Source organism: Ornithodoros turicata, chromosome 5 (genome assembly GCF_037126465.1).
Source record: "Ornithodoros turicata isolate Travis chromosome 5, ASM3712646v1, whole genome shotgun sequence".
In the NCBI taxonomy this organism is placed as follows: domain Eukaryota; kingdom Metazoa; phylum Arthropoda; class Arachnida; order Ixodida; family Argasidae; genus Ornithodoros; species Ornithodoros turicata.
In genome coordinates, this window is record NC_088205.1 from 65,761,671 (window position 1) to 65,903,416 (window position 141,746).

At 45.5% G+C, this 141,746-nt stretch overlaps 8 protein-coding genes, 1 long non-coding RNA gene and 1 other non-coding gene across 20 annotated transcripts; 6 read left to right on the forward strand and 4 right to left on the reverse strand.

Annotated features, from left to right (window-relative positions):
- Window positions 1-10,701: 10,701 nt before the first annotated feature.
- On the reverse strand, window positions 10,702-29,036 carry LOC135396139 (glutamine synthetase-like). Of its 5 annotated transcripts, XM_064627174.1 has the most exons (9): window positions 28,941-28,973; window positions 28,284-28,372; window positions 25,782-25,902; window positions 23,183-23,348; window positions 17,365-17,532; window positions 16,199-16,348; window positions 15,172-15,299; window positions 14,912-15,114; window positions 10,702-11,359 (listed from the first exon to the last, which is right to left on the reverse strand). In XM_064627174.1, exons 4-9 carry the CDS (start codon window positions 23,334-23,336, stop codon window positions 11,077-11,079), a joined length of 1,086 nt encoding a protein of 361 aa, XP_064483244.1. In that variant the 5' UTR covers window positions 23,337-23,348; window positions 25,782-25,902; window positions 28,284-28,372; window positions 28,941-28,973; the 3' UTR covers window positions 10,702-11,076. The 5 variants fall into 5 exon arrangements, with proteins under 5 accessions (XP_064483244.1, XP_064483243.1, XP_064483246.1 ...); XM_064627173.1 differs by lacking the exon at window positions 28,284-28,372 and having other exon boundaries at window positions 28,941-29,025; XM_064627176.1 differs by lacking the exons at window positions 25,782-25,902; window positions 28,284-28,372 and having other exon boundaries at window positions 28,941-29,036.
- On the reverse strand, window positions 18,465-18,535 carry Trnag-gcc (transfer RNA glycine (anticodon GCC)). Its single transcript has one exon. It is a non-coding gene; the product is annotated as a tRNA-Gly (tRNA).
- A 15,026-nt stretch (window positions 29,037-44,062) lies between the features above and the next one.
- Window positions 44,063-49,994, reverse strand: LOC135394597 (uncharacterized). Its single transcript, XM_064625412.1, has 6 exons — window positions 49,769-49,994; window positions 47,760-47,862; window positions 46,513-46,598; window positions 46,340-46,435; window positions 46,124-46,177; window positions 44,063-46,063 (listed from the first exon to the last, which is right to left on the reverse strand). Exons 1-6 carry the CDS (start codon window positions 49,832-49,834, stop codon window positions 45,932-45,934), a joined length of 537 nt encoding a protein of 178 aa, XP_064481482.1. The 5' UTR covers window positions 49,835-49,994; the 3' UTR covers window positions 44,063-45,931.
- A 3,032-nt stretch (window positions 49,995-53,026) lies between these two features.
- LOC135394598 (cytoskeleton-associated protein 5-like) lies at window positions 53,027-85,787 on the forward strand. Of its 3 annotated transcripts, XM_064625414.1 has the most exons (39): window positions 53,039-53,131; window positions 53,887-53,912; window positions 54,008-54,138; window positions 54,201-54,394; window positions 54,454-54,580; window positions 54,668-54,790; window positions 56,143-56,271; window positions 56,322-56,448; window positions 56,509-56,708; window positions 56,777-56,971; window positions 62,472-62,636; window positions 64,078-64,206; window positions 64,257-64,439; window positions 65,909-66,088; window positions 66,146-66,223; window positions 66,281-66,466; window positions 66,524-66,615; window positions 67,023-67,080; window positions 67,154-67,279; window positions 67,338-67,435; window positions 71,627-71,801; window positions 71,882-71,995; window positions 74,812-74,940; window positions 76,321-76,560; window positions 76,749-76,892; window positions 76,955-77,077; window positions 77,137-77,493; window positions 78,809-78,944; window positions 79,020-79,207; window positions 80,065-80,219; window positions 80,276-80,446; window positions 80,559-80,817; window positions 80,891-81,081; window positions 83,833-83,908; window positions 84,779-84,967; window positions 85,218-85,322; window positions 85,374-85,397; window positions 85,455-85,625; window positions 85,680-85,787. In XM_064625414.1, the coding sequence occupies exons 3-39, from the start codon at window positions 54,082-54,084 to the stop codon at window positions 85,758-85,760; spliced, it is 5,475 nt and encodes a 1,824-aa protein (XP_064481484.1). In that variant the 5' UTR covers window positions 53,039-53,131; window positions 53,887-53,912; window positions 54,008-54,081; the 3' UTR covers window positions 85,761-85,787. The 3 variants fall into 3 exon arrangements, with proteins under 3 accessions (XP_064481483.1, XP_064481485.1, XP_064481484.1); XM_064625413.1 differs by lacking the exon at window positions 53,887-53,912 and having other exon boundaries at window positions 53,027-53,131; XM_064625415.1 differs by lacking the exon at window positions 53,887-53,912 and having other exon boundaries at window positions 53,027-53,131; window positions 85,377-85,397.
- Window positions 85,788-89,917: 4,130 nt separating this feature from the next.
- LOC135394601 (transmembrane protein 185A-like) lies at window positions 89,918-103,900 on the reverse strand. Its single transcript, XM_064625417.1, has 8 exons — window positions 103,493-103,900; window positions 101,296-101,472; window positions 98,996-99,203; window positions 98,023-98,106; window positions 97,766-97,942; window positions 95,260-95,383; window positions 93,911-94,188; window positions 89,918-91,530 (listed from the first exon to the last, which is right to left on the reverse strand). Exons 1-7 carry the CDS (start codon window positions 103,528-103,530, stop codon window positions 93,956-93,958), a joined length of 1,041 nt encoding a protein of 346 aa, XP_064481487.1. The 5' UTR covers window positions 103,531-103,900; the 3' UTR covers window positions 89,918-91,530; window positions 93,911-93,955.
- A 39-nt stretch (window positions 103,901-103,939) lies between these two features.
- Window positions 103,940-107,372, forward strand: LOC135394602 (small ribosomal subunit protein eS1). Its single transcript, XM_064625418.1, has 6 exons — window positions 103,940-104,049; window positions 104,295-104,398; window positions 105,030-105,217; window positions 105,900-106,108; window positions 107,035-107,144; window positions 107,202-107,372. Exons 1-6 carry the CDS (start codon window positions 103,988-103,990, stop codon window positions 107,330-107,332), a joined length of 804 nt encoding a protein of 267 aa, XP_064481488.1. The 5' UTR covers window positions 103,940-103,987; the 3' UTR covers window positions 107,333-107,372.
- A 2,046-nt stretch (window positions 107,373-109,418) lies between these two features.
- On the forward strand, window positions 109,419-110,611 carry LOC135394603 (anaphase-promoting complex subunit 10-like). Its single transcript, XM_064625420.1, has 3 exons — window positions 109,419-109,886; window positions 110,080-110,242; window positions 110,326-110,611. The coding sequence occupies exons 1-3, from the start codon at window positions 109,784-109,786 to the stop codon at window positions 110,609-110,611; spliced, it is 552 nt and encodes a 183-aa protein (XP_064481490.1). The 5' UTR covers window positions 109,419-109,783.
- A 72-nt stretch (window positions 110,612-110,683) lies between these two features.
- Window positions 110,684-114,311, forward strand: LOC135394600 (uncharacterized). The gene has a single exon (XM_064625416.1). The coding sequence runs from the start codon at window positions 110,684-110,686 to the stop codon at window positions 113,981-113,983; it is 3,300 nt and encodes a 1,099-aa protein (XP_064481486.1). The 3' UTR covers window positions 113,984-114,311.
- Window positions 114,312-114,592: 281 nt separating this feature from the next.
- On the forward strand, window positions 114,593-131,504 carry LOC135394604 (beta-alanine-activating enzyme-like). 5 transcript variants are annotated; one of them, XM_064625421.1, is made up of 16 exons: window positions 114,593-114,929; window positions 115,020-115,125; window positions 115,667-115,884; window positions 115,967-116,156; window positions 116,225-116,454; window positions 119,718-119,821; window positions 121,563-121,940; window positions 123,258-123,364; window positions 123,555-124,012; window positions 124,446-124,541; window positions 126,416-126,561; window positions 126,660-126,823; window positions 126,895-127,020; window positions 127,105-127,239; window positions 129,522-129,807; window positions 131,201-131,504. In XM_064625421.1, the coding sequence occupies exons 1-16, from the start codon at window positions 114,703-114,705 to the stop codon at window positions 131,473-131,475; spliced, it is 3,246 nt and encodes a 1,081-aa protein (XP_064481491.1). In that variant the 5' UTR covers window positions 114,593-114,702; the 3' UTR covers window positions 131,476-131,504. The 5 variants fall into 5 exon arrangements, with proteins under 5 accessions (XP_064481491.1, XP_064481492.1, XP_064481493.1 ...); XM_064625422.1 differs by lacking the exon at window positions 124,446-124,541; XM_064625423.1 differs by lacking the exon at window positions 124,446-124,541 and having other exon boundaries at window positions 123,555-123,958.
- Window positions 131,505-133,081: 1,577 nt separating this feature from the next.
- Window positions 133,082-134,071, forward strand: LOC135396141 (uncharacterized). The gene is made up of 2 exons (XR_010423325.1): window positions 133,082-133,551; window positions 133,896-134,071. It is a non-coding gene; the product is annotated as an uncharacterized LOC135396141 (long non-coding RNA).
- The last annotated feature ends 7,675 nt before the right edge of the window (window positions 134,072-141,746 follow it).

A 141,746-nucleotide genomic window follows, 5' to 3' on the forward strand; every position in this document is an offset into this window, starting at 1 on the left:
TTTTTGTTATCTTTTACTTTCCTATTAACTGCTATCTTTTCAGTAACTCCATATTCTGCTCGGATGTCAATACCACGACCTACTAGGTTATAACGAGCATGATATAGGCACGTACCCTTTCCGGCGCCGCATGTAGAAGTTAGCGGTGGCGCTGCTCATCGGCAGGGTTATTGCTTACTCAATTTCTGTTATACTCTGTGCTTCAGCTTACCTTAGTATGTTGGCACAAGCGATGGATGTCCCACGGGAGATGCTTCTTTCTCAAGTTTATTATCATCATCATCATCATTCTACGCGTTTTCATAGGAGTTATTGCTGTCGTCTGATACGGTAGTCGTACGTCCGCTTCTGCGCGTTCAAAATTCAAATTTACATTGTCCAATCATGATGTAGATGCCGCGGGCTGATGAGTAGCGCCCCTAGCGGATCGTGCGGACGGGCTCCTCATAGCGGCCGCCAGTTATGACGCGGTCATTATAATCTAGTAGGTCGTGGTCAAAATACAGCGCTCAGTTCGCAACTTGCTCGAACTTTTCACTTTCCAACACTGACAATGCCGGTATGTTTCCGCTAAGTAACAAGCACTCTTGCTGACAAACACTCTTGCGCACTATAGGTTTCACACTTGCTGTTGTTTTCTGCGCAGATGGGTATATACTGTTCGCTTCGATGGACCAAAGCCTACTCGGAACTGACTGGAGTCTATTGATCTCTTTCCTTCAAATATTGCGTACAGTGGAAGAGTGAATGTATCTGTTTCCTCCGATATATCTTCTCACTCTGTATTTGTCGTGGCCACGTTCCAAAGAAAACGGGGTCGGTTTCATTCGGAGTTCTCGCCTCGGTGTACATTCACCTACTGAGAAGTTTTCCCAGAAATATCACAACTCCAGCCATGCGGTTTATGTTTCTTCCCGTCTTTCAGTGACGTCTCGTGGGACAGGGATCCTTTTAAGGTGTCAGACGACACGGCAGTAAATTACGGACGCAGAAAGCAGAGGATAGCGAAACTGACGCCTCACTAACTGTTCGGAAGACAGCAAATACGTCGACGTTGACACGTGTACGCTTACAGGAAGGAGGGTATACGAACTTCACGAATAGAGAGAGTTTGGCGAAATCGGGTTTAGTCAATTATGATCTTCCCAACACCAGTGGGTCTCCTGCATGAACTATAGGTTTCTACCCCTTCTTATCTGTGTGGGGGTTATATTCCATACAACTTCACATCATTCATAGCAAACTCACACGAAGTGGGGTAGGGTACCGAAGCGGAAACGGTGGAACAACCCATCGCATTGGCATCACATGTTTGTTGTTGTTGTTGGTGGTGGTTGAACAAATTGGTCCTATACAACATACGCTCTCCGCGTGCGCGTAGACTGCTCGGTCGCCGTGACACTTCATAAACTATACCCAAGCAGCACAACATCTTGGCCCAATATTAGACCAATATTGGCAATACCTGGGCCAATATTGGTCCAATCTTGGTTCAATATTGGGCCAACATTGCCAATCTTGGTCCAATATTGGGCCGACATCGCCAATATTGGTCCAATATTGGGTCAACACATTGTGCTGCTTAGGTAGCTTAGCTTAACTAACTCGCATTCACTGATGATGATGATGATGGTGGTGGTGGTGGTGGTGGTGGTATGTGGAAAAAAAAGATGTGAGCCCGCTCAAGCTACCCCATATCCAGAAGAGAAAAAAGAAAAAGAAAACGTCTTAAAAGACGAAATCTCTGCTATGCTCTTAACGAAGGTGATGAGTGAGCGCTGTGCACCCATCGCAGGCCGTTCGCCCAGCACTTCCACGGCGTCAGAGGGTCGGCTATCAAGACGGTCCCGCAAAATCTCTGAAGTTACAAACGAGCAGTGTGAAACCGCGCACATTCGAGAAGAATATGTTCCGAATCTGCACGCACAGCACATTCGCACGAGGATAACTTGTATGATACTTGGTATGGTATGACACGGAGGAAGCACTTCGCTATACTTCACACTTTCTCTATACCTTGACAGCTTTACAGTGCTCATCAAAGTAAAGTTCGATCTTGGGCAGCATAAGCTTAACTGATCGCTCATGGTTCCACTTCTGCATCTCTATCTAGGTTGTCCTGTAGACCCCTCCCTGTTCGTAAACAAATGACGGTATGGCGTTCGACAACGCCGGTAGAGTTGAACTACGCTCGAAGCTAGGAGTGAACAAGGTCGCGCCCGAAAGCCACTGTCTTGAGGGGATTACGATGGTCCGTGAAAGGGACGCGACCTTCGGTCCTACTTTTCTTTCAATAGGAGGCAGCGAACAAGTGCCCATTCGTGGAACCCAGCCCTTCTCTTCCGATTTGTTTCGGTTTCAGTCTGTCTACCAACGTCATGATGACGTTCCTCAGGTAGAGGTCTATTCAGAGTGGAATTAGCTGTGCGTTCCCAATGATCATACGAGTTATACCTCCACAAGGCTTTGCAAACGTTCATGTACACAAATTTATAGAGTTTTGCAAAGTTATTGTGCTACACTTTTTACTAATCCTGTCAGAATTCTCTCTCCATCTGTCAACGTCTGTACTCCGCATAGCCACAGTTGCTTCGCGGCGTTAACACGGAATTTAAAAAAGTGTGTCATCGCTTCCATTGCTGTACCTCTAACTGAACTATTGTTTGTTTATTAACTGTTGTGCCCTTAACTATTGGATACTATATTGGGGGTCTGTTTATGGGAGTATAGCCGAATTTGTCGTGTGACGAATTCAATCGCTCCCTATTATTTTTTCGCCACCATCAACATCAACATCATTACATACCTGTTGATAACAAAACGTTCCTGAGAAAGCAAGAAAGTAAAAGCGTTTGTAACGTAACATTTTCGCCAGAGATATTTTTTTCCCGCAAATGCAATAATGTGCAGATGTGCGGATATACTCAATATCCGCGCGGTTGCGGTTGTGGATACAGCTCTATTTCAAATGATACGATTGCAGACGCGGTCGCGGATCATACATGAGCTGATACAATGCGGATGCGGATATTTTCAATCTTATATCCGCGCTCATCTTATGCATGGTGCATTCTATACTCACTAAAATTTCTAAATTTAAACGGTTAAATTTCGATTGGAGCTAATTTCGGTAATACTTTAACAAGAACGTTCGCTAATACACGGTTTTTCGTTTTCTTTTAATTTTTTTAAGTATCGAAGATTGAGATGGCCCATTTTGTTAAAGCGCGTCACTTTTAGAGATCATCAATTGAAAGAGGAAAAAAAAGAGAGAGAGAAACTCTAAATGGGCACAGTTATGCAAATATTGTACCACTCTATAACAGCCCAACAACGTTTTATGTTAATGATGATGAGTGCGATGTTTTATACGCACCTAATATTTGCATGCAGTGATATTTCATCATTACCAATCTTCGCCCGCATGATCCACTTCGCTTTCCTTTTCTGTTTACTTCTGATCAACTATTTTCATTCTCCCCCCCCCCCCCCCTTTCATTTTTTCGGCACACTTTGTCATACACGCACGCTCTAAATGTAGAGCCCGGTTGTTAGAAAGCCCAACATCCATGGTGTGTCTTCCAGGCCGACCACAAAATGAATTATAGGGGAAGTATATCCACGTTTCCTCCTGGAAACAATTTAAGACGCCTTTGTGCCTGCTAGACATCAAGATAACGGTAAGTGACGGATTAGCGGCTCTCTTCTATATTGTGGAGGTAATGAGGCTAACAGGGTGAATACTTCGCACACGTCTACGTGTGTTGTGTTTACCTCATTCGTTATAACTGGGCACGTTCCGTGCATCTCAGATTCAGCACACAGAACGGTACGTTGATTAAAAGTAAGGCAACCTGGGCGCTGGACTAAGAAGGAAGACACGATACGGCACGGCTGCTGTTTTTCTTTTTCTTTTTTTTTTTTTTTAGCTCGGTGACCACCCAGGTGAACGCGCTGTTCCTTTTTTCACAATCATTCCGCGTGCGTGCGTGCGCAAAAACGCGAAAAACAAGTACGGCAATTCTCTAAACTGGACCGCATAGCCCACTGTGGTGCAACGATGTCCCAACGGCGCTCAAGAGGGGAACCGTCATGTTGAACTTGAATAAACTTGATGTTGTATAAACTTGATATAAAATGTTGAATAATATAATGAATGATATAAAATGTTGAATAAACTTGAACTTGTACTCATCATCAGTGATCTTTACAAAAGCATATCGTGTTAGACTTTTTTGTTTACGTTTCACAGACGGGGTACACGAGGGCCAAAATGACAAAATCACAACTGTTTCAAGCTCCAAATCGTCCTGTTGCAATTTGCAGACCATACGTGTGTAGTGCAAGAGGGCCCTTGCATATCAAAATGTAAGATGGGAGTCACAGTTAATGCAAAGTGTTTCCTATGAGAGACTTCGATGCTGAACAAAATTGTGCAAACTGCAGAAGGCGCCATAGAAGATCTTCAGAAAGCGTGTCTGCTCTCACAACGGTGCTACGACGCTCCCTTTTAGATGACGATGATACTGATTGGAGTTTCAGGTGTGCAGCCGCGTTTTTTGGAACGTGCTCCACATAACAAGCATGATAAAGTCAGCACTGAATATAGCAGGCCCCCGTCCCGGAGCAGCTTTGCTCACGCTGCAGTTGTATTCAGCAAAACCATGTGAGTACTCGAGAAGGACATTCAGTTTGGCACAACCGCGCCTGCAAATAATCAGAACAAATGAAGGAAGAAACAAACAAACATAGAAGGGCTGTACTTCAAAAACAGAAAAGTCATGTGTATCAAGGAGGTGTTCTAAGTAACTTAATTGATTAAGCTTACATCACTACCTGATTAACTGTCCTAACGAGCGTGATCTAATTGCGTGAAGTAATTATTTGGGCTGCTTCGGTGTGTGCATATTTGCGAGGCAAGGCACCGCTTTCGTTCACTAAAAGACTCTTTCTGAGGCGATGCGTGATATAAATCATACTAAACGCATACACGGCTAAAACAACGGCTGTGATTCACAGAACGATCTCTTTCTGCCATGCGAGTATATCTTTTCCCGGACCGTTCGTTATGGAACAATTTTTTGTCCAGAACGCAGCACAGGATATTATATACATGGTTGTTGTTAACCTCACATCGTTTCTTATTGAAATATTGGCTGGGAAATGTGCTGTAGTGCAATCCCCAGCGCTGCACTGCAGTGACGGTCTAGCTTCGGAATGCAAAACATAACGTAATTAAGAATCGAACGGCAGGACACCTGTGAAACACTGTTAGGATACATCAGTACACTGGCACCTTACAAAATTGTGGGATGACAAACAACGATCAACGCCTGCAGCGCAATAAATACTCACAATCTCCGTTGCCTCCCATTGCTTTCTATGGGCACACACAACGCTTTAGGGCCTCCCAACATGGCGGCCCAAATGCACGCCTCTCCTCCACGAGCCCCTCTCCCATGCGCGATCCAGCCTCGCGCCAGAGATCAGTGACAGCGACATCCATGGACTGCTACCACCACCACGCCGGCTCGCCGGACGTCGTGCATTTTTGAGTAGGTGACTCTCACGGTGAATCTGCTGACAATTCTGTTACTCATTTACACGATGTACCAATGCTCTTGCATTTCGAGAGAATGTCAGGAACTATCTCGTTTGAACAAACTTTTCAAAGAAAGTCCATGAAGCCGGCTACTTAGCCCATGACTTAGCCGATAGAGGACTGGGGACGTGTAACACTGTTGCTCGTCGAATGGGCTATTGTTTCCCACAAGGCGTCGCCCCGCGACTTTTCACAGCAATTTCAGTAGTTCTTAAAAATACGCACATAGAATTTGTAGTGTGGGTTTCTTTCGGAATAAGCGTTCACATCCCGCTGCCAATATTAACAGCTTTCCTGCTGCTTTACAATATCTCTGTAACATCTCAGGTGTCCCGTCGGGGAAAGCATCCTTAAAATCTGTGTCACCTAGGCCCCACATACAGCTTCATATTTATCAGTCGTAGGGCAGATCAGGTAGAAGAGGTCTTCTCGGAAGTGTGCATCCAAAACGGCATGATTTTCGCAGTCGGATGCGCTGTTCTTATAGAGAGTGTTACTTTAGTAAATCGTTGCTGATAATGATAATTCTTGGCTTTACGTCGCGAGTAGATAGTTGATAGCGTGGCCTTGGAAGAACCATGTTTACCGCCACCCAATCAAGGAAGAAGACTCTGGTCGTCACGCTCAGCCTACTAGGTTCAGGTATGTATGATAATTTCACGGTGATGTTTCCAACTGTCTACTAAGACATATATCTGACAGCCCTCCGTCTGAGGAAAACACAGGAAAAACCCAGACAGCGCCAGCCGGCACCGGGATCCGAACCCCCAGTACTGGGATGTATACCCGGTTTCGAATTCCGGTGCCGGCTGTGCTGTGTGGGATTTCTCCTGGGTTTTCCTCAGACGCTGTCAGACATATGTCGGCACAGTTCCCTTGGAAGTCGGCCCAGGGCGCACATTCCCCCGGAGCGTTAGTTGTGACGTTGCCCACCTTTGTGAGGTCGACAACGGCGAGCTCTTTCATTAGCACCCCACCACCTATACTGAAACGGCCTGTTTTTGCCAAACACAGTAAGTGTTGCGGTGCTAGAGTTATGTCTTCTATCTCTACGTCTGGTGCGTTGCACCTCCGTCTTCGTCTATCCGTTCTTGCGAGAAAACAACGATACACGTACGGTTACTCGGGAAAAAAACAAACCCGTCACTATAGTAACCTAAACTGCAGAGGCTGAATCAAAGATTAAGACGAATACAACATACAAATATGAGTGCGTGGAAGAAAATTTAAGAGAGCGTTACTTAAAGAGTTACCTAAAAAGAAGAAGATCGGAAGAGTATGTTCCCAGAGTATCTAGTGTGTCCGTCCCTTTCTGACTTTATTATTGAATGCCCGTTGCAACAGAGCTGAAGAGACTTCGAATGGACGTTGCACGCACACCTTCACTCCGGTCTAAAATGCGCCAGACGAACTCCCCCAACTGCAGAACTTGTTGCGTGGAAGCCGACATTGAGCACTATCTATTATACTGCAACCGGTATATCTCTCAACGACCCGTGCTCCAACGCCACTTGCGACAACTTTGTTACCCCAACGTGTCTTTGGTCACTCTGCTCGGCCCAGTCCTGCACAACCGGGGGGCGGTTACGACTGCCCTCTTGAGCTTTCTTGATGCCTCCGGCCTCTCGATCAGCCGCTAAGGCCCCCTTTTGTGTGTGTGTGCGTGGTTTTTCTTTTTTTTTTTTTTTTAATGGACAGGCAAGTCGGCCTACGCCTGACTAACCTTTCCTCCCTTTCTTTTTTCAATAAACATACCCTCCCCCCCCCACACACACACTTTCTGAACTTGGTCTTGGGCATGTTCACGAGTACGCGATGTCGATGTTGTGAAGTGGTAGCACATTGGTCCGCAATCAGGGCGGTGTGGGCACAGAGGCCCTGGTATACAGGAACTAAAGATTGAGTTTCGCTGCCTTCTGATTTCGAACACGTCTCAACCATGCGCCGAGAATTACCTTCAGAGAGCTGGACAGCGAACACAATACGCATGTATAAGGGTCGTTCAACGTTGACCGAGATTTTATTTCTTTAAATACAATGGAAAGTTCCGGAAGCACCAACCTATGTTTTTCTTTTTGTTTTTTGTTTTTGTTTTCAAAGTATTCACCGTACACATCTTAACACCCTTGTCGTTGCTGTGGCAACTCTTTGATGCGTTCGGCGTAAGAAGTGTCCTGTTGCCGTAGTCACTGCAGGACATCTTTCTGGAGGGCTTCATCTGTGCTGAACGTCTTTCCTCCAACGTGCTCTTTAAGAGGCCCAAACAAATGGTAATCTCTTGGTGAAACCTGGGGTCGGATTCACAAAGAGCTCGTGCGACGAAATCTATGGTATCTCCGTCGTACGGGAAAGTTACGACGAAGTGTAGATTCACGAAGGGCGCGCGTCGCAAAATCTTCGCAGCTTACGGCGGAATCCTGCGAGAGCTCCCGACCAGTCTTACGAAGAAAGATGGCGGCGTTATTTGGCAGCGGTGGATTTGGAGATGGCAAACAAAGACTCCGTAATACGCGCCAACGCATTGCACTTTGCCACAGAACCTTCGAGACCATCCCCGAAGTGACATTAAGGCACTTTTTTGCTTGGTAACCTTCAACGAATGCTTCAACTTTGTGCTCCGTAAAATCGGGTTGCAGGGATTTTTCAAGCATCCCCTACACCCCGCTAAGACACCCCCAACACCCTTCCAAATTGTCTGCAAGAAAGGCAAAAGAAGACATAGGAGCTGCAAAACTGCGTGTCACCCACCGCTTACAAAACACCCTCACCCACCCCCTCCCCGAGACGAACATACTGGGAATATATTTGCTGTGTCATCGAACGCGTTTCGCCTGTGATTGCATGACATCCATTATGGCTACCGAAAGACCGAGAGCACGTGCAGTAACAAAACATTTGGGGACGAACAACTTCGTCTTCTTCTAACGGGACGACTCTTATTGGTGCGATTACAAATTTTCGTCGTCGTTACCATAGCAAAAACATAGTCTCGCACCCTTTGGCTGTTCCTCTCCGAGGTGCACGTGACAGGAAGCGAGCAAATTCCTCTTCCTCGTCAAAGGGGGTACCCTCTCCACTACGATAGCTTTGTGAATCGCGCTTACGACGCCGTCGTACGCGCGTCGCAGGCTACGACGTCTTAGCGCATCTTAGCGTAGCTTACGATCGCGTTTGTGAATCCGACCCCAGGGCTGTAAGGGGCAAGGGGCAGATCCTCCCAACGCATTTCAGCCAGGGTTGCTGCCGTCAAATTCGCCGTGTGAGGACGTGCATTGTCATGAAGAAGAATGACCCCTTCCGGACAACATACGAGACCTTTTCTTGCTAATTGCGTTTCATACGGCACCCTTTGTCAACGCGGAGTAGTACCGGGTCTTAATCCTGACTCCCTGCTCCAAGAAGCCCACGTGGATGAGGCTGCCCATGTCCCAAAAGACAGTTCACATAGACTTCCCAGCAGACGGCTGCATCTTGCTTTTCTTTGGCGGCGGGGAAGCCTTATGTCGCCATTCCATGCCACTTCTCTTTGTCTCTGGGGTGAAATGATGCATCCAGGTTTTATCAAAACTGATGATTGATTTGCGAAATTCCTCCCCCTCGGATTGAAACCGGTTCAGCAGCTGCTCAGGGACTGCCGTGCGCGCTTCCTTCTGGTCACAGGAGTCCCGGAGAACTGTTGTCGGGGAACCCACATTGCACAGACTTTGTGGAACTACTGTTCCGCAAAGTCTGTGCAATGTGGGTTACACCATTCGTACACTCTTCCCCATAATATCGTTTGTTCCCCATACTGTGCCTGTAATCTTTGTAAAATATCAGCTGGTGTGACGTTCTCATTCGTCACGAAACGAAAGAACGAAAAAGAAATTAAGTCAGTCCCATGGACAGTCGTAAGACAGTCGTCTGCAGCGAATGGTTGAAGCAGAGATTTTTTTTTTTTTTTTTTTGTCAGCGAACTGAAGGACCAATGAAACGTAGCGCACGTTCGATTGATGCATAACGTTGAGATGCAGCCAAAACATACGGACAGAGATTAGACAAGTAACGTCCCAAGCAGCACAATGTACTGAAAGTCGGGTGCAACAGGGGTGGACGGTATGTGTCTTATCAGTGTTCTTTGGTTTCACGAGTTTGTTCAAGGCCTTCCACCTACCCGTCCACCCCTATTGCACTCGACTTTCAGTACATTTTGCTGCTTGGGGTAGAGGGAGGAACTTTTGGAAACAGAAAACATTTGTAGAAGTTGTATCCTCTACGTTACTTGTCTAATCTCTAATCTAATCCCTGTTCGTGTCTTTTGGCTGCACCTCACAGTGACCAAGACCAACTTTCCCGTCTACCCCAACTAATCCAAGGCCAACTACCCCGTCTTGCACCGCTTTTGGATTGAAGCAGTTGTGTGACATGCACGCTCGAGCCATTGTAACTTTTTCTGCACCACAACGACCAGCGCAATGGACCTTTTTCACAACGCTTGTGCGCATGCTCTGTGACCCTGACGGCGCCGAAGATGGTTCCCTACATATTCGATAGATGGCGCCAAGATCGCGCCGGCTGCATTTTGGCGGGCGCCTAGCGTGTTTCGTTGGGCAACCGCTAGGATATGACGCGAGTGTGATAATGGTCCATTCGCCGATATGACCCTGTACACCGAACGATAAAAGAACTGTGACGTCAGCCGGTAACTCTTCCCCTCACAAACACAAATTTCGGGGCTTCTTTAGCAACTGGTCGACAGTTTAGCCAATACGTGTGGAAAACGTCAGTATATTAGACACCTTCTACTATTCATAAGTGGAATCTGAACTTGTTGCTTCTGCTTGGTTAGAGTCGAAACGGTGCGGTGGTATCATCGTCAAGAGACAAAATTCCTGCTCGAATTCCTCTTCGATAAAAAGGGTTCAAGTGAACTGTCAACGCCCACGAGGGTATCGGTAAGGCTTTTCAGACGTTCCATGCGTTCTACAAGCTCATCCAGAGGCCCTGACTGATCGGTGAGCTAGGGGGAACGGTCAGGTTTTCAAGGGGCTCATTAGTTCATTCCCCGCGTCATGACCAGGAACGGGTTAGAGTATCGCCCCTCGCGATGAAACTTCCAATTCATCATCTCTCAATAAAGTTGTTGTTGAGAGACATTTAATACATGTCCACGTAGATACAGGATGCAGAAACTCGACACTGTGGTACAGTACAACGCATTGCGAACACGATAATGTGCAGAGAGAGCCTATTTCCATCGTATGCAGAATTAAATAAAAGTTATATTAATGTCACGAAAAAGAACGAACTTGAACTGCTGATTCGATTTTCGTGAAAGACGTTGTGAAAGCAAAGTTGCACGACTGAAAGTTGTAAAAGTGGCAAAATATTTTGCTCCATTTAGGTTCTTGCTTTCTCGCCCGCTAACTGGAGCCTTGGGTATCCTCTTACCTCTTCTGGCAAAAATAACCTACTAATGGCTAATGGTACCCGGTTTAACTAAGGCAAACCGTGTTGACGATTGCTTCGGTGGCCCTATAAGGTTCTACGTTGGCACCTGGTCGGCGATCTTCCAGGTATCCGCAACCTGCATCGTCCACCAATCTCGGGATGCGGATGCTGACTTCGCGAGACGATGCCATCGCGTCGAACTGCTTAGTTGGGGTTCCCAATGTGCCTATGAGACGTCTTGCGTTGCTCTTGCCACCTTCCGGATCATACAGCACCAAGTGCTCGTCTGCCTTCGCCTGGAGTTTTTCAATGGCTCCTTTGATGAATCTGTGGGTTAAAAAAGAAGCTATTGCTGTGTTTCTGGTACATGGCGTCCACCGCTAGTCGCATAACACTTCTGTGGCCTCTGTCAACGTAGGTTACAAGGCCTGAGCTCTGCCTCATCACATATGAGACCTCTGCAAGGACAATGATTTGTACATTGATAACTGCTGCCCTTAGCTATCAGAAGTATATAGTCTTGAGAAAAGTTACTCGAAAAAGTATACTGAGTTACAGTTACTACAGGAATTAAGTAGCTAAGTTACATGTACAGTTACCCTGTATAAATAGTAACAAGTTAAATTACAGTTCCAAGTAACTTAGTTACATTACAGTTACTTTCCAAAAACAGCAAAAAAAAAACTCCAGTTGGAAAACGTTTGTTCGGAATCCTTCGCTATATACTCGCACTATGCTTGTGCAGGTACCACTTGAGCAACAGCTGCCGGTCGAAGCTTATCTTTGTAAGACTGTCCCATTTGATTCCCAAGCATCCTTACGAATGCTAAACTGCAACTCAACTGGGGCACCAGAGGGCACCAATGCTTCTTCCATATTGCGCTTGCTTGGGAACGCTCACCCCAGGACAGTTTTCTTGACATCAGAGTAATGGTAACGCTTTACATTGTAGCAATACCAAAATTTCCTTTCATTTGAGTCCTTTACCTTTCGCCATATAGCCGATTTTAGATAAATGCACAACATATTTAGGGGGATTCTAGCGGAATCGCTGAGCTGCTTGTTCCTCCGAAGGTTTGGCAACACTGCCGTGGCTAGGATATGCTCACAGTATCCTCGCATGTCCTTGCATAGTGAGGTGTCACCACCACGGGTAACCTCGAGTAGAGTGCCACCTCCTGATGCATGCGGTGCACACGCGGTGAGAGCTGCACCCTTTTCACGTACATCTCCATTCTTATAGAGCCAGGAGCAGATGTGAGCCACGAATAATATGCGGCAACGGGGAGAGAAAGAAAATGCGAGCTCTTTCCAAATTATCAAGAAAAACTTACGATTCTGAAAGTAACTCATTACTGTATAACTATAGCTCCTGAAAAAGGTAACTCTAGTTCCAGCTCAAAGTTATGTTCTCTGGAAGAATAATTGGTTCCAGTTGCTAGCTACTTTTCCAGTAACTAGTTACTTTTAACTAAGTTACTTCCCAAGACCGATCAGGAGTATACTCATAACTGAAGTAACAGTAACGACGATACGGGGATGACATTGTTCGAAGTACTACAGCCTCTCAATCGATGTTGTGCTGTGGTAGACGTATATACAGGGTGTCCACGCTAAGTGTGAACAGATATTTTAAAAATATATCAATCGCTTTTTCTGAGATGAAATCAATTGCAACATAGCATATGCTGAAGGGCACTCCCTAGGGGGGCTTTCACAGACTCCTAAGGCAATGTCTTAATTAACTTTCAATAATTAACTTTTTAATTATAAAAGCTACGAAGTTGCTCCAACGAGAACATCTGATCTCTTCGGTCACCAGATACCAAAACCGTTTTCAGAACAAAAATCCGTTCGGTAGATCGTCCGCAAAAAATTCGTGAAGGAACGCCATTTGTTTTGAAAAAATTTGTGAAGGAACGCACCACCCTGCCCTCAAAGCTCTCTTCACCTTTCTGGATACCATAGGACTTCGCTCCTTATTGTGAAGGGGTTTATTATTCCATTCCCCACATCACCACCATCAATGGGATAGAGTATCGCCCCTGGAGATGAAACTCCCCATTCATCATCTCACAATAAAGTTTTTGTTGTTGTTTGTCCTACATGTGCATTTCGCAAACACTGTGGAATCTGTGTAGTTGTGGCCCCTTCCAGGGATCAACTTGACAGAAGGAGCGGAGCCACTTTGCAATGGCAGGTACAAACAGAGAACGTGACTAGTACCGAACGAGTCTGCCATTCCATACCCGTGTAAACACCCGTGTAAACGGCAGGAAAGGACAATAGGAGAGGCTTAAATTATGATACTATATTAGATTACAGTAGACAAGTAAAGGAGGGATCGAACATAAATAGAAACCACTCAATGGTTTCACACATCAAGCGTCATGGAACAGCTGGTCGCACCAGTGCGACCTACTTTCCATTTTTTTTTTGTGCTTACGGACAGCAAGGCAAAATTATCTGCAAATATTATCCTCTCCTTGCTTCAAGATCGTCACAGACATCTGCTCCCTAGCCCTCACGACATACAGCCATCTCACCGCCTCCGGCCACAGCGTGTGGCTTCAATGGGACCCCAGCCACATCGGCCTGCCGGGAAATACCTGCGCTGACGCTGCGGCGAGAGGCGCGCACGGGGCAGCTGCCACCACTATGACCACGACCATTCCTCTCACTCCATCGGCCTGCCTGATACAGATCCACCGCCAGACGTCTTGCAACACCCTCGCGTTTAGCTCAAACGCTGTAGCGGCAAACACGTTCCTCCACTTCATCGACCCGAGGACGGAACTCATCCTCTCCGAGCGGCTGTCGCGACAGGAGGAGTCGATCCTCCATCGCCTACGCCTCGATGTTGCCCTGACCCCGCTGCTCCTCTCTAAGATGGATAGACGGACGTCCGCGATGTGTCCCTGCTGTGCTGCAGTCGCCGACATATGCCATCTTCTGTTGCACTGCAAGCGGTACGCCGGCCCCCGAGCCGTTCTCGCCATAAGTCTCACTTGCCTAGGCCACTTTCCCTGGCGACGCTGCTGGGACCTGTCCGGCACTACAGACAGTGGGCAGTCACCCGAGCCCTCATGCGCTACCTGAAGGACATGAGCCACCCCATCGTCCCCTGACACCTTTTTTTTTTCCTTTTTTGCTTCTTTTTTCTCTTTTGGGAATAGCAAGTCGGCCTTGGCCTGTCTGACCTTTCCTTTATCTTTAATAAACATATCCCCCCATTTTTTCTACTTCTAATCTAATCTAATCTACAAGTAGGTGAATGAAATAGGCATCTGGTATTGGATCACTGTACCGGTATCTGGTATCAGCTCTGTTAGATACCGTAGCATGCAACTAGGAGTTCCCCCAGTCACAGCAAAGATCTCAGCGGCAGTGTGCAGAGGGACGGGCCCCCATCAGTAGTCAGCCATTGGCATAGACACAGGTAGGCAGCCCTTTTTATGATTTTTCCGTCAACCATGGCAAGGCAACTAGGCCGCATAACAGGTTCAGGGCATCCGGTGGCCTTGACATGGCACAGGCACATGACGCTCATTGTGGAAATGGCGCTGATCTGCATTGTGCCACATCATGCTCGCAATGTAGTTTGTAGTTTGTGAAATAGAACACACTGTGGAAGTGAGTCGACATTAATATGAAACCCCTCCTTGATCACGGTCTATGTCGCAACACAAATGGGTGACTGTTGTAGGCAAGCTTCCAATCCGTTGCGCAGGTAACATACTCTATAGTTCGTCCCGAACGTTTGACGACAAGGTGTCGGATACAATTACCGGACACTATGGCCGCAAAGCTTTGTTCTATGTTCCGGTCTACAGTCTAGTTTACATTTACTTTACAAAGTAGACGAAAGTGTAAACTCACGCGATCCCATCGATCTGCCTCATTTGGCGCGTGCTGAAATTGATGTGTCCACCAGAGCCCAACCAGTCCGGATCATAGTAAGGCTTAGGATTGAAGGTGACTTTAACACCAAACTCTTCGGCAATGCGGTGCAAGATGTACCTTGAAATCCATAGGTGATCTCCTGCTTCGACACCAGGCAATGGCCCTACTTGATACTCCCACTAATCAGAAAATATATGAGTTCCCACGCTACATCGTTGGACACTAGGCTGCCTCACCTGAGCTAAGTGAACTTCAGCATTGACGCCGCATATCTTGACACCGGCGTACGCACAGGCTTTCATGTGAGCAATGGAAACACATCTTCCGGCGACGTTCCCAGTGCCGACGCCGTAGAAATAGGGTCCTGAGACAAAGCGAAAAGGATTGTAATCGCGCGCTGGAGGTTCGATATGTTTGGGCATCTGGAGCCCGACCTCCTACTTGTCGTTATCCCCATAACGCGCGTTAAATGCGTCACTTCGCCCTTGATTCGCCACGAGCTCTTGCGCCAGCCTATAAAAACGGCCTGCTATGTCAGAGCTCAATATCGGGGACCTGCGCAGAACAGTCTCTAGGGGGTGATGTTTGAGGAAGGTGATGTTAGCCTGCACAGGTCTTGCGACTCTCTGCACCGAGGGGAGAGGTAAAAAGGCAAAGGCGAAAAGGGGAGGGGAAACAGGATAGTGGTAAATCACGGGGGGGGGGTGCAATCCATCTTGCTCTGGAATTGGGGTAGTCCCGCAGGACCACCCACCACAGAAATCATGCGATCATCCCTCGGTAACCATCATTGGGATGACCCCTGTACCGCAGCAAACGCGTGGATGATTGGGAAAGTTGACCCGTTCAGCTCTGACCAGTAATCTCCAGAAGTCAGGAAATAAGTCAACGACCCTCTTGTTCTTTTGCATGGGGGATTCTCTGTGAGGCGAGTTTTCGACTTTCAAACATAATAGTTACTGGGGCCTATGCGGAAACCTTCTGGGAGAAAGAACAACTAGATGTACACGAAATAACGGTCACTGTGAAAGGGGAAACGCTTCCTGGAGGAAGTATTACAATGTCTTGAGTTGAAATACCGTCGCGGCGTGCGCGAGAATTGAGGTAGTCGCTTTCTCTTTAGGATTATTTGCTTCTACAACCGTGTTGGCCATAAAAACTAGGTGTGAGTATGCGTCGATTTCTTTAATCTACAGCCCGCTATACACGTAATTAACGTTTCAACAAAAAGAGCCGCGATCTGAAGATTACACTAATACGTACCGTATTGTTTGACCTCCCCTCCATCTCTGGGCCAGCCTATTGGACGGTCATCCTTCTCAAGGATAACGTACTCTTGTTCAATCCCGAACCATGGTTCATCGCCGGCAGCGTTCTCCATTGCTTTGTAGCAAGATCTCCTAGTGTTGGTAGCTGCGGCAAAACACAACATATGTATTATATATAGACATACATGCTATACCCTCTTTCTTCGTGCGTGCAGGTGTGTAGGGCAATATACCTCTCCCTGTTTGTAAACAAATGACGTCATAGTGTTCGACAGCGCCACCAATTTGGTAGAGTTGGAATTACGCTCGAAGCTAGAGGCGAACAAGATCGCGCTCGAAAGCCATGGTCTTGAGGGGATTACGATGGTCCCTGAAAGGGACGCGACCTTCGGTCCTACCTTTCTTTCAATAGGAGGCTGCGAACAAGTGCCCATTCGTGGAACCCAGCCCTCCCCTTCAGATTTGTTTCGGTTTCGGTCTGTCTACCAACGTCATGATGACGTTTGTCGGGTAAAGGTATATTACGATACCTATCGCGCGGCTTGACGAAAGCGCGCCAATTGAACGTTTTTAACAAATCAGAAGCTCGCCGTCTCAACTGTACACGCGTCGGCTATTCTAAAATTTGTGCGCAGATACGTTCCACCAATGCGTGGCGCACAAGCTGCTACTTTGGGAAAGTAAATTACCTACAAGGTGATATAACACAGGGTATAAAACAAGAACGGGTAAGTCAATTTTAGCAACAGTTGCACCGAATGATTGAGGAAAGTTGAATTTTTAGGCAGAGAGGGTGAAGTCCAACGTTTTTGAGGAAAGTGGATTTTTTTTACCACCTCGTATACTGGCTGAGCCAAAGCTCGGAGACAGGAGTCGATCGTAAATTCGTATTCCGGCAGGAGTTTGGAGACATTACATTCCCGGGTCAATGGCCGTGGTTGAAAAATAAAAGTTAGTGAGCAGCTCGCCCCCCCACCCCATTCTCAGGTGCCAGGAGTGCGACACTGCAGTTGACTGCCACAGGCCAAAGCAGATGACATTGACAAAGTGGCGTAGCGTGCTTCGAGTAAAGTATATATTTTGCGATTTTAAATTTGGACATCGACCCACAATGCTTCAGAGACATTAAGTTATGGTAGTACTACCCCTCATATCGCTTACGTATAGGTTTCCGATCCTGGTCCAGTACTTCACAGAGAACGAGCATGTTACGCCCTCCAATGAATGGATCCTTGAAAAGTGCGACGGGGACGAGGTAGAACTCCGACTTGGGGCCAGCGTCAGTGTACTGGTAGGTGCCTATACCACAAAAGGTCCACTCCGGACATTCTGGGAAGAGAAAGTAACATCTAGAAGTGTTATACGCCAGAAGACACCATGAAAACTGAGCGTCAAGCAGTTACAGACAACATGAATTCAGACGCATATTTACTTGACGCTTTCGATTATTAGGCAATTTCTTCGTCGGGTGTTTCTAATTATGTTGTCCGTTATCTAATCTTCAACAGAATTCTTATTATTGTCGTTGTGGAGAACCCATGACCAGCTCAGCCATTGGCTATTTGAAATACCCTGCAGCTCGATGGGTGTGGTATACCCCGTCGTAAATACGGCGACATAAGAGAACACTATTTAGAGAGCTCGACACCGCGAGACAGCGGGGCTTCGCAGTCACATTTGAGGGAGGTCAAGCAATATCTTGAAAGACAGTTGCTCATGACAGGAGAATCGTCATTTGTATCTATATGTACATGGGCCTCCCCAAAGATGACGGAAGTTTGGAGGCGACAACGGTTTAGCCACGGACTAAACACACGCACGTTTTGCGACGTGTCTCTGTCTCTGTGTGTTTAGTCCGTGGTTAAACCGTTGTCGCCTCCAAGTAGTTATGTACCAACCGGCCCGTTTAGTTCTATTAATGACGGAAGTTGCCAATGTCCCTGGGAGTCTTTTGGCCTCTTTGTTAGTATGTCCGGGCTAGTTCCGAACAAAGAAGTATGGCGCGAACAGCCATCTTTTTCTGAGAGTTGTAATTTGACCCCCGCTGTTGGCATGTTACTTTTCACTGTTACAAAAACAAAAGTACGGCATAATGTTGTAGTCCGTTTCTTTTATGTATGCATATAGTATACAGGGTGTGTTTCTTCACTCTTTACAGACTTTTACAGCGACAGATGTTAGTTCCTCTCGAGATTGCGGCGTCGGCGTCGTCCGGAGAAAGAAGGAGTGAGAGGATGTGAAAAAATAAATTAAAATGAAATTGCGTCGGCCGGGAATCGAACCCGGGCCACCCGCGTGGCAGGCGAGTATTCTACCACTGAACCACCGACGCCATAGAAATTATCGCTTTAACGATTTGTGTTCAGGTGAGGTGGCAATGCTTATGTGGATTTCCTCATGCTAAGAAGGGCAGAAGCAGAGCCTCCTATATTGTAAGATGCCTGTTCAATCGCCCCAAAGCGCCCTCTGCACCGAGCCGCCAGAAGCGCTCGCATCGTGGGCGCTAAGCGTTGTCAAAAGATCACGAATGACCGAATGACACTATGAATTATTTAGACAGCACTCATATGACTACTGATAGTATTTTGCAAAACTACCAACAGTTTGATCTGCCGATTTTCAGTTGTATGCACTCCGAAATCGCTCGCTACAAAAAGTTAGAACCGAAAATACTAAATTTTTAGTTCCTAAGCACGGATCATTTGGAATACACAGAGTAGGTGTATATTCGGGAAACGAGAGGGGAACCTTTAAAAAAAAAACATCAATTATGATTAAGTCAACCGGTTTGACAAAGTGAGTCTGGTTGACGCTCATGTCGGAAGCCGGCCGTTGCTCTTGTAGACGAGGTGGTATGTGGTACTCCTATAGTATTCCCTTTTTCTTTTCTTTTTTCCTTTTTTTTGCGGAATAGCAAGTCGACATACCGTTTGGCTGACCTTTCCTGCTTTTTTTTTTCTTTGTTCTAATACGCCATGGCGCGTTGTCATCGTCGTCGTCCACGGGCCGCCACTCTATGTATTCGTATACAATGTATACCTATATGTACCTCAAAATTTTTGTGGATGTCGAGAAAAGCCCTGCACACATTAAATGTTTATGGGTCATACAGGACGATGCTCCGCATGTGAGCACCGGACAAGAACGATATGGCCAAGGTATTTGCCAGCAAGCCACTGTCACGAAAGGCTCTTAGATTGTAAATTACGAGGCAACACAGTAAACGGGGATTCGTTGTGTTTTGTATACAGAGTGTTCATTTTTATTCGTTACATAATTTTTATTAAAAAAACTAGCAGAGCAAAATAGATGCCGTTTTTGCAGTTGAGTTCTACGGCCAGGCTCACATCCCCTCGAAGAAAGTATGCAACTAGAAGATAACTTATTAAATAAAATTCATTAATTAACTCTTTAATTATGGGATTTCGGGCAAAAGCCGGAGTTCAGAACGAGAGACCATCCTATCTGAAAGCCATTTCACGTTTAAAAAATCCTGAAACACGCCCCTGCGTTAAGATATCCATCCCCGAATTTTGATATGCAAATGAGCCGAAACTGAAAAAGCGCGCCTGAGAAGCGCATCACCTAAGCCGACGGAGGCCTATCTGGGCGGGAAAGCGGTTTATCTGGCCCGTAGGTCAGCACCTACTCCAATCATCTCCATCGCTCCAAATCACGTGGCCCTCTGACGTGAAATGAGGGCTGTACCCCCTGCGTTCCAGGTCGCAGCGGTTTCGGCTCATTTGCATATCAAAATTCGGGGGTGGATATCTTCACGCACGTGCGTGTTTCAGGATAACGTGGAATGGTTTTCAACTAGGACGGTCCCTCATTCTGATCTCGCGCCGAGGGGAAGAGGAGGAAAGTGGCGCTTGAGTGGTTCACTTCACTGCTGCTTCTGCTTCAGACGTCATGCAGATACCGGGCCCTGGTGACGCACAGTCTTTGCGGCGGGCACGCGAACTCGAACGGAAGCGCAGCGCTCGCGAAGACCCAGCTCGTCTTGCAGCCAAGGCTGCAAGCAAGAGAGTGCGACGTCAGGATCCCAACGTGCGTGCCGCCGAAGCAGAGGCAAGGGGGACTCAACGGCAAGACCCTGCAGTACGTACAGCGGAGGCAAAAAGGCGTCAGGGGCAAGGGAAAGCCGAAGGAGCCACGAAGAATTCACTAGGCATTTCAGGGAGAGCCCATTTGGGTACAGCTTCTCGGTCTGCGATCGCTTGTGGTTCAAGAATGACGTCACAGCGCTGCCGTTCACTTGCCATGCACTACTGCCACTAGAATTTCCAACTGTCGACCTTACCACAATGTCAACATTCACACACAACAGCTGTCGCTGAAATTCGCGCTACACAACTGTAACCGTCCTGTGATTTTTTTTAGCTGTGTAAGCAACTCTGATGTCATTCTGCAGGCGGGCTATCAGGCAGGCGGGCTAAATTCATTAACTTTGTAAATCGATGCTTCCAGTGAAATGCCAGAGAGCAGAATTGGAGGCAATGATTATTTGAATCCACCCTCTTTCTAAAAAATCTTGAAATGGGCACGTACTTTGAGACATAAATCGCCATATTTTTATATGCAAATGAGCCGAAACCAGAGCAGCACCCGGTTTCGTGATGAAAAATAATTGTTCTGAGGCTGGAACATACAAGCAAACAAAGAAAAAAACAAATGCCTAAAGTTGCCAGGGAACATGAACAGTTGAAGTAGGACAGTCATCGAAAAAGCCAAACAGCTATGGGATTCGAACCACACAACTCTCGATAACTGGTCAAGCGCCTTGACCAATTCGACCACGCTGGCATCTGCTTTTTCGGACGGTTCCGGCTCATTTGCTTAGCAAAATTTTGCGATTTACATCTCGTTTCAGTTCAACATTCGTTCTCGTTACAGCTCGTTTCAAAATATGTAAAAAAACAGGGTGGGTTTAAATAATGGCTGGCTCCAATCCTGCTATCTTGCATTTCACCGAAAACATCTAATTAAGAAGTTAATGAATTTTAAGTAATTACTCGTCCAGTAGTTGCGTACGCTTTCCGACAGGATGTCCGCCTGGCCGCATGACCCCCTGTGAAAACCCATGATGTGATGCGATAGAGGAAGAAAAAAAAAGGGATGTAGGTCACGACGAAGTCAGACTGGCTACCCCAGACCACTTAGCCATGCAGTCAGTTGAAAAAAAAAAAAGAAAACCCAGTAGTTGGGGGGGGGGAGGGGGACAAACATCCCAAACCTGTGGGAACACTTGTCGCAAACGAGGGACCAAAAAGTATTACAAAATGTCGATGAGACGCGTTTCTTCAAACGTAGGAGCGCTTTCAATGCAGCCGCTTTATGATTGAATGGCTGATGACCAAGGAGTTTTACACGGTTAAATGACCGGGCATCCAGACGAGCCAGACTTTCTTCTAGTGTCCTGCGACTGTCGGCATATTTGGAGCACCCGAGGAGGATGTGCTCTGTGCCCTCGACAACATCGCACTCACTGTAGTTTGGAGATGGTGACTCGGCAGTTTGTAGAGCAACCGACCGCTGTATGGGACATTCAGCCGGAGCCTATATGCAGGAGACACGCTGCTTGCCGAGGAAACGACGGAGGTACCTGGAAGCACAGCTCGGGGTCCACCCTGTACAACAGCAAAGATCGAGCAGATCCTGTCGGCCAAGAAGAGATGTGGTGTGAGAAGATGTGTGAGACTGTGGCATCATATAGGTGCAACACATCATGAACAATTAGGGCCGGAGACTCTGTGACGAACGTAGAGGTCAACGACTCTAGGCCACATCTTCAGACGTTGCACAGAGACCACTGAGAGCACGTATGTTGAGAAATGATGAAGCTTAAAGCCAGATGGATGCCGTGATGCTCAGCTGCTGAAGCCGAGGTGGTGTGTGACAGCCGTGCTGATCTTTCGACATTCATCTCAAGAACCATGAACGCACATGACGAGCCAGATGTTGTTGTATAGATATCAGTGAAGAGTTTTTTTCCCGACGACCTCTCCATTAAGTTTAGAATAAGCTGCCGGAGGACATGAGCCGATACATCTTTCCGGCGTGGTAGTCCCGGGATATTGACCCTCTCTTCAGGATGTTGTAGGCCCATGTTGGAACAGCTGGGTGCACGTGCTGCTTGTGTTTAGGGCGAACGAACCGTTGTACTTGAATAGCATGAGTGGACGCAGAGCTGGAGCGTCGCAATATGGCTCGAAGAAGAGGATGGCAATGACGACGCGTTGCCAGTCGAGAAAAGTGGGGAAACGACTCTTGCATCCTGAGAACGGGTATAGGGGTTCCCGTGCCTCTGCCATGGCTACCCCGTTGGAAGTTACCTGAGGAACGCCAAGACATAGCTTACTACTCTTTGCAAGAATGATTTGTGGGGCATGCTCTGTCATGAGAGGGAGGTTGTGAAGCATCGGTATGTGGTACACTAACGATTGGCGTATGAGGGAGCTGTACGTGAACACCAAGCATTGCTTTCGTCGAGCTACCTCATCGAGAGTCGCATAGATACCTGAGTAAGTTGAGTCTGCTATCCGCTCTTGCCTTTGAGCAATGTACCTCCGCCGCCCTCAACAAACTCCGATCCAGAGTACCCCCAAGCACAAACACAGGTTCTAACGCAGTCCAGGGTACTCTGAAGGCGACGCTGCAGGGTTGGTCACCTGCTTACCATCTAGGTAGCTCTTATGGGTTTATTATAAAAATATGTAAAGTATAAAAAAACTCGCCCTGAATACTCTCGCATTTTTGGGCTGCCCCGACAACTGAGTCACAGGAACTTCCGACACACAAAAGGTGGTGGAGATACTGTTTGGTTTTCAGCTCCAGAAGGTCGGTCTTAGGTCAAGGGACAATCCAAAAATGGTGTCAGAAAACTTTTTAATATCATACTCACATCCATGTTTGTGTGCGTGTGAACCTCGTGACAACAGATTTAAAAAGGGTCAGAAAGGGTATGGCTAATATATACCTTGAGGAGTGCGGGGTTGAAAACTGAGGGCTCGCGTCTTGCAGCGAACGTTCTGCAACGAGCCATCAACGAAGACGTACGTGACGAAGACGACATCTTCGGGTTGCTCCAACTTCATGTACTTCTTTAGGACGACATCACGTGTGGACTCCATAGATCCTGGCCGCTACAAGATCGTCGGTTATCGTGAGGGGGCTGCATTTAGCGCACACTTGAGAAACAGTCTAGTGAAGGGTCAAGAGGCTCTTCTGCTTGGTGACACAACTTAATCGCGAACAAAGAATGACAGTTCATTAAAGGGAATCGAACCCTGATACACTCTGATTTCCAGTGTGGGGTGCTACCAGTTACACCATGCTATATCCTCATCAAACAGCAAGCCACGCTAAGAAACACACGTCAGAAGAACTACAGGTGATCGAAATTATCTGCAGTCCTACCCTGCGGTACGTGCAGCATGTCGCCACACAAAATAGGCTGACAAACATTACCTCGAAATCTTCTCCAATTATCTAAGAAACAGAAGGGCTCATACACACTTACTGGTTTACTGGAAGCAACAAATGCCGAGTTTTTCTGATAAATCCAAATTGCTTCAAATTTTACTGGCGTACATTTTTCGGATTTTCTTGGAGAAATCTGAAAACCCGAAACCCTAAGCATAACCTACTAGATTACAACGACAATGTCATAATCAGCAACTCCCATGAAGGGTCCCATCTTTTTCTTCTAATAAGTATGCCCCCCAGACCACCCCTACACACACACCCAATACCCTCAAATGCTTTGCAACACCCCTCTAACTTTTTTACCAGGGTACCCCCTACCAGGAGAGCCCTGCTATTGTAGCTTTAGACATATATCGATAATAATACGTTAAGCTGTTATGACGAAACTGTAATAATGAAATAATGACCCCCCTCCCCCCCCCTGCTCGGGATTCTGGGTAAGCCACTGACACTCACCTTCACAGAGACACATATGCAACTGGGCATTGTAAGGTTTCAATGATGTGTTTCGCCCTCCACGTTTCATTCCCTCGGCAACTAGTAAATGTTACAACCTACGCACGCTGTGCACACACCGATACCGTGCATTCAAGCTATAGCCACATCCCCCCGGAGACTTCAGAGGAAGATTACAAACTATCATAGCTTTCTGTGACGCATAAATGCGAGCACTCTACATCATGGCTTTTCGTGTTCTTGTAATCATACTTCTAGCCACAATCCTGCGGCCACAAGCAACAATACCTAGATAGAGAAAGACTGCTCACTCGTCGACGTGACGTAACAACTAAGAATCAGTCAATCAGGATCGTATTTTCAACTACGGTAGCCAATCATGAACGTGCTTTCAGCGGTCATGGCCATGAGGACGAACCACCGTCGTCTGCGACTAGTGGTTGAACGTCCCAGCGTACTAAATGGGGAAACTTCGAAATAAAGCGCAAAGCGGTACAATATCTTTCTCAAAAATTATTTTCTGGAAAGCGTGTCGCACTTTTTTCTACATATACAGGTACGTCTGCAGGCTCCAAGTTAGCTGCGATCATTTGCACGCTGCAGAACGGCGAATCGCGGTAGCAGACGAATTCTGACTTTATATGTCCACGTAGCGAAGGAGGGAGAGGAGTCAATAAGCAGGCCTTCTGTATCTAGGTGGAGTTGCCACAAGACACTCCGTAGCAGACAACAGGGCAGATGGTGCGTCACGTCGTCTGGTGCAAAGTCCGACACTCCCCATACTACTCCTGCGCCGTGCGAATGCTCAGTATACGAGGCACGCCGGAACCGCGTCCCATCCAAATGAACAGTGTTCTCACTTTCGTTCCACTAGAATATTCCGTGGGGATGTCGCCGGTGGGAATACACACGCACAGTCATGCTCCGCTTATCTGAAACCCAGTTAGCCGGAAAACACGTGATCCATTCAAAAAACGGTCCCATTGGGCAGTCCCATTTTCATTATAGAACGGCGCTCAGATGTGTCCGGCCTGTGATTAGTATACCCTTACACCCCTCTCATTCCATCCGCTGAGTCTTTGGCCCTCTCTTCATTCTTCACGCGGGTGACATTTCCCAGAATACTCCAGCGGAAGACGCGAAAGACCCCATAGCCTTTTGCTGCTACGCAAAGCGCGAGGGCTCAACGTCGTGTGTTTTCGTGCACTGCTAACCACGGGGTCCACAAGATATTCCCTAGCAGACGACAGGAAAGGACGATGTCGTCTGCCGAGTGCGCAGTACGCCGTCACTCCCAATATTCCGGCACCGTACGTGCGAATGCTCAACATCACATGCGGCGAAACTTCTACCCCATGAGATGATGTTTCCTTGCATTAGAATATTCCGTGGGAATATCGCTCGTGTGAGTACAGGGTATTATACTAGACTGTCCAGGAAATCGTGCAGAAAGCTTCATTCCATTGCTTTCTAACTGTATACCAGCGAATGCAGCAGAAACACAGTCGTCACGGAGGACGATATGCCTCTTGCGCAAGCCCTCGGAAATTACGCGGCAATGCCGGATGACGCTATATCTGCTCAAACGACGAAGGAGGCAGCACCGACGATGCTTAGGAAAAAGTACCACGTACCAGTGAGTTACCAAGGAACAGCAGGGCAGGAGTTCGTTGTTTCGTTGTACTTGTAACTGTATGAGAAAGCAGCTGGTTCTGTGTTCTGTCCTTGCCGGCTTTCCTATGGAACTTCCGTCCGCTGCTCGCGGAGCGGAAGTAACGTGTTTAAGCGCAATACGCTCACTACACTATGAAAAGAAGGTTGTTGCATTCAGAATCTTGAAGGTTGTAAGTGATTGATAGAGGTTTTACTATCGTGACGCTGAGAGGGAAACTAATTGTGTGGGGGCGACGATCCTCTGTTGACTCCGAAATGAGGGCGGCCGGCAATTGCGCGTCTTAAAAAGACTATTTTCGCACATTGTTTAGCTGTTCCCAGTGCAATACGGAACGTGTCCGGGTTGATGTATTTGCTACATGGGGCTGTCTATTTCTGGCACAAAAACGTTACCTTAACTTTGCAAAATTTCGAGTTGTATTCAACTTTCCGCGAAAGAAGTTGCCCTTATAATTCATTAACAATAAATTAAAGAAAATTAAAATTAAGAAAAAAACTACGAAATTAAAATTATAGAATGAAAGTAGCCCTAAGTCGTGGCAAAAGTTCTCCGAAAATGAATACCGTTGATACCATCGTTTTCAGACGGTTCGATTTTTTTAAATAGGAATTTACAAGGCGTTAGGTGAAACACCCTGTATACATAAAAAGTTATTCGCACCGTTTGCTTAAAAATCATTATCTACTGCATGTAAGCCAAATATGAAAGGTGTTCCAGCCAATCCAGTATATTGGTCGGTGTGCAGAAAAAGGACACACTTTTGTCTGAAAATTACATTATTTCTCAATGTAATCGTTGCTGCAGCACTGACGCAGCATTTTGCCTTGCCCCTCGACACATTCATCGTAGAAACTTTTCTACTTGCACAGGTCACAATAAAGCGTGCTTCACAAAGTCGTTGTTACTGAAATGCCTGGCACCAAAAGTCCTTTGAGATCCAAAATATAAAAATCGACTGGGACGGGATAGTTATCGTGAACGAAGCGGGGGTTTTCCTTTTTATATTCTCCCTTTTTTTTGGGGGGGGAGGGGGGTCTGTTTATGGGAGTAGCAGAATTTGTCGTGTGACGAATTCAATCTCTTCCTACTTTTTTTTTATTTTATTTTTCGTCAATATCAACATCACCGCCCAACCAAGTTGCTGCGGTGTGTAGGTGCTCTGTGGGCAATATGGAGAATACGCATTATCCTACTGAGAGAAGATGTGTACCGCGATCAAACCTGAGCGCCCTTTCTTCGGAGCGATGTTCCACAATCGACAACAAAATCGACCGAGACGATATGCAATACTGCCCAGCCCAGTTGCTGCAATTTGTAGGTGGCTGTGTGGGCAATATGGAGAATATGCATTGTCCTACTGAAAGAAGATGTGTACCGTGATCAAATCTGAGCGCCCTTTCTTCGGAGCGATGCTCACACAATTGAGAACGCGGTAGTATTCACAGTTCACTGCTCAAGCGTTCCATGTGTCCGTTCTCGAGAAGTACAGCAGGGATCACCATTCATGCACGTATGTACGTACGACTGTATTTAAACAATCTACACTACACAGATTTCTTATTGCAGCCTTCACCACTTGAAGTTGCCTGTAAATTTCATCCGAGTTCATGCCTTCCTTTACAAAAAACGATGCATCAGTCGCGGTACTCGTCCGTCCAGAAATTCGTTATCCGGGGGGCATAGGGGGAGGGGGGAACTTTGGGGTTCGAGCGGTCTCTCAGCCTGCCTTATCCGAACGCTTCGACGAACGGAAGGGACAACAAGAAACATGGCGCTATTATCCTGACTATTTGGCTCTCCAAAGCAATACATAGCGCATTTGTTCTTGTCGAAGAACGGTGATTTTACAACCCATTTTCCAGTTTTGGACACTTGACTGTTTTTCGCAGTGATCTCTAAGAGCCACTCAAGAAAGCAACTGGTGCCTGTCAGGCATTTTTCATTCTGTTGTTATCGCGGTTCTACTAATAGACTTTTTCCAGCACTGTATAGATCTGTTTCGGCGTGCCAGGTGGCGCGAGTGAGCAGCAACGTTCAGAGCTCTGGCAACGTCAGCGCTCCAAAATATGCAATGCCCGGTAGTTATAGCAGGCGGCGGCGGCACTTTCAAATACATGGTCACGAGTCGTTCGCACTTGGCAAGATGCACCGCTTTTTCTATGGATTTCCTACAGGTTTTGTAGCTTTCCGTGTAGCACCACGGAAGACCCGCTACTGAAACTACTGTTGGATTCGTGGCCGCGCTTGGGCCCGAAATGGCGCTGTGCAAACTGTGCTGCAACAGCACTATAAGTGTGGCGTTTCTCGTCACTGTGGAGCCCCGATGAAATACACAACCTCATGTCAGCCGGAAATAGACCGGAAATATATCCTTATATGGCTGCTATACATAATGATAAGGAAGTGGTTTGTGAACTTGAAAACTGTATATCGATAGAAATCCAGCGGCCGGTGCGAGTACCGAAAAGTTATGTCTGTACGCGTAATTCTTGTTCAAGAACCCAGAGCCGTTCCATTCTGTCTCGTCTTCTCTTCTGCGACATTCAGCATCTATATGGGATACACCATACATTTTTTATAATCGTATACCGCGAGAATTTGTTCAGTTTGCATCATATGTATGTCTCGGCTAGTAGACTACGCTAATTGCTAGCGATTTAATGGGGCCTAGATTTTCGATGTCGACCTTTCTGAACCTGAAACTGTCCTGAAGGACTCAGAATTAAGATGATAAAAAATCGCGTTTCGTGCCTCGTTCACGTGTGTAATCACTCACAAAATACAGCCACCTCACAACGACAAATCTAATACCATTGAACGTTACAAAAAATCTACAAAAAATCAATATGTTCAACAATGTTCCGTCTCTGTTTAACCATCTATACTTCCTACACGATTTTTTGCCACCATGATTAGCTGAAAATGACTCTCTAATATCGTAGATTTGAGCTAGGTGTATAACATGGTGACACGTCCTTGTCGTAACAGAATTCTCTCTCATGTATATAGTTGGAGAAAGAAGGGTAGGGAGAGCCACAACCTCCTCTATACATGATCAATGGGCTGTGCCTCATTCTGAAGCTGATCGATGTCTCTAGTAAAACCGAACTCAACTTACCCGCCGAGCAGTGTGAGTCGAAGTATATGCTGGAAACGTGTACGTTATTCTCTATGGAGCATCACACTCTGACAGAGCATCTGCGCGGAAGAGGGGGGGGGGAGAGGGGGAGTCATTGTACCAGATCTCGTGTCCTTTACATCCAGCTGTGGTTACATCCAGGTTTTTTGGTCAAGGCCAGCAAAAGCTATTCCTGTCACAAAAGAATTCACTGAAGCGACGCACGAATCACGCAACGGCGGCGCCGTGTAACTGCTTTCTGTCCAACCATATCCTTCCGCGCTCTGAACTACGTATGAGATCTCCGAGATATGGCGTAAAGTTTTAACAATGCTTATTGTTTCCTTCGGCAGGAAGATACACTGCACTAGCAGGAAAGTACGTTGCAGGTCCTACCTTTCCAGTTTCTATATTAAATTTAACTATTAAATAGTTAAATAAGTAAATATTACAGAGTTTTAGTACATCGTACGCTATCGCTTTTGCGTACGTAAGGGATAGCGTTGATTGTTCTGCGCACGCCATAAGAGAAAGAGAGCTTCGTGCAGTGCGCAGAAACACCAGCGCTATTCCTTACGTACGCAAAGGCGATAGCGTACGATGTACTAAAACTCGCTATAGTAAAAAAAAAAAAAAATCCCAAAATTTGTTCGAGGCAGGGGTAGTTTGAGTAAGAGATCTGACAATCTATAAGGTCGATCAGAGTAGTGTGTATGTAACGTGAATAACATGGACGTGACTATACTTTGGAGCAAACATAATTTAACCAATGTATACGTATATATCCATGGCACCGACCATGTTAAATAGGAACATCAGAGAGTCAGTCGGTATGGGATACCCAGCATAAGTTGGCATGGCTTCCTCTTGTAATAGGTTCAATACTTCAGTGAACATTCTGCTCTACGCTCCTCTGCATTGCGCACGTGCACGTGCAAGGTATTCCTAAATCCTGATGTTTTCGTTTGCCTATATAAGGTAGGGTCCGTTCAGACTCGCCTCGCCTAAGCATCCTTAAAGGGGCACTAAAATGCAAAAACAACTTTCTCTCATATGAAAGTCCGTGTTTCAATTAGTGCGATCATCAAACAAAACTAGTTCACACAACGCTACTGTTTAGAAGGAAAACGCAATGAAAACAGAGCCGTCTTTGGCGGCAATGAATGGGATACCCAGGAGGCAAAGATTGGTGGCATCCGATGAGAGCCATTGCTCGGCGTTTCGGGCCTTCGAAACTCACGATCACAATAATCTAATAAGGCGTGAGTGCGGGTCATGCTATGAACTCACGTGAAGGTCGACATGTGTATCGGTCAGCTCGATCACGCCCGATGTTAGCGCACTCACCAGATAACATCACACCTTCTCTGTTTACGTATAACTGTGATGTTATCCGGTGAATGCACTAATATGCGGCGTGATCGAGCTCACTGATACGCCAGGTCGACCTTCACGTGAGTTCGTAGCAGGGCATGCACTGACGCCTTATCAGATGATTGTGATCGTGCGTTTCGAAGGCCCGAAACGTAGAGATATGAATGCGACAGCAAGAGAAGCGCGCGTACGCGCGCTTCTCTTAACGATAAGTACGTCCCACGATAAGTACGTACTTATCGTGGGCGTGTGAATTTCGAACGGGTCCGATCGCGGTGTTCCGTACATGCGCGGCATCATGCGCACTGCTGTATTTTTCAATACAGATTCACCTGAATTGTAGCCCACAATTCCTCATGAAAAAAAAGTATGGACGTGCTATTGAATTTCTATAGCAAAAAGTTCAAACAGGTAATAGACTTTATTTAGATAGAGCTTTTTCTTCTCTTTATTCTCCCTTTAGCTATTTGGTGCAGACAGTCTATAGCCTTTTTTCTGTTGAACGGCTACAGACACGTTGTCTTTGGAAATGCTATAGACTTACCATTTGGCCCTATGCGATTAATTTTTCTTTCAATTCATTTGTCATTTATAGTTTGGCTATATTCTATATCACATACTTGTTACGGTGGGCTGTCGGGAAGCGTTGTTTCACACAGACACAAATTTGTACGCCTTGTGAGCATCTATTGACAGCCATTGGCTTTTCTTTTGATTACTCCCCCTGCACCCACTTTCCGTATAGGACATCTGTTCAAAACAAAATCTATCGAATATTTAGATGGGTAGAAATCGAGCGAACCGGTAGAGATGTAGGAAGGGAGTTGCCTCAGGACAGAAGCCGCCGATATTTCGAACAGAGACAGTTCTTCTTCTGGGCGCCCAGAAGAAGAACAGTCTCTGTTCGAAATATCGGCGGCTTCTGTCCTGAGGCAACTCCCTTCCTCTATCGAATATTTGTGCTTTGTCTCTTCATAGAAATGTCTTAATACAGCGTACATAATTTCTATTGCCGGAGCTTTGGTAAATTATTGGCAGATGTTGAAAAGTGGCCACCGCGTACCTCCACCCTTACAGCTCTCGACTTTCGGTACATTGCGCTGCTTGGGGTATTGCCAACTGTAGGATAGGACAAGAGTAGGCTTGCCCACACACCGCTTCAAAAATAAAGTGCCACCTGTGGCAAAGCACACTATTTTTGTATTGTTGACTGTATGAGGTGAGACACAGAAGATTGTGTATACTCATCTTCCTAAACTTTCCCTAACTACTGAGCCCGTGAGCTATCGTGAAATATCGTGAGCTATTATGTGCACATGTGGCTTGGGAGGGAAAGGTTACGGTTGGGGTCGCAAAATTTCTTCAAACACTGGCAATGCAAAGGCTTTAGGGTGGTGGACGGCATCATCAAGTTCCACTTCAGTGAGTAAGTATGAATGAAATCGTTTCTCCAGCATTTTAAAGGGACAGTCGCATTCTCCGAGGTCAATTTCGAAACTAATGCGAATTCTAATTCCTTGCCGACCACTTAAGTGGGCCCGAAAATACCATTTCGATCCGCGGCGTACTTTTCGCGCAACCCGATGAAAAAGAAACCGGAATGCTTGCGCCCTCGCTCTCTAAAAGTGGGAGCAAACGTCACCCGGATAAGGCCAATCAGCGTGTGCCCTGGGCAAATGCGAGCAGCGCGCCTGTTTGGCGATCGCGAAGCGAAGGGAGCGAACATGGAGTCGGTGAACGAGAGTGATGTTTCTCTGTCTGGGGTAGATTCTGACGAACATGTTAGCGGTAGCGGCGACGAGTTAATGCTGGATGATGACCCATACTCTACGGACCCAATGCCTCTGGAACCCGCCGACCATCCACGAGATGTGGCTGCGGCTAACCCGCGGGATGACATTTTTAGGTGACGTATCTCTTTGCATGGTTGCCGTCGGATGTGCGAAACAGTTTAGAATGTTGAAATCGCCAGGTGTCTGTGTGGAGTCTGCGACCCACAGGAGCCCGACGAGCGCCTGTGTAGCCATTCTGTTGCCAGGGTTGTAGAAATGTGCAACAGTGCCGCCGTGCAGTGCATAACAGGTGCAGTGCATTACTCAGGGACATCTGCCTCAGTAGAGAGCTTCTAGTGGTGTACGCGCCTCAATTCTGCCGCTATGATCAACATTTTAGGCGGACCATCTCCAGGACCACAGGTAAGCCTGCTGCAGTGCTCTCCCGTTTGCTATATGATTACGACCGTAATGAATTTTTCGGTTTAAATGACCCCCCATCAAGATTCGGAAGGGTAAACTCGGGTGCTAGTCGGGTGTCGTTGGTTATGCAAATTGTCGCACCTAAAGTGGACAAGATCCAGGGGACTTTGGGGAGGGAATTGGTAAAGTATGCAGGTGGTCTAATTGCGAAGCACAGCGGTGTTGGCACACCTCGAGAGCCTACGATGGGTTGTTCCACCTCAGTGCGATAGCAATGTGGCAATGTTTTAGAACGTGTCTCAGTTGTTGACTCCAGAGTAGAAACAGGCAAGATACGGATAACAAGCACACTTACCTACACACTTATCACGAGATACCATATATTACTTATCTTGCAAGCTTCCACAAATTCGAGTGTCCTGCTTGCCTCTGAGTCAAAATGAAGGGTGAGGTACCCCACCTTAATCCGATTACACACACATCTAACACTGATGTGAGGAATTGCTTGGAGTATGAACTCACGACCAAGATAACGCATGTGTTTGTAACTGCTTTCGCTTTCAGACATTGAGTATGTCCACTGAAAGTCAAACTTGTGCAGTTGGTAATTTGCCATGCAATGCATGATGCAAATAGCCGTCTCACTGCACAGGTGTGTCTTTCGATGGACGTACTGGATGTCTCAAACCGAAAGTAGTTACAAACACAGGTGTTATTCTTGTCTTGAGCTAATGCTACAAGCAATTCCTCACTTCAGTTTTGCATGTATGTGTAATCGAATTAAGCTGGGGCACCTCACCCTTCATTCTGACTCAGAGACAAGCAGGACACTCGAATTTGCGGAAGCTCGCATAAGACAAGTAATATATGGTATCTGTTTTTTTCTAAGGAAGGAAGGAAACTCTAGTGCAAACTGTAGGGTGGGAGAAGCGAAAGCTTGCCCACATCACAATTGAGAAATAGTACTGCTCTCGCCCTAAAAACGAAGAGTAGGATCAACTAGTGCTTGCATGCTGCGTGCTCAGAGGTGGCTTCACGCGTGACGTCATAGCGATGCATTGGCGTTGCTGTCCTGTTTGATGACCAAAAGTCGCGCGACCATCGAGTCGCTGTGTGTTTTGAGTTGTTATTGAAAGGCAATGCCGCAAAGTGGTGTAGCTATGAATGCGCCACGCTGCACAGAAAGACCATATACGCCCTATAGACGCCAGGTTAGACTTCCACCTTCAACATTAGACGAGTTTTCTTGTTCTTTCTTCCGTCGGAACGCTTTTCTCTTTTTCTTTTGTTTCTTTTTTTTGTCGTTTCTTTTGGACCACCTATACATTATTTTCTTCTGAAAATAAAGAGAAGATAAGTCCAAAGGCAGTCAATAGATTTCCTTTGTGTGACCTCTTTAGACATTCAGGAAAAGGAAAGGCCGAATTCCGTCTACAGCCAGTGTTTGAACAATTTGTACAGTTGTCTGTAGGAAATGAAAGTCGAAAGAAAAGCCAAAGAATGTTCAAAAGATGTCAACAGACAGGCAAATTTCATTTTCATAGGGGAGTTCTCGCGGATGTTCCACTGACAACATTTATCTTCCCGTCCTTCAGACAGCGACGCCAGTTCGCTTCGCAACGCGCGCTATGTTTTTCACAGGAGCTGCTCCATGGCGTGCCACGCGCAGTGTGGACTAAAAACACCGATGCACGAGCTGAAGCGTTGTTCACTGCTTAGTGCCGAAGCAAGAAAGCGTGTAACATAATTTGCGTGTAACGTAATTTGAAGTGAACTCGTTTTTGCATTTTAGTGCCCATTTAATATGGAGCTATCTAAGTAACACTGTCCTCACCGCCTAAAAGGTGTCCAAAAGGAAACGCTTCGCATTTTGTACTATCTATAGCCCACTAAACCAGAAATATCCAAGGTACGTCCCACAAAGGTCGCACACGTCGCATATGTCTGCCAAGTCAATACGACGTTACCTGTACGTGCCCAATGTAACTTCGAAAAGTGTCTCACTTTCTATACCCCTGGGACATCTGGTAGATGTAAAAAGAAAGGAGCAAGCGCGTGTTATTTTTCGGAGACATCTAGGACACGTGACCCTTAGTGGTTTGACGTAAGCAAACGGGGAAAATTTTTGGATTTACTACTTTATTTACCAAGTAATCACAGTATAGGCGGTAGCTTGAGTGAAAAACACGATATCTGCCAGGATCGGGTGTCGGGAGCGTTCGCAGGTATACGCTGACGTCGTTTGGAGACTCACAAGTTAACTGCAAAGACGACGCCACCGTTGCAAACGTGATATGCCATGCTACACTTGATGAACGTACTCCAACAATTTGTATTTCAGTATAGGTATGTGCTCGCTCTAGTATCTCTTGAGATCGTATCGCGTTGCGATGGTTGTAGACTAGTGCGTTTGTTGCGTTAAAGGGAGCCAGCCAATATGGCTGGTCTTCCACGATGATGCCAATACATATATGCTCCTGGTCTCCCTTCAAATCCGCGTATTGATCTTTCGCGGTGGAGGGAGGCGAAAGGGAGCCGGTCCTTCATATTTGGAGAAGGGCCCCTTGATAACGCGGTCCGCACCAGGGTGGGCCGTGTCTTTGAATGCGCGGCCGATAACAAGGTCGTCGGGGCAGTACCGCTTGCGGTGCTGTTCCGGGAAGATATTTTCTTGATCTTAACCACTTTTAACTTAACCACTTAACCACTTGATCGTGACCACTTTTCTGCCCTGTACGAGTTGGTGGTACCTCCTGATGCAGGACACCAGACTTCGCCAGAGCCCAAAGACTTCGTTCTGAGCACAGTCAGATTTACTCAGGATGAGTATACGGTAGCTGTTAAGGCTTTGCGAGCTGGTAGGTCTCCCGGCTCCGATGGTCTCCCTGTTGAATTCTATAACTGGGGGTACTTCGACGCCCCCTGACCGAGTTATTTAACAGCTGCTTGGCTGCTGGCCTCCTCTGCCCTTCCATGAGGCAGAGTATAGTGTCTATGCTTTGCAAAGATCCCACACGGAGTCGTGACCCTAATGCCTACCGACCGGTATCTCTTCTAAATACAGATTACAAGATCATTCCTACCACAATTCTAAATCGAGTTTCTCCAGTCCTGTGTTCTGTCATCCCTGCTTCACAGGCCTGCACCATCCCTGGGCGGTCCCTTGTACTTCACACTCAGGCTTTGCGAGACGCGATTTATTGGGCTCATAGTCGCCACCAGTCGGCAACGCTGGTTTCTTTTGACCAGAACAAAACTTTTGACAGAGTGAACCACGAGTACATGTACCGGGTGTAGGGAGCTGTCGGTTTTGATCGTGCGGCGGTATCTTGGATAAGAGCTCTCTGCTGAGGCCTTTGCCTGCATTGGAGTCAATGGTGGAATGTCTGACACCTTTTCCATCAAATCGGGGGTGCGACAGGGTTGTCTCTTATCTCCTGCTTTGTATGCCATGGTCTTTAGCCCGCTCTTGGAAGCTCTCGCAACCTCGCTTCGTACTCGCATGCTACAGCTGCCGGGTTCCGTATAGCCCTTCCGTTGTTTGCATATGCAGATGACTTATCCTTAATCCTTAGCAGTGAGGACGCGATAGGTCAAGTGTTATCCATCCTGGATGCCTACGGTAGAGCATCGAGCGCGCGGATAAACGGGGACAAGAGTGCAGCGCTCTTTATCAATTCAGTTCCCTCCTGTGAGTCTCCATTCGGGATACCTGTTAAAACTGAATTACGCATACTGGGATACTATTTCAATAGTCGGGGAATCGCAGTATCATCGTGGATGCGCATTCACCAGCGTAGCATTCCTGTACTCCGTGAATTGAAGGGCCTGGTTCTTCCACTTATATACTTGTAAGGCCCGGCTAGCAGCGTCGTGGTTCTTAATCAAGTACTGGTACCATGGTACCATATCGCTTCCGCCACGTCAGATCTTTCTTACTGCGACCCGTATTGGTTTTCAGTTCATATGGGGTCAGTGGCGTATCTAGAGCTACCTGCGCCCAGGGATGGGCAGTATTTAAATACATTGTATTTAAAATAGTATTTAAAATATAAATACATGTATTTAAAATACGTATTTAAATACAGGCAAGAAAAATGTATTTATATTTATATTTAAATACCGTTTTAGGCGTATTTATATTTAAAATACATTTAAATACACATATCTGGTCCTCCCGTATTTGTGAGCTTCTCTAGAGTTCCACATTGTTAGCCTCCAGCGATGAAGGGTATCTTGGTTAGAGGCTACAGGTCACTCATCCCGTGTGTTCGGGGATTTCCGTCCTTCTATAAAACAGCACAATATGCCAATGAGGGCATCGCCAACCCCGCTGCAGGGGGGGGGGGAGGGGGACTGGACAGGACAGACAGACGGGACAGGAGCCGACAACAACGACTCAAAACCAGCAAATGAACACTTTGTTCAACATAGAGAAAGTGGAAGAAGCGATAACGAGTTCATTAGCTGGTTTTAAGTCGTCGTCGGTTCTTGCCCCGTTACCGTCCTGTCTAATACCCCCCTCGCTGCTCTTGAGACTCAAGGAGACGTTTCCGTTCAGAGGAAAGTCGGTCCACGCAAGATGCTGGATCACGGAAAAATAAAGAAATATGTGGGCATTGTGTGCAGCAGAGATGCATCCATAGGTGGCTCCATTTATTATATAATTTAAAAGAATAATGTGCCTGGACGGCTCAAAGTATTTACAGAAGTAGTTACAGTATTTAAATACTGCCTTACTGTATTTATATTTTGTATTTAATTACTTTCATCATAAAGTATTTATAGGCAGTATTTAAATACATAAAAACGTGTGGTATTTTGTATTTATATTTAAATACCCGAAAAGTGTATTTATGCCCATCCCTGCCTGCGCCCATGGCAACGTGGTTAACATGATGTCCTTGGGGATGCGTTTTCGTGTGGTCCGCACTAGGTTTCACACTACAACCTCCCTAATGGCGGGTGCTTTCGATCATTTATGAATGTGCCAGGTTGAGTGCCCGACCTGGCACATTCACACCCGACCACATAATGGCGCCCCTGTTCACCTGGCGCCCATGGCACCTGTCCACACCTGCCACACCCTAGATACGCCACTGTATGGGGTAACAGTGTGTAATGGGTGTCACGCGCGCGTCTGTAACAGTCGCGTGAGGTTGGTGGCTTGCGAGTACCACATGTAAAAGTGAAGTGCCTTGCTTTAGGTATAAAGGCCATTTTTGATGCCCTGAGTGAGCCTAACCATCCTGCACACGACCTTTTGCACTACCTTCTTGGCCCGGAGATTCGTTTCTGTTGTTCCTTTCAGCAGAATAGGCCGCGCTCTGAGTTTACAGCTCCCCACTTATGTTGAATTCCAATGGCAGATTCGGAGCGTTTCCAGAGCAAGTTTTGTTGCCCCGCCGAGAGCAAGTCTGTTCGATTGGCAGATTGGGAACAGTTCTGGAGTCTTCCAACGGGAGCTTCGGAGCGGCATTCGAGCCAAGGTCGCTCCAGGGAGCAACCCAGACTGCTCCGCCAAAATTGGCAGATTCAACCGGAACTCTACGTGACGTGTCACTTGTCGCTCGTGCTTCCTATTTCCTGTCTCTGCTTCGGCAACATGGCCGCTTCCCGGCGTGTCTTCGCCGTGACTAGTATTTCGCGTCGTACGTTAGCAATTTTGTTTCTTGAAGAAAGCAATAAGCCAGACATCACCAGGGCAACGTTAGGAGATTAGGAGGACCTTGATGTTGCAAAACATGGCGTTGTATTGGAACATGAGTACAATCTTCTTGGTCTTCTTCCTCCGTCTCTGGCCGCCATTCACCAAGGAAGATTGGACAGGGCTAAACTCCAAGTTGGGCGCAAGTGTTCCAGTCGCAGATTCGGATCACTTGCTCTAGGCCAGATCAAGCCGCTCCACTGCGGAGTGTGCCACTTGCTCCGACTTTGCCACTGGAATTCAACATTATACGTGTCATCAGTCCGTCGCCTCCGCGAGAGCCACGTGGACGCTGATCTTTCTACATGGTCAGTGAGGCGGTTCTATGTGTCCCTGCTGGGCTTACTTCCGGCACCCACGGATGCACCGGAGCTATCTGTTCCGCATCAGATCGCGTGGGGCTACGCTACTGCTGGATGGTTGGACTCTCGTCGTGCAAGTTTGTAGTGGAGACTTGCGCACGATGTCCTGCCGCTCAGGGATCGTTTGCATCTTTATGGTCTCACCTCGTCTCGATGTCCTTTCTGTTCTAGGCATGAAACTGCACAGCACGCTTTTCATGAGTGTCTCGTTCCCGACGTTTTGTGGCACAGGGTTGAGGAGCTGTATGAGGTTCCACAGATTCGCTGGAGCACCATTCAAACGCTCCTTCAACCCCCCGTTCCAATCCGGGATAGACGGCAGTTCATTCTCTTACCCGTAGAGATAAACTACCAAGTGTGGATTGCGCGCTGCATAGCACTACACGGAGGTCGCGCTCGGGGGCCGTCACACGTCCTAAGCATCGCTCGAGCGGGTGTTCGCAGAGTTTTACAGAGGGAGAGAGCAGTCCTTGGTGCTATGGAGTTCGGAAGACGCTGGCTAACTTCGTCTGTGCTATTCGAAGAAACGCATGGAAGGTACGTTGTTCACTACTAAGCATTACTTTCCTTCGTCCGTTATCCCGTACGCAACTCTCCGCAGCCTTGGTCTGTTGCATGGCGACGACAAGCACGAACAGCAATCCTTAACGTGACGTGATTTCACAAGGAGGAGTTGGCATTGCACTAGCTCTAGTTTTAGTCCTAGCTTGTTGAGATAGTTATATGGGAGCCAGCCCTTGTGTCTGGTCTTCCGCCTCGATGCCAATACACACAGAAATCCGCGTACGCGGTGGAGGGGCCAAAACGGGAGCCTGCGTCTCATATGGTGAAAGGTCTTGGATTATGGCCGAAAGGTCGCTGGGCACCCCTCCCCAAGTGGGGTGTGCTCCCAAAAGTAGATGCCTTTTTGTTTAATTAGTGTGGGCAGCATTCATTTGCTATAGCAATCAATAAACCTTAACCCTAGAAACGTCATCATAACGTTGGTAGACACACCGAAACCAAAACAGATCGGAAGGGGAGAGCTGGGTGCCACGAATGGGCAATTGTTTGCTGCCTCCTATTGAAAGAAAAGTGGGACCGAAGGAGGCGTCCTTTTCATTGAGCATCGTAATCCCCTCAAGACCGTGGCTTTCGGGCGCGACCTTGTTCGCCACTAGCATTGAACGTAGTTCAACTCTACCAAACTCGTGGCGCTGTCGAACATTATGACGTCATTTGTTTACAAACAGGTAGAGGTCTATTACTATCAATTTCAAATTGATTCAACACAAAAATAGCATGAATTTTAAAATATCCGCGGAACATCCAAATACCCAAAATAGATGTCTATGCGACGGTTCTGGGATGTGAAAACAGTAGGAATCTGGCCGTCGCATGAATGTACTTTCTACGCAAACGGGCTGTCTGTGAAGCTCTCATGGATATCCTAACATCCAATTTGCGATATCGCCAGGATGTACCTGGGATATATATGGTTTGCTGGGGCACACCCAGGAACCCCAGTTCAATTATGAATTCAACTACTCCGCCACGATGCCGATGCCACTTTCTTATACAAATGCATTCAATCTCAAATTGACTGCCCACAGTTGCTAGGATCCCTGCATTTTGCTATTTCACGTGTGTCCTTACGGAAGCCCCCAATACTGTTGGACCGGAATGTATGTAAAAGAGACACTCCTCGCGGGGCAAGACCCTCATAGACTCGCTGTCGTGCGGTATTTTTTCTGTATCCTTTACCGTTCTACGCAAAGTGGTATGTAAAGTTTTCCATTTGTGAAGTTCGCCAATTTCGCTTGTGCTTTTTTTTTCCTGATATCGTGCAGTTTTTTTCTGATCAGTGTTGCTGCTGTTGCATATAATTTCTGCGACCCATATGTTTAGTCCTAGTTTCACTTATATGTAATGTGCAATACATTATATAAGGTGTGCCTGTAATTTTAGACACAAGCAATATATCCACCAACATTATTATATGTTCCGTGAACTACGTGTGTATTGTGTATAAGCTGTGCGTGTATTCTCCATTTCCTGGGGTATGTGTCGTCTTTAGCGTTATTTATTTATTTATTTGGAAGATACTGCCGGCCAACTGGTGAGGGCCATTGCAGAGTGTGACAGTGACACAACATACACTGCACAAGACAGTGCTCAGTGTCAAAAGAAAAAATGCAATACATACAACACATATCTAAAAAAAGGAAGTTAGTTTAAGGTACCGGACCTTGTAAAAACCGTTGAAGATGGCACTTGTGTAAGACAAGAGGGCAACTGATTCCATTCCCGTACAGTGCGAAGGAAAAAAGAAAATTTAAACGTGTCTTTTTTGCAACGAAACTCACAGATTAATCTACTATGCTTCAATCTTGTGGATCGACTGCAGTTGTAAGTCCAGTAATCACCAAACTTGAGCCCATTATTGTCGCTTACTAGAGGGCCATCCCAAAAAATTTCAGATGAAGTCGTCTGATGAAAGTGTGTGTGTCATTTTACCGAATAGCGCGAAAAGTTTTGATGTGTGCAATTTGTTTCCCAGAAAAAAAAAAAAAAAAAACTCACATCAACATGGCTGCGCGCGTTCACCCTTAACTCGCTACTCCGGGTATAACAAGGATGAGGAGGTATGATCCCACGTCACTGATGACGTTATCAGGGGAACTCGTTCTGGTTCGCTGGCCAGTGGAGGTCAGCGCCTTGTCCCTTTGCCGCCGTAGACCAGTTTTGCCTGTTCTCCCTGAGTATCGGGGATAGAAGGAGCGGCCGAATCATTACCGAGCCAGGAGAAAGGCTTTTTCAGAACCCCGAACAGCCGAGTAGCAGACGACAGCGGAGTAGCAGACAACATTTCTCTAGACCAATCAGCGAGCATTCTCCTTATAGCGTCAGCGCGAGGTTCCAGGTAGAGCCCTGCACCATCCGCGGATGGAAGCGGATATCCGCGGATATCCGCAAGATACTTGCGGATTACCAGCTCCGGTGGCGCAGCGGTAACGCGTGCGCTTGGAGACTGGGAGGTCCGCGGTTCGAATCCGCGGGCCGGCTGTGCCGTCTGTGGTTTCTCCTGGGTTTCCCTCAGATGTGTAATAGGCGTATGCCGGCACAGTTCCCCTGAAGTCGGCCCATGGACGCAGCTATCCTCCCCCCGAGCGGATTCCGCTCGGTCTTCCACTTCACCTCTCCTCCTCTCCACCACCTTTCCCTTCCCGAGAAACATGCCGCCTAATCAGGCAGGCAGACCTCTCCGGTTCCTCCCAACGACACTCCTCCCCCTCCTCCTCCTACTTGCGGATTCGGATGAAAATTTAGCACTTTCTGCGGTGTGCGGATCGGATGCGGAAGGCTCGGCGTCGGATGCGAATCGGATGCGGATGCGAAAGCAAGCGGATCGGTAGCGGATCGGATGCTGATATACCGCGTGCTGTAATCTTTCCACCAGCAATTTATTTGTATTGCGCGCCGACAGCGAGCGCATGCTCGGGTACACCTTTGACCGTACACGGCCAAGACGGGAGAGGAGGCATACTGCCGTCTCGAACCACGCGAACACCGGCGAGGTAGCGTTCCACGCCTTCCAGAAGTCTCTCCATATCGCGTTTGTTGAAAGAGCACACTATCGCCTCTGGCGTGCTGGAAAGAAAACAGATAATGCAACCCAAGAAAAGGGCAGTTTCGATACAGTTACCCGATACATTTGTTTTTGTTTTGTTTCCGCAAGTTAAAGCTCATCTTCGACGCATGAGGCGGCACTGTGCTCCTTCACCTTCTCACACTGGGGGTGAAGGAAAGACGCATCTCTAGAGATGCGGAATGAACAAAATAAAGGAAAAAATGGTGTTCTTTCACGGATTTTTTGCGGACAATCTATCGAACGGATTTCTGTTCTGAAAACGGCTCCGGTATCAGGTTACCGAAGAGATCCGATGTTCTCATTGGAACATGTTCGCCACGCAGCATATGGCACGTTAAATAATTGCACGAGTATGCGTGTTAAGACAATGTGTCAGATATATGCGTGCGCGCCAAGGATTTTCAAAATATGTATTGTTCACGTATACTTTTAATATACAGTGACAGTGCAAACATCAAGGTTAGAGCATATGAGCACGTTTCTTATATATATATATATATATATATATATATATATATATAAAAGTGAAATAATAAGACTTGGACTACAGATTACAGGAACGTTAACAAAAACTAATTTATTTAATGGGCATTTTAACACATAGATTAAAAAAAGAATGGTCGACGTTTCGACAGTGGCACTGTCTTCGTCAGGACAAAATATATATATATACTATACTGTCACTCTGCTGTGTCACTCTGTCTCATCAAGGTTAGAGCATATGAGCACGTTTCTTATATATATATATATATATATATATACTCTACTGTCACTCTGCTGTGTCACTCTGCTGTGTATACTCTACTGTCACTCACTAATACTCTGCTGTCGTAGAAACACAAATTTCTCTAATACTCACATGTAATAATTTTGAATTTGACAACAGGCATTACATTCAAATTAACGGCACAGCCATGGGCACGAAAATGGCCCCAAATTACGCGAATATCTTTATGGGTGATCTAGAAGGACGGTTCCTTAGCACCTGTCAACTTAAACCCCTAATTTTTAAGCGCTTTTTGGACGACATATTCGTGCTGTGGCCACATTCTGAAGACTCGCTTCTGTCTTTCATTGAAAACTTCGGTAACATGCACCCCACAATACAATTCACTCACGCTTATTCTAGAGAGAGCACAGATTTTCTAGATGTCCATATAGGCATATCCAATGGCACCCTCGTAACAAATCTGTACCGAAAACCGACTGACTCCCAACAGTACCTATCATTTCACAGCTGCCATCCCCGACATACAAAATTGGCCATCCCGTATAGTCAGGCCCTCCGCTACCGGCGCATTTGTTCCCAAGAGGACGAGCTGGACGCAAACCTTAACGATCTTCAAAACACGCTGGTCAGCCGAAACTTCCCCCAGGATCTCGTGAAGGACGCGATATGTAGAGCCCGCCGTACTAATCGCAGTGAACTTCTAAAAAACTCAACACGCCCCGAACGCCCCAAGCGGGTTAATCTTACAGTCACCTTCAATGGCGCGATCCCTAACCTTAAAAACGTACTGAAACGTCATCACCCAATTTTAACAGAGTCGCAGCGCCTTGGAGAAATATTCCCAGAACCGCCACGCATAGCATATCGTCGTGCAAGAAATCTTCAAGACCACTTAGTCAACGCAAAAGTCAATAAGCCACCTCCTACAACCGAAGGCTGCCACCCATGCAACGGACGAAGATGCCAAATTTGTATTGTAATGCAGACTGCAGACAGGGTACAAAGCACAAACAGCAACTTCCAAGTAAAAATCAAAACTACTTCTGACTGCAACTCATCCAACGTAGTATATCTATTGGAATGCAACGCATGCAAAGCACAATATATCGGCCAAACTACAACATCATTCCGAATTCGTTTTAATAATCACAGGTCCGATATTACAAAGAAACCAAATCTCCCTGTGTCGCGTCATTTCAATCAAACCGGCCACTCATTCAAGGACATCCACGTGTACATCTTACAATCTGGTTTCCCCTCAGACCGTAGCAGGCAACAGCGTGAATCATTCCTAATCCACAAATTCCAGTCCACGATAAACGAAGACCCCGGCGTATTGTCTACAGTTCGCAGCCTTAGCTCCTAGACCAAGTCTCCCGACCCTCTTTCGTTCTTTCTGCCGTATCTCTTTTATCTTTTCAGGTTTATCAGACGACCAAGGAGTACTCTCCTGGAAGACAGCCAACGCTCCTGCAAGTGCTCAATGGACCATTAGCAACAACGCTCCTGCAACATCACCAACTCCGCTCCACGTGCACTGTTCCCCTCTCATTTTCCCCCTTTCCCTTGTATATAAGCCCTTGTCACCTATTTCCAAGTTTAGTTCTGTTGAAGGCAGCGCTGACTGCCGAAACGTCGACCCCTAACTGTAAATCTATTCCTAGCGCCCCTTAATTATTAATGTAATAAAAGTAGCAAGTGTTTTTAACCCTTATACGGCCTCCCAAGTCTCTTCATTACTTGTAGTCTATATGAGCACGAAGTTTTCTCTCGAGCTTTTCCAAGTGTCCATGTGAACGTTAACTTGTGCATTGCATTTTTTTATGATTACTTGTGTCTCAAAGTTTCTACGAGAGCTGTCTAATTCTTAGATACACTACATGCACGTACAACGGAGCTGTTGTTCGCTTGCAACGCTCATATACTACGGGACTATCGGAGCAGAAACTAAAAAATGGCATTACTTGCATACTACTAATCCTCATTCCGTAACACATGATATGTCACTCTTCTTAAGCGAACAATCCCCTCTTTGCCTTCTTAGATTCTAAAATGCCTCCTCCGTTCGCTCCACACCCGGCGTTTGTAAACAATCTTCGACGACGGAAACTTTTTGCCTACTTCTCTGAGTTGAGCTTATGAGATGACCAGCAGACAAAATTAATTCGTTGTCATGAAGCATGTCAATTTGTGCACATTCAAAACTGAAATAGATTAACATAATTCGGCCGACACCGCAGTCCCTACGCTCGCTTTCCTCGGGAGACCTCTACACTCTACTCTAACCTCATGGAGACCTGGACTCGTCCGCCATCTTGGAATTTCGGGGCGCCACCTGTAGTTCATTGGAGTCGCGAATAGGCTGTCAGCATTATGTAGCACTTTGTGAGCGTGCGCCAACAATAAGGACTTCGAGGCTGTTCTTGGGCACGTAATAAAAAGCGTTATTATTAATATTTGACTTATATGTAATACCATATGTTTCAGCATATGGGAGTACTAAAATTCGTCAGGTGACGAATTCAATTTCTTCCTTTCTTTTTTTACATTCAAACTCAAACTGAAACTTGCTTCAGCATAATAAGAACGGTGGCTCTGGAAAAGAACATAATAGACAGAAACCAGATAACGACATGTTTTATACCCATGACACACGGGCACTCAAGACATATAGCTCCCATATCGGTACATACCAGTCGGTACTAAACTGGCGCGTTGATGAAGCATAAAACTGCGCTTTATTAAACAATGTACACAAACAGTTTCATAATGCATAATGTAAAAACCCCGAGACTAGGGAACATGAAGGGACAGACACAACACGTGCATGTTGTGTCTGTCCCTTCGTGTTCCCTAGTCTCGGGGTTTTTACATTATGCATCATCTTCACCAGCTCGCTTGCTTCCTAGCCATTTTTTCAGTTTCATAATTTTCACGTACCATACGGGTTTTCGGCCAGATTACAATATCAGTGCCTCGATACCAAGCTCGACTAGACGATGAAGAGGTGATCTGTAGGCACGGGTACTGTTTCCAAATTCTCCGCATGGGCCAAGAGGAGTTTAAAAGAAACATCGCGTTGCAGTTGCTTGTAGAGATTACTAACAATCATACAGAAATACATCTGGAATAGAAAGCAGCGTAAATATGAAAGCTCAAGGAATGGCAAAAAGAGGAACCGCACCTGAGCACCGCACATAGCAGTCAGCACTACCGCCAGGACAGAGGCAATCACTTCCTTCAAAGAAATGATCATTAGAAGCTTTCTTTTTTTTTTTTTTTTTTGTAAAGCACATGATGCGTATGATGGATACCTGCTCGACCTGCTCTGCTTCTAAAGGGATTACGCGAGCCTGAACCTGCGTCCTTCATAGGCGACACAGAGACCGGGTATACTTACAGGTAGAAAGAAGCAAGCCATCACACTCATGATCATGTAACTTATGTTCGAAGCCACGGTGTAGATTATGTATGGAGCCAGCAGTTTTCTGTCGTCCTGTTAGCAGTGGAAAAAGAAAAAAAGGAACGTTTCCCCATGCAACGCGAGAATTGCGTATAGTTTACAACGCTTACCAGGACAGTAACTTTGAGGAGCAGCAGGCAACAGAATATCCATAGTGCTGCATCGGCTGTACACGTGATGAGGATACCTTTCAAATCTGCACATGTGACACACAGTTCATTTTACGAGTTTCGACATGTCGAAAATGATAAAGCGATAAAGGTTCTTTTAGTTTTAAGAAGACCGGCACTAAAAGAATTTTCGTGTTGACTGGATTATACACGCCAAGTGACCTGAGTTTATTACCAGGATTAGTGTCACTCAGGAAGACCCTGATGGATGGATGATGTTTAAATCATGCACATATCTCAGAGTTACAATCGAAAGCGTATACTACAGTAACTGAAGCAGGTAAAAGAGACCATCTCTACCCGAAAGAAAACGACAAGGCAACAGAAGATTATGAGTCATAAAAGGGGTACATAACGGAGCTATCCTCATATAGACTCGAGTAGCGCAAGCCAGCTCATAAGCTGCATAAGTGTGACAGTGTATAAGCGATCAAACATCAACGTGGCCTAGAAATCTCCCTGCTGTCAATCGACGCTAACAAAAAGGCAGACACGACGTGAAGCACATCTGAGGTCCTCAGTGGCATAGCCAGAGCGGTGGCTCCGGGGTCCAGCTGCCGGACGCGCCGGAAGGCTCTGCGAATCCTCGAGTCTCTCGAATCCTTTCTTTAAAAAAAGTTTAAAGACCCAGGGGCAGAAAACACTTCTACTGAAAAGAGTTTTCGAGCAGAATTTGATATGTTCGTTTAATGAAAAATAAAAATAAATAATAGTTCACTTTCAGGAGAAAACACGTTATTCATCGACAACAGGAATTACATAACCTCTCGTGTGTGAGTCTTCCCATAGAAATAAGAAACAATCAAAACCAAAATGATGTTACTCTTAAACTATAATGTCGGAGCTTTATGCTGTGGTTCTGACGCACCCCGGATCAGGCTAATCTGGAGTTCTGCCGACTCCGTAGGCTCCAGTTTTAAAGAGAAACAATTAAACTAACATTTCTGGTGGATTTGAAAGATTCAATTCGCCGTTTTGAGCACTGGGATTCGGATTCACGAATCTCGAATCCCTGCCTAGGATTCGAGGATTTGTGGATTCGGTTGGCCCATCCCTACAAAACACAATACGGCCAATAACTATATGTATATGTACAGATGTACTTGGGCACTGTGTCCGTTTATGATTTTTTTTCTCTCTCTCTCTCTCCCTTCTACCGCTGCGTCATTCGAGGCACTCTCACTTACATGGCTCATGCTGGTCTGAATTGTATCCTGGAATAATTGCGACCAGCTGGTCTAGCTGTCCTAGCACCACACCTCCGACGATAAAACCGATGGATCGAAAGACCTGAAAGACGGTTTCGAATTACAGGTTGAATTTGTCTGCGCTTTTTACTGCGTTGATAATTACGGCATTATACGCTTCTCTACAGAGCAGTGTGTCTTAATTTTTTATAAGGCCTGACACTAGAAATTGACCGTGAAATTGACACTAGAATAATCTGGGTGGGAGGCTGGTTGGAACTCCGAGCAACATTATACGTCATTATACGTCACACCGGCAAGCAGAGCGCTCGGCAATAACAATATTAATCAACCAACTAACAACGACAGCGACTCGAGGAGGAAGATGTAGCCGTGTTGTTATAGCTCTGCTTTCACAAAGTTGCACTGTAGACAAGTTATGTTTCGGTACAAGTTATGAACTAGCACGAGAGCGCAACATTTTTGTGTTACATGGCGTGTGTCATTCTGCAGCGCAAGCATACAAGATACGGCGCAAATACACATTATTGGCTTGTTGTAGGATTTGTATCTTTGTGTTAGTCAGTCAGCCTTCCTATCGTTTTGAAAAATAGTCTAATTGGTCAATAAGGTGTGATTACATTACAAGGCCCTCTTACTGTGTATTCACACGAGCGACATTCTTACGGAAGATTCTAGTGGAAGAAAAAGCGTAAACACTGCTCACAGAGACGAAGTTCTGTCCCGTGTTATGTTGAGCATTCATACGGTGCGGAATATCGGTAGTGGCGTACTGCGCACTTAGCAGACGACACCGTCAGCGTCTTTCCTGTCGTCTGCTACGGAATATCTTGTGGCTGTGTCGCGGGATATTCCCCACGGTTTGTAGTGTACGTGAACACTGGACGTTGAGCGCTCGCGCTCAGAAAGCTATGACGTTTCTCGCGTCTTCCGCTTCTGCGGGGAATGTCGCTCGTATGCATACACAGTTATGGTTCTGTTGTTACAGGTCCCGTTATTGACCAGATTGGAGCCCTTTCATTACAAGAGCACCGTGGGCTAGTGCGTGTACAGCAGGGCTCTCGCGCATGCGCCGCCGCACACATGTTCCCAAGAACGCTGTATGACGTCATCACCGACAGGAAGACAGGAAGGAGCAGGCTTTCCCCTTTCTGCAGCACGGCGTGCAACGCAACATTGTGCCGCAAGAACGTGTTCTACGCTTAAAACATGGGCTTTTTCTGTCCACCTTTCGTTACATGCCACCATTGCCATGTCAGCAAATGTCCTAGTATCTGATCATCGCGCAAAAAAGGGACGCATTACTGCTACTCCTGGAGTTGACAAATAGGCATACATACTATATATTTTACAAATATTCGAAAATAACGTTGAATTAAATACTAAATACTACTAAATGTGTATGGCGCGTTCCTCGAACATCTGTCAGGCCAGATCATTTTTACAATTTTCAAGTCATGGGACATATCCTCGGGAAAGCCGTCATGAGCACTTTGAAATGAATTAAAATTAAATAAAGTGCTGCAATGAAAACACTCGACATTACCATTAGGAAACCATAATACCGAACTACTCATTAAAATTATTCCATTTTGATAATATGACATTGTTTCTCGAAACAATGTACCTTTTTCACACTTGCGTCGTATCCTAGCGGCAGTCCAGCGAAACATGATCGGCGCGCGCCAAAGCACAGCCGGCGCCATATTGGCACCATCTATTGAATAATTGGGAACCCTCTTCGGCGCCGTCAGGGTCACAGAGCATGCGCAGGAGCGTTGTGAAAAAGGTCCGTTACGGACAACGATCATGCGGGACACATATAGCTTCGCGACGAAAAGTAATTGAACTCAATTGTAAATCACTGAAAAGTCTAGATAAGTTATATTCGCGGAAAGTGCAAGTGAGACTTTAGAAACATTATGATATGAACTCTGGCCCGATAAGTTGTTAACGCTGCGTCAAACATAACATAAGCGTAGCCTCACCAAAAGGCAGACTCCTAAAATTCTCGCACAGTCTTTCAAACGTAGACCACTGCAGCACAGCAACATGGCGGCTGGAATTCGGTTGAATGCTTGATAAGGAACAGCTGTAAAACTACGTCACCGCGAAGCGTCTATGCGAAGTTATTATCCTTCCAGCCATAAAATATCGCTGGGTTGCCGTAAAGACAGTGTAGGCGTAACAAAAGCGAGCGCTCCCTCGGCTATGAAATCCAAGACACTATAGGTGTTGCCTTGGAATCCAACACAAAACGTGCCTGAGCGTCTAATGTTTCGCCTACATTTTCTTGCAGTCATGACGATCACCGTGCATTCACACGTGCGACATATCCTCACGAAAGATTCTAGTGGAAGAAAAAGCGAAAACTGCTCACGGAGCCCAAGTTCCGTCCAGCGTATGTTGAGCATTCACACGGTGCCGGAGTATCGGGAATTGTGCACTGCGCACTTAGCAGACGACACTTAGCAGATGACACCGTCAGCGTCATTTCCTGTCGTCTGCTACGGAATATCTTGTGGCTGTGTCAACCCCACCTAGATACAGAAGGCCTGCTCATTGCCTCCTCTCCTTCCTTCGCTACGTGGACATATAAAGTCAGAATTCGTCTGCTGCTACGAATCGCCGTTCTGAGAATTCAAGATCTCGCAAATAATTGCAGCTTACTTGGAACCTGTAGTGTGTAGACCTGCATCTGTAGACAAAAAGTGCAACACGCGTTCCAGAAAATCAATCACGTTTTTCAATCATGGACCGTTTCGCGCTTTATTTTAAAGTTTTCCCATTTAGTACACGGGGACGTTCAGTCACTGCTCGCAGACGACGCTGGTTCGTCTCCAAGGCTGCAACCGCTGAAAGCTCGTGATTGGCTACCGCCGTTGAAAACACGATCCCGATTGGCTGACTCGTCACGTCGACGACTAAGCATGGTTTCTCTATCTAGGTGGTGTTGGTTGTGTCGCAGGATGTTCCCCACGGTTAGCAGCTGGGGAATGTCGCTCGTGTGAATACACGGTCAGAGGACTTTTTGTTCCTTTTCTTAGGAAATAAAGGCACTGGTTAGACTGATAAACTACGAACGCTTATTACACCCCTGTCACACTCTGCTCAAAGAGTATTGCATCCAATACTCCCTGATAAGAGATAAACTGATAGTTTAGGTTTAGGTTTAGGTTGTGCCTTGCCCCCTTTGAGTCGGGGCAGTTTCCCTGTCGGGATCCACCGGCACTAAAATAAAACGAAGAAAAAAATACAAATGATTTAGAGTCGCTAAGTTGGCCCGTTGTGTGGTTTTGCGCGAAGAGCACTCGCTGTTAGCCTGTCCCAGTTCGTCAGGTGTCGCCTTGTGGTCTCCACGATGTCACTGGCACATGGTTTGACATAGTACACACTTGGCGGCGCCACGGGCATGTTGACTTTAGTTTGTCGGCCATGGCCATTGGCCGTTGGGAGTGGGCTATTGGGGGCGCATTGGCCAGTGTATGGCTTCTGTGTGTGGCTAGGGAGCCTCCATGCGCTTCCCCGCGGAGCAGCCGCAGCAACCCATGGAGGCTCCCTAGTGTATGGCCATTAGGAGGAGTCTAAAAAAGAAGCTCTACCTGTCAATCAAACCTGAGCATTTTTCATTGCCTGCTGTTTCTAAAGGGGCTGCTATGACAAATTTTTTTTTCGAAAATGGTGGCGTATTTTGGAACGGCGAAACGAGCATTTCACGACAAAAAAAAACAAAACAATCAAATCATAAATTGCTTCGATTTTGTCCTGATAGAATATATTCTCTCGTAGTTGTATTGGAAATCACTTTTAAATTAGGCTCCAGTATCAATGCTAACGTGAAAGAATATGTTTCGTCGTCCTGGTTAGGCCTTGCAAGACAGCGATCACAAGAAAATGTCAAGGAAAACGCCACAGATGCCTAAAAATTTGTGTTATGCGACAGGCTTTTATCGAACATCGAAATAATATGTAAGCGAGCTGGAGCGTCTTTTATTTATCGTATCCCTGATAATATCCGAAGTTCGGAGAGAAAAAAAGTACAGCTGTGAAACGACATCTCCACGAAAAGAATGAGACGCTGCCTCCACTAAACCCTCGCTGTTGTAGACAGCGAAATCCATTCCACGATCACCTGGCGACGTGAACACCTCGTATAATCTTGGTATTCCTCTACATAATCGTTAGGCAGCTTTCGCTTACCGATCATGCTGTCAGTGTTGTAACATCGAGCTGCCCTTTCATGAAGATAATTTGTATGCTAACTGTGTTTCCTTGTCTATGCTTTGAGGGGAAAGCACGATTCACAGAAAAAAAAAAAAAAAAACCCTATAGGCGCTGCACGTTTTCCAAGCAGACATGGGACTTCGCGAAAGATAGCTGCACGGTGGATTTGGTTTAACAGAGCCACACTTCTTCTTCTTCTTCATCCTCGGGGAAATGGCCGTTATCCACACTTGTTTGTTCCATAGGTTGATAACCCGCGTTGCCAGGTGATCCCGTAGAAGAGTCTGATGCTGGGCTTGTTGGTATATGTTAAAAGCGTGCCGTTCCCAGTGTGTCGTCTGCTCATCTTCTCTCCCTTGTGTGAGGTAATCTCGTCTCGACGGCAAAGGCGATCCAACTAGTCATCAAGGAACGGCTTTTCTTACTCAGTTCTCGTTTACTGGAACCCACAAATGCGCGGCTTTTCGGATAAATCCAAATTGTTTTAAATCGTACGTGTTTCAGACTCTTTCGGATAAATCCGAAAACCCCGAACCCTGCAAATATGTAGAAATTCTAATGAATATATATATATTCACGTAGCCTCTTACGCGGACACTTGCTTACACTGTTGGCAATGTATACCACATTTTACTTTTTTATTTATTTTTTTTCAATTACTACACAACACACACAAGACACGCATATAAACCAAATGTCTTGTTCGTGCTTCTTTCTCGCTCCCAGTCTCTGATTTCTTCTTCTTCTATTTTTTTTCTTCTGCTTCTTCTTTTTTTCTTTCTTTTTGGATGTATGATACCAGCTCGCTGCTTTCTAAAGCATATACAGAGAAAAGAAACTGAAACCGACACAGTCGTTAGGCCCACAGCGATTCTGGGCGTTTCGCAAAAAAATCTCATTCGAAAAGCGCGGCAGAAATACCTACAAAAACATCGGGCGCAGCGTGGGTACCTTAGCAGGCAGGTACTTCGGCAACACTGCTGCTGCCAGCTCTTGGCTTGGCTATCATTTGACTTCGCCGCCATTGGATTGCGGGAGAGCGCGAGAGGCGCGAGACAGCGATGGCCAGTACTGGTACTTCTGCGTGGGATTCGAATGTTTATTCGTAGTTGATCCTAAATGCTGAGGTAAATACCATTTGCCCTGCAGTTACTATGATTACGTGCAATTAGCCAAGGTCACGTTAAGATTATGGTTGTTGACGTGCTTGCAAGAAAGAAAGACGGCGTATAAAGCGTTTCTGTATGTCAACTTTTGGCCTATTACCCATAGCTTGGAGGAGATGGAATACAAACAGTGCAGCCCTCTTTATTGCACGCAAGTTTTCATGTAGGAGACTACATTTCTTCAGATACATTGTCGTTTTCACCTGAGGACATGTAGTCTCCTACATGAAAGCTTGTATGTAATATTAAGAAGGCGGCTTCGTTGTTTGTTGTTCGTTGTGTTTCGATCAGCTTTTCGGATGTCCACTGTATCCCTATCCTTACCTCTGCTACTAGTTTGGAGGAGTGAGAATGGGAGTTCTCCAATTTTTATGTCCAACTCCAGTACTTCTGGCTAAGATCAAAGTGTACTATTTTGTGGGAAAGCTTGCACTTTTTCCGATCCCACGGTTGGCAGTACAACTCGCACAGCAGGAATATTAAAGACAAAAAGGAGATGTTGCAGTCGATCTGGCATGGTCTCTTGGTACATTTCACCATGAGGGATATTACTCGCGGGTTTGTCCAAAAATCATGTCTTCCGAAAATTCAGAAAGGTTCTCTCAGCACGAATTTCTAGCTGCACTTGTTCACAGCGTCAAACTAACGTAGTGCACAGTTTGGCGGTAACTTTTTGCACAAAAGCTATATGACAACTGCTCTTTTCTTGGTTCAAGACCAGTGGCCTAGCCAGTCCTCAAAGGTGGGGGAGCTCACACACTCAGATACATATACATTCAAGACATGAGCTACAAAATGAAATGCCCCACATATATATGTATATACAATTTCTCTCAGATTTGCACGACTTGCGTGTGTCAGCCCATAACCAGTAGGGGTGTTCGAGACACCTTCATATCCTCAGTGACGAAATGGGTGATGAGACCGAATACCTAAAGCTTTCCATCGAGGACAGGTGTCAACATAAGGTGAGTGCAGTACTAGCAAGTGCAATAGAACACATTGTAAAAGAGGAATTTGTTGTGAGCAGCTGTGGAAAGCTCGCGTGAGCGGCTACGAAGATGCGGGCAAACTTTTCTCCACCCTTACGGATCCCAAAAGCCCGGAGTTCCAAAAATTTCTTCCTCTGGTGAAGAACTTTGTATCTGACAGCAACGCAGCTGCCCAGGAGAAAGGATTGTCAGCTGCCTTGCTCTTTGTGGAGAATGCAGCCTCGGCAGTACGGTAAGACGAGTGTGGTTGCGCAGCGAGAGTGTAAGATAGAGAGTAAGGCATTGCTGCAGGATCTGCGGGGACATTTTGGGCGCCATTGTAGCCAAGTGCCTGGCTGCCCCAAAGCCCAAGACAAGAGAATTGGCCCAGGAGATTGTACTCACATATGTGGAACTGGAAAAGCAGGAAGCTGTCGTGGTAAGTCGCAAGTGGTTCGCTCTTTCTTTCTTTCTTTCTTTCTTTCTTTCTTTCTTTCTTCCTTCAAATATCTCTCGTTATCTATAGGAGGAACTTGGAAAAGGCTTGGAGAACAAAAACCCGAAGATTGTGGCCGCCTCAGTGTCCATGCTGCGTCAGTGTCTGCACCTCTTTGGATCCAGAGTGATCACCGTCAAGCCTCTCTTTAAGGTTGGTCAATCCTTTGATGGGTTCAACCATAGACGTAAGGCTGGCAGAAATTATCCCCATTTGTTACGGTCAACCCACCTCATTCCCGTATGAATGAGTGTATGGTGGCGGGGTAGTTCGTACGGATTCATTGTGTATGGGAAGCAAAAAGATGCGGACGATGCGATGTCCTTTTGCTGCCTATACACAATGTCCCTGTATGAAACTGCTCTTGCCAATATTTGCCTGGCGGAGGTTTCATTGGAATGACATTTCTCTACTGCGGGGAAATGCGGTCTCCTTAGGATTCCTTTCTCAGTGGGTTCAACGAGCATTTTGGGACAATCATTTTTTGAGAGAAGTTCCAAAGGACTAAATTTGTCATATTAGAATTCATGTGTGTCACACACAAGCACTGGCTGCACAAGTAGAATTTGGCTGAGGGTTAAAAGTGCAATGAAGTGACATTTAACATCACTCGAATTTCTGCTTCGTCTGTCAAGCTGTCCACCAGGAGTCACCAAGTGAAATATTTAAAGCGAAATTAAAGCGAACCGTTGAGAGATCTCAGGTGAGCGAACATCGTAAAGAAGACCGCTGGAAGAAATCTGAGATCTCTCAACGGTTTTGGCCTCCGGCAACGCTCCGACTGTACATCGCTTTCTTTTATATTTTCGTTTTCGCGCCCTCAGTCCTCTCTAATAAGAATTTGTATCTCCTCCTCAACACCCTCGCTGTCCCCTTTCTCTGATGTACATTAGTATAAATATCTCTACCAAGTGTTCAATGTATCGCACCTGATGAAGGACGGACTCCGTCCGAAAGCTTGTTCTTCAGTAAAATAAATGTTTCAATCTCTTTAAATACTTATGGTATTGACACAACAACAACAACAACAACTTTATTTTGAGATGATGAATGGGGAGTTTCATCGCCAGGGGCGATACTCTACCCCATTGCTGGTGGTGATGTGGGGAATGAAATAATGAGCCCCTTCAGAATAAGGATGGGAGTCCTATGGTGTCCAAAAGTGGAAGCAGCGAAAGCTCTTCAATACCATGTGAACCAGAACCAGTCGACTGTTTTCATTGTCATGCCCGAGTTTGGTGCATCAAAATTGTTGAGAAATGGCACTTTCATTTCCCAATCCACTGAGTGAAACCCCTGAGACACCGGGGTCTACCCAATAAGAATGTTTCACCAGCTAGCCTGCGCCTTCACCCTTATTTATGTCATATCTCAGGTTCTGCAAGTTTTAAAAATTTCATATTTTGAGGTATACTGCAGAAAACTTGGAAAGGGCATTGCTTGGAAAGGGCATTGGGTATTGCTGAAAAGGGCAGAAACTTAGTAGTATATAATGGTGCCAACAGGTGATTCCCAAGCTTCTGGAAGATCGAGACAAAGGAGTCCGCGAAGAAGGAAAGCAACTAGCCGTAGAACTGTACCGATGGATCAGAGAGGCTCTGCGACCACTTTTGCAATCTCTGAAGCCCATTCAGGTGACTTGAGATGTGTCACATGACCATATTTCATGTACGACAACTTTCAGGCCTCTGAGCTGGAGGCAGAGTTTGCCAAACTTCCCGCTGACGCACCAAAGCCAGAGCGTCTCTTGCGCTCACAACAGGCACAAGTGGAGGACAGACCCGATGAAGTTGACCAGGTGGTGGACACTGGTAAACGCTTAGTAACGCTGATATTATGTTGGTACGAATGACATTGATAAATGACGATAGAAACGGAGACCGCGATGGATCCGTACGAGCTCGTGGATGCTGTCGACCTCCTCGGCCGTCTTCCCAAAGACTTTTACGAGCAGATAGAAGCAAAAAAGTGGCAGGACAGAAAGGAGGCCCTGGAGAAACTGCTCGAGTTAGCATCCCATCCCAAGCTAGAATCTGGTGACTATGGTGACCTGGTGAAAGCACTCAAGAAGGTAGTATTTACCAGAGGAGACTTCTAGAATGGGATGGAAAGCCATTTCTCTTCACTTTTGCACCTCAGGCCATCGGTAAGGACAGCAACGTAATGGTTGTGTCTCTGGCTTCCAAGTGTCTGGGCTTGGTGGCAGGAGCCTTGCGACAGCGCTTTCATCCTTACGCGAGCTCCTGCGTCCCCGTACTCTTGGAAAAATGCAAGGAGAAGAAACCTACCGTATTGGTGCCCGTGAGGGAAGCCCTCGACCAAGTGGCAAAGCCTGTGAGTATCTAACTTAAAGGGTTGGGTTGCTTATTTTGACAAGTACATTGTGAAAAGAACACAGGACAAGCTCCAACTAAGCATCTGAGATTTATTAACAAAGACATCCCTTGATCCACTTTGTACCAGTGTGGGGATATCTTCGTTAATAACCCTCACTTGCTAGTCAGAGCTTGTCCTGTGTTCTTGAGCTGTGAGTAGTTTTCTCCACCTTGTGACTCAAAATTGCAAAATTCTGCCTTCAGTAGTCATTTTCTCGACACACAATATACGAATCTTATGCTGAATATATCAAATTTCTCACTTCTTCCCCCTGAGGCGAAAAGTAGATGCTGGCCCTGTCCACAAGGATAACTGATCAGAATCCGTCGATAGTTAGCAGAAGGAAAAGCTTGAGGTTGGGATTCGCGGATTTCTCGAGCAAAACACCTTTATTGCAGAAAAACAGTCTTGCGTTGAAAACGTTCTGACGGGAAAATTATTAAATGATATGTGCATTAAGGCGGCGCATCAGTGCCGGCACTTCGTCGTCCACAGTCGAGGGGTGGCGCAGAGAGAGAAATGGTTCGCGCAGTCACCGCTTCACAACATTTTGGCGCTTGCTTGGAAATGCGGTACTGCTGATGTAACGTCTTCTTTTCATGTTATTTTTGTTTTCTCTTGGCGCACGACGGGTCAAGCGAAATCTCGTGCAAACATATGACTGCTCGTGCTCACCCATGCCAAGTCCGATACTGTAAACACGCATATTGCGCTCAGCGAGACGGAAAAATTAGTGGCGCAGCTTTTGAATGCGCACAGGCTGTCCAGCTGCCTCCTGAACTTCTTCATCGATCTGTTGCTGTTCCGTGCTGTGTTGTTGTCGGGCGAAGGGTTAGTCACCAGTCGTTTTGTGTGATTTCTGCAATGCTTGCGCATATAATAAATGAAATTCTTCGTAACACAAAAAACCTAGGTTGGACATGACGCGGTTGAAACAAGTCGGTGTCGACATGTTATAGCCTACCGACATTATGCGGAAATTGCGAAACGAAGCCCCGCAACCTGTTTTCGTTATTTCCTGTCACCCTGGGCTTACAAATTTCAGACCACGTTGTGGTAGTGCAAAACACTTCATTTACTTGCACAGTCAACGGAAATGAAATAAAACTGCAAAGAGGCTGCATAACATTTCCCATATCCTTGGACATCAGTGGAGAAGGAGGAAAAAGGCAAAAGAGAAGAAGGAAAGGGAAGAAAAGCAGGGTAGAGGAGAAAAATGTGTGTGCGTGGACCATACAGCTGCTTGGAACGTAAAGTGTGAATTGAGGTTTCCAGTTTGGTCATGTAAATGATTCGGGTCGGTTGTGCTCATCCTGGTCGTCACTAACCATGGCCCCAGACTTCGCCCAAGCACAGATCAGCACGCCGTGAAGTGGGTCTCTGATGTCCCATTCGTCTGGAGATGACCTTCAGCTCGTGGTTCTGTCAGTCTGGATCTCGGAGTGAGAGCATTTCATAACAAATTGTCATTGTGAGTGTCATCTTGCCTATCCGCGCAGGAACTTCCAGAAATCCTCTCTAGCTTTCTTTTTCGTCCTCCTCGCGGCTGCCGACATCACATGACCTTGTCTTGATTAGTAAAAAGCACACGGCACACTGATTACAATTCTTCTGGCCTGGCGTACTTCCCTCTGTAATCGGGAACTCTAATTCACATGCTTCGAGGACAGCGAGGGTCAACAAGCTCTGGCAGGAGGTAGTCGTTATAAATTTGCGCAAGGTACACCACCCTTTTCTCGTTCCAAAGGGCGGTGTACAGTACCTACAACGAAGAGCCAGTACTGCCAGTTGGTTATATGTGGAGTTGGCCGTGGGTCTGGTACCAGTAGACATGCGTGCACTTCCACAGACGGCATTTCCTCAGTTCCGGTACGTGACTCTGTCCTGTATGCTTGCTACCGTCCGCCGGTTGGTCCTGATATTTCGCGAATGTTCCGGTCACTATACACGGCGTGTTCAGCGCAGCACAGAACTGAGCATGGCCTCAATATCGCGCTCCACTAGAGAGGACTCCCAAAACTACAGCGGTGTTTACGTCCATATGATCTTGTCCGATGCTTGGTGGACAACCAGTGTCAGCCACACCCTGTCTGTACATTTTGCACTGCAGTGTTAGTTCACTGCGCAATCCTTTTCTGCGTTCAGGAACGACTTTCATGTCCGCAAGTGCACAACAATGGGTGATGGATTCCGAGCACCTTGAAGCTACTGGACAGATGCATTAGTGACAGACAGACGTAACTAAAGCCTACAATATTGACATGTAACTAAAGCCCAAAATACTGACATGTAACTAAAGCCCAAAATATTGTCATGTAACTCAAGCCCGAAATATTGACATGTAACTAAAGCCCAAAATATTCAGTCATATCTGAAATACGCACTTCGCTGCTGTGAAAGCGACGTCAAATTGCACAAGCAATTGCACATGTGAATTTGTATGAAAGTCCAGTCTCGGTATAATCGTGTCCCTTCACGTCGAAGTCTTCGGTACTGCGGGACAGAGGGAGTAGAAACAATGTTCAGTTGGTTCAGCAATGGTTGGTTCATGAGCCACCAGCCTGTGCATAGCGACGCGGTCGCAATTCTTGGCATCAGTTATGTCTAGAAGGAGTATCCTCACAACACATTCTTTAGTAATTTCTAAGCCGTTTTCTGCTCAGGATATAGAAGCGCAGACGACGGGTGATGCCAGCGCCCACGAAGGTGCACATGAAGCGAAGGTGTCGGCACAGAATTCCGGAATATGAGGCTGTACAAAATGCATACGTGCTGTGCAACATACTCGGGATGCCTACTTGGACCCAGTGTATTTTGCTCTGTAGTCTGGATTTCTGATTGGCATACTGCGGGAATGGCGAGGATCAACAAGCTCTGGCAGGAGGTAGTCGTCATAGAAATGCTGAAGGTGGACAACCATGTTGTCGTTCCAAAAGGCGTCGTCCCTGTCAATCCTCTTAACTGAGATCTTGCTGGCACCTGTCCATGTCACATGGAGCTGGCTCTGGACTTGGTGCCAGTACGGGTGCATCCTCTTTAGTTTCAACTTGCCTTCCACCTCAGTGCAGTACACAATCTTCTTTGAGTGAACAGCCTCAACAGGAGTCATGTCGTATTCCGACGATGGACATTTCACTTCGACAAGGCCGTCGGGGCTGGCTGCTGAAAGCTACAGGCCTTGTCAACGAAAAGACCGCTCCGACTGACTTATACTCCCGCGTGGTTTTCCAACTCCGCAATCGCAATGGGCTCATACCTCCTCCCGTGCCTCAGTGAAGCGGTATCGATGTCCCGGTACAATATGTCCTTAACTGCACCCACACGACCTGTAGAGGGGCGCATCCTGCATACTCTGCCGAAAAAGGACGAGCCGCTTTCTCCTTTCTTGTTTCCAATGGAGGCTCAGCAACTGCTCTATGGTGTCTTCCTGTAATGCAGCATGCTCCTCCTCTGAGAGCTCAAGCAATTTTTTGTAGTCGCATGCCGGTGAGAAGGACGTTGGCTCCATGTCTGGTCTTTGCGCTTGTTCCCCATATTCAGCATTTCGGCGCTCGGGCTTCTTTACGCCGGGCTGGAAGGCTGGCCTTCTTGGCTTTGGTGTTGAGACAACGCTTGGCCCTTGCCTCTTCATGTGCATTACAACGTTTTTGAAGGCTCAAGGTGTGCTTCCCTGGCTCTGTTTGACACATCTCCTTGTGCACACGATGATGCAAACCTTCACATGAGTTCACTGATACGGCTGCGGCAAATGCGCGTGTTTGGTAAGACCTCCGCTGACAGAAATTGATACGCTTTCCCCCAACAAACCTTGTGATAACGGAATTGAAGTACTCGGCAGCGTTATTGTCAACATTCATCAAAAAGCTGCGAGCATTGCCTGCAACACGACTTACTGTGATCTCAGTGCGCAACCCTGTTCTGCACTCATGAATTATTTCCATGTCTCAAACAGCCAGCAGTTTTCGTGCCTGTCCTCAATGGTTTTGCTTCAAATTTTTCCTTTATACGATAGCTGACTGGTGCTCTGAATTTTTTTCTTGCGTTCCTGTTTTTAATACACAATTTCCAATGAAGTGAGGCTAAACGCGATCGTCCAGGCGTTATATGGGGGAATGACATGCCACATTCATGCCCCCCATAACATTTCCAGCACTCAAATTGTTGTGTCTTGTGACGATACCCTCCATGGGAGATGGCAGCACTGCGCTGCCTATTCGGAGACGGTAAAATATATGGCTGACCATACCCGACGAAAACTCGTGTGCCAGGTCAACGCCTTAACATAGATGAAATCTTTTTGCTGGTGTTCGTTCTTGACATATTTTTCTAGTACTTAATGATTTTAGATTTGTGATTTTCGATCTAGTTATTTTGTGAGCGACCGAGAACTTCAAAGATGGTGGGCTCCGAGTCTTTAGACGCCGGCACAAAATTTTCTGAGGCACATATCAAAAATCCAAAAACATTAAGTACTAGATATTCCTTCACTCTTTCATTCAAAAGAAACTCTGTGCAAATTGACCAGTTATTGATTGCGCTAGACAGGTTGGAAAATGTATGGGAATTCCAATAGGCACGCGAGGGGTGATGCACCGCCTTAAATGTCATAAATATGCATCATCGCAAGGTGAAGATCAATGTGAAATAATGTATCTCAGCTGTAAGTAGTGTTATACTTTATTACTTTATACTGGCCATGTGAGGGAACATGAATATTGTGCCATCTTTAGACACGTTTGACAACAACAACATGCCTACGGTAAGGTTTTGTCTAGAGAAGGATACGTTAGTGGCATGGTATACTTACATTACTTTAGTTTGGTAGCAGAAGTGGCACACTGGTAAACTGCCAGAAGTGCCAGTATATTACAGAATTATGAGCATTCCTTTTCTTGGTGTTGCCATTCTGCAAGCTAGCTTCACCTCACACTCCCTGGAGTGTCAGTTTACATCAAATTCGGTTAGTCTGTCATTGTAAGTTAAAGATTTTTGTACAGCTTTCGCACTGATAAATTAATAAATAAATGTGCCATTGTGCCCCACCAGAAGTTCATCAGTTCCATAGACGAGTTACGTGCGCAAATCCCACTTTTATCTGCACACACCCTGTGTATGTACCTCTTATGGTAAATTGGGATTAACTTACACTCTGCATACACTGCACTCTGCACACTTACATTTGTGTGATCCCGGGAGAATGCTGAAACTTCATTTTTCGATTGTTTTCTATTGCCCACGGAATACTGCAGATTTGTAAAAAAAAACTTTCGCAGAAAATTTAATTTTCCACCGCAGAAAGCTAGGGGCTTTAGTCATCACCTGGGGCGTCATGAACATCACATGTCAGTGGCTTGATGTGTGTGCTTTTGCATTGATGCTTCGATGAACTGTGGTGCTTCTTACTCAAATATTGAATGTAAAGACGTAATTTTCTAGAACGATCTTATTACTGACACAGCTAACCCTAGAAGCAATGCTGGAAGACATCACAACTGCTATGGACAACAAGAACCCACAGATCAGGAGTGAGGCAGTAGCATTTATGGCGAGGGTATTGACACGGACCGCTCCGGCCGCCCTCAACAAGAAACTCCTTAAGTCGCTCATAACTCCATTGCACAAGGTAAGTACAGGGTGTGTGCAGAAAAACATGACCCGCATTTTTACATGTAACTCGTTGTCTACTTAGCCGAGGAACTTCCGGTGGCGCACGACGGCGTATTTATGCGTGCGAAAGCTACAAAAAAATCCTGGAAGCCATACTCAATGTAAAAAAATAAACAAAGCGCGAAAACATGGGCTTCCATGCATTAGAATAGGGCGGTCATGACACTGCATGGTAGTGTATTTCGGTCTCATAAGAGTTATGTGCAGGCACCGCTAGGGGCACTGCCGATGAGCATCCATGTGGGACATCGTTTCGATTTATGCACCGATAGCTCCCCTAGCGGTACTTGAACACAACTCTCCTACGTGCACCATGTTGCCCTTTCACATACACCCTGTTGCCCACCATGTTGCCCTATTCTGATGCACGGAAGCCGACGTTTTCGTTGTTCCGTTTATTTTTTTAAGCTGGGTATGGCTTCCACAATTTTTCTACAGATTTCGCACGCATAAATGCGCCATCGTGCGCCACCGGAAGTTCGTTAGTTAGGTAGGCAACAAGCTATGTGCCAAAATGCGGGTCATGTTTTTCTGCACACACCCTGTACTATACATGGCTTTTTTTATCCATTATAGCCTTTTTATGAAAAAGCTGAGAGTATAGTACTGATGTCGTTTTTGCAAGTGGGTTCTACGCCCAGGCAGGCATCCTCTCGAGTGTATGTAACCACAAGATGACTAATTACCCAGAATTAATTTTCTTTTTAATTAGAGAATTTTGGGCAAAAGCGAGACATTAGAATGGGGGACAGTCCTTGTTGAAAGAAATTGTATCTCTTAAAAATCCTGAAACGAGCATGTGCCATGAAATATGCGTAGCTGAATTTCACTATGCAAATGAGCCCAAAACCAAAAAGGCACAGCTCAGGAGTGCATGACCTTCACATAGGCTTATCCAAGGCTTATCCAAGGCTTATCTGAGGCTTATCCGGGCTTGAAAGCGGTTGATCTTGCAAGCAGATCAGCACCTACTCCAATCATCTCCATCACTCCAAAGCACATGGCCCTCTGACATGGTAGGAGCACCCTGCTCCCAAGCTTTGCTGATGGATATTTCAACATTAGGGTGATAAACTGTTTGTATCGCTCTTGCATGGTGTACCAGTACTAGGTCACAAGGACAGACAGAAGAGAGAACAGGTCAAGGGTTTCTCAAAAATGGAATGGCTCGCGACGATGATTGCCTCCGATTCTGCTATCTCGGTTTTGCCCCAAATCCCCTAATTCCAGTGTAATTTACGAGTTTTAGGTGATTTGTTTCTTCGAGAGGACGTCTGCCTGGCCGTATAACTCAACTGCAGAAACAACATCTATGCTACTCCCATAGCTTTTTACTAAAAATCTGTATTAAAACTCTGTAAAAACACACACCCCTGTATTGTTGTTCCACATTACAGACTTTTAACGACCCTGATCCAAGCGTACGAGAAAATTCTGCCCAGGCTATGGGTACTGCCATGAAGGTGGTCGGCGAGAAAGCGTTCGCACCTTTTCTAGTGGACCTCGACAGCATTAAGATGGAAAAAGTAAGTATAGAACTCTCTTGTAGTCCTTGTCACATGTGTGTGTGGTGCAGGTGAAAGAATGCTTTGAAAAAGCTGAGGTTGTGGGCCGAACCAAAGCAAAGACTGAACCAAAGGCTGAACCAAAGACTGAACAAAAGGCCGAACCAAAGGCTGAACCAAGGGCTAAGCCAAGGGCTGAACCAAAGGCTGAAGCAAAAGTGGAACCCAAAGTGGTCGCTCCTCCGAAAGTTCAGGTGTGTCTCGTTCGACTACCTATGTACCTATTGGACTATGTTCTGAAACTGACTAATGCTTGTCTATGCAAGGAGTTGCTCATGGTAGACCACGACCCACTAGATTATAACGACCATGTAATAGGCACCCCTTCCCAGCGCCACATTTGGAAGCTGGCGATGGCGCTACTCATCGGCCCGGTTATTGCTTCCTCAGTTTCTGCAATACTTTGTACTCCAGCTTACCGTGAGATGCTTCTTTCTAAAGTCTATTATCATCATCATTCTAGGCGTTTTCATGGGAGCGGTTGCTGTCGTCTGCTACGGTAGTCGTTAGGGGTGTGCGAATATTCGAATTCTCGAATTCGAATCGAATATCAAACGCTCTACAATTCAATTCGCGAATCGAATATCCAATATTCGATTTTTCGAATATTCGACTGTTCCACGAATATGAACGACACAACCCGAAAGAGGGCTTCACCTGATGCTTCCGTGCATGAGGTGAAGCCTGCTTTACAAAATTACTCTTGCTGCAGGACCAACACAGGCGGGACGGTGTTTCGTTTAAGATAACGTTATCCAAAGTTAGTTTTGTAGACATCGTCTGTGGAAGGGGTGGCGCCCCTCCAACATGCAGTTTAGCAGTGCCGACGAGGGACTTCGATTTGATGTCTGTGAGATTGCCTTTAAAAAGTTAGGACTCTTGAATAATGACTACAGCCCATGAACAAGAAGGGTGTCTTAAAGATGTCCTTTACGTCTGAAATTTCGGTAGTGCAACTTCCTAGGGCGAGTGCAAATAAACTAAAGGGTGTTCATGTCAAAGCTGAGGCAGGATGCCAATTCGTTTGTGTCATAAATGGCCTGTGGTTGTCTGAAACAATTACAGCCTCATCCATATAACATGTTACTGCCTGACATAAAATTTTGAAATGAAGGTAACCACTCCAGTACTCCAGTAAGTGTAGGCTCACCTGAAAAGCAGGAATCACTCTCATGTAAAATTAAAGGTAGGGGCTTTAAACAGAAGAATTGTATGTCTCTCTTGTGACAGTTATTGCCAGAAAAATTACACTAAAGCCATGGGCTACAAAATGGAAACTTTTAATGCGAAAGTCACATATTGTAATTTTTGCACGAATATTCGATATTCAATTCGGTATTCGGAATTTTTTCCCTCATTCGATTCAATATTCGATTCGACTTAAATATTCGGATTCGTACACCCCTAGTAGTCGTACAACCGCTTCTGCGGCGGACGAATGCTGCAACTTCATTTTTTTATTGTTTTCTATTGCCCGGGGAATACCGGCAATTTGTAAAGACCCCTTTTGCGTGAAATTGATGCTATTGTTCAATCATGATGTAGATCTCGCGGGCTGATGAGTAGCGGATCGTGCGGACAGGTTCCTCATAGGGGTTGCAGACTATGACATGGTCATTATAGCCTAGTAGGTCGTGCGGTAGACAAGAGTTGTGTTTTCCAGAAAGCTATCAAAGGCGGGAAGCCGCGCAAGCCAGAAGAAGGACGGAAGGCGGAAGCTCCATTTGTGGAAAACCCCATGTCGGACGAAGAGGCCAATGCCCATTTCCCAGAGGACGTGCGGGAAGCTCTGGTCAGCACCAACTGGAAGGACCGCCTCGCTGCCGTGGACAAGATGAAAGAGGTACTTCTGGAAAGAGTTCAGCTCTTCTCAGCTCTAAAACGCATTTCCTTGTACCAGCTGCTGGGAAACGTGCCCGTACAGGCGACTTTGAAGATACTGTGTCGGAAGCCCGGTCTGAAAGACACCAATTTTCAGGTTGGCGATAATAGGGGACGACGAGAGGTGATGAGGGATGACACTTAAATGTGGCAGGTGCTGAAAGGGAAGTTAGAGGTGGTGGAGCAGGTGCTGGAGCATGGTCCAGTGTCCCTATGCAGTGCCGATTGTTGCCTAGGAGACCTCGTGGACAAGGTGGGGGACGTCAAGAACGGGGCCTCCGCGGGTGCCGCTCTGTCTGCCCTCGCTCAGGGCACCTCCCTCGACCATGTCGCTCGAGAGGTACTCTTCATGTTCTTGTTCTAGTTGATCCTCTTGTTCTCAACGTCTCCCTTTCAGGTGCTGCAGCTGGCTTTCGCCCAAAAGAACCCAAAGAACCAGAGTGAAAGCTTGCTCTGGCTTGCTGGAGCCATAAAAGAATTTGGCCTCAGGTATGGTAAGCAATATGAGTAGAGCCTGAAGCTTTAGGGTTTTACCCGATTCTTCCCCAAATTTGCACCCTGAATTGAAGGTTGCCTCTTTAGGGTGACACCCGATTTTTACCTGGCAAATTGCCCTCACTGGGATGTCTGTAGGAATGCACTAACTTACCTGTTTGGCAGAAAAATGCAGTTACATCACCGTTTGTACCAAACCGCTACAGTTAGTTTGAGTAACTGAGCCCGATTTCTCCCCGAATTTAGCGTACTGGAAGTTTTTTCACCCGAATTTGCACGAATTTAGTGCACACGTTTATTTACCTGATTTTTACGCCCCGAATGTAGGAAAAAATATTTCCCGAAAACTTCAGGCTCTAAATACTAGTAGTGCACTTTGTGGTACAGATTTGTGCTTTCAGCATACCTGTCAAAGTGGTCATTGAGCATATCAAGAAAGGACTGTCAGCTTCCAATCCAGTGAGTGTAACTCTGTGCCAATGAAAAGCCAGTGAATGCTGACCAATTGCCGCGCTTTGTCATGCTTCGCCAGGCTGTCAGAGGCGCGTCTATCACTTTGGCTGGAGTCATGTACTTGTACATGGGCAAGACATTACGCATGCTCTTTGAAGGGGAGAAGCCCACTCTCCTGCAGCAGTTGGATTCAGAGTTTGCAAAGGTAAGCCTGTCTCATGTTTGAGATACTATTAGTTACGTTTGTCATATCCATCCCCCAGCTCGAAGGGCAGAGTGCACCAGTCCCCACACGTGGTCCAAAGTCCACGGAGGTTCAACCATCATCAGGGGAGGATCTCATTCCACGAACTGACATCAGGTAGCTAAAATTGTCTTGGAATGAGTTTTTAAAGACGTCTAGAGTGTTTCTGTTTTTGGTCGGTATGGAATGTTAGGCACCCGAAAACAGTTTCCCCACAATTAGTACAACCGTAGCGAAATTGGGACGCCTGCAATAACCCCCCGGAATCTCCTGTGTCCGAGACTGCAAACAGTATTCGCAAACCCCTACAAAATACACCCGGACCCTTTCGAAAGCAGCGAGCAAACACAAACGCTGTTTAGTTGAAGTACGAGATGCTAAAAATACCTGCTTGTGGAATGTCTGTCGGGGAAATCCAGCTGTACATCCCGTAGCTGGTAAATGGGGCATACCTAGGGCCCTCAGTTTTCGGGTTTTATTTTTGTGAAAATCAGGGGGTAAATATCGGGTTGAAAATCAGGACCTGCAAAACAGGGTAAAATCGGGTGATATACTGAGAAGTGATGTATTTTCGGGTGAAAAAAAAAATTGTGTTGAAATTAATAATTGGGGGTTTACATCGCGAGACAACTGAGATCATGAGCGACGCCACAGCAGTCAGTCTGTGGAGTGTTGAAATTAAATGAAAGAATATTAAGAAACTGGTTGATAATTCACTGTATAACCACCAAGGCTTGCACTGGCCCCTGTTTATAGAAAGAATAAGTTGCAAGTTCAGTAAAGCATCATCCATCGATGAGCGTTGAGAGCATGCTCGTGCTCGCGTTGGTATGTCTCAGATATAGTTGGCTGTTGCTGCATCCTCTTTTCTACTCCGCGTACTTTGCTGATACAAGATACTCCCTACAAGATTTGAAAGTTGGCTTCACCTAACACTTCCGTGTAGTGTGGGCAAACCCACTTCAAGAAACGCCGAGCTTTTCGCTGTTTAGCGTGATTTTTCCTGATTCCTTCGCTATTTTTGGTAACAGCACAAGAAAGGGTCGTTGACATGCACGGAAAGCACTAACAGTACAAAAATCCAACACCGAAGTTTTCAACTTACCGTATTTTCACGCGTATTAGCCGCGGCTTATGCGCGATTTTTTTTTCTTACGGGCGCCCTGCGGCTTATCCACCGGTGCGGCTTATCTGATTACTATTTTTTCCTGGTATTTTCCCCATACGCCGATTTTAACGAAAGGGCCGACAGTGTCTCTGGAACAGCACTGCCCTGCCGATGCACGAACAGTGCGTAACAGGGACGGGTCCACATTCGAGTAGATTGATCTTCCTGGTGCATTCCCCCAAGCAGCTTTAAGGAAGGTGGTGACAGTGATTCACGTCTTCTGGAAGATCACTGACCCATCAGCCCACGAAAAACACCCGACAAGGGCACAATCTGATCTTGGTAGAACTCCAGAACTGACCTCTGTTGTACACTATTCCGATCCCGATTCCGGAGTATGGACTACAGGGTCTATGGCCTTCTCTATGGTCTCCTTTGTCGCACAAGTCAGTCGTCTCGTATTGCCCGCGGCTTATCTGCAGGTGCGGCTTATCTGCCAGAAAATTTTCAAAACGTCCCAAAAAACGCGTCCTGCGGCTTATCTGCGGTGCGGCTTATACGCGTGAAATTACGGTACTTATTGACACAAGCTTTCATGTAGCAGACTACATTTCTTCGGGTGTGAAAAACACAGGGCATTTTTGGTACGAAACCAGGGCATTACTTTGGTTGGCGCTGCCAATGTGCAAGGCGGCTTCACCTCATTATTGAAATGGATTTTGAGGGACAAGGGAAGCTGTCATGACCCCATTAATCTAACTTATCACTGAACTAACCAAGTTGATGATGTCTTAGGTTAGTTTAGTGAGAATTTCTGTATTTTGTTTAGTGTGTGGGGGGGGGGGAAGTTAGGTTAGAGTAATAGGGCCATGGGCGCTTCGATAATGAAGTTGGGAGTGCGAGGCAAGCTGCCACAGCCACACTAATCTAACCTAATATATCACTAAACAAAGTGATGTCATAGGTTAAAGATGGCTTTCCCGTAACACAAATAAATGAATCGAAAAGTTCCGCTAAATCTATAAATGTACACTTAAAGCAACACTAAGCATTCGTTGAAGTGGGCTTGACCGCAATACATGGAAGTGTTAGGTGAAGCCAACTTTCAAATGGTGACGCCTACCAAAGGAACATTTTTCACGGTAGAAATCGGACCTGCATGCAAGCATCCACAAATCCAAACCCGACGTGGTTTGTTTACTTCACCAGTAAGACGCGGCGCTGTCGGGAGTGGTCGTGCGATTGCCGTAGTTCGCGCGTGTGCGGCTCAAGTCCGTTGCACTTTCGCAAGCCCGGTTTATGGGTTTTATCGGGTTAAACCCGAACTATTTTGATGTAAATCGGGGGGTAAAAACTTGCTTTATTGGGTTTTACCCGAAAACTGAGGGCCCTAGGCATACCTCACTTGAAAAGTAGGATGGCGTGAGCTTGAAAGAGAAGGGAAATACAGTGGACTCGGCTTAAACTGAACTCCAAGGGAATGGAAATATTGTTCCATTTATCGGAAGTTTCATTTAAGCAAAGTACATAGATTTAATGAAATGCAACTGTATTTCAAGATAATCAACTTCCACTACTGTAGGAAGCAAGAGAATTAACGGCTGTTCTCTTCGCATTTTTCGATTTGTTTACAAAATATACCTGTATGCCTGAGGTTCGATGTATCTGTTCTCCTGGGCAAACTGCTCATCCTCTTCCTGCGTCCAGGTTTCCGACATTACCTGTCACTATCATGTGACATCATCTACATCACCATTCAGTGCACAGCCTGCTGTGACGACAGCGTTTACTTTGGCACAGGGTATTGAACCGAAACGTTTTCGTTCCGGTTCTATCATAAACGGTCCGGTACTGGTTCTGCGCTGGAGCAAAAAAATAACAGTTCATACCGGTTTTAACCGGTTCCGCTTCTGGTGGGCATATTCATTCCCAGAAAAAAATCAATGTTGCTAAATGTAAACCCGTCTATTCCGCATACATGGTATTTAATATTAATAGGCACCTGTGAAATTGGTAGCTCCTGGTTCCTGTAGGTGACTGTCTGTTCAAATTCTTGAACAGACTTCAAGTCTTTCTTAAAGCGCATGATACAGATGGACTTGTTTGTCGTGATGTCATACGTAAAGTACTTTCTTGCTAGATTGGTGTGTCCCATCCGAATGTCTGTTGCTGCTTCCTAGCCAGCAAGCACCACCGCACGAGTACGATGCAAATCGAGGAACACCTTCACTCACAAACGCGCTTGACGGCTCAGTTTTCTTTACTTCATGTCCTGTCCACAAAAGAGGTGCCACTTTGCACGCGCTTGCCCTTGCAGATACCTAAATGTATTCAACTTCGCTGCTGTCAGACAAGGGACTTGTTGCGCGACATTACCGATAGAGAAGCCGTTACGCAGTCCCCCTGGGCCATTGTTTAGTTGAGTTTGGGCAGATGAAATTAAAACGAACACTACGTCACATTGGTAGAGAGTCAACCGGACACATGTACCTCTAAGTCTATGTGCGTGAATGATAAAACGTTACAAAGGAAGCCTAAGGGTCATAGTATACCGGCATACATTTCATCGTAACCGTAACCCTCGTAGTATCCATGACATGATGACATGACATCATGGGTGTCAGTTTCATTCGCCTATTCAAGTTTTTCCTTGGACTGAAAACCATTAAATACATTTTTCGGTTTCCCTCCTGAGCGAAAAAAAACGTATACGGTTTTGATTCCGTTCCGGTTCGCACCAAAATGGCGTGTTTTTTTTTTTCCAGTTTTCGGTTTGCTCCGACACCCTGCTTTGGCATATCAAATTTCACGGTTTCTATTTTTGATTTGCTCTCGCGATCATGTTCCCGAATTATCCACAACATTGACGCAAGCGAAACCCCTTCATGTGGCTGTTCCTTGAGACTTCATGAAGACACATCTGGACGCGAGCTAGCCTAACATTGTCAAGTGACTGATGGATTGGATTGCACTGGCTATGACTTCCGCACGGGTTGTCAGACGTGAATGGTAATCTTCCAGGTTTGGCGGCATCTCGGTACCTCCACTTTGTTCTGTTTACCCGAAGTACATAAAACCAGTTGTTTCAATTATCCGAAGATTTTTATCATTGCATATATAGGAAACCAACCAAAGGTGAACGTTGTTCCGTTCATTCATAATTTCCGTATAACCGAGTTTCGTTTATATGTCAATTGCAGGGGAGAGCTGAATGAGTCCCTGTTGAATGACCTGGGGGACAAGAACTGGAAGGTACGTCAGGAGGCCCTTCAAAAACTGGCAACCATCGTGGACAGAGCCAAGTTGATCACCAAAGAGATTGGGGATCTTCCAACTGCGCTGAGGCCGCGCATGAATGATTCAAACAAAAACTTGGTGGGTGGATACTTGGTGCTCATTTGACTCACTGAGTCACTTGACTGTTTGACTCACTGAGTAACCGAGCACCTCTCCAGGCTATTCAAGCACTCACTATCGGAAAAGTCCTAGGAGTGGCCTTGGGCCCCAGTTGCACGGTGCACGTTCGCACGTTGGCACCTGGCATGTTTGCTGCCCTGGGTGACAGCAAGGTAAGATTTTTTCAACCACAACAACAACAACTACTTTATTTAAATATTATGAATGGGGAGTTTCCAACCAACAGTCTCATCAGAAAATCCAGGAAAAATACACACACTGCAAACAAATTTTGGACTGAAACATTGAAATACACAACACAACACAAGGTAAATTATCATTATTATGGGCATCAAAAGTTTGGATTGCGAATAGTTTCGGAATTGCAGAACTCACTACAAATGGAATATGAATACTGGACTCAGAAGGGAACACTTTTGTTGCACACTCCTATATAACAGTACCATAAATACTTTTGTAAATACTTGTACAGTAGAATCTCGTTTATATGAATCTCACGGGGTCGCGGAAAAAATTTGTATAATCCAAAATTCGTATCAAACGAATTAAACCAAAATAAAAATTGAGGCAAGAAAATAGACAGTGACTGTTCATTTTCCGTTACTGTCAATGAAAGAGGTCAGTTGTAACGCTTGTGTGTCTCAGTTTTTGTCCAATGCTGCCCAAATACGCGAGATGATTCAAAAGACGTAGCACGTGCTTTTGACCTGCGAGTCGTGCGACAGTGATCTAAAGGGAGCTTCTCCTAAAGCAAGCAGGCTTTAGGTGAAGCCGACTTGCGAAATGGTGACGCATAATGTTGCCACAAGTTGTCCTGATATGTTCCCTCCATGTGTTTTGGGGTTCTGGTCGCTGTTTTTCGCCAGAGCGATGTCACACAGCTTCGCGGTTTATTGTTGCGAGGGGGGTAAAAAGGTCAAAACAGAGATAAGGTGATAAGGTTCTGGGCCGTTCAATCCCTTTGATCTTATCTCCACCACCACCACCACCAAAAGGAAAGTCATTGCTTGCATTGCGCTACATGATGTAAGGGAGTTTTTCGAAAGACACAGCAGCATGACTCGTGCGCTCTCGCGTCACGGGGGAACGACCTCTGTCGCATCCTCGGCTCATTCGTATCATCCGTAAAGGCAAGATAACGCGTTCATATCATCCAAACTCTAATACATGGGAAGAATAGGCATTCTGGCCGGGACCGGAAAAGAATTCGTATCATCCGTAATCGTATCATCGTGATTCTACTGTAGTATGAAAGGACGGTAGTGGTGTGTGTGAGTATTATGAATATACTTGTGAGTGTGACTACTGAGTGTGAATATTCTGAAAGAACACAAGTTGTCTGATCTGGTCATGAGTTCCACAGAATCAAGTGACCCTGAGTTACGCTTTGTAGAACGACTTCCATTTTTGCTTCAACCGTACTTGTTGGGCCATGGAACAGTTTTACACACCTGCCAACTCTCTCAGATTATCTGGAAGAGATTATATGGGCGCACCCTCCAATCTCCCGCAAAATTGGAGCCTTGGGCTTTTTTGTCTCCCATTTTCATTTAAAAGCTCTGCATATGCATTGCTGAAGAATTAGACAGGCCGTAACACGTGTTTCGCTGCATGACCATCGCAGATAGCATGTTTCATTGTGTCCATGTTTCTCGAGAAGATGTGCTATCGTCCTATCGTCAGTCCAGCCTCGTGCGATAGTTTCGTCTTCTCCACTGGCACTCTCCAAACAGAAGAAATACCTGTTCTTCATACGTGCCAAGTGCTTTTTCTTGGGTTTTCTGTTTGATTACAACCTGCAGCGGTGTGTAAGGGACCACGTGTTACTGCTGTAGCGGAAGATGTTCCCAAAATCTGACGAAGACCACTGCCATCGTCGGTGAAATGGCTGCGTCCGCGCAAAGTGCAATCGACGCAACGTTGGAGAGCCAGAGACGATGCATTCGAATTGCAGTTGGTGGAAGCAACGATAGCGCGTCGCAGCCCCACCCAATAGTAGCTACTTATGATGCAGAGGAACTGCCATATAGTGGCCAAAATTAATGTTACGAATGGTATACCACATACACAGGGTGTTTGCCCTAAGATTTCCAGAAATTATATTTAAAGCGAGCAATAAAAGAAAAGCAAGTGGTACTTTTCTGCTACTTGGGTAAGAAACAGGTACTGCTTCACTAGTAGCACCTGTTTCTTACTCAAGTAGTAGTGTTTCGTAGTAATAAAATTTCTGGATGCATTAGAGCAAACACCCTGTATATTCTATTTGTATTCAAGATCTCAAATGTTCACGCACCTCTACTAAGTACGTATTACAGCAAAAAAGGGGGATTTTTCAAAACAGTATAACACACCTCAAATTTTTGGAACAATAAATGCCTAGATAGGTATATTATGTATTTATTTGTTATAAATTTGTTATAAGTTTGATTTTGACATAAAGGACAGATGGACCCTAACCGCACTTAGGGCCTGACTTTTTGGAGTTAAATAACAGATTCGGGATTAGAAAATCTGGTGCTATTTTTAACCTGTAATTCAGGGTGAAATTGGGTGCTACTGACACAATCGGGTGTTATCGGGTTACTTTTTCTTCCTGTCCAGCAAGTGGCCTGTAGTCAGAGGCGCAAGTGTTGGTCAAACATGCATTCCTCGAGATTTATACTCACAAGCACCCCATGATGTAACATCAGATGTGCTTCGCGTAGTTTATCATTGTACTCAGATATTATTATTACAGACATGTACACAGATGGCTACCAAATTGTGTACGTGGCACATGATACAACGTAATATGTGATTGGAATTTGAGAATAAATCTTATTTAACCAGAATTGGTCCGAAACTGATTTGAGAGGGAACAATCGGGCAGAATCGGGTTTAACCCAAAAGAGTCGGACCCTAAACCAATCCCAGACGTCGTGCAGATTGTTTCCTGTTTACAGTCATGCATACTGTCAATACCGTTTAGCCTGCAGTGCGTGGAGCTGCCATTGCCTGCCTGAAAGAGTGGTGCACCCACGTTCCTTTGGGCTCTTTCTTTGATGGGGACACACTCAAGGATGCTCTCAAAGTTGAAAACCCTGTGTTACGTACTGAGGTAGGTGGAAAGTATTTGTGTGCACATCAACAGTGTAAGGAATAAGCCTAAGGAATGATACCTTTCCAGTGATTCACTCGGAGCCCAAACTTCAATAATTGTTTGCTGCCATTTCTGATGCCACTTTTAGAATGAACTTCAGTCATGTTCTTTGGCGCATTTCATGCAAAACGGTGATTCTTTGAAAGTTCATGCATACATATCAGGTAGCAAACATTTTGGAATTACTGAAGGAGAGGCCGAGAGAAAAGTCTGGGGCAGTCAAAACCCAGATGCAGATATTGTTTGCTGTCCCATTTTAGCAAAATTTGTGAGAAATGATAACACTGTTGATATTCTGTGATGACATGACATTGTCCTATTGCATCAAGATACATGAGCAGGCCTTGTTCTCATACCTTCATTCACTGCAGGTTGTAGGAACTATGGCATAAAACATAAGGATTCGTGGGACTAACTTGCGTTAAGGCCTGTTCCGACATACAGCAAATTGCTATGTAGCACTAGAAAATTAGTGCGATATTGTCCTCCTCGCAGTGCTCCAAACCGCTAAAAATTTGCGTTTGCGGGGGTTGAGCTTGTGTCAACTTTTTCAGCGTTGATATTAGCACTACATTCATGTTGACCAATGAGGAGGCCCTTCAGCACTGACATTGCGGAAGTTGCGGCATTGTTTTGCTTCCGCATTTCATAGCACTGCGACCACATTGAAACCGGAGAGCCTGTCATCCAAAATGTATGGTAATTTTTTGTTCAGTCAGTTAATTGAACTTGTTTGTCCTCACTGTGTCGAACTCCGTAGGTGCCATGAGAGGAGAGACCAGAATGGCCACCGAACTAAATTATAGCGCTAGTGCCGCCATGCAAGTGTGAATCATCCGATAACAGGGAGCACTGTTTTCGGGCACTGTTTTGAAGCACTATATTAGTGCGCTGCTATACAGGGTGTTCAAAATTAAGCTTTCACTAGCACTTTATAAATAGGCGAACAAAAGAAAACTGGTGCTATTTGTTCTGTTCCTTGAGTAAGAAACAGGTGCTACATGATTAGCAGCACCTGTTTCTTACACAAGTAGCGTAAAGTTATCATCCGGTTCCCTGTCATCGCTGGGTTTGCGTAGCGCTCGTTAAAGCTTAGTTTTGAACACCCTGTATGTCGGAACAGGCCTTTACTAGATAAGTTCCCAAGTTTTGTTGCAAAGGGCTGCATTGTGCGTCTTCCGCCTGTATTTATGCGTAGTCACTTAGAGGAATACCACCTATGAACAATTGACACTGATTGCGCTGCCATTTGTAGCACAGTCTCATCAAGCCCGTTAGGACATATTTCATGGTGCAACAATTCTCTCATTAGGTTGATCGCAAAATACAACTTTTTAGGTGTTTGGGTGGCTAGCGGAGGTCCTATCTGAGCGCCGTCAGGGCCTCGAGGGCGGAGACCTGGCTGCCCTTTTGCCCATCCTCTACCAGTGCTTAGAAGAACGCAGTGCAGACGTTCGCAAAAAGGCTCAGGATTGTCTCCTGCCCTTCATGCTTCATTTGGGCTATGAATCTATGGCTAGGGCCACCACCAAGCTCAAGGCTACTTCCAAGGACAATGTGCTCACTCAACTGGATAAGGTGAATCTCGACGTAGACTTGCGTGCACATTGAATTCTGCTCCTGCTTTTGGTTTTCCTTGGAAGCGGCTGTTCCCGTTTATCCCTGTCTCACGCTATGTTTCATTAAACGTTTATCATTCTTGCTACTGGCAAGTCCTCGGGACATCTCAGCTACACTCCCCCTTACAAATGCCATTATTCCGTCAGGTCCGAAGCCAGTTACCGGCCAAGGCCCCACCACCACAAGGTCGAGCAACCATTGTGCGTGGGGGTACACCCAGCGACTCGAGGGAGAACCTATCTGGAGACAGTGATACCAGGGCTCCCAACAGGCCTGCAAAAGCCGCAAGGGTGAGTTGTGTCTCGGGGCAAGTAAGCCTTTCACGCGAGCCGACTTTTTCTTGACTGTGCAGGGTCCTGCAAAGGGAGCCACTAAGACTGCTCCAAAGAAAGAAGAGGAACCTGAACAAGGGGGACCTCTACTGGTGGTTAATAATAATAAGGAGATCCGCTTCACCTATGAAAGAGCTCTTAAGGTAATAAGGGCCTTGTGTAGTAACAGTTAACTAGAACAGTTAGGGTGGCATGTGCACAGGTACTCAAGTGGAACTTCACGACCCCTCGCGAGGAGTTCTACCAGCAGCTGAAAGAACAGATGGTAGCTGCCAATTGGGCTGCTCCCTTGGTGGCCAATTGTTTCCATTCGGACTTCAAGTTCCACATTCGCGCCATCGACATGCTCTCCGAGTCCTTGAGTCAGGGCCTGGAGCCCACGACTGCCAACCTGGACCTGGTACTTAAATGGCTGGCACTGCGTTTCTTTGACACAAATCCAAGCGTACTACTCAAGGCCCTGGAATACCTGCAGGCCCTGTTTGGGGCCCTTGCAGAGGCAGAGTATCGGATGTACGACATAGAAGCCTCTTCCTTCTTGCCCTACCTTATACTAAAGGTAATTCCAAGGTTGTTCGCTTGCCGAAGTAATTGTATTTTCCATGTTCCTTATGCAGTAGAACCTTGTTGAAGCAAAGTGGTGGTAGTATGGCTTAAAGTGGGACTCGACAACAAAATCACCACAAAGATTGTGGTAGTATGTCCGTAACCTTTGGGATGTCAGGAACATGTGTACAAAATATCGTTCCAAAATTGTACAGATTTTACGCAAACTAATTTGTTACGAAAAGAGCGCTTTGCCTCTTGAAGTGACGGGTGCTGAAAGCAGCACACTGCTGACATCTCTGGCGTCTTTTACCGGCGCTGCTTCATTTGACCTGCTCACGTTTTTGGTCTTGCGCATCGTTCTCTTTACTAGTTTGTTATGGCACTGTACTTGTAAGCAGCTTTGGAGCTGCTGGGTTCCGACAGCAACGAGGGGTTGGACGACGTATGCGTTCTACTTGCTTGCACGAATGGGAAGGAAGATCGCAGTCGTGTTCGTGGCTATCACAAGAACATTGTGGGGAGATCCTACGAACACGAGTTCTTGTTTTTCATATTTTGCCCTTCATCTGTATGAGTTTATGGGAAACCTGGGGTGACACAAAACAATTCATATTACAAATCAGAGCGTGACCTTTCGATCTGTTGGGAATGCTGGTACCGTTCACCATCCGGGGAAGAGTTCCTTTACAACTGCTGTGGAAGGTTAGATGGGACGAGATAATACCAACACAAGTCAGCCGACGTGGAACCAGTGGCATTCCGAACTACTACCACCAACATACCGAGGTATTATGTAGTTGACAAAGAAGCAGACGTCGTGCAAATAGACGTGCACATATTCTGCAATGCTAGCCTCATGGTGCTCTTTTTTTTAATGATTATGATCAACAGAAACACATTTTGCTGCTAGTGGTGATGCCGCTCTGCAAAAATGCCTGTGTGCAAAATAATTGCCAGAGATAAATTTTCGCAGAGTAGCACTCGCGCCTGGCATCGGAGTGAGTGTCCTCTGCGTAACTTTGCCTGGGCCACCTTCTTTGTCGTTACCATACCATTGGGCTTCTTTTGCAAAATGTTATCGACTGCAAATTCTTTATCCCTGTATTGTGACTGACTTGTTGAAATATTTTCAACAACTGTTGTATACTGCTGTCCTTGTATACTCGTGCAGGTTGTGGTAGCAGTGATATTCACTGGGATGCATGAAAGAAATAAAGCATCTTCCAGCCACTATTCAACTGGCAAATGGAGTGGAATAACCGCTAAACCCTTTAATTGGGTGCAGAAAGGACTAGTAGAGGATCCTAATTTGTGGTTTCTTTCAGACAGGAGACTCCAAGGACACCGTCCGCAAGGGTGTGCACGAGATACTGAGGAGAGTGTGTAATGTATACCCTGCGAGCAAACTCTTCGTGTACCTCATGCAAGGTGTTGCTTCCAAGAATGCACGGCAGCGTGCAGGTAACGTATAAACTCATGCGATGACACTCTGACGTGATGTGATTTGAAGAGCGATTGTCAATTCCCTGCGTATAGAGTGCTTGGAGGAAATGGGCCAGCTGATAGCCTCCTTCGGTACCAACGTGTGCGACCCGGCAGCTGCCCTCAAAGAGGTGGCCAAGCAGATCTCGGACAGAGATAACAGCGTCCGCAACGCTGCCCTCAATTGCGTTGTGCAGGCTTATTTCCACGAAGGCGAGAAGGTGTACAAGCAAGTTGGACACGTGAGTCCCTCGAGACGGCGCCACCTAGATGCAGAAGGCCCGCTTAATGCTTCCTCTCCCTCCTTCGCTACGTGGACACAAATATAGTCAGAGTTGAGTCTGCCACAGTGATTCGCCATTCAGTCAGTTCGAGAACTTGCAAATGATTGAAGGTAACTAGACCCTGATGTTTTAGGGTTAAACCCGATTTTTCCTCAAATTTGCACCCCGAATTGAGGTTCACCTATCGAGGGTTAAACCCGATTTCTACCTGCAAAACTGCACCTAGGCTAGGCACCTCAAGGCATCGACATACTAGTTTCTCACAAAATATGCGACTGGCCCCTTACTTCTGGCACTCTGGATAAACGGTACAGTGAACGTTTATTCTACAATAATGCCCGATTTCTCCCCGAACTCAGTCTGATGGTAATTTTTCTGCCCGAATTTGCATGAATTTTCGACATCAATATATTGACCCGATTTCTACCCCCCAAATTTGGAAAAATATAAAACCCGAAAACTTCAGGGTCTAAAGGTAACTTCGCAAATTTATACCTATACACTGAAAGTGAAACACACTTTATGGGACCATTTTGTGCTTTATTTTGTTTTCCCATTTAGTACACGTGTACATTCATTACTCGCAGACGGCAGTGTCTGCTTATGCAGCTAACAGTGGCTCATCTCCATGGCTACTACCGCTAAAAGCACGTTTGCGATTGGCTACAGCCATTGAAAACACGATCCCCATTGGCTGGCTCTTAGTTGTTACATCACGGCGACTAGTCAGCAGGCTTTCTCTGTCTAGGTGGTGTGGTGTGGGTGGAGGTGAGAGCACCCTCAAACTGAAATGTGATAAACGTGACCAATTTCAGTTGTCCGACAAAGACATGTCTCTCTTGGAAGAGCGCATCAAACGGGCTTCTAGGAGCCGTCCCGTGATCAGTCGTCCCGCTCCCACGAGTCGTCCCCAGTCCGCAGTCTTCCCGTCCACCACCGCCGTGGTGGAGGAGGCCGTGGTGGTACACAGGTAAGACACGATGCCAAGAGAATCGGCAGGTCTGACCAGGAGGCTCGACGCCGTAGGCACACCCGTTCCGGGACCGTTACTCGCCCCCTGACGCGCCCTCGTTCCATCGGTCTGGAACTGAGCACCGACGTGGACAACATGATTCGCGAACCGCAGCGCACAGCTCAGTATCGCAACGTGGATGTGGACGACATCCTCAGTGAGCCTGAAATTAACCTTCCGCACAGGTTTGTTTGTTCTTCACGGACGTTTCCTTCACAAGCCAATTGAGAGTTGTTAATTTTTTGTAATTTTTTAAATTAAAAAAATATTTTTTAAAATTTTAATTTAATTGTTTAGGAGGCGGCGTGCAGATAGTCGCGATGTGTCGCAAGTACTCTCGCAGCTCGCTGCTCAGGAGGTGCCCCTGGTTATGGAAGCCCTGCTTCAGGTGGAGCAGATGCTGGATCGTGAAGAGATCGCGTCGCGAGCCGACCAGCTTGTCACGATGCTCTCCCTGCAGTTTCGCCTCGCTCACAACAAACACATGGAGGACGACCACGTGGCACGTGCAGACGTGGTGCAGCTCTACCTGCGGCTCTGCGCACTCCTGCTCAAGGTGGCGTGCACACGCTCTTGAGGTGGCATCACTGCCTCGGTCTAATGCAATCTGGATGTTGTAACATGCGCAGGTGTTCAGCAAGGAGTCATCCCTGGGACGACGTGTGGGGCGAGACGTCCTCCGTGATCTCCTGCCCCACCTCCTGACGGTGCTACTGGATGGGGGGCTGTGTTCGTTGAGGGATGGTGCTCGTGTCACACATTCTGTGAACCGGGTGACCCTGCATGTCATCCTGCATGCCCAACCCACTGCTGTTATGAGGTGATCTTATTGGTTATTGTCGCGCTTTATTTTTATAGCAAACTAAGTTTCCCCTGGGTCAGTGGAATTTACACAGTGTCTCAGCTTGACCTCCAAATGCCACTGCCTTTCCAATGGTCATGACACGCAGCAGACAATGTTGCAACAAAGACTGGGCAGGTTGGTACATACTGCTGCAGGACGTGACGTAACACACAGAAAACGTTTTCTGCGTGTCATGTCGAGTCTGGCAGCAGCAGACAATGTCCCGTCCCTGCAAGCTGTCCAGAGGATTAGCTTTCAGAATGAGGGTGACCCCAATAAACTAGGGAAGACTATTGGCTATGCATTCCTACCCTTCACTTTACTTGAGCGTGTTTGTCGAAACGTCTTGCCTGTGTGTTCACGTGAAGAACGTTGCCGAAAAGTGTGGAACTGTAGGACCATCAGGAGCAAGTCCAACCAGATATTTGGATACATTTTAACTTGAAGGACGTTTCATTCGATGATTTTGTAGCGGCTGACGAAGATGCTGTTGTGGCCCACAAACTGACTGATGTGGAAATCATAGCCGGGTAAAGCACGTCGAAGAGTCTGAAGATACAGCTAGCAATTAGAAGCAGAAGACTGAAAAGATGTGGAGAAGCCTGTTGCAACAAACTTGGAAGCGCTCAACATGGTCCACACGCTGATGCTCGCGGCGGTGTCCGAGGAAGTACTTTGAGGCCTTTATTGATAAGGTCGAAGGCGTAATTGCGGTTATGAGTCAGCAAAAAGATCATTAATTTTTTTCTTTTCTTTTTTTTCAAATACCGTCAACCCTCGATTTGCAAACGCTCTGCATTCTTCTGAAAATCGTTCATAAAACGAGGGGTTCATAAATCGAGGTTCAGCGCATGGGGCGAGATGAAGGTCTCAGAATGACAGGAACTCGATTGTGACATTTCATTGCACTTATCTACTTTACGGTTGCTGATATTCGTTATTTATTTCTCAAAATACGCTGATACTCAGTTTATCACCTGCTATCAGTGCCAATCTCTTAACGCGTCCGTTGCGGCGTTTAAATTGAAATTACTGCCACTGGCATGCCACAGAGCCAAGTTCATTCACTCAAGTACACTCCACATTAATTCATAGCGGCCTCTGTGGCTCAGTCGGTAGCGTGTTCGCCTTCTGATCCCCAGATCGCGAGTTTGAACCCGGCCGAGGACGCCAGCAACTCGGTGGCAGGGTGCAAGTTGCTTCGACACGCCATCTTCCGCGAGGAACGTTAAATACCGGGTGCCGTGTGGCGAGCTTTCATAGCACGTTAAAGAACCCTCAGGTGGGCAAAAACAATCCACAGACCGACCGCTGTGGCGTCGCTCATGATCTCAATTGTCTCTCGGTGTAAACCCCCAGTTATTATTATTATTATTATTTAGGGGTGTGCGAATCCGAATATTTTAAGTCGAAGCGAATATCGAATCGAATGGAGGAAAAAATTCAGAATACCGAATCGAATATAGAATATTCGTGCAAAACTTACAATATGTGACTTTCGCACTAAAAGTTTCCATTTTGTAGCCCATGGCTTTAGTGTAATTTTTCTGGCATTAACTGTGACAAGAGATGTGCAATTCTTCTGCTAACAGCCCCTACTCTTCAATTTTACATGAGACCGCTTCCTGTTTTTCAGGTGAGCCCACACTTACTGGAGTACTCGAGTGGTTACCTTCATTTCAATATTTTATGTCAGGCAGTAGCATGTTATACGGATGAGGCTGTAATTGTTTCAGACAACCACAGGCCATTTGTGAAACAAACGAATTTGCATCCTGCCTCAGCTTTGCCATGAACACCCTTTAGTTTCTTTGCACTCGCCCTAGGAAGTTGCACTACTGAAATTTTAGACGTAAAGGACATCTTTAGGACACTTTTCTTGTTCGTGGGCTGTAGGCATTATTCAAGGGTCCTAACTTTTTAAAAGCAACCTCACAGACATCAAATCAAAGTCCGTCGTCAGCACCGCTCAACAGCATGTGGGAGGGGCGCCACCCCTTCCACAGGCAATGTCTACAAAACTAACTTTGGATAACGTGCCGCTTGTGTTAGTCCTGCAGCAAGGGCTATTTCGTAAAGCAGCCTTCACCTCATGCACGGAAGCATCAGGTGAAGCCCACTTTCGGGTTGTGTCGTTCATATTCGTGGAATAGTCGAATATTCGAAAAATCGAATATTGGATATTCGATTCGCGAATCGAATAGTTTGATATTCGATTCGAATTCGAGAACTCGAATATTCGCACACCCCTATTACATTAATTCATGTGTTAATGACATGGACGACTGTACTCACCTCATTCATAAATCGAGGTAAATAAAGCAATGCATCACACTTCGGAAAGTTCATAAACCAAGGGAGAAATACATGATAAGTGTTTCGTTCCGTGATGAACTACTCCTGAAATGATGGAATACATAAATCGCGGTTTCGTAAATGGAAAGTTGACTTACAGTCAACTCCAAATGCGTTTGGAGTGACCTTACTGTGATACTGATATCATTGGTGATATGGCTGGTGTCATGTTCCGGAGTTTGTGAGCATGGTAGTTTCTTTTGTTGTTGTTTTTTGTATTGTACTTGTACAACGAAAATCAGATATAACGAACAATTTCGTAGTTCCCGCGAAACTTGGCTATGACGAGGTTTGACTATTAAAATGTCAGGGGACTGAAACTGGTGTTTTTGACCTATTTTTGCTGTGCCTAATGAGACTGTAACCTTTCAGTGCACTCATCAAGCACCTACATGACTGTGTGAGCACTATGGGCTCTTCGGAGAAGTACCTCGATCTTGTACTCAAGGTGAGTCTTAACCCGCCTGTGTGGTTATACTTATGTACAGCTCACACACAACCTATACTTAGGGAGTGACTTTTTCGGGTTAAATGCCTTTCTCAGATTCGTGGGGGGGAAATCGGGCGCTATTTTTAAATCTGTAATTCGGGGAGAAATCGGGCGATAATTGTGCCTTCGGGTGTTTTTGTTTCTCCTCTTGTATATTAAGTCCTTCCTAATCTCTTTTTTTTTTTCTTTTGCGGGATCGTGATCCCGCAAAAGAAGCGGAAGATCCAGCGGTAATCTCCGAAGGCATAGACAGTGTTGACACACATGGGTGTATTGCTGGGAACATAAGTGACCCATTCTTACATGTGTTACACGTGACAACCTTTATTTGTCTTCAGTGGAAAAGTCACTTGAAGATTTCAGAGTGACTGGAATTCGGGGAGAAATCGGGTTTAACCTCAAAAAGTCACTCCCTACCTATACTTGGTGGTTATACAACTTATGCTCAAAACTCAGTCAGCATTTTGACATGGTATTTCCTCGAACTGCTGTGCCAGGAGGATCTGAAGTCATCACAGCTAACACAGAACTTTGGAAACCGTGTTGTAAATGCAGAAATATCCTGACACAAACTGCCGAAACACAGATCCTACCGGCTCTACTCTGGCTATGATTTATGTATGATCCAATCAGATTCAACCAAAATTGGTTTCAGTCAGGTTCAGTTCAACCTGATTATACCCAAATTATTGAAGCAAAATATAACCCAAAAAAGTCAGGCTGTAACTACAGATCTATAGCACTGGGTTTGACTGCTGGTATTTAGAAAAAGCTTGCTAGAGGATTGCTGCCATTGTTACATTGCACAGCTGTCCCATTTTCTTGCAGTGCTTGTGGAAGATGATGAAGAATATGGAGATGTACGTGAACGAGTTGCAACTGGACGCTGTTCTCCAGGACATCAATCTCTTCCTAAAGGCATACCCAGCTTCCTATTGGGAAGGTCGACCCTCAGACACTCCTCTGCGCACGGTCAAGACCATCCTGTACAAGCTGTCTGCTCATAAAGGACATGAGGTGGCTTAATAATGTCACATTTATATGTAAAATAAAGTGTTGGTTGAGCCCCAAAGGAACTTTTGTATTGCAGAGGAGAGAAAATACAGGTTTTTTTACAACCACCTGACCATAGAACTCAACTGCAGAAACGGCATCTATGCTGTTCTCGTAGCTTTTACATAAAAATTCTGTAAAGGCTAACAAAAAACACCCTGTATATTTGGGGCTCCTTCTTTGTTTAACACCATGGAAAACTGTGCTCTTTTAGCTTTTGAAGCAAGCAGAACTTGTGCCTGGTAAAGAGGAGTCTCACCTGGTAGAGCAAATCCAGAAAATGCTCAAGTTGCACGCTCGCAAGAGTCAAGTGAACAAGGTAAGGCGAATGTGTGTGTGTGTGACTTTCTCTTATGTGTGACTCTTCCAGCAGGAGAAATCCAACAAGACAGAGGTAAGTGTCTCACATACGTGCTGTGTGTGCACAAGCTTAGTCCAGCACCATGAGCAGTGTCGGGAGCTTGTGGATTCCAATAAATACTCCGGGACAACACTCCTGGGTGCCACTCAGGAGGAGATGATGGCTTGGACCAGCAGCCAGTGGATAATCCAGCTGAATGCTGTAGCTGAAAAATGTGGCCAAGCGAGAACAGATGCCTGGGAAACGGGACCTCCAGTCAGCGTAAGTTCCAACCACCCTTTCTAACTCCCTTAAAAAAATCGGATAACATTTCAGGGCTCGGACTGTGGGGATTATTATGAGCGAATCTTGCAAGAGGTTCAACAGCTCCTTATGCGAAATGATTCAAATATTTAAAGATGGAATAAATATGCTTGTACTGTGTCTCTGTCGAAACGTTGTTCTTCAGTCAATACCTAGAAGTAGATGAAGGATGAGGTGTTTCAATGTGATGAAAGGTCTCGCTACTTTGTAGCTGTGGGGATAAGGAAGTAAGGAAGTCATAAGCTGACCGTATGGGTTGCTGTGTACACATTTTTAAAACTGGGGTCGTATGAACGACAGTATCACCATCACCTCACCAGACCAATCATTATCACATTCGCAAGCCCTGGAATTCATCGGGTATCGTCGACGAATAACCAACTTCCATGAACTCGGCCCTAATAAGCCTCAGTCTTGCCTTTCTTGAACTGGCCTGCTAATTCGTTCTTTCATCTCAACAATCTCCTCTGGCTAAAGGGGTAAGTCACCTGGGCCATTGCTCTCACCATCTCCACTGACCATCTCTGGCCATCGGCAACCAGTGAGGCATCAGTGAGGCATCATCCCGTTCATGCCTGACAGTGATGCTAATTCAGGAAGCCAAGACAGATACGCACGCTGCCATCTGTCATACATCAGTGCATCATTTGATTTCCAAGTTACTAAAAATTTTGCTTTGTTAATTTGCTCCTTTGATCTTTGGACCCAAGTCAACTGCCCAGGCCTTGTGTGGCAACACAGAGAAAGCGGCTACAGCAGCTCGGTTTCCTTGGGCGGTGCAAAACCCTAATGCTTCCTCCACAATTGGACGAGAGGACACAGCACTACAAGTACAGTCAAGTTTACAAAGGATCTATCACTGATGTGACACCATCATTTGTACAAAGCAACCGCCCTGTCGAAGCAGATTTATCGAGCCTCACTCATCCTAACGTGTTCTATGCAATGGTTTATCCTGAATCGCAAGCACGGGGGACTGGTCATCACTACAGTCAGGTTGTAACAGCTTTATCTATCATTGCCGACATAACCAAATGCCCTTGTGGTGGCCCGTGGACGACGTTTACGACACATGTACAGGAACATCCATTTCTACAACCAGGAAAGCAATGGGCGTGGCTGCCGCCAAACACTTACCTGGATATATCACTGCTTATATGCACATAGTAGCAGCTTTACCTTCCCTGTATGCACCGCAAACGTTTCGGCATATTACGCAGGGATATCAATGGTATGGATTTGACCGCGTACCTTATCGTATCGTTTGCGCAGATTGGAGTAGCATAAATTCGGTAGGATTTTGAAGACACAAGATTTCCTGCAAACCTCCAAACCTGCAGTGTTTTCGTAGGTCAGTGGCACATTTTAGTAGATCGGGAGGCGATGGTTTACGGGTGGGGGAAGAAGGGGGGTGGGGGTGGTTATTACAGCTACGTTGTAACACCCTATTCAGCTTCGGCGTATTGGTGCAGCCTTTCATCAAAATCTTGCCTTTGTAGTACAATTCCCCTTCTGCTTCAATACTGCATCTTCATTTCTGGCTTATCCAAAAACCCACATGCTCTGCCAGCTTATGCAGGGGTTTGTTCTTCTGTGGCTCCTACTAGGGTCTTACTACAGCATTCGCCACCTCAGCTGTGCAGGTTTCCGCAAACAGGACATTCTGAGCTTTCCTTTGGATCTTCCTCCTCCTCCATAGAGCCTGACTGCTGCGATGTCCTCTGCTGGGTACTCTGCACCACGCATACCAGGCACATTCATCGGTACAAAGGCATACAATGGATTTGCAATGCAGAGCGCTTTCCAAACTGTTAGTTTTTGCCACAGAAGACAAAACATTGATATATATTGCATTTTCATAATTTGGGACCCTGTTACGCATAGCTCTCACTGAATTTTTGAACAAAAATTCATGGACCTTCTAAGGATCAGCCGTCATTTTTCTGGGATGTAAAACACGGTCTATGAGCAGGGCCTCAAGATGTCACAAAATATTTATAAGCTACACGTATCACAGAGAGAATACTGGGGACTGCACAATAAGTGATCTTTTCATAAATAAGACCGTAGGACAGGAAAAAAAAATTAATATAACAGAAGGTGCCGTTAATTCGTTGCTGCCGATTCCTATTGCGAGGAGTGCTAACTCCCGTGGTTTCCAAACTATAGTCCTAACTCTGGATAAGTGGAATTCGCACTAGCAGCACCATGAGAACAAAAAAATAAAAAGATGTAAAATCAAGGGGTTTCAAGGACCAGTGGGAACCATGGTCATCCTAACATTCTAGGATCATCCTAGCATTTCCTCATTTGATACTGTTGTGATGTACATGAAAAAAACCTCAAAAAGATCACATACTCCAGTAATATGGAGGGTTCAGCACCACAACAGCATCCGGAAGTCATTCTAGCTGTGCGGTTTACCAGGTGGACCACTCCGTGTACTATCAAGGGCGTGCCGCCCACACTGGGAACTCTTCCAGTAATGTCCTCCATGGCTCACTGACTATACCCGGGCCATTCCTTTGCACTGTGCAGGTAATTCCAAACCACTAGTGTACGGCCTCAGCTGATGTGACAAAATTTCCGCTACTTTCCACTTGATTCACTCATGTACTGAAACTACTGCATTTGCATAGGGATGCAAGTCGACTCTCGGAATGGAGTAAGCAAGAGCAAGCACATCTTATTTCTCCAAGGAAGCAGTCTTTTGACTTCCTAGATTCTAAATGCCTAATGTCCAAAAACTTAGTATTCTATATATCTTGTGTAGCGAGAATGGTTAGGGGATATTTACCAGGTATCATTTTTTGTGCAAGCCCATTCTCTATAAAGACTGCTCAGTTTCTTGGACACCCCTCACAATCTTTAGCATGTATGCCGTTACTTGTAACTTGTCTTGTATGTGTACCACAAACCATTTTGTGAAGTCTCCAAAGGAGGACTGTTCAGCATCTATAAATGCATGTGCATTACCTACCCAGGGTGCCTATCAAACAGTATCCTTCAAATTTCCTTACTTTTCCAGGTTTTCCCTCACTGTTTCAAGCGAATTCCCTGACAAAAAAAACAACAGGGAACTTGGTGCCTGCTCCTACGTTTCGATACTGATCCCTCATAAAACATACCATTTATTAAGTGTTAGTGAGGCTATCCTACTTTTCTGCCCCAGAGCTTGTCGTACTGACAAACTGCTACTCGCAGTAACGTTGCTGCGGCATTGACGCTCAACCACCGGTCGGCACTCGCGATTCGCCACGCATCATCACGGCACCTGTCTGTGATTTTCCCTGACAATTCCCTGTTTTCCAGGTTTTCCAGATTGGTAGACACCCTGCTACCAGACATGAGCAACTTAACCGCTATTATTTCCGAAGTTAAAATTTCTCCCACACAAGAAAGTGAACTCCATTTCCGAGACAGCCGCCTTCGAAGGCTGTTTCTGCATGTGCCAAGTATGGTGTCAAAGTTGTATAAGCAACTGTAAAAGTGATAAAACCCCAGTGCTGGGACCAAAACAATATGTAGTACAAAGAATTTTCACCTTATAAGTAGGGCCTGACTTTTTCTGGTTTTATTTTTGGCCAAATTCGGGGGGTAAATATCGGGTGGTATTTTTATTTGAAAATTCGGGTTAAATCCCGTTACGGCATATTCTGTCGCCAGGAATTCGGGTGTATTCGGGTGATTTTTTTTTGTTTAATAAAAATTTGTCTGAACATGGAACTAATGTTTAGCAATGTTATCAAACTTTATCTTAATGCACGCTTATGAGTGTGCCACGCGACCCGGATGCTTTCGGGTCGATTTGGGTTAAACCCGAATTTTACAGATTTCGTTCGGAGTGTAAATATCGGGCGGATATGGGTTTAACCCTAAAAAGTCAGGCCCTACTTATAAGCAAGATGGAAGGTAACCATGCTGAGGGCAGCACACATAAATAGACAACATTTATTTTAATGACTATGATTGGGATTTCATCGCCTCTGTTCTATATACATATTCTACTCCACAGCTAGAGGTAATTTAGTGAAGATGTAATCATGAGCTTCAAAGTGAGGATTGCATTCCTACACTGTCCAGAATGGTGAGCAGTGCTTTTTGGGCAGTGCATCGGTGAGCTGGATTTGACCGCGGAGCAAGCAATTTTGTCATGGTGCAAGGTCATGAAAAACGCATTAGGACTCTGTTAACTGCTTTGCAGATCCAGTAACAAGCATTATAATAGGAAATGTAATACCGTTACAGCCTTACAGTACAAACAATAGTTTTTATTGCAGCTTAATTGAGATTATGGCATCGTATTTTTGTGCATAAAAGTGACAAAGGGTCAGGACACACTCCAATCGCACACACATGTAGGTGAAATGCAAGTGTAATCGCACAAAACATGAAGTAAGCTTTCTGTGTAATACACGTTACTGCATCTCACCAGGTATGCACACAAAGACGTTTTGACTGTTCCTTGCATCAAGAATGGGAGGCTTCAACAAAATAGTCAGCATAACAGCTGATATCATTCGCGTAATACACTGGCGCTGAAACACATCATAAATAAACTAAAGACACACACAAAGGTTATTTACAAGACTAGTGTTCAGTAACACATGCTAATCATTTTGTGCTCTCCTTAATAGAAACTGCAACAGCTACACTCTTAAAAATCAGTTTCACCACATAGCATGCTCCTAGCCAACCATCATCCCGAAAGACAACGTTCTCGCCCCTGATTTTTTGAAAACTTGTGGCGGAGCCTATTTTGTACCCATTACACACGTGCATAATGGATACAGAATAGGCTCCACCTCCCATTTTCAGCAAATCAGGAGCGAGAACGTTGTCATTTGGGATGATGATTGGCTAGGAGCATGCTATGTGGTGAACCTCATTTTTAAGGGTGAATTAACAATACCATACCTGCAATTGACATTGCTTACCTACCTGGGTACCTACAAAGAAACATCCATGCAAAAATAATTGCCAAACATTCACAAAAGAGAAGGCTTAACATGGAGTCAGTTCCGCACTGTACATCAGCCATGTATATAAATACAAAACACCCGCAATGTAGGAATTTCATGAAGGTTCCATCCATAACTGACAATAAAGAATTGTCCTCCGCAGCAACCTACCTCAGCAAGGGACATAGCACGGTACTCAATGTAGGCATGCCAGCATGCCACTTCACTCCACAAAATTTTCAATTTTGCGCCACCAGTCCCTGCCTCGCGTGAAGAGAGAAAGAAAAGTTGTTCTTGCCGTTCTCTAGTACAAATTTAATAATAACCCTTCCCTCAAAATCACTGTTTCATCATCCACTTACTCTCACGTTACCTATGGCAAAAACAGTCAATAAATTTGAAGTCAAGAAAAAGTTGCCAGTCACCTCAAGTTATGCGCGCTTCATTGCACGTTAGATTGTGCGTGCTGGAGAGACACTTTGCGACATTCAAAATTTTTTCCGCACTTGCTTACTATGTGGATGACCAATGAAATGTGGGAAATCCTCCATGCAGGATTTTTTTCTTTCATCGCTCATTCAAATACTAACCCATCAGCCAAATCAAATAATTCAAATGCCACGAATGGATGATCATCGGACTTAGTAAAGAGAGAATCAGCAGCATCACTTTAAGTACCAAGAGAAAGAAATACTTGCTTGAGCATTTGATAACCTGTAGCAATCAAAACGTACCATCTTTAACAAAGTGGGGTTAAATGTGAGCACAAGATGCAGATTTGATCCAGTCCAACAAATGCTGAAACTTTGTCCAATTTCTTCCCGTATGTGAAGGCAGTCCTGAGGATGGTGCTGTAAACACCAAAAGCTGCAGACTTGTTCAATGTATGTACAGTTTTTCTCCTGAAATGAAATCATCTTTATACCACGCGAGTATGTAATACGTAGAAGTAGAAGAAACAAGTATATTCGCAATGACAGAGCACAGATGAAACCCAAAGAGGCAGTCCCAAAACCATGCAGATACATTCCCTGTGCTTAACCAACACCACCTAGATAGAGAAAGCCTGCTTGCTCGTCGACGTGACGTAACAATTAAGAGTTGGCCAATGAGGACCATGTTTTCAACGGCCGTAGCCAATCACAAACATGCTTTCAGCAGTTGTGGCTATGCAGACAAACACCGTCGCCTGCGAGTTGTGACTGAACGTCCCCGCGTGCTAAATGGGAAAACACGGAAATAAAGTGTAAAACAGTCCCAATCTTCTTTCTGATTCTTCTTCTTCTTGATTTTCTTGAAAGCATCTTGCATTTTTTTTCTCTAAATATTAGGTCTGCAGGTTCCAGGTGAGCTGCAATCTTTTGGGGGTTCTCAAATTCACAGAATGATCAATAGCAGACGAATTCTGACTCTTATTTGAAAGAGGGAGAGGAGGCAATGTGCAGGCCTTCTTTATCTAGGTGTTGTTGGCTTAACTCAGGGAGTGGTGATGGCAGTGAACACAGTACAGTAAAACCTCATTAATTCGGATTGCATAGAACCGACGAAAATATCTGAATTCTCCGAATGTCTAATTACTGAACGGGCAACAAAATAAGGGGTGAACTTGCCGTGATCAATGTACCATTATTGCCAAACGAGCTGCGAGAGTGTTGTTTGCTTTGGACAGGAGATCTGAGCCTTTAAGACAACCTTTCTGATTGCCCCCAAGTGCTTGGCTGCTTCTGTGCCTCGTCAGCCGACCGAAGCCGTCAGCCGTACCGAACGCATTGCCAATCCCTGATTACGCCTCCATCAACAGCACATCTCTCGCCACAGATGTTTCGGAAGACAAGTCCATGGCGTTCCTTAAACCGCACAAACCACCCTTCTGATGCTTTGAAGGCCGCAGGCAAAGCTGGCGAAGGGCTTGATGGCAACGCATCAAGCCCTCATTCACAGCGGCTCTCTTTAGTTCAGACTCCACCTGCTTCGAAAAATTCTTCGGTCCCCTTCGAGCTCGAATTAACGGATTGTACCGTGAATTGTGAATTCTGGTAATGGCTATACTTTTATGCAATGAGTCATTTCTGTTTGTTTCTTTGCTTCCTGAAGACTTATTGTACTTTATCTAGTCCACCCTGCTATGCCTGCCAGTGGCAATGCATGCAGTATAAACCAATAAAATAGGGGCACACAAATTAGAAGAAGTTGTGGGGTCCCTCCCATTCCTTGTTCAGTTTCTTTCCAAATTCGTGTACCGTGAACTTCGGGGGTCATCTTAGATTCGAGAAAATACGGTATTGCGAAGAAGTTTGGAGTTTCGGAAACGGCAGGGTGAGGCATAGTCAAGATGCGAGCAACTGTCGAAGATGCTGTTGCAGGTGGGTGCAATGCAAAGAGACGAAGAATGAGGACATCCCCCAACGAGGACATTGATACAGCGCTGTTGAAGTGGTTTGGTCAAGCTCGCGCAATGAACATCCCCATGTGCGGCCCACTGATGAAAGAGAAGGCCAATGGCTAAGGCTATCGTGTGTTTTCATGTAAATAAGGTGTGTGTATTCCATTACAACCAATATCTGCTGCTTACAGGCATTCTGTGGGTCATACGTGCCAGAAAAAAGTGAACTACTGATATAGTGAAGATTTTTCATGGACCGGACGACTTCACTATAAAGGGGTGCTACTGTATTATTAGAGCCTGAAGGTTTAGGGTTTTACCCGATTCTTCCCCGAATTTTCACCCCGATTTGAAGGTTGCCTCTTTAGGGTGAAACCCGATTTTTACCCGGGAAATTGCCCTCACTGGGATGTCTGTAGCAATGCACTAATTTACTTGTTTGGCAACAAATGCAGTTACATCACCGTCTGTACCAAACCACTACAGTTAGTTTGAGTAACTGAGCACGATTTCTCCCCGAATTTAGCGTACTGAAAGTTTGTTCACCCGAATATGCACGAATTTATAGCACACGTTTATTTACCCGATTTTTACATCCCGAATTTAGAAAAAAAATATTTCCCGAAAACTTCAGGCTCTGTGTATTATCATCTGTGACATTGGGTCAAGGCCCACCCAGCACAATACCGGCCGTACAGTGCACAACGTGTGGGCAGGTCACAGCATGGTGTAGTGTGGTGTGATGTGTAATGTACATGATCTGTGGTTTAGTAACGTGTACGAACGTAACCATCAACGTCTCGTAACGAAAAGCCGTGGAGCTTTGACGTACCACCAGGCGGGGGAGTCGCCAAGCATATATCGGGAGAAGAAGAGCCAATGGGCCCTTCAGTACTTACACTATGATTGCCTCGATGCTTTTCATTTAGCCACTCAGGCCCAATTCAATCTGGCATGTCAATTGCTAGTGCTGGCATGATGGGCCTAGGCTCGGGCTGCGTTGTGACCCTGGGCTTTTGGAAAGGAGGTCCCTTGGACACGTCCCCATGAGGAACAGTGACACCCCGTTCCTCCACTTCGTTGTTGTGTAAGCTGTAAGAGATGTTCCCATACTCCTGGAGCAACGGACATGCGCTCAGGAGGAAGTGGCAGAAGTCCTTGCGGATCCCGAACCACCCTGAAATATTTATGAAGGTCAATATCTACAACCGCAATTGCAAGCAGGGTTTCAGAAGATACTCCAATGTACAGTAGAATCTCAATGATATAATCGGAGATTATAGTATTTGTGAAATGTCCCGGCCTGAATGCTCATCTGTAGTGGGTCACGTTTTGGGATGCTACGAACACTTTTTCCGGATGTGGTGAATAATACGAACGGGTGAGACTGCACGAGAGTTGAGCACATCTCCCGTGCTCGCTCCAGAAACAATACGGCACTCACGACGTTTGATACGGACAACGCTACACGAGTCCAATCAATCTGAGATCATCACAAACGACGCAAATGTTTTGCATTGCTGACGCAGGACGTTTGAAGCACTGCAACGCAGTGATGAAAGAAATTAGTTCCGGGTCGTTGTGGATGATACGAGCAGGTGAGACGCAGTGCGCATATCTCCCTCATTCGTCTGAGTAAACCACATGAGCGTGATTTTACGTGCTCTAAAAATGTCTACAGGTCGATCCTGGTGAGATTTTTTTTTCTTTTCTGATATTTTTCTTTATTTTTCTATCTAGACATTTGTCTAGTTTTTGACTGTGATACCCTTGGTATCCACCCTGCTCTAAAAGGGATTACGCGAACCTGAACCTCAACCTGGGAAGGCAACGTTAGAGACTTCTAAGTTAAAGTACCAACTTCTCTGATCACAAGTAGAAAGAAAATACGTAGTGAGTACGCATTTCCTGCACATTGGTTTACTCATCTACAACATTTCTGATAATACAAATTTCGGATGACACGAGTACTGCAAACGTATTTTTATTCGCGATGTATTAATTCTCGCGAATTTCACGACCGCTTAAAAAATCGCGAAAAATTGTACTCCCGAACACAGCTTGACATTCATCCCGCTGAAGAAAGCAGACCTGGAATCGCGAAATTAAATACTCGCATATAACTTCCCAAATGCGATTCGTGAAAATTAATACATCGCGAATAAAAAAATACGTTTGCAGTAGTTTCCGGCACTCGAGATATCCGTGTCCTTGAGATTCTACTGGAAATGATATGAGAGTTGCGTACAGTGATTCCCGCCCTTTGATCCAAAGGAGAGAAGGATGAGCACCAGGAAAGTGACGTAGAGTGGAGTACACGTCTCTGTGTAGCCCAATCCTTCGTCGCTGTCCAATTTGTTTGACAGCAACACCTACAGAGGAATTCACATACAATATGAGAACCCCATAAATATGACAATACAATCACTTTTAGAAAAACTACTAAAAATCAACCATATGTAAACTTTTGCCAATCACCTTAAGCCTCAGTAGGAGTGATGCAAAACTATCGATAGTCGTACGAGAATCAAACGATCGATAGTAAGAAAACTATCGGTAGCACTATCGATAGTCTGCTATCGGAAGACTATCGGGGAGCAGATAAAAATGGAAAACGAAAATGCCTCACTCCTACACGTTTTACAATACAACTCAGAGCAACTGCTCCCAGAAAAAAACTCACATAAACATGGCTCCGCGCGTTCACACTTAACATAACGCCAGCTATAACGAGGATGAGGAGGTATGATGCCACATCACCGATGACAGTAGAACCTCGCTATAGTGAACTCGCATGTAGTGAAGAAACGGATGTAGTGAAGAAACGGATGTAGTGAAGAAACGGATGTAGTGAAGGGAAATCTCGGTTCCGATTGAATGCCCATAGACGCCCATGTATTCGCAATCCGTTTATAGTGAAGACTTTTCTGGGCGAGAACCGGATGTAGTGAAGAAAAGTCGTCCGAAACTTTGAGATTTCCCCGAAAAAATGACTCGTTCCGCCATCGCAGTCGAAAACGGAACTCATGCAGCGCCGCCATGTTCCGGAAGTTGGGCGTGATCAATGACGTAGGATGAAAGGCGTGGTCATGAGTCATGACCAACCAGCCAGGCTCGCCATTTTGTTTTGTTTCGCGTTGTCAAAAGCACCATGCATTGCGGTGCATTTTGAGCTTCGTAAGCGTGGCAATGCAATGCATGTCGAAGAGAAAGGTGCTCACTGTCATCGAAAGACAGCAGCTGCTTCACGACGTGGACGCCGGAACACTAAAGCGCAAGGATATTGCGAAGAAGTTTGGAGTTTCAGAAGCGGCAGGGTCCGGCATAGTCAAGAAGCGAGCAACTGTCGAAGACGCTGTTGCAGGTGGGTGCAGTGCAAAGAGACAACGAATGAGGGCATCCTCTTACGAGGACATTGATACGGCGCTGTTCAAGTGGTTGGTCAAGCTCGCGCAATGAACATCCCCATGTGTTACTGCACCACCTTAGTGCACCACTTCAGATAGCACCAGTTCCAAATGTACTTGCTATCATATGTTTTCAAGTAAATAAAGTGTGTATTCCATTACAACCAATATCTGCTGCTTACAGGCATTCTGTGGGTCATACATGCCAGAAAAAAGTGAACTACTGATATAGTGAAGACCTTGATATAGTGAAGATTTTTCATGGTCCAGACGACTTCACTATAAAGGGGTTCTACTGTATAAGGAGAACTCGTTCTGGTTCGCCGGTCAGTGGGAGTCAGCACCTTGTCCCTTTACCGCCGTAAACCAGTTTTGCCAGTTCTCCCGGAGAATTGGGGATAGAAGAAGCGGCCGAATCACACCGAAGCATTACCGAGCAAGGAGAAAGGTTTTTTCAGAACCCCAAACAGCCGAGTAGCAGACGACAGCGGAGTAGCAGACAACATTTCTCCAGGCCAATCAGCGAGCGTTCTCCTTATAGCGTCAGCGCGAGGTTCCAGGCAGATCACAGGCTGGTACTGCTCTTCACCACCGTTGCGCACGGTCGCTTTTTGCAGCGTATTTTAAATTCAATTTCTGCGATAATTATGACTCTGTCGTGTGAATTGCTTTGCATGGTGCATCTTACTGGCCTACTTAACAGTTTTATAGGAAGAAAACAAGGTGTTAAAAATGACTTCTGTGCTACTTTAATGGACCTCCTTAGACCCTTGTTTTTTTTGTTTGCTTTTCAAAACTGTGGGGCAAAAATTTTGTTTTATGTTAGAAATTGTAAAAGAGGTTAAATCTGGCACTATCACGCGAGAGAGCAGATTTTGGTGTGGAAAACAAAAAAGTGAAACAAGAACATGCAAAATGGCAACAGGCAGCTCATGAATTGGCAGGTTCAGTTCTTGGATTTTTCCAGGTTTTCCCTGAACTGACGGTCATGAAAATCAGTGGGTGAAAATGCATTTTACTTGGTTTAAAGTCAAAGCATAAGAGCCTACTTATAATGAACCTAACACAAAGTGTCTTAACTTTGTACCTAAATTTGATCATTCCTGTGAAGTGGTGCACACGTAAATATTGCCCCGTAACGTGCGAAACTAAAGTTTGGCGAAGTAATAGAGAAAGCTGGGGTAGCTGGCTACATAGTGGGATGACGAAGCAAACAAGAACATTAAATACAGAACAACAATTATTGTTCCGCATTCCGCAGTACTGTTCTGCGGTTCGCCAATATCAAAGTTCAGTGGCTCTATGCAGCAAGACACAGTAAAGGAGAATCGCAGTAACATCTCTCACCAGAAAGACGAGCAGGGGCCCCACAATCATGCTGTAAGATACTGCCGAGTGGAGACTGGTACGTCGTTGTTCCGGACTGATTTCCGGCGTTCGGAGAAGAATACTGGCAAAGATGATGGCATACAGGACACCGATGACGGCCAGGCACATGACAATCCACAAGGGCACAAACACAACCTGCAGTACAGTCGAGATGTTTCCAGGGCCAGAAGATATTACATGTAATAGCGCTGTATGCAAATACAAAGGAGACGTACCACCCAGCTCCATGTTATAAACTTGTCAAGTTGTAGTGCTAGGAAGATGAACTGTAGGACATTTACAGAGCAGAACAGCTCCAGCTGTGAAACAAGAAAGCATTATGAAGCCTGGCTGGGTAACATGTTATGACTGCAGCACACACACACACACACAAACAAATAAAACAAGGCAATATACCACAGATAAAACGCAAAAGAAGCAGGCAATTTGGTAGTCTGACAATCTTTACTGAAATGCCTTTCCCGGATTTCTTTTTCTTTCTTTTTTTCGGTTGGGGTATCGAAGGATTAGGTATTCGAAATCTATAATTCAGGATGAAATTGGGTGCTATTGTTACATCGGATGTTATCGGATGATTTTTCTTCTTTCTGTCCAACAAGCAGACCGCAGCTAAAGGTGCATGTATTGGTTAAACATGCATTCCTCACGAATTATAGTCACAAACACCACATGTTGCAACATCAAATGCGTTTCTCACAGTTTATTGGTGCACTCCAATAGTATATACATGAGACGCACGTACAGATACTGTAGCTACTAAACAGTGTACATGATTGGACTTTGGAGCGAACTCAGGGTTAACCTTAATTGGTCCTCAATTGATTGGTGAAACAATAGGGCATAACCAGAAAAAGTCAGACCCTAGATATAGGTAAGAAACAACATTTCACATTATCGTAAAAATCTACACATAACACAACATAAATACGAAGAATGAGACAAATAAGAGCTCCACAGTTACAGGAACGCTTGCGTGCTGTTTTGTTAGTACTATACATAACGTGCCTAAAAGTCATAATGGCTTCAAGCTTGTCTATAGTCTACTCGAGCAATATGCAGCAAGTCCACGTTTCCCTCCAATTTTCCCCAATCACAGTGTTTCCAGCATGTAAGTTGGACACCACTAGTTTGCCTGCTTCCTTTTTGTTTTATCTGGAAGCCTTTGAGGACCATCGTAAGGCAACCAACCTCAAATGAGCGGTCATGCTTCACTGCCCAGATGCAGACCGCAATGGAGAAGACGGAGATGAAGACGAGGGGGATGAAGATGAGTGTCCATAGGTGACGGTCATTCTCGAGGTTGTCACACACGAGGACCTCGAACACTAGCAACAATAGCTGCAGGAGAAGGCTGATGACCATCGCCTTGTAGTGTACGTGTCCGTCGCTTTCCGTCCTGCATCAGATCATGCATCATCATCATCATCCTGCGCAGGGCTTGTTAGGAAGTGAGGGAAGGTACGGCAAAGCGGTTATACTCACTCACGTCAATGTATATAGTGTTGTCGTTTTATTGTGTTTATACTTTCTTTCTGTACGCATTCATTTTTTTGTATTGTTTATTGTAACACTGTGTACACTGCTCTATCACACTTCAGCATTGTTTATCTGTGTATAGCAAAGATTCCTTTCTTAATTATCACTGTATTCCCCCAGCCCCCTGTAATGTCTATTAGAACCCTTGGGGTACTATGAAATAAATAGATAAATAAATAAACACTAATGCTCAATAATTTTTTTCGGCACCTTAATGTGCATTGGCATGCAAAATTCTACGCTTAAAAGAGACTTTGATCGTCTGGCAAACCACCATTAGTGTGCCATAGTGTGGATTATTAGAGATATTTTACGCAAACAATGTGTTGCAAAGTAACCAAAAGTTCACCCTTTGCAAAGTGGAAAGTATGTACACTCTCTTACAGCGATAATAAAAACTTTCTTTTAAAAGTACATTATGAGTAGCCATAAAATGTTGTGTTCTTGCAGTTCCATCCAAGTTCGAAGCCATTTGTCATCAGTCCATACAGGCACACGTCGCGAATAAATATCAATTTTTGTTAAGATACCTAGAGTTCTAGATACCTTACAAAATTAGTGACGATTTTCCACTTCGACCCTCACAGGTTGCCTAGCAATCAAATGTACTCCATGTTTGATATAACTGCAAAAGTGGTAATTCCTGCCATTAGATCTTTACAGCATAGCCACTGCTTGAAGTTACCATAATTCAGTGAAGCATAATCCAGTGCAACTATAATTTGTTTCATTACTTGCAGACTTTATGTGATTGTGCACCATTTTAGTGACAGTAGTGAAAAACATTATTTGATTACTAACATCCAACACCTCCATGCACCAACACGAAATTTCGTCCACACATGCAACTAGTTCCGCTGGATGAACATTCTGCATGGGGTGACGATGACGCCAACATCAAGTCCAGAAGGGAATTTTTCCGTACTGCCCCACTTTCCCCTACTCCTCTAGCTAAAATGTACTAAAGTTTTGTAGTATGCACAGCATCTAGTATTGCCTGACCTTCACTTGAAGTGCAACTTTGAACTAAATCTTGTATCTTCAGAATCCCGCCAAATTTATGTCATTACAATCTATGCCCCTCACATGTGTTCTCCCAAAATATTCTTTCTCTATGTGATGCAGAACTATCACAAAAATTTCTAGTTCCGAAGAGTACGATATCATATTGTGCATGTTAGAAGACTTCAGAAAATCCCAGAAAGCTTAGTGCCGCTTTGAACTATGGGAACTTGCTAGGAGGAGAAGGTCTCCAAACTGTTTTGATTGCTCCTCTCTCGGGCCATTCTCCATGAGGTGTCAAGGTCAGCGAAAACGAAACGCGAAGAACTGTTCTCCCTTCCTCATGACAGTAACCTCCCAGGATGCAACACACACTGGGATAGCATTCTCCAGTAGCCATATTGGTGGCTGAATCGGCATTCTGTCAAGTTCGTTTTCGGGTTCTACCCTAAATGACATTGATGTAAATCAGAAGGAAAAAATGGGTATTACTGGGTTTCCCCTTAAGGCACAGCAAAGTTGTCTGCACAGAAAATTTTATCCAAAATGGGAAGATAGTAATTGGAGGATTTCAAACATTCAAAAGGGCAAAATTCAAGGAAGGTTCAAAGATTATTTAAACAATCCCTGGAGTTTTGAATGATGGACGCAGCTTGACAAAGCCTGAAATATGGAATTACACAGTATTTCAACTCTAATCAAAAGAAAGGTCTCTTTAAAACTGGATATGTTCGATGCCACATGCATAGGCAAAAATTCCACAACAAAAAGTATACAAGTAGGTGCCGCTTTATACACGGATCTGTACGTGCATATCTGCATGCATGTTGTATGTATCCTGTATACCCACATACAGGATGCCCCATATATACCTGTATTCGCTTCAGTTACGGATCTCTTTGCTTCGTATTGACTTCTAAAATCACTATGGTATGTTATCCACCACTGACCTGTACTGTGGATGAGTCCACCATACATAGCTGCCAACAGTAGCTCCTGTGATGACCACAAACTTCCAGATCCAGAGTGGCATAAAAACAAGCCAGTAACTCCAGGAAATGACGCCATCAAGCCGAAGAGCAAACAAGATTGTGAATGCCAACAAACAACAGTACACTAGAAAACGACTGTTGGAAGAAGAAAAAAAGTCATTATGAGGCACTTTTCCCATGAGGTACCATGCAACAACTCACTTCATTTCTGTATGGTCAGGCATGCATTGCATATTTACTCTACATAACCACAGTTACTGTAATACCCTTTAGCTCTGAGAACCCAATTTTTCAAAGTCAGTCAAAGTACAGTTCTGAGTGCTAAAATCTGTGGCTTGCTTTGTGATAAGTCCAGCACATTGTACATGTTTGTGCTGCAAAGTAATCAAGGTCCGTACTAGTAACCTTTGCAACCAATAGTGAAAATAAAGTTCACGACTACAGTAGTGACTGTCCTCGTTTGAAATTTTCACTTACTCATATATTCCCAAATCTTTCGCAAAAATTAGGGGCTCGCAAACATTACATATCTTACACTATTTGCACACATACGTTGTAATACTGATGCCCGGCACCCAAGCAAGGTTGAGTAAGGATGTGGTCTTCCCTGTTTTTGTAGGTGCATTGTAACTTTCCGTTCACATTTACAACTACTTTGATATTCCAGCTGCCAGGACACATATATGTTCCAGGATGTCTGTGTCCAGTGTTATCATCGAAGTCTCCATTTACTAACATGTGCACATATGTGTGCATCCACACTTTCAGAGACCTTCGACCACTGTAAATGGCTAGAAGCTGATTTGCTCAATTAATGTACACTGAATTTCATTGAGGGAATATGGAAGTGTCCATCTTGTTACGCTCAAACTCTGTAACCTGGCATACCACACAACTTTTGGTAGACATTACTATTGTGCAGAAAGAAAAACGAAACACTATAATAGAAAGCCGCACCATGTATCTGTATGTCCTATCCTAGAAGATTCCATTGTACTGTGCGTGCTTAATGAATATCTCTTGGCCACAAGTAATGTGACATGCAAACTTGTACGAGACATGAGCCACAATTCACAGACAATTCGAGAAGTAGGTATTGGGAAAGCATTGAGGCTATTGCATGTGATGCTGGAAAGCAGAGCCACATCGAAATGGAACATTTGTGTTCCTTCTTTTCATTTCTGTTTGAGATATGCTACCACCATTACGCAGGACTACCTGTAGCTGTGAAATTAATATCACGCAGACACAGGGAAAAAAATTACCAAATATCCCACTCGAACTGGTCATTCAGAATACTGGGAGGAACCCAATTGAATTTTTGTTTGATTTATGCATAATGACAGTCTTGGAAGAAAAAAGAAATAAAGGATGAAGGAATGGCTGCCAGTTTCAATTTTCTTGTATATGACTTCCCACTATGTATGATAGGTAGGCCTGAGTGATGGGCAAGACACGTAAACTTCGTGTTGTGTTGTTTACGTGTCTTGCCCATCATGGAGTTTATCCACTATGTATGACTTGTGCAAATATGAAGTAAGTCACACTGTAAAGAACCCAATGTGGCTATGTCCCGGTTTCACCAATGCCGACTAAGATTTCACATTAACATTCATCACGTCACCAACTAACATTTGTAAAAAAGAGTTGAATGTTAATTTCAAGTTCTAGCAACCCTTGATATCGGTGCCTATGCCGAAACCGTACGTGCCTGAAACCGTGCCTATGTAATTCACCATCCTGTAACATTATGTGAAGCTAAGGAACGAATACACAGTAGGATAATGAAAAGTTGGAGTCCTACTGGGGCACGAACTACTGTCACATAAGTAGGACAAATCACAATTATCATTAGAGTAGGGCAATAGAATGTAGGTTATCTTACCAACATTACATCTGCAAATAATAAATCACTTTCATTCATGTCACTTCCCCTTTCATATAACGCTGATACTATTTGGAAATAATCTCAGGCTTTCGAGTCAGACTTGAACAACGTATACAAAAGGACGCATAAAATGTTAGCATATGATCCACGCAGCGGCTAACAGCACTTACAACTGCACATGATAATGATACTGTCAACGTAATAACACGAAAACGAAAGGAGACGTATCATGTTCCAACTTGAACGTTCAAGCTCCGGAACACTCACCTAGGATTGAAGTCTTCAAAAAGACTTTGCAGGTTCATAACACCACCAGCTGCCTAACTCTTCGCGTGGACCTTAACGCCATACGATATACTAGGCCCTTTCGAAGATAATTTTATAACAGCGTCGGTAAACAAACATCTATCTTCAAGTCAGTGTTACGAAACACTGAGTGACCGTGCTGTGAAGCATATTCCGTCATTGGAAACACGAAATTCGAAGCAGATTACAATTATACAGGATGCACGAACATCATTTCGATTTTTCAACTGACTGTTATATTAGCGCCTTCAAGCTAAGTATAATCAGCACGCTTGAATTTCTGTGAAAGTCACACAGTGTTGCAGAAAGCTTAAGCTGCCACACATTTTAGACGATGCACTCTCGACACCATGAGACTACCCAGACAGGAAACCGGAACCAGCAGTGCGCTGCGCAGCGCCGAGTTCGAGAGTAAATTCATTTTTTCCGGTCTTTTTGATCCTAAATTTTGCAGCGATGGCTGTCGGTAAAAATAAGGGTTTATCTAAAGGTGGCAAAAAGGGAGTCAAGAAGAAGATGTAAGTACAAATAAATATCTCATTTTGAAGCGATATCATTCCTGATGCACCTGTGCTAGGAGTTTGTTCAAAACTAAATTGATTCGTCAACGATTAAACACGATCGTTCACGGTGGTGTGGCTGCTAGCATCGGTGCCGTTTCTCTTCGTGTTGCTTTAGCGCATTGACTCATGTATCGTGTTCATGATTAGATGCGATCAGTATGGTTTCGGTAGTAAGGAGAATTGTTGATTTTTCTCCGTAGTGTTGACCCCTTCACTCGCAAGGACTGGTACGATGTCAAGGCTCCATCCATGTACAGTGTACGAAATATCGGCAAGACCTTCGTTAACAGGACGCAGGGAACAAGTAAGTGGTCAGCAAAATACGTTACGTACTCAGTTTTTTTTAAACAACTGACGTAATAATGTTGAAAGCTGCATGTCTGGGCCTGCACTGTATGCCCTCACGCCCCTGGTGGTTGAGACCTTTCAATATGCGCTAAAAACGTTCCCGTGTGCTAGGATCTAACTATTGGCAAACGCTTAAGCTGTACACATAACCCACGATGTTGCATTGTTTGGAGGCTCACAAACTGCCCTGCACGGCCAGCAGTACCTCAAACTATCTGCAAACCTCAGACTGCTGAGAGAAGCATTCATTTCTGGACGGTGCCATAAACTGCCTGTGCAATCTATGTGCTAACAGGTTACCTCATGAAGGCAAAAATGGTGCAGTGGCTGACCTTTGATTTTCTTTGCTGCATCGCTCGTGTAAGGTGCTTTGGATGATAAACTACCAACTAACAGCCTAGCAGTGTTTCCCATCTGGTCTACAAGTTCGAACGCCTGTGGCAATTGGTGCAGAGTTGTACATTTCAGCTCATGTTAGAGAAAACAGCTGGTACATGTTGAATCTGTGCCTGTGTCATAATTTGTGTGCAAATGTTATTTCATATCATAGTTTTCACTCTGTTGTTGCCCTGTTTGTTACTTTTCAGAAATTGCTTCCGAAGGGTTGAAGGGCCGTGTGTTTGAGGTGTCACAAGCTGACCTCCAGAATGGAGAAGATGCTTTCCGCAAGTTCCGCCTTATTGCGGAAGAAGTCCAGGGGCGCAATGTCCTCACCAACTTCCACGGCATGGACCTGACAACAGACAAGCTTCGCTCCATGGTTAAGAAATGGCAGGTATGTACACATGCCTGTAAAGTAATAGAAAAAGCCCCTCCAAAACACCTGCATTACTGTCATTTTATGTCCTTAGCATAATGTAATGGACCCTTCCTGCCATAACATTATTGACTTCATAACATTAGACTTTCCTTTAGTCATCACCCCAGTTCTGCATGGTCATCGCCATGTAGTAATGTTCTCATACCCTTCTGCAAGGTTTTACAGAATTGGCTGTATTTTCGTTATGTGTACACTCAACGCACCCAAACCCTCTGCCTTAAGCTTACATGCTTTTGGTGGTTCTAAAGATGTGCAACAACATAGATTCCTGTTCACCACAGGCCAGTTTCATCTGCTGTGCTGGCTTTCCATTGAAAGCAGGAACAGATTTTCTCTGACATTCATTGTGAGTGTATGTTGATCCTGCACAAGTTTCTTTTCTTTTTTGTGTGTGTGAGTTTAACAGGAGTCAATAAGGTTTATAGCCTGTTGCGAGAATCGACAAGCTGGTGAACAAAATGATCAACTGTACTTTTTGCAAACATTGCTGGGTATGAAAAAGCTATAATATTCAGTTGTATGTGCAGTATAGAACCTAACATTGTGGTACACTTCAATGCCCAAAATTTGAAGTTGATGCACACTTGGTGCTTCTGTCATGGTGTGTGTGTTGACAAGCTCTTCTTTCTCGCGTCAGACTCTCATTGAGGCAACGGTCGATGTGCGAACGACAGACGGCTACCTGCTCCGTATGTTCTGCATTGGCTTCACCAAAAAGTGCTCCAACCAGGTGAAGAAGACCTGTTATGCCCAGCATAACCAGGTGCGCCAGATCCGCAAGAAGATGACTGAGATGATGGTTCGTGAGGTGTCCACCTCAGACCTCAAGGAGGTCGTCAACAAGCTGTAAGTCCTCTTGCAGCTAGCTCCGTTAAAATGCGTAGACAATGCACACTAACCCTCCGCCTTAAGCTTACATGCTTTTGGTGGTTCTAAAGACGTGCGAAAGCATAGATTCCTGTTCACCACAGGCCAGTTTCATCTGCTGTGCTGGCTTTCCATTCAAAGCAGGAACAGATCATGTCTCTGTTATATTCTTTGTGATGGTATATTGATGCTGTTGTGATAGTTGACAAGTTGACACACATTGTGATAGTTGATAGTTTCTTGTGGATGCTTCTTTGTATTATAATTAGAGCCTAGAATCAACTCTTTCTCTCTCTTTTTTTTTAAGGTGATGAAGTTAGAGCCTAGAGCTGTATGAATATTTGAATTTTTTTAATATCAGTGTGAATGATTGTGTGTTTTATTTCCTTTCGGAATCAAATATTTAAAATTCTAACCTTCATGCAGCTGAGGATCAGTGGCAATGCAATTTCGAGTGCATCAAAATGTCCATAGATTTGGTCTTTGAAAACACACGCTTTCTTCTAACACCTGACCAGCCACTTCAACGACAAAGCAGTAGTCACCACACTGAAATGAATGTTTTGTGTACAAACTTTTAACGCATCCTCACTCAACCACACAGACTGCTGTTGTTGCTTCTTTCACACAGATGTGTCCCAATTTCAGAAATTGTGTTCAAATATTGCAAACAATGTTGTATGCATGTACACAGTGTACAGCTACTATAGTAATTTTCATGCTCTAGAAGCACATATAATATATATAGCTAACAAAAGCAAAATTTTGTTGTTGGCATTTCATCTTTTTAAGTTTCATATGTCACTTTTATGTTTTTCGTGCTGCTGACATAATATACTTGAGTCCACATTTTGCACTATATCGTGACCCATATAGCTTATTGTCACTGGCACTTATTTTGGCAGCATTCCCGAGAGCATTGGCAAGGACATTGAAAAGAGCTGCCAACGCATTTACCCACTGCATGACGTGCTTATCCGCAAGGTGAAGGTGCTCAAGAAGCCAAAGTTTGAATGTAAGTTACTCACCAGGTAGCGTGTCGTCAGGGTTAACGTACGGTTATTGTTTCCAGTGGCCAAGCTCTTGGAACTGCACGGAGAAGGGACCAGCAAGGGTGGCGTAGCGTCTGCACCAACAGGAGAGGAAGGTGTCAAGGTCGACAGGCCCGAAGGCTATGAGCCTCCGGTGCTTGACACTGTCTAGGTACAGAGCCGTTCAATAAAACATAAGCTTGGCACATGTACCAGCTCATGGCGTAGCGTAGTGTTTCGTTGTGCAGTGTCGGAGATGGTTGACGTTGACACTTGGCGAAGCATGGTTTTATGGGTGCTTGGTGGTGGCATCTTGTACGCTGATACGACAAACCTGTTGCACATTTTGATTGTGTGTTTTATAGGGCAGACATCAATCATTGTAGGGTGATGTGCCGCCTATCAAACCGTCGAACCGAAACCAGAATTAACCGTTATTTTTAGCTGGAACTGAACCGTTTAAAAAACTTACCGGTTTTAGTGGCTACCTAGAATTTTGTAGTATATTAGAACCAGGTAATTGAACTGATGTATGTGAACTCCGGAGTTGAACCAGTATTGAACCCGAAATAAACCGAAAGACATTTGGGTTCGACGCTCTGCCGCCAATACTGTGCAGCATTTTGCAAAATTAATATGGCAGTCCACGGTACTTTAAGATCATGGAGGATCTGCACCTAACTCGCGTTAACTTTTCTACCATGAAGTGCGAGGTATTGTCAAGTATAAATTTCTAAAGATTTCTTCACACATAACTGGCTGTCACAAGATACTTCTGTTGTGTGTGGTATAGTGCGTTCATTTCACTGCCTGCAGCACTACATTTTGTATGGACAACATAACCTAGCTCATGTCTCCTGTGCAGGTGATTTGCAAATGTTTTAAAAGTTCTTCCATTCCCCATTTTTGAAGTAGCTGCGTCACTGCAACAACCTGCATGAGTGTAAGATTTGACATCCCACCAAAGGGCTGATATGATATAACGTCTAGTGAGGTAGCTATAGCGTGTTACTGAAGAAATTAACAATGAAAGATGGAAGTCACTGAAAAGCCAGCTGTAGGACACGAACCCACATCTTCTGGATTGTCGGTTCAGGGCTCAACGAACTGAGCTAAGCTAATACACCTCGCCAGCGACTTCCAAGGGCATGTCATCTGAAGGGACACATCAGCCACACACTCTCTCTCTCTCTTACATTTCTCTCACTCATACAGACAATCGTATGACGGGATCGACGAAAGCGGCAACTGTTGAACATGAGAGAACTGATGTTCTGAGGCTGGAACAACATAAGACAAATACACACAAAGCCTCAAATTGCCTAAGAAATTAACGATGGAAGTCCTACAGCTGGCTAACCTTTTCAGTGGTTTCCATCTTTCGTTGTTGTCATCGCATCAGAATATCAGCTCTCTCGTGTTACTGAAGTTATGAGCTGTCCATATTTGTGAGTGTTTCAGGGCCACCTCCATGTATGACTATATATATCTCCCACCGACATAGATAACAGTATGGTTAGAGCCTTGTTTTATGCAGGAAAACCAGCTTGTACACCCGATTGGCATTACTGTTACTCCGGGTGAAACTTGGAAAGACCACAGTACTGAACACATGGCACAGTATGATGTTATAAAGGCACGGGTGAATACAAAGTACTAAGCACCACCTCAAGACTGAGCTCCAGCTGTGTTTGAGATCTTGTCTCTGTCATGTCTGGTTTTCCCCCGTCTCAAGGTTTCAGTAATGGATTACGAAACCGGCTTCCTAGGCTGTGGAGCGACTCCACCATACCCCATGGACATAGATATCGGGGCAGCTCCAGAGATCAAGCTTGCTCTTGGAACAGGTTGTAGTCTTGTTCATGTGTTGCACCATTTGTACTAGTGAAGTGAATGTGAGAAAACTTGGGGGGGGGGGGGAGATAAGTACGTTCCTTGAGACGAATAAGGAATATGGTTACAAATCAGACTGGTGTCTGATCGAGAATGCTGATAGAGAAACATGGTGCCCACTAACGGTTTTGATTTTTCATTTGGTCCGCTGCTCAATGGGGATATGAGGACTGCAAGCGACACACAGTGGCGGTTCCGCGGTGGGGGGAGGGGGCTGCCGTGTGGGGTTGTCGGGGTTGTGTTGTGGTGTGGCACACACCCTGTACCAGTATCAGCAGAGCCGTGCATCAGTGGCATAGGTAGCCAGAAAGTATTTTAGTTCAGCTAGTTTAGTTAGTAGTCTATGTAGTTCTATGTTCTATCTGCTGCTGTGAGAACCTTACACGAGGCGGAGGATTTTATTTCACCCTCATTTCCTTCTCCCAACTGCACAACCAAAAATACGATTTTGGGGCTGTGTTTAAAGCTCCCCCCAAACCCGTGGCTACGCCACTGTTTTGTGCATATGTTTGTATATTCAGGCCGAAGTCGAAGTTTTTGCTTATTTTCCCCACTTTGTGATTCCCGCCGCTCAGTGCGGTGTTGGCGGCGCCACAGTCGTTCGGTTCTGTTTTCTCTGTGTCTCTGTGCAACATGCTGTGCAAGCGTTGTGCCATCCACTTGGTACTGAATTAATTCAGCAAAGAACAAGGAAGTTTTATTTCATCCACCTTATTTATGTCGCGTGATTATGAATACAGTTGATGAAAGGGACCCCTTGCGTCTAGAGAGAGAAGGGAGAGTACGTGAAGTTGGCGTTCAAGCTGTGTGGTCGCTGTCGTCTTGTAAGCCAGGTATGTGGGAATCGCGAATGCACGTTCAAGTGCAGCTGAACACCCGTGTTAGTCATGCTGCGTGTGCGCCAGTAATTTTCTCCCTATATGGTGTGGTTAGCCGTGCAGTTGTTAGCATATCCATGAGATACTCTGTAAACAATCATGGCACTTTGACCGAGGGTGTTGAAGAATGTGCTCTGTCTAAATACAGGATTTGGTGTGGACCAGCTGAGAGACAACTGTCTCGACACCTACTGGCAATCGGACGGACCACAGCCACATTTAGTAAATATCCAGTTCCGACGCAAGACTTGTATTCAAGGGATTTGGATCTATGCCGACTACAAACTGGATGAAAGCTACACACCAAACAGGTAGTACTCCACCTATTGTTTATGCTGTCTTTCTAGTCATGAAGAAAATGACCGTGACATCTTTTATTTTTTTTTACCCTCAGGGTTTCTGTAAGAGTTGGCAGCAGCTTCCATGACCTCCAGGAGCTAGAAGCTGTAGACCTCAATGAGCCTACTGGATGGGTGCACATTTCAACTGAAGATGCACAGGGTCGACCGATCCGCACGTTCTTCATCCAGATTGCCATCCTCTCAAACCACCAAAACGGTCGTGACACTCATTTGAGGCAAATCAAGGTTCACTCTCCTGTTCAGCATGCCAGCGTCTGTCCCATTCCCGGTCTTGTTTTCACCAGCCCTGAGTGTCGAGCCTTCAGCTGCATCCGCTGAATTTGTTACTGTTTAGTGTGCTTCGTGTGCTTTCGAAAAAAATTGAAGAACCTTGCACTAAAGCAAACGGACATGGATGAAGACTTGGACACTGTGAAGACAGTGATACGATCACTGCTCGTCGTCAGCAAGAAAGAAGTGCCACTGCAAGCTTTCCTTCGAGACTACCGCGAGAGTGAGGGGCAAGACCTTCCATTTCGACAGTTTGGTTACAAGAATGTACAAGAGTTTCTGGAGAACCTTAAAGACACTGTGAGAGTAACGGCACACGGCCCAAACATGGTTTTCTTATCTCCTGCCATCACAAAAGACATTCAGCATATTGACAAGCTCGTTCGCACACAGAAGTCCACCCCTTCGAAGCGTGGGTCTCCCAGGCCTCCGGTCCGCCGCCCTCCACGACCTATTTCTCGGCCATTGGTTGTAAAGCGTCCGAGAAACATCGTCGATACCTTTCACGCAAAAAAGTCCCAAGGCAACATTGTAAATGGCGGTTATACCCATCAGGCATTTAGCAGTACATCTTCCATTAATAACTCCAGAGATTCCGACGTTGAAAACTGGGACGACGAAACGAATTGCGCAGCGGGGGACTGTCGTAACCCGCCTTATGGTGTATGGAGCGCTGCAGTTGACTCCCCGTCCGCCGCACAAAGTGTTAAGGAAGAGCTTGGTCACCCAGGTGGAGACGGTAAAGTGGCGTGCGAGACATCCGTTTTGAATTCTTGGGATGCCCAAGCAGAGGCAGTATTAAAGGACAGCGCGGCGGTACAGAGACATCCTGCCAAGGACTGCGTACAGGTTCCTTCGGCAGAGAACGGCACACACGTTTTCGAAGAAGGAAAAGCTGATAGTACACGAGAAAGAAATTCAGGGTTCTCTGTGACACGTTCTACTAGCACTACTGGCGAGGTAGCTCCCCCAGAAGACGCATCTCACGGCTCGCGTGTAGAGTCCCCGATTGTGTGTGGGACGGGAGAGAACTGGGTTGAGAAAGTTCGTGCATCCGCGAGACCCGCTTGCCTGTCTTTTGATTTTCCTCGGGTGCCGGTGCCGGTCACAAAATCTTTGCAGCTGCCTGTCCAGAGGGTTCCTCAATACAGTTATTCACAAGGAGCGGCGACCTCTCTCAGCCAGAGTGTTCTTTATTATTCGACATCGGCAGTGCAACCTGTTCCATGTGGAATTTATGCGCCGATGTTGCCAGTGCCAGGACCGCCGTTTGTTCCCCCACAAGTGCCATATGGAGGAGGTATGACACATCCCATGGTGGGACCGCCCATGATGTTCAACAGTGCCAGCATGACAACTTCCATCAATGCTCAGTTGAATGCTGCTGCCCCACCGTACGTGCCAAGGTCCTTTTCAGGAGTGTCCCATCTGCAACAGAATATAGATAACCAAAGCATGAACAAATATGGAACTGAACCCCAGAGTGGTGCACAGAGTGAGGAAACTGCCCACGTGAGCATGCCAGCGGATGTCATAGCAGGAGTTACAAGCCTGCTGAAGAGCCATCCGGATGGCTTGAATGTGAAGCTGTTGCAGAAACTCTACGAGGAAGAAATCGGTCAGCACAATTACTTCAGCAGCCGAGAGTGGAGCCCAAAGGATCTGATTATAGAAATTATTGACCGCATTGCGATGGTTTCCGTCAGCTCTATTGCAGGGGGTGAATTCATAGTGAAGTTGGTAGAGCCGGTACAAACGCAGGACTGTAGCGCGGAGGAAAATTCATCCGGTCTTCCCGCTGATGTAGCGCTAGGCATAGAAAAGATACTACAGAAGCACCCCGAGGGAATCTTAGTGCAGGAGCTTCCTAAGGTTTACAAAGCAGAATACGGCCCCCACCCTTACTTTACCAAAGATGGCTGTAACCCGACAAAGCTCACTCTTGCTGTCGTCAGCAGCGATCCTTCCGTTACAGCCATCACTCTGAATAATCGAAAGTGTCTGCTCAAGCTCACTACGGCGAGCTCAAGGAACGTGCAAAAGCGGGAAGAAAACCGTCGCAGCCCATCCTCGGCCGAGTCTGTCACGACGGAGGAAGAGTTGAGCACGTATTGCCGACAAACGTTACCGACGACTCAAGAGTTTTCCGCCAGGCTCGGCGAAGTGTACAGTCCTGGCGCATTTTACATCCTCATAAACGGAGAGAACACTACGGACGCGCTGGCGAAACTCATGAAAGATATGAACCAATTTTACGACAGGGCGCCACCCCAACGTCACAAGTTGAACCGTGAAGACATAAGGGCCGACGTCTCGTGCGCCGCCACATACGTGATCAACGGTGAACCGCAGTGGCACCGCGCGCAGGTACTCTCTCGAGCAGTAACGAAGGTGAATATTTTGTACGTGGATTTCGGCACCTGCGACCAGGTGTCCACGGACCAGCTGCGGCGCATCGATCCCAGGTTCATGGAGCTCCCCACGCAGGGTATCAAAGTGAGACTCACCGGGATCAAGCCACGTGGCTCGAGCACCTGGTCCGACGATGCCAAACAGCATTTCTTGAACCTGACGAGAGACGCCGACCTGCAGTGTAAGGTGGAGGAGTGGAACGGCGAAGATTTTGGGGTGAAGCTATGGAAGGTCGACGACAGGGAACGTTCCATAGCTGACGTGCTCGTCGACGATGGGTACGCGGAAGAGGTGAACCCCAGACAACCTGCGCAAATTTCGAGCTGGGTCATTAAGCCGCACTATCTGCGAGAGGGCGCCCAGTTGGACATCATAACGTGGAAAGGTGTACGGTACGTCACCGGAAGAAATGTTTCCGAGCTGTTCCACTGGCCGCCGACGGCCATAGAGAAGATGCTCCTGGAGAAGCAGATCGCCTTCAATGTCAAGGTCGTGTCGCAATCCGAGGATCCGGCTCTGTTTGTCGACATCACTCGTGAGCAGTGCAGCGACATATCTGACGAGTCCATTACGCTGTACAAACTGCAGAACTTGCCGGACTTGTTAAATCTGTTCAGCCATCCGTTGAGGGGCATCCGGAGGGAGGTAGAGGACATTCTCTGCGACGAAGTGTACCTCTCGGACGAATCGACCGACGAGGAGGAACGCGAGGAACATCAGCAAAAATTAGAGCATAAGTTGTCCATCCTGCAGGAGGAGAGGAAAGAGCTGCGGATGAAGGTGTATGCCGGTGACCCTAGTCATAAGAATGACTTGAGTTTCTTGGAGAGGAAAATTGAGTGCACGAGAGAGCTCCTTGAACAAGTGAGAGTGCAGTGCCAGCTACGTTTGAGAACTGCATCGAAAGAGATGGGTGACAGGCGTCCAGGTGTAAATGGTGCTGTTGCTGCTCCTGTGCATGGACTCCAAACAAAACTAATGGAACTACTTACACAAAAAAAGTCCTGAGATTTGTCTGATGTTTACTGTGATTATGTGGCAATTGAAGATAGTTTTTTTTTGTTGGCATTATGGTTATACTCCAACGTGTTTAAAGGTGCCACACGTGCTGTGTGGACCTGTCTGAGCAATATGTTCTTGGACACCCAGCACCATTGGGTGCGAATACATTGAAAAAGCTTGTGGTTTTTATGCTTTCTTGTTCTTGGCTAGCTACAATATGCAAAGTTTCTCACAATTTAAGTATTTGAATCCAAGGTTGGAGTTTGTACAACAAGGAACTTGCTGTTACATTACGTTGTACAACTATGTGGAAAATAAATTGATAAGCATTGTTTTCATGGCTTTATGGTGGAAGGTGGGTACGATTCTTTGCAAGCTAGCATGCAAGCTAGAGTGGATACTGCAATCCCTCAAAACAGGAACCAGAAACTTCATGTGTTGCGATGTTTTGCTATATGTCTATACGAAGGATGGAAAAGTGATTAGGGGCACGTTCTCCAGGGTTTCCATGACATAGTTGAAGGTATGTATTTCATGTTTCAAACTATTTATAAATTTTGCTTTTTCTCCAAATCCAGCGGGGATCATAGATGGCGTGTTGTATGGACTGTGGAACATGGAGGCGAACCGCGAAACTTGGTCGCCTGTGTCTGGACCGCGTACTGTTCTCTGACTTACTTTGAGTACGTGGATTTAGTAAAAATGTTGAGTTTAAATGTGGAATCATGACCAAATTGCTGCTTCAAAGCGACTTCGACAGCTTGTGTGGCAAGCTCAAGGACAAAGTTGCCGTAGTCTATGATGTTGGGAAACATCGTTCTAGTCTTACATACGGAAACCTAGATGACATCTCTAGAAAAATAGCGCACAAAATCCAGTCTCATGGGTGCTCAAACTCCGTAGTTGCTTGCCTGTGTAGGCCAACTGCTTTTGCTCCGGCGCTTATTATCGGGTATGTTATTGCGTGCCGCTTCTTTCTCAGAGTTTGCATGGGCATGTACGTTCCTATAAAACTTTTTTCCGGATCCTTTTCTTTCTGTAGAACACTTCGAGCAAAATGTGCTTTCATGTTCTTGGATATCGAAGATGCAGAATACCAGTTTACTCATCCAGTGAATATCCTTGCTGGAGATAAGCAACTGTTTGAGGTATTCGTTTTCGTATCATGTGTGTTTCTCGGGTCTGGGACAAAAGCTCACCGCAACGCCGGACTCTTCTGAAAATGAAACATTTACTTTCATGGTCATAAAAATCCTCAAAATTCTGTGAAATATGTAAAAGGCTCTCCTGACCTAACCTTGATCAGTTTTGACAAGTGCCAAACGTCACTTTTCCTCCTCAGCCAACTCAAAAAATGAGATTTTGATTGACCTGTCCCTCACTTTTTTTCTGCTATCCTCTCTCCATTTGTCTACATCTGTATGCCTCTCATAGCCGCAGTTGCTTCGCGGCACCAACACAGGATTTAAAAAATATATATATTGACCTGTCCTAATGATTTTTATTATTCCCTAAGAATGAAAAAAAAAAATGCAGTTGCGAAAGAAGAAGCAAGTAAAACAATGAGTTTTGTTCGCCCCCAATGAGCCTTTGTCCACACCCCGTGTTTCTCTGTGCTTTTCATGATGGCGCTCTACGTCACTATCTGTTGTTGTAATGTCTCAGTTAATTTCCTTCACTTTTTCGAAGACTGTCTTGGACCAGAGTCACTGGCAGGTCATAGACTGTCTTTGGGACAACACATCCGTACTGGCAAAGTACATCAAAGAGAGAGATCCCACGATGCTTGCAAACAGTTCTACTGGCGTGGACATTGCCTACGTCATGAAGACATCAGGAACAACAGGGCGACCAAAAGTTGTGAGAGTGCCTCATGAATGCATTCTACCAAATATCAATCACTTGAGGTGAATAACAATAATCACTCGTCACCACATTCTCGGTGCGTATACAATTGATGTTTGTAACACGTAAATCTATCCCACTTAGGGAGCTGCTGAATGTGTCTTCGAAAGACGTCATATTTCAAGCAGCACCACTCACGTTTGATCCATGCATTGTTGAAATGTTTTTGGCACTGGGTTCCGGAGCTACGCTGTTCATGACTTTGGACAGTGTGAAAATGAATCCGAGATTGATCTCGTCGCTCCTCGTATCTAATGCGGTGTCTGTCATGCAGGTTTGTTCCAGCAAAACTGGATTTGCAAGCTGACACGCCTCTAAAAATTGTTCATAATTATGTTGCAGGTAACTCCGAGCTTCTTTTTAAGGCTGAGCAGACCCTTAGTGACGAGTGCCTTGTTAGCAAGGAACTCAAACCTGAGGGTTCTGGTCTTTGGGGGAGAAGCTTGTCCTACTTCCCAATTACTACATGAGTGGAAAGAAAACGGAAATGAAACTGAGTTCTACAACGTCTACGGGATTACAGAAGTTTCTTGTTGGGCAACCTGCAGTCGCATAGATGTTGAGAGCAGAAGGTAAGACTGGTGTGCTTGTCTAGAGCCCTGCACGGATGAGATTTTTGGCATCCGCATCCGCGCACACGTTACCGCATCCGATCCGCTGAGCAAAACGCACCATCCGCACCCGATCCGCAAAATCCGCACGTTTCGAAAGACGCGTAAAGACCGCCGGAAGCATGTTTGGTATAATTTCGGATGCCTCCATGCTGTCATGGAACGACTCAGTGATGACACACAAGCAAAGGTAAACATTTCAACAAAAGCGATATGGAGAGACTTCTGGAACGTGTGGAACACTACCTCGTCGGTGCTCGCGCGGTTCGAGTTGCCAGAATGCCTCCTCTCCCGTCTTGGCGCCGTGCATGGTCAAAAGTGAACCCGAGCATGCGCTCGCTGTCGGCGTGCAGTACAAATAAATTGCTGGTGGAAAAATGACAGCACGCGGTATATCCGCATCCGACCCGCACATCGCAGAAAGTGCTAAATTTTCATCCGAATCCGCGAGTATCTTGCGGATATCCGCTTCCATCCGCGGATGGTGCAGGCGTCTATGCTTGTCCTCAGTGGTACAACTTCACAGCTAGTGAAGAAGAAGTCCCCTGGTGGGAAGCGGAGGAAATGTTTGCTTGTCTCATCTACGGATTCGAAGCCATCCAAAATCGTGCAACTGGCTTCATCAGTAACAACTATGTACTTGCTAAAAATATAATTATAGGGAGTGACTTTTTCGGGTTAAACCCGATTCCGCCCGGTTATTGCATCCCCCCGAAGTGACCTCCGACCAATTCGGGTTAAACCCGATTTCTCGCCGAATTCCATTCACTATGAAGTCCTCAAGTGACGTTTCCACTGGAGCCGAACAAAGGTCGCCACGTGTAACACATGTAAGAATGGGTCACTTAGGCAGCGTTCACACGGGGCAACTTTTTCCAGCAACTATAAGCAACTTTGGAGTTGCTGTCAGCCGGCAACCTCCAGCAACTCGAGTTGTACGTTCCCAGAAATACACCCATGTGTGTCAGCACTGTCTATGCTATCAGGCACTGATAGGTCACCATAAAAAAAAGGAAAAATAAAAATGGAGATTAGGAAAGGACTTCATAGACAACAGGAGAAACAAAAACACCCGATAACACAAAAAAGCCACAGTTATCGGCCAATTTCTCCCCGAATTACAGATTTAAAAATAGCACCCGATTCCCCCCCCCCCCCCCCCCCCAACTGAGAAAGGCATTTAACCAGAAAAAGTCACTCCCTAGATATCATGCATATAAGAGGCCAAAATGACCTGTTCAGTCGTTCTAGCTATTGCACTTGTTCTTATAACATGAGTTGGTCTGTTGTGTCCCTGCATTTCGCATTTTTGAGTTAGACCAAATAAAATGTATTCGACTTTCTAGTTATATGGTGAACGATTGCACTCTTATAAACCTTAGTCACCGAACAATGAATAACCTTTTCTTTTTAATTTGTCCTCAAAAGAAATCTGAGAAAGCCATTCTTCCATTTCACTAAGTCAAAATTACGGGGCATTTTGCATCTCCACATACCCAACAGTGTACGTGCTTGCTAGTTCTGGTCAAGGCTTGCGCTAGTGGTTAGCTCGACCCAAAATTGCTATGTTTGATATTTGTGTGCTAAACCAATAAAATGTTTGTTTATAATTTTTTCCCTTCTTTCCCTTCTTTTTTTTTTTTTCTCGTTGTTCAAAATTTTTTGCATCTCTAGTCTCTTCTGCATGACTTTTCCTTAAGTGCCAAGCGATCGCATGCTGCCTTAGATCAGGCTGTGAGAATTTGGCACCCCTGCCAGTCTAAAAAACGCACGAAAGCACCTCGAGACAGCTTTGACCTACGCTAGGAACAACCTTCAGAGTGTCTATACAAAGCTGGAAAATCTGGAAAACAGGGAATTGTCAGGGAATTTTGATGCTTCAGGAAAAATCGGGGGATTGTCAGGGAAGGTGCCAAAGAGCAGACGAAGTCAGGGAGAATCACAGGCAAGTGCCATGACGATACACAGCGAATTGCGAAGGTCGATCAGTGTGGTCGAGCGGCCATGCTACAGCAGCGTTGTCGCGAGTAACTGTTCTCCAATATGACAAGCTCAGAGGCAGGAAAATAACACATGCCTCACTAATAAGTGACCTTTAAGAAGAAGAAGAAAAAAAAAAAAGGTCATAAATGAGGCACAGTACAAGGTCTCCCTGCTGCAGGGGAAAGAAATTGGTTTTCTTACACAGTAAGGAGAGCCATATATTTGTATCCTGTTTGTTTGAATTCTGTAAATGGTCCATATTATTCAATATACAGGGTGTTTGCTCTATTGTGTCCAGAGAAATATTTAAAGCAAGCGATAAAAGAAGAGCAAGTGGTACTTTTCTGCTACTTGAGTAAGAAGCAGGTACTGCTTCACTAGTAGCACCTGTTTCTTAGTCAAGTAGCTGAAAAGTAGCGCTCGTTTCTCTTTTATCGCTCGCTTTAAATAAAATTTCTGGACACATTAGAGCAAGCACCCTGTATAATCTGCTTTATAAGTAGAGCCTGAAGTTTTCGGGAAATATTTCTTTCTAAATTCGGGGGGTAAAAATCGGGTAAATAAACATGTGCACTAAATTCATGCGAATTCGGGTGAAAAAACTCCCGGTATGCTAAATTTGGGGAGAAATCGGGCTCAGTTGCTCAAACTAACTGTAATGGTTTGGTACAAATGGTGATGTAACTGCATTTGCTGCCAAACAAGTAAGTTAATGCATTCCTACAGACATCCCAGTGAAGGGAATTTGCCGGGTAAAAATCGGGTTTCACCCTAAAGGGTGAACCTTCAATTCGGGGTGCAAATTCGGGGAAGAATCGGATAAAACCCTAAAACTTCAGGCTCTATTTCTAAGTGATGTGTATCAAAGCGCAGGAGCAGGCACCAAGTTCCCTTTTGTTTTGGTAAAAGATTCGCTTGAAATAGTCGGTGAAAACCTGGAAAAGTCAGGGAATATGAAGGCTACAACTTGGTAAACACCCTCAACTGTAAAACAATGCATGGAAAGTTAGAGTTCTGTGGCTGAAATACGCAAACACAACACAATCCTCGAAGTGCCTAAGAACTCGAGCGGCAATCGAGAGGTGCACGGTTCAATTCCAGCCGCTCTCTGGCTTTTTCGAAGACAGACATTTTTAAATTAGTACCCGCACCTTGTGTGGAGGCTGTGCGCTAATGCTGCAAAGTTAGATTCTGCCTCTGTCAGTGAATATAGACAAACTTACATGTGCTGCGTTATGCAGCACTGAACCTGTTCCTTTAGGCAGACCACTGGAGGGAACGGTGCTTGAAGTCCGGAGTGAGAATGGGGATGCCATTAACGAAGGCCTAGGCACACTGTTTGTAGGTAATGTAGTTTCATTCTTCATTCTCTGAACGGTATGAGCTGTGCCCCACTCATTAATGTAGTCAATCCCCAATTACATTGGAAGTGGCCACAGTGGATCCTCAACAGATGGACCAGCATGGAATTTTTTCGTTGTTTTCTGGGGGTAATTTTTTCTGCAGCAAAGTCAACCAGTGGACGAGCCATTTCCACAGTTGCAACAGTCTTGACTACTGTGAACCACGGACAGATCCAGGATTTTTCTGACAGTCAAGGACGGCATGATGCGTACACTACCTATAAGATCATTTGAAGCGCATGGTTGATGACAGGAATACGCTACGACAGTTTGTCTCTGCGCAGGGGAGAGGACAAAGCTTGGAGAAACCATGTGACAGTATCTGTCCACTCACAAGGCACCAATAAGGGCATATTCGCAGACTTGGCACGAGTCCACAGTAGAAACCGTGTGCACCTCACACATTGAAAAATTGTCCCCTTATTTGGGAGAGAGACCAGCGAGGGGCTCCATGGGTAAGGCCCCCCAGTTTTCTGTGATTCTGCGAAATCTCGTGGAATCCTTCGTTTTGCACGGAAGTTCACAGAAATCTGATTGTGTCGAAGGACGCGATTGGCGCGATGGGGACGGTTATACTGTGATGTGCAGCATCGCAGGAGCAGTGTTGTGCGCTCACGCAAAAGACCGTCAGATAAACGCATGTACTGCGCACGCTGCCGACTGCTCCAAGGTACACATGACCCCAGGGAACTGACAGAACTTATGTTGGCAACAGTGCTCCACGCGTGACCCGATCAAAGTACGTACTTTGTATGAGGGCCTTGGACCCACTATAGGTCAAGTCTTTGTCACATGAACTCACCGAATTCAAGAACATTCCAGCCATAGAAACAGAAGGTACAAACCTCCTGGCAGAATGGCTACTTTATCTGCAGACAGCCAAGGTCCTGAAGTCTGCGGACCGTGACTTAGTTCCATCAGTGTCTAGGCAGATCAGCCCACTTCCTCAAGCCTTCAACATAATTGGGTTTTGGAACGGAATGAGGGTGCTTGCCCCGAATTTAGCGTCTATTGCGATCAAGTATTTGTCATTGTATTTCATTTGTATTCCTATAAACTCTGTAGATGCTGAAGGATCTTTCAGCAGGTATAAAATGATTGTAGGTGACAGACTGCATTCTCTGTCAGAGGAGAACACAAAATATCATGTAATGCTGAGCCACAACAGTGCTTTGAATCTGTAATTTGACAAAAAAAATTTTGTTCCCACATTATCCAAGAAAATAAAGTGTTCCCCGTTTTCAAGCAGCCGTTGACTCATTGCCGTGGAAAATTGCGGAATTTTGAATTTGCCGCAGCAGAAAACCGGGGGCCTTATCCACGGGCAATAGGGAAAAGAGGGAAACTGAGGAGCTATTCAGACAGACAACCTACTTGCATAGCGTATTCATCCCCCACATCACTTAGGTCAGAACCCGCTTTTTCCATCTGCAAACAACGTAAACTTTCAGCACTATACAAGATATATCGCAATGAATTGCTTGTGGTTCTACCCATATGAGCAAGACCGTATCATGTAATTGACGTGATCCATGACGTAATTGTTTGACTCGAGCTTGTGCACTTGTACAGAGGCAGGAGTGAATAGGGCCTCGGTGTGTTGAGTAATGCATTCTCGTACTTGCCATGCTTAATGATATGGTCGATAGCTTTTGGTATTTCACGAAAATTATTTCTTTCTAGGTGGAACGCAAAGAAGATGCTTAATCGATCTTGAGACACCAGAACAGCTTGATGCATGCCATATGAGAAACACTGGAGACATTGTGTGCCAGTCTCCTGGCGGAACACTGACCTATGTGGGACGCCGAGATCGTATGATCAAATACAATGGCAAGAAAATAAATCCCAGCTACTTGGAAGAGGTGCTAAAAAGGACATTGATGTTACAAGACTGCTACTGTCATTTTGTGAGCAACAGAGCACAGCTCCTGGTGTTTGTTCTACTCCCTCACGAGGAAGACAGGGGAAAGATGAAGAAGATTGACGATGTCTTGAAGCAAGAGTGCCGCTGTCCATACAGTGTGCATCTCGTGTCTGTATTTCCAATGAGCAGACATGGTAGTACAGCAGCTGAATTTTATCATTTACTGGTCCTCAAAGTGCCACTATGGACAACAAAGATTATATACAGGGTGTTTCACCTAGCGTGTTAAAAAATTGTATGAAAAAAAACATACACTTCTTTGAAAATTATGGGGCCCAACGCTATTGATCTCCGGGGAACTTTTGACTTCTGAACACTCTTATCAATTGCAAGTTGCGAGAAATTGAATTTTGTGTATTCCTTTCTGTAATAGCAGAAAAAAATTGTGAAAACCGTCGTTTTGAGCTCAGCTGATGATTTGCGAGCCTCGAAACAACATTTGTCGCAACTTTTACCATTGCCATTAGGGAATGTATCTTGAAATGGAATCGGGTAAACCCGACGTGCACTTTCTGTTTCTGGCAACAAAAAAAAAGAGTGATGTTGGCTTAGCAAATTTTGGAGTTCAATTCAGAAAATTGAATTTCTCATAACTTAAAATTGATTTAATTCACGGCAGAAGCTCCCCCAAGATAAATAACGTTGATACCATTATTTTCAGAGAAGTAGATTTTTTAATACGATTTTTTTAACATGTTAGGTGAAACACCCTGTATGTTTTATTTCATATTGTAAATCAACCTCACTCAAAGATTCAGTATGCAAACTATAAATGCTTGTCAGTGCACATTACGTGCTTTGACGAAATTTTTCGAAAGAGCCCCCAAAACTCCATGGTTTCAGATTCTCCTAGAGTAAGTGGCACCACGGAGAGCTCTGGCACCTATCTCCTAGCAACAGCGTGCTTCTCTGCTCTCCACTCCATGCTGGAAGACTGCCAGCAGCTGTGGTGAGGGGGCAGAAATCCACTTGGCAGATATGTCAAGTGCACTCCATGACGCCATGATTCTAAAAACTAGAAAGTAATTCTATGATAATTCGGCATCACACGGAGAAACAATACTTTGGGAGAATACACGTAGTGTGTGGACATGATGCGAGACACGTAGGTACGACATTTAGTCCATAGTGGCACTTTTAACTAAGGGAGGTGCTGGATGAAAGAAGAAAAGGGGGTGGGAGGGCCCGAGCTTTAGATAACGCAGTAAAAGCCTGCACGGAAAGCCAAGCCTTATTACTGCCCGTCACCATTCTTTTCTTGGAAAGATGAAAAATTTATTCAAAATCGTTTGTTTGCTCAACGCAAGTTTTCACTGGCTCGTGGGTAACATGCTCTACAGTTGTAATGCCCAGGGCTGCATCCCCAATGAGCACCCCCTTCTCTTAATCCAGCTTTCATTTTGTTAGCTGTCGCTTATCATAACATATAGTACTGTGTTTTGTACCTGTAGGCAAGGTAAATTACAGAGCCCTTGTAAGGCTCGCAGAGAAGATGCAAGAAAATTCAGGGAGCAGCACAAGTGTCGATCCAAAGGTGCTTCTTGAAAAGCTCTGGAAGGTGAACATCTTACTTTCTTGGTTTGGCTTACATCTTGGCTTTCAGTGCAGAAACTATTGTCAAGAAACCAGTCAGTTTGGAAGGCAAAAGGGAATGCTAGATTTAAGAAATATAAGAACACCTTTCCACTTCATGAATCATGTATTATGCACTAGCAAATAGGCTGTACCTTGGGCATTAATTTGTGCAGGAAACAACAGACCGGGAAGTTGCCCCAGAGAGCAATTTTATTTTAAGTGGTGGAAACTCCATAAATGCGGTGAACATTTCTCAAGAAGTGGAACTTGCTGCTGGATGTTCCTTGCCACTGCTATTGGAAACTATTCTCAATGAGACGTTCTCCGATGTCCTCGCTTATATTGAGAGCACAACTTGCCGTGACAGTCCACCGTTCCGTACGGAGAATTCGAGGAAGAGGAAGCAAGAAGCAGCGCTTGAGGCACACTGTAACCATCTTGTCAAGACATCACCTTGTTTCTCCTATGTTTCGCGGTTTGATGAATGGGTACAGTGTGGATGTGAGAAGTCGTGCCATTCAAACATCAGAGAAGAAGATACTAGTATTGCACGTGCAGGATTGAGCATCAACTGGAGGTACGATTTGTTGAAATGTGTGGACGCATCACCTCTGCTAGTGGATTACAAAGGGTGAGCTGTCTCACCTCGTCTTGCTTGTTATGTAGACATGGGTTGCTGACACACCGACAAGAGTGCTGGTGGCGCAGCAAAGAACAAGTATATCATATAGCACTAGGTTATGTCGCGTCCAAGGAAAAATTGTTGGCTTCCCCATCAAATTAATCTTGTTATGGAAAACGTAACAAATATAACATTTATATTTTAGCTAACTGGGCTGCCTAAAATTGTTGTGCATGATAAATTCCGTTCTCCTAACACACTGAGAAATTTCTGAGAATTTCACGCACACATGTGTGGCTTCATTGTCAAAAACAATTTTGGTGAAGTGCTAGGTTACTTTTACTGTATTCATTTGTTAATCAGTGTGCTTGGAAATGCATGTTATATTTTTTGTGTTATACATTCAGCGACGTACTAAAGCAAGCACCATATGTATTTGCAGGAGAATGCGTGCAGTACACGGATCTCAATGGTCGCACATTTGTAGTGGTGGTATTCATAGATCGAGAAGTTACCCGTCAAAAAGAACTCGTTACAAGTTAAGTTACTGTGTGCAAAATGTAACTAAGTTATTAACGAAGTTCTTCAGCATGAAATGTAACTCGCAGTTACTGAGTTACTTCGGACACAAAATAGAATTACGCAGGTGCAGCGCGCGTGAGCAGTTGAGTTAGACCTTGAGTTGTCTGCGGAGGAGTGCAACACGCTTAGATCATTTTCGTTTATGTCCAACAGTAGACCTTTCCCTGTTTGTAAACAAAGGACGTCATAGTGTTCGACAGCACCAAAATTTGGTAGAATTGAACTAAGCTCGAAGCTAGAGGTGAACAAGGTCGCGCCCGAAAGCCACGTTCTTGAGGGGATTACGACACAGTCCCTTAAAGGGACGCGACCCTCGGTCCTACATTTCTTTCAATAAGAGACAGCGAACAAGTACCCGTTCGTGGAACCCAGCCCTCCTTCTGATTTGTTTCGGTTTCAGTCTGTCTATCATTGTCATGATGACGTTTCTCTGGTAGAGGTCTACTCGAATGCTTTGCATCTTACTCCCTGTGGGCGCACAATGGTTCAGCTTCGTTTCAATGGCAGCGGTTCTTACTTCCTGAACAAAATACTGTCATTGATTGAATATCACGTTTTATGGCAAAAAATGCCATGTAGGAACCGGAGAGAAAGCAAGAAAATATGTGGACGTGAGTGAAAAGAGAGTTAAAAGTAAATTGGAACTTAACTGAAGTTAATTTGGCAAAGTTACCTGAAAAAGGAACGAGTTCCTCTGAAAGTGACCACGGCGCAAAAGTACCGAGTTAAGTTACAAGTTACCAAAAAAAGGAACTTAGTTACAGTAATGAGTTACTTGTAACGAGTTATCTCGAACTCTGGTGGTATTTACGGTCAGATATACAAAGCTCACCTTTAAGATACATGAAGAACAGAAGTTACAAGCAAAGTATGAGGCCTTAACGTCAGGTGGTTATACGTCGGCAGCTAGACCGGCTACAATTAGATGGTTTACATTTTCATTAATAAATTGATATATCTTGTAACTTAGGCACCGTTTCGTGCGAAGATATGTATGTGATTGGTTCGGTTACATAGCTTATTTGCTTCACATACAGTATTCAGTAACATACCAATTTGTTTCATACTTACTTTGAGTATTTCAAGTATACAAGTATTTGCTTTGGTTTTAAAATTACTATTTGCACAGCCCTAGTGAACACTAGATACTTTATACCATGCTGCTTCTTGCCATCTCATGTGTACTACTACTTTTCAACTTTCTTCATTTCCACTCTAAAATCTGCCCTTTCACACGATATCACCAGAATTTATGCCTGTTTTTCAGCTTCTAACATAATACACTACCTTTCCCCCCCATTTGGGAACAAATGCACAAGGGTCTAAGCATAGTATCCGTGTTATTTGTTGCGGGTGGGTGGTGATTGTGTATGAAAGTCTGTTTTTGTTAAGACTTTATCTAATGTAGCTGCTGCATTACAGAAGAATTCCTTATTTGGAAGTGCATACTAAGAAACAAATGAATAACAAACGGGACTGTGGGTGCATGCCCTGTTGTGCAGTCCCCCATAGCACACGAATACAAAAAACGCTATACACTGACTTAACTTCGTTATGAATCCTGGCTTTTGGAACATTTTTGCACCCATAGCACACATTACACACACTATCAATAATCAGCAATACAAAATACTACACAAAATACACATGCTATCATAACACAGCAGAAAAAATGAAAGAACTCACAATGCAAAAATTGTCCCGGTTCCTTCCTACGTATACATGTCCTGTTTCTACATATGCCAGATTGTGCTGTGACTGACTTCTCAATTGGTGCACCGTACTTAATTTCACTCGCTTTTTACGGTACGGGCGAATGTTTCATTTCAGAGGAGACACTGTCATGTTCATCGGTTCACATTATGGAAAGTTTTCTGCAGTTCACACTCGTGGAGTCAGCTTCTGGGATACTTATCTTCCAAATCGAATAGAATCATCTGCATGCATCTCTGTGTCTGGGAAATATGTCGCAGTTGGTGAGCTTCTTAAAGGAGGTTACTGTAAATGCATCAGTGACGTGCTTTTATAGTAACCTCTAACTGTTGTCCTAAGTGTAAGCGCCTTTCTTCCTCAGGTTGCCACGATTACCATATTTACAGCCTCAGAAGTGACAGTGGACATCTGCACTGGAAGTATCAAACAGGAGGAGAGGTCAAGAGCTCCACGGCACTAAATAAGACAAATAATGCCCTTCTATGCGGGTCACACGACAAACATATCTACTGCATAGATTTTGAGGTTGGAATATTGCACTGTGCAGCCATATTCCATGTGCCAATGCAGTGCCGCAATCCTTCTTCAACTTTCAGACCGGGAACTTGCAGTGGAAAAAACAGATATCGGAAGGAAGTGTTTTCGCCTCCCCTACAGTCAGCTACAAGCCCTACTGTGTATACGCGGCTACTCTAGATGGACGTATTTCTTCACTCTGCCCCGTGCGTATTATTTTTACGTCCCCCCGGTGCCTCCTGGGAAAAACAAGAGAGCCTTAATTTGAACTTTGTATATACGTTCTGCAGGACACTGGCAATACACTGTGGTGTCACACTTTATCCAAGCCCATCTTTTCATCACCCTTGGTTCTGACCAGAGGGGTCTGTGTGTGCTGTGTTGGAGGAACAGCTAGTCTTCTTGACCACACAAGTGGATGCCTGGTGAGAGCTCAGTATGCTTGTCCTTTCTTCCCTTCATTAAAGGCTCTAGATTGAAAGCGGGTAATGAGAATCATGTCGGGCCGTCAAAATTATGTCTCCGTCACGGGGATTTTCCAGAACACTGGGATTTGCGCAGGACTTTCCATATCTGCTGTCTTTTTAGGGCATGTTTGCTTATTTTGGTGTTACCTTGGCCTGTTTGGCACGTACTTTCGGGTGTGTTGTGAGATTATTGGGGTGTACCGGGAAAATCCCTGCCCAGACCCCCAAAGATCTTTCTGCCTCTTTCGTCCTCTCATAAGAGCAGACGCCGTGGCGCGCACATGGACAACTGCGCTTCAACGTGTTAAAAAAGACTACGAAAGCATACTTATGATATGTCCTCATTTGACTCCTAGGTGAAAATTTTCAAAATGCGTGATATAGAGAAAACCAATGTGTCCTCGTTTGGGGATTGAGAGGCACTTGAACTCTTATGCTGACTTCTTTTATGTCCGAACTGTTTTGTTGCGAACCGGTTACCGCTATTATTTTTTACGGTTCTGTTCCGGTTCGGGTCCAACAGTGTCATGAAATTATCGGTTCGGGTTTGGTTCTGGCAAAAATAACGGTTCGGGTTCGGTTCGACACCCTGGTAGTATCTGCCTCGCACATGAGGTTTTCCTTCGTGTCTCCTTCGCGCAGTGGCATCCATCATCGGAAACAACCATCAAAACAACGCATGCGATCGGCATCTGCCAACACACGTGGCTTCTTTTGACAATGACGGGTTGCGCCATCTGGTGTTGTGATGTAGATTGTTTGCAAACGGCCAGCCAGTCGTCTATTCATGCTACAGTCAAACTCCTTTACAACGAAACTCAGGGGACAGCAAAAAAAATTTGCAGTAAAGGTATTTTCGTTAAAAAGGATGTCCATTATTGGAGCTATAGGGCTCCAGCGGGACCGCAAAAAAATTTGCTGTAGTGGTATTTTTGTTAAAAAGGTGTTCACTATAAAGGAGTTTGACTGTATATGGGGTACAAGGTCACCAGTGTATTGAAAATCTCAGGGGTCGTCTCTTTTTTGTGATGAGGAGAGCCTGCATGAAGCCAGCAAATTACTGGTGGGAAACAGAATTTTCCTAATAGACACCATTCATCACAGACAGTCATACAGGGCGGTAAAAGGTTTCTGGATGAATACACCACGTTTAGTTAGTATGAGGGGTGTTCAAGTCAAACCGGGACTTTCTGTCTCCTGGCTGTACAAATGACTTGCGCTACTTCTTTTTCGTCATTTTCACACGCGACAGGCCTCCACGTTCACCATGTGGTGGTCCAAAGTTTGTGCTAAACAGAAGACACGTGCTGGACAAGATGGCCGACGAGGTGAGCGTGCACATCAAACAGCAAATTGCCATGAAGTTTCTCGTGAATTAAGGCGTAAAGTCATCTGAAATTCACAGAAGACCTCAGGCTCAGTATGGCCACGATACACTTAGCTGCAACAAAGCGTTTGAGTGGTGCAAACGGTTCTGAGACGGCTGGACATCAGCGCAGGACGACCCCGGCCGGGGCAGCTCAGAGCCCAGTGTCAGAGTTCCTGAGAACATCCAACTTGTGGAGCGCCTGATCCTCGAGAACCGACGGATAACATGTCTCTATATCAATAGTGCATATAGTGCGATCAATAGTGCATATTACTGCCAGATTCTCAGGGGTGTGCATAAGGCGCTGAAGCAAAATCGGCCGGGTCTCATCACCAAAGGAGTCCTCCTCCTACAGGACAATGCACGCCCGCATACCGCACATCTTACGACACGCACCTTATAGGAAATTGGCTGGGAGTTGCTGCCACATCCCCCTTACAGTCCAGACCTCGCCACCAGCGATTTCCATCTCTTCGGGCCACAGAAGGCGTTCCTTGGGGGCCCAGCTGCGACGACGAAGTCAAGAATGCGGTCCGACCATGGCTGCTACGCGCCGGTAAGGATTTCTACGCTGTTGGCATCCAAGCCCTCGTGAAACGCTGGGACAAGTGCATTAGTGCAGCTGGAGATTACGTGGAAAAATAAAACTAATTTCTCGACTGTAAGGTCATTTTACTTTTGCGAAAAATGAAAAGTCCCGGTTTGACTTGAACGCCCCTCGTACTTTCCTCGGTGCATGGCAACATTGTTAAAAAATTTCAGGTTCATTCATATGCTATACTTGACACGCTATAATAGAGTGAAATGAACAGTCGCTATGGTGTAATAACTGTGACCTCTGTAACTGATTTTCATTTTAACTCTACACTAGTTGTGGACAACACAACTGGGTGGCCCCATATTTTCCTCGCCAGTGCTTCATCAAGAACCTGTGCCTTTCATCATATTTGGATGCCATGACAAACACTTGTATGTGATCAAAGAAAGCGACGGGTCGGTTGTACACTCCTTGAGCTTCGATTCTCCGATCTACTGCACAGCATTCTGTGTTGAAAAAAGTGGAGAAAGTGCTGTCGTAGTCACTGCAAGCACAGAAGGTACAGTGTATGTCGTGGATTGCCGTGAAGGTACAAAGCTGGCTTCATATCATCTCCCCGGTGAGATATTTTCATCTCCGATCGTCTACGAGAAGGATATCATCGTAGGGTGCAGAGATGACTATGTATATAGTATAAAGTATCGTTAAATAAAGCTATATACACGGTGGGGTGCTCTAAAAGGTCAGTCACATTTTCGTACAAGACACGATACCGCCTTGACGCTCAGACTTCCTCTGCCTCAGAGTAAAGAATTTATGCCAGAGAAACCTACGAAAAAAATTGTGGTTACCAAGCACTGTGCAACAAAATAAATACGAGCATGCAAGCTTTCGTCTCCATCCATCGGTATAGCGCATAGCAAATACATGAAGACGAAAGTTTGCGTGGCTGTATTTACTTTGTTACGCAGTGTCTGGTAACCTCGATTTTTTCATAGGTTTCTCTGTCATAAATTATTCACTGTGTGGCAGCGGAAGTCTGTCTGTCAAGTAGGTATAGCGTCACGCGCGAAAATGTGACTGACCTCTTATAGCACCCACCCTGTATAAAAGTTCCCATTGCTTCAGGAAATATACATTGGATGGTTGGAACATGTTCCTTCATGTACAGATTGAATGACATTGAATATGGAATCCGTGTTTATTGACAAGGGAGGGTGTCGTGGATGTCACGTGCACATGTGGTTGCCCATCAACGTTCAGCCAGCGGCTAACCAAAACTGCTGCCGGTATTTGCACAAGCTCTAAGGTCGCACATTCCAAATTCGAATTCACATCCACATGTTGCCATCGTGTTGGAAGAAAACCTCCTGGGTAGGCTTGTATGATGGCCTGGTGCAGCAACTGTTACATTGTGCAGTATGCAGTTGTAGGTGATATGTATTATGGACCACATGTACCATCTTCATAACCAATTAAGAAGCTTCATTGTTATATTGATGGTCGTTGCAAATGGGCACCTATCCTGCAAATAACGTTTCCTATCAGAAGCACTGTTACATTGCGTGTGTTACCTAGAAAATGCTTTCACCTTTGCAAAAAGTGTTCTGTTGAGCAGTAACTGTTTGATCATGTGATGGCTGTGACCCTGTTGGCAGTTTCCATACATGACCTTTAACAACAAACCTGCATAGATACCTCAATAACATACAAACTAAACAAATTGCTGGTGGCAATTTATTTGCTAACCTGCAGTAGATGAGAGAACCACACAGCACTTTTGAAGCAACAAACATGGTGCCTTGCAACTGGAATGTGTATTTTACGTAGTAACCCGTAGATAACTTTATATGATATGCAGAGCGATGCAGTCTATTTTTGGGCACTGTGTATACTTATTCACTCGACATAGGCATCATGCTAGACTTTACCACATCTCATGGACTTCTGCTTCTGGAGGTGATGGGCCTTCGATAACCACATATGTCATCGCTTTTTCGTGTATGATGCAGGGTGTCTACCAACGTGGAAAACTGGGGAGTGTCGGCGACTTTTGACGCAACTGGAAAAGTCAGGGGATTGCCAAGGAATTTGGAGAAAATTAGCTGAAGTCAGAGAAAATCAAATCGCAGACAAGTGCCGTGACAACATGCAGCGAATCGGGCGTGCCGATCAGTGGTTGAGTGGCACCACCGTAGCAATGTTGCTGCTAGTAGCAGTTCGCCAATGTGCGACAAGCTCAGAGGCAGAAAAGTATAGGGCAGCCTTAATAATACTCAATAAATGATATCTAGCATATCAAAACGTATTAGTGTATCAAAACGTAGCAGGCTAGTTCCATATCTCAACCCAAGCAACAAACAAAGGTTATGGGCCAAGCTAGGCTGGCCTACCTGGCCTTGGTACATAATCGGCCAACAAGCTTGTTTCTTGATACGGATCTGTACCTTGGCCAACGATTTGCCAAGCATTGGCCAGCCTACGTTGTGCCAAGCTTGTGCCAAGATACAGACCAAAGCATTCCTGCGGCGTCCCTCATTTTCAGACTCAATTGTCTCGTGGCGTAAGTTTACGATACCATTATTTGTTTGTTGCTCGTACTTCCCACAACGTTTCCTGAGGAAAAACAGAAACTATACATAACTTGTCTCGCGAGCTTCCACAAATTCGAGAGATCTGTTCGCGTGTGTGTCAAAATGAATGGGTGAGGCGTGTCTAAGTTTAATTTGGCACGTACACAAACGACACTGAAATGATGAATTGCTTGTCGTATTAACTCGCCATGAAGGTAATGCTTCTGTTTCTTACTGCTTTCCCAGGCAGAAATCTGGAATGGGACCATTTCAAAATGGTTTAACGAACTGGTCCCACTCTGGTAATGGTCCCACTCTGGTCCCACTTGCCAAGTGGTCCCATGGGGGACCAGTTCGTTAAACCACTTCAGAATGGGACCACTCTGGAGTGGGACCACTTCAACGTGGTTTATTGGACAGGTCCCACTTTGAGTGTGTCCCACTTAGTGACTGGGACCAGTTGAAAGTGGAACCAGCTTCACGATGGTCCCACTTGAACTGGAACCAGTGGAATTGATCCAGTGGTCCGGGATCCGGCCACTTAGCAGCTGGGGCCACTGAATGCATGACTGAAAATAATGCGTAGAAATGCAGATATTGCTCAAGTAAATACCGTTTATTCTGCTAAAAGCATACACTGAGCAGAAAGAAATAATCAATACATCTCTACATGTTCATACTACGTAGTATAAGTCTGATCACTCACTGTGTATTGACAAAGCATATGCCTGACTGTGCGATGCACTCACGAAATACAGGGAGCTTTCGTTCGTTGGCCACCTCACATCTTGTATTTTCTTAGAGAAGATGACACATGACACTCCTGTTTTCCATGCGGGTCGCGACACCCCCTTCCTCTTCACCGTACGTTCGGAATCTTTTTATCCTGTTTCTCTTCCAGTTCCTCCTAAGTTTCTAAAATGAAACATCTATTTAATAGTAATCAAAACATCACGGTAATCACTCATACCTGCAAATTCGCGACGTGCAGTCCGATTGACGTTTCACAGTGCGTTTTGCCCCTACGCCGTTTACGTCTTCTTTGCGTCAAAACTCTTCCGGGAAATCGACAATGTGTTGCATAGGAACCATTGTCATCGCATTGTCTTACAAAGCCCACTAAAACACACGTAAATACTGCACAGGAGATACACCATCCTTGCGACGGCAACTGAAGACCAAACCAACTTGTTGCGACGCGTTCAAGCACCAACTGCCATGCCGCCATGCCACCTGCCACTCTCGCCTCTCTCGCCCTCTCCTCTCCCTCTCGGCTCTCGCCGTTTGAAGTTTGAATTTGTAGCCGCCGTAGCCGCCGGCTCTAAAGCGAAACGCACCGCCTCCAAAATAATGTCGCCACCGGCGCGCGTACGCTAACGACCTCTGATTGGCTGCGCAATATATGTATAAATATTTGGATGCTCATTGGTCTAAAAAACTGGCGTCAATTTCCTTTGCGCTGATTGGGCGAGAGTCATTTGACTGAGGAGCGAGCATCCGAACGCGCGAACCGCTCAACGGAAGCAGTCGAACGGAGGAGAATCACGTCTGTTCGGCCACGCGTGTTCTCTCGGACTGCAACCGTTGTGCACGCAGACGCTAGGGGTAGTTTGAGGGTTTTGAATGATTTAGATTGTGGCGAACTGCTAATGTGAGAACGGAATGGCACATCCACCTCATCATCACAACAGCGGGAAGACGAACATGTGATGGAATCCCTGCACCTCCAAAGGACGCAGAAATCGTCAGAGAGGAAGTCTGCCCTCTTTCCGACGTACTGCAGGTAAATGGTAAGACAAGTTTGATTACTTTTTTGTGACTGAAGGAAGTAATGCAGGTTTATCACGTTAAGTGCATTACGTACAACATTTACGAGTCACTCGGCACGTTAGCGGCGTTTCATTGTGCAGTGCATTGCCGTAACTTGTACGTTTCTAATATGCCGTTAATCAAATTATGTGTGGTTATGCTAGTTGCCCCTCATGCGCGTCGCAGCCGTTCATTCACTGTGATCTACGAACATTCGTGACAAATGCCTTGGTGTTCAAATACGAAATCAAGATCGATTGCCTATCATAGCAGTGATTTTCGTGCAGAGTTACGGATCATCAATATATTTTTTGTTTTGTTTTAGTTCTCCCGCAGCCATCGGCAACAACGACGCACATAGCCCAGCATTGGCTTTTGAACTGCCCTTCGATGTCGGAGCACCTAAAGCTCCAGTGAAGCCTGTTACAAGACGTAAAAAGATATGTACTGTAGCTTTTTCGAGGCAGTTTCCGAGGACAAATAAAGTTGATTTGTCATACACCATCGCTTTTTGATTGTCTGCTTTGGGACAGCATGGTCGTTGCTCTACAGCAAGACAGCAAGCGCCGAAGACAAACGGACGAGGCTGGGGGGATAAGGGGGACGAGAGGAGAGACGAAAAACCCGAGGAGAGAAGGGGAAGGAGGTTGAGAAAGGAGGTCGGTCTGCGCATGCGCAGTGGGCCCCAGCTTTTTTCCCGCGCTGGCCAGCGGAGACGCTGTAAGTGGCTCCTGGGGATCACGTGGTTTGGGCGCCCGCCATTTTCCCTGGACCATTGCGTAAACGGCAGCTTCCGGCTAGCGTCTTCACATTGCATCAGCCTCTGCAGTTACCTTTTCTTTTTTTCGTTGTCTTTCTTCTAGTTATTTAGCTTAATTTTTGTTGTTGTTGAGATGTATTTTTTACCTTTCTCTGGTACTTTATATGTTATGATATGCACCTTCAGATGAGAATATATGCTCGAATTGGAGTTACAGGGATACAGCATATATTTGATCGCAGACGCACGCACCTGGATAAACAGCAATAAAAAGAGATCATGCATGTGCTAAAATAGATCAGAGTAATAGATCTAACAAAACCAGAAGGATATATGGCAAGTGTGGACAAGATGAAATCTCAAAGGGGAAAGCTGGGAAGCTGCCCAACTTGGAGTCTCAAGTGACCATTCTGGGAACAAAATGGTACCTGTGAGGCTCCAGCTGGAAGTGCTGGAACCATCTGAGCCCAAAATGGAACCCGCTTAAAGCCAGAGTGGGAACCACACACCACTTTGCACCCATCTCGGCCCAGAATGGAACCCGCTTAAAGCCAGAGTGGGAACACTGCACCACTTTGGGACCCATCTGGGCCCAGACTGGAACCCGGTTAAAGCCACAATGGGACCACTAACGCCACTTGGGGACCCATCTGGGACCAGAATGGAACCCGCTTAAAGCCAGAGTGGGACCATTAATACCACTTGGGGACCCATCTGGGACCATTCAACTGCAAATGGAACCACTTGGGGACCATTCGGGAACCAGTCCTGATTTCTGCCTGGGTTAGTATTGAGAAATTCCCTTCGTCCATCGAAAGTCGAACTTATGCAGAGCTAGACCATTCTGCGTTTCCCTCTCCCCCAGGCGAGATTGATCAAAGCTTTGGCAAGTGCTTGGCCAACGAGCTCGTTTCTTGATACGGATCTGTACCCTGGCCGACGGCTTTCCAATCATCGCTCTGTCTATCACTATACAACGCTGCGCCAACGTTGGATGGCCAAAAGAGTCGTTGGCCAACTGTCATCCGTCCTTTTGCCAACCGTCAGCCATTGCTTGCTTGGGAAATCGAACAATCCGGTACACTTGATGTCTCCCAATTCTGACTTGATAGGTGCACTGTGAATTTTTTGCCGGCCTTATGCGCGGAGCGCGTGGTGGCACCGTGTCCCGCGTCTTGTAAAATCGAATTTTCCAAATAGACATACAACTTCTGTCTTCAGATGAAAAGTAATTGCTATCGTTTGAAGTCGTTCTGAGCGTTTATGTTCGCAACAGTGTTGTAATCGCTGAATGTAGATTGTGGAGCAACCAGATATGTGCCCGCATTTTTTGCGTGATGTCACACATGCATTGCAAGTGCTTGGAGCCGAAGAACAGAATGCTTTTACATTTTTGTAATGGGTATATCTGTTCAGGGTGATTATAAACAAGCATATTTACTGTACACATTATGTCGGAGAGACGCAGTGACAGTATTCTTCAAAACATTTCCTTTCCTACGGCGTCATGACCTCGGACGGCGGAAATCGCACTGAGGAAAGTGTCGTTGTGTAGTGTCTTACGCACACACTCAAGGCTAATTCATGATGCCTTTTGTGAACGTTGCCGAAACAACCCCACAGGCGCCGCTGTCCAATATGTTCTTCGGTTCGACATTCTGCGATCATAGGAAGGTCCTATAATCGGATTAACTCCCGGAAGACATCACCTTGCGCAAAGTTTCGCATCATCCTCTACTACTGAAATGCACGGCACACAGAGTGCGTGAAGACATCTGCATTGCTGTACTGTGTCGTCCTGGCATCACACCTACCTCAATGGCCTCTTCGTTGTACAGCGCTGATCGTGTGTATTGCGCTGACTAGCGCCTCATACACAAGAAAAAAGTGCTTCGGACAAACGACTTTCGCTTTGCTTCCGAAATTGGCGTAGCTGCCATAAAGGACGTAGTTCCAGCGGATCAAGGCATAACAGAAATGGCCCAGCTGTGCAGAAGCTGCTTCAAGTACTTCACAGCAAAGGTGGCTGAACCACGCACGCAGCATTGTGGCCCACATTTGAAGGAAGCTCACAGGGTGAGCCGTTTGTGCACCTGCCCGATGTGGTCGAAGAAATCAATGAGTACATATCATCTGAAGCCATGAACGGTCGGTGGAGGCATATGCACAGCGGAAACACTCCGAAATGCGTGAAGAAATGGGCAGAAAGACAGGCCGTAAACTGGAGGCCGCTTTCGGTGTTGCCTTGCCAGGAACATCCCCAGACAGACCACTATATCCTGCGGACGTTCGAAATAGATACCAGCGTCTGCAGATTTGGAGTCTGTGGACACTGTCCATTTTTGAGGGCTGAAATCAACTATGTGCTGCGGAAAGAATAGAATGGCAATGAGTTCTGTAGCTGTTGATGAGGATTGGAAAGGCGGAAACGGGTTCGAAAACGAAATTCAAAGGTTGGTATCAGAAACGGAAACACAAGTATCTGAAAAACGAGAATGGAAACGGTATCGAAAATACGATCGTCACAACTCACCTGATGGTGCGAAGCACTGTTTCGGGCCACACGCAGGGATACGTATTGCCGTGCGGGGCCACCACAGCCGCTTGAAAAGGTCATCCACCTTGCCAACTCATCCACTGGTGGATGAGATGGCACAGCATGGATGTTGCAGCTCGGTGGATGTCTTAACCCGATGGATGACCCAGCTCGGTGGATGAGAGGGCACGGTGGATAAGAATACTATCACGACCCACTTTAGCTCCTTAACTGACCCAGTAAGCGACCGCTCCCAAGGCGGGAAGTATGTCGAGTATGATGGACGCACATCTCCCCACTTTCCCCGGTTCGATAAGTTGAGATGTGAAATGTATTTTCTTTTTTTTTTCAATTGACAATATGTTTCGACTACATCAGTATCTTGTCTGTGAAAGGGACTTGATTGGCAGATGTATCGTGTGGGACGGTGCAGGACAAAGCATTACAGGCATAACCGCCGCGCTTATTTACAACGCATTCTAGCTCTCAAGAACAAAGGGCTGTGACACGAACGACGAGATTTCCGTTTAAGTACTCAAATGTGCATGTGTTGTGAGTTAGTGTCGCCCGTGCCTAGACTGAATTCGTCCAAGAGGCTTTCTTACAATTGTGTCAGGGAGCTTTATTACCAGAGCGGAAATATGTGACAAATTTTCTGTCCGTGTCTCTCGGTCTTCTTCATGGATTTTCTGAACTGTAGAACAAACTCAACACTGGAATTGTGATGTTTGCGATAGAAATATTTCAACATGTGGCCGCAGATTGAACAAAAAAGCTGCTCTGCAGCAGTGGGGTCAGGTAGATTTAAACGGAAGACAGCAAAAATTGTATTGTAGCAATTGGGTAAATTTAAATTGGGTGAAAAGTAAAATTGTTAGCAGTGTTTGGATAGTTGAGGAGAATATAGGGTGCACAGTGTTGAACCAGACATTTATGGGGACGTAGATCGAAGACCCTGCTCCACCTGAAGGACCAACAACAACACTTCGACTGCTTCCGTTCGTTGGCACTGCATCCTCAGGACGTCACCACCAGTCCGCAGATTTATATGCAGTGATTATATTTATATTATCGGCGATCCTCGGCCGTGCATATCCAGGAACGAAATATACAAAACATGCAAATCAGCAATCTGGCCATCAACTATTGGAAATATAGCAGTAAAATACAAAGGAAGTGGTACACCACCCCAAGCAGTAAATATACACACAAATTCGGCTTATCTTGTTGACAACACAAATATTTTATTGCTCAGTGCAATGTGAAAATCATGAGCTGCCACATCTGTGCACGGATACGCAAAAACAGCAAACCAATTCAGGAAGAAGGCAGTGCTCCGATCATTTGAATCCTATCAACATAATTTGTGACGTCCTGCAAATTGACAGCGTGGTACGTATAATGGGCCCTGAACAGCTCCATTTCACGTCCGAGCTCAAAGTTCCGTTGTACCACCTGCTGGTCGGAAGGTCTTGCAACAGCCATGGGGTCGCGTTGAAGTGCCTGAAGTTGCAATCCCGAGCAGTTCTGCTGTTTCCTCAGGAATTCTATGAGCACCCCGAGCTGCGGATGCCTGTTGGGGAGTTGGTCCCGAAGTCCATTATGCCATCCTTCAACGACATTTGTCGTTCGAGGACCAACTTCCCCGAACTGACTCCACAATCCATTAATGCTCTCATTATCAATCCAGAAGTTCTGGAAGTATGCAGAAAAGCATTTGAGTTGAGCGTCAGCCAACGGCCTTCCGGTCCTGGGAGGTGCTCTGATCAAGTCACTAGCATAGTGCAACCTGAATTCATCTGGCACGAACAAAAGATGCCGTACGCGTGAGAACCACAACTTCACATCTGAATTTGCTTGGGACAGTGTTCTGAGTCCAAGGCTGTCCCTCTTTTCATTCAGTGCCTTAGCAAAATGGAATGCACAACCACGAACTGTGATAGGTTGTCGTACAGGGTCCACACTGAACACAGCAATAGCTGCCTGAATTGCAGCAAGCTCAAAGTCAAACAGCCAGGTTGCAGCATGCTGTAGCGTCCCGAGATGTCCACAAAGTGCGGTCGCGGTGTTCTTTATGATTTGGAAAAGTACCTCATATGCCTGCTGGTGGCGCCGTTTCATTAGGCAATACACCACTGGGTGGGATTCTCCGTTGACAATCACATGCAGAGTGTAGAGCTGTCCAGGATTGGTAAACTCCGGTGGGGAATACGCGAAGTTGCCATCGCCTAGGACGCAGTCTGCAGCTAGCATAACCCGCAGATCTTCATCAGTGAAAAATACCAGCATTTCTTTTCCTGGTGTGCAATCTTCGTGCCTGAGGAAGTCTTGGTTCGTGATGGATTTCTGCAGCTCATTTGGGATACTCCCAATTGTCACATTTCTCATGGTATGAATGTTCCGGTTATAGGACAGAGCACGACGCTTAGAGGCCTATCCATATCCAGAAACAAGCTTTGATTTTATGTCCACTCGCACGTCATCGTCGTATCCGTCGAAGTGACTGTCTACGGCCGAAAGAGCAGTGTTATAAGCATCACGGGGTCTCTTGTTTGTTCTCCGGATTTCAGTCCGTACTTCACACATATACCGTTTAGAGAGAACTTCAGCAGCTGACTGCTTCCAGGATGTTGGATCGCACGAGTGGGCAGTGGTTGGATTATCCGGGTTGGTAGCTAAGATGCCATTTCGCAGTGTCAGATGAGCTACAGCCGACCGCTCACCGTCTTTCCGAAGCTTTGCACTCAGCACAAAGCAGGAGGTACAGCGATAATACTGTACAGAAGGGTCCCTCGGGTTTGATGACTTGTAGGAAAATTCCAGCACGCACCCTGGCCATCGGCGACTGTCGTATTGCAGTACGGGCTTTCCGGACCTCTGCACGGATGGCACAAACCTTGGTTGGTTCAGATCCATAGCCACGAAACGACTGACGTGTGGACCAACGGAACACTAACAGCAGAGTGGACTGCAGATGCCGCTCAACCTTTTCAAGAGGTCATTGTGCGCGTCACCAAGTTCGTGCCATTGTTCTGGGATCGGTACACCGGTTGACCCATTTCATTTTCCCGAATCTCCCCAGGCAATACTTCTAGGAGAAACCCGTTCTGTTGTTTCCTTGAGGGGTCGATGTCTGAGGAGAAAGACTGTGGCGCGTCATCGTTTAATTTCAATATGATGCCGTGCGTTATGCTATTTGTAAGACGAAGTGCTAGTTTGTTAGAAAAAAAACTGCCTACATAAAAAGAACTGCACATTGTATGCAGGCAATAAATCGACTTGTTTTATTGAAATACACCCCCCCCCCCTTTTTTTTTTCTTAACATAGGAATTCGACTTTTCCGATTTATCCGACAAACTCCTTCCGGTGTTTTTTCTGAACAGATGGATTGACCCGGTAACCTCCGATGTCCTCCCTCTGAAATGTGGCGACGAAGGGCTTTCCCGCATCTCTTTCGTCCTTGTTTCCGAGGTCCACACATTTATTTTCCAACTTCATACCCGAACAGCGACAAAAATTCATCAAAAGGCTTGCTAATGGCCTCCCAGTCATAAAATATATGCGGCGCATTAATGTTGCGTGGGCTCAATAATTTTCTGCTTTGTTCCATAGTCATATCTCTGCACTGAATCACCCCACGTCATAGTCACGACTTACTGGTTGTTGTTCTATGCACTGACTTTACTTGAAATCTCCAAGATGATCAAGCGCTGTGTTCAATATCAATAAAGTCCCGAGCCCTATGTTATTTTTAATGCAATGACGACTTCTTATCCACTGTCACCATCTCACTCCAAGCGCCAGCCCCGGCATTTCAAATTTCTTATGGACTATAAAGACAGCATAGTAAATAAACGTGATAAGTGAATGACCAAGCTCGATGGATGACATGGCACGATGGATGACCTTGCACGGTGGATGAGGCGGCACGTTGGATGACCTGGCATGCCATCTAATCAGCTCAGAATGGATGAGGCAGCTCGATGGACAAAACGACACGGTGGATGAGGTGGCACGAAATTGGATGAGGCGGCACGGTGGATGAGATGGCACGTTGGATGAGGCGGCCACAAGCGCTTGAAAAGTCTCTGCACAACTGTAAGCGTGGGGGTGGCTCAGGGATGAACAATAGGGAAATTTTAGCAGATCAGAAGCGCGCTACGAAAACGACACGATAAAGGAATTAACTGTCGAATCAAATATCAGCAGCTTGAAAGGAACCGGGTGATTGGCTTATGTTTTTGGAACTGTTATCGTAAAGAAACCTTCCGATCTGCTAAAACTCCCTAATGCATGTTCGTTCAACAAGGACCGTAGGCGAAGCACAACGTCACCATGAAAGGACTGTGAAACGATTTTGTCTTGTTTTGACCGAATAGATGTTGCTGAGTGCACAAAGTTACACCTTCGGCAAGCGAATGGATTTCGCACAAGAGAATTTAAACCAAGTAGCGAAGGTAATATACAGCCCGGTGAGGGTGCAGACCTTCACTTGGGGGGGGGGGGGGGCTATACTGTTGAGGCCTTCTGCCAGCCAACGTTGGCGCAATGTTGCATTGTGATAGGCAGATCGATGTTTGGCAAGCCGTCAGCCAGGGTACAGATCCGTACCAAGAAGCGAGCTCGTTGGCCAAAGCACTTGCTAAGCACGGCTAGGTTGGCAAGCCAAGCTCTTGCCAAGCTTGGTACAATCTCTGTATGTCGCATTGGGGAGAGTGTAACGCGGCACGGTGTAGAAATGCATAAGTTCGACTTTCGGTGGACCAAGTGAATCTCTCAAACCAAAAGCAGTAAGAAACAGAGACGTTATCTGCATGGTGAGTTAATATGACAAGCAGTTCATCATTTCAGTGCATCGAACACCTCACCCTTCATTTTG

Coding starts and splice junctions, on each gene's coding strand:
- LOC135396139 (XM_064627172.1), bottom strand. CDS start 24,177: ATGCCCAGTTGCATATGTGTCTCTGTGAAG. Junction 15,115..15,171: donor CTGAAGTTCACTTAGCTCAG/GTGAGGCAGCCT, acceptor TTTTCTGATTAG/TGGGAGTATCAAGTAGGGCC. Junction 11,360..14,911: donor AGGCAGATCGATGGGATCGC/GTGAGTTTACAC, acceptor TTTAACCCACAG/ATTCATCAAAGGAGCCATTG.
- LOC135394597 (XM_064625412.1), bottom strand. CDS start 49,834: ATGTTGCTGTGCTGCAGTGGTCTACGTTTGAAAGACTGTGCGAGAATT. Junction 46,178..46,339: donor TGGCTTGCTTCTTTCTACCT/GTAAGTATACCC, acceptor ATTTCTTTGAAG/GAAGTGATTGCCTCTGTCCT. Junction 46,064..46,123: donor CTGCTATGTGCGGTGCTCAG/GTGCGGTTCCTC, acceptor TTTCTATTCCAG/ATGTATTTCTGTATGATTGT.
- LOC135394598 (XM_064625413.1), top strand. CDS start 54,082: ATGGGTGATGAGACCGAATACCTAAAGCTTTCCATCGAGGACAGGTGT. Junction 54,395..54,453: donor AATGCAGCCTCGGCAGTACG/GTAAGACGAGTG, acceptor GCATTGCTGCAG/GATCTGCGGGGACATTTTGG. Junction 77,494..78,808: donor TGCCCTACCTTATACTAAAG/GTAATTCCAAGG, acceptor GGTTTCTTTCAG/ACAGGAGACTCCAAGGACAC.
- LOC135394601 (XM_064625417.1), bottom strand. CDS start 103,530: ATGAACCTGCAAAGTCTTTTTGAAGACTTCAATCCTAG. Junction 99,204..101,295: donor TGGACTCATCCACAGTACAG/GTCAGTGGTGGA, acceptor GATCTGATGCAG/GACGGAAAGCGACGGACACG. Junction 94,189..95,259: donor ATCAAAGGGCGGGAATCACT/GTACGCAACTCT, acceptor TAAATATTTCAG/GGTGGTTCGGGATCCGCAAG.
- LOC135394602 (XM_064625418.1), top strand. CDS start 103,988: ATGGCTGTCGGTAAAAATAAGGGTTTATCTAAAGGTGGCAAAAAGGGA. Junction 104,050..104,294: donor AAGGGAGTCAAGAAGAAGAT/GTAAGTACAAAT, acceptor TTTTCTCCGTAG/TGTTGACCCCTTCACTCGCA. Junction 106,109..107,034: donor AAGGAGGTCGTCAACAAGCT/GTAAGTCCTCTT, acceptor TTATTTTGGCAG/CATTCCCGAGAGCATTGGCA.
- LOC135394603 (XM_064625420.1), top strand. CDS start 109,784: ATGAATACAGTTGATGAAAGGGACCCCTTGCGTCTAGAGAGAGAAGGG. Junction 109,887..110,079: donor GCTGTCGTCTTGTAAGCCAG/GTATGTGGGAAT, acceptor GTCTAAATACAG/GATTTGGTGTGGACCAGCTG. Junction 110,243..110,325: donor GAAAGCTACACACCAAACAG/GTAGTACTCCAC, acceptor TTTTACCCTCAG/GGTTTCTGTAAGAGTTGGCA.
- LOC135394600 (XM_064625416.1), top strand. CDS start 110,684: ATGGATGAAGACTTGGACACTGTGAAGACAGTGATACGATCACTGCTC.
- LOC135394604 (XM_064625421.1), top strand. CDS start 114,703: ATGACCAAATTGCTGCTTCAAAGCGACTTCGACAGCTTGTGTGGCAAG. Junction 116,455..119,717: donor ATAGATGTTGAGAGCAGAAG/GTAAGACTGGTG, acceptor TGCGTTATGCAG/CACTGAACCTGTTCCTTTAG. Junction 123,365..123,554: donor TTCTTGAAAAGCTCTGGAAG/GTGAACATCTTA, acceptor TAATTTGTGCAG/GAAACAACAGACCGGGAAGT.